This window comes from Procambarus clarkii, chromosome 50 (genome assembly GCF_040958095.1).
Source record: "Procambarus clarkii isolate CNS0578487 chromosome 50, FALCON_Pclarkii_2.0, whole genome shotgun sequence".
NCBI classification, from domain to species: Eukaryota; Metazoa; Arthropoda; class Malacostraca; order Decapoda; family Cambaridae; genus Procambarus; species Procambarus clarkii.
In genome coordinates this window covers 25,122,753-25,244,648 of record NC_091199.1, presented here as the reverse complement: position 1 = coordinate 25,244,648, position 121,896 = coordinate 25,122,753, and the positions used below count along the sequence as shown (strand labels likewise).

The 121,896-nt window shown below is 46.3% G+C and overlaps 1 protein-coding gene across 1 annotated transcript; it reads right to left on the bottom strand.

Moving 5' to 3' along the window:
• Positions 1 to 17,749: 17,749 nt before the first annotated feature.
• LOC123749803 (galactoside alpha-(1,2)-fucosyltransferase 1-like) lies at positions 17,750 to 64,808 on the bottom strand. The gene is made up of 4 exons (XM_069303733.1): positions 64,671 to 64,808; positions 26,298 to 26,782; positions 23,076 to 23,161; positions 17,750 to 17,853 (listed from the first exon to the last, which is right to left on the bottom strand). Exons 1-4 carry the CDS (start codon positions 64,806 to 64,808, stop codon positions 17,750 to 17,752), a joined length of 813 nt encoding a protein of 270 aa, XP_069159834.1.
• Positions 64,809 to 121,896: the final 57,088 nt, after the last annotated feature.

Here is a 121,896-nt window from a genome sequence, read left to right as displayed (position 1 = left end):
CACACCAGTGACCATGGTCAACAGCACCAGCACCACCCTAGCTGCCCTACACACCAGTGACCATGGTCAACAGCACCAGCACCACCCTAGCTGCCCTACACACCAGTGACCATGGTCAACACCTCCAGCACCACCTCCCTAGCTGCCCTACACACCAGTGACCATGGTCAACAGCACCAGCACCACCCTAGCTGCCCTACACACCAGTGACCATGGTCAACAGCTCCAGCACCTCCTCCCTAGCTGCCCTACACACCAGTGACCATGGTCAACAGCTCCAGCACCACCTCCCTAGCTGCCCTACACACCAGTGACCATGGTCAACAGCACCAGCACCACCCTAGCTGCCCTACACACCAGTGACCATGGTCAACACCACCAGCACCTCCTCCCTAGCTGCCCTACACACCAGTGACCATGGTCAACAGCACCAGCACCTCCCTAGCTGCCCTACACACCAGTGACCATGGTCAACAGCACCAGCAGCATCCTAGCTGGTCTACACACCAGTGACCATGGTCAACAGCACCAGCACCTCCTCCCTAGCTGCCCTACACACCAGTGACCATGGTCAACAGCACCAGCACCACCTCCCTAGCTGCCCTACACACCAGTGACCATGGTCAACAGCTCCAGCTCCTCCTCCCTAGCTGCCCTACACACCAGTGACCATGGTCAACAGCACCAGCACCTCCTCCCTAGCTGCCCTACACACCAGTGACCATGGTCAACAGCTCCAGCACCTCCTCCCTAGCTGCCCTACACACCAGTGACCATGGTCAACAGTTCCAGCACCTCCTCCCTAGCTGCCATTGGCACCAGTGACCATGGTCAACAGCACCAGCACCTCCTCCCTAGCTGCCATTGGCACCAGTGACCATGGTCAACAGTTCCAGCACCTCCTCCCTAGCTGCCATTGGCACCAGTGACCATGGTGTCAATGGGAGGGGGTCCAGCACCCCCTCCCAAGCTTATGTTACGCTACACAGAGGAAGAAGTTACAGGGTAATATTAAGTATTGCCTTGTGTAGGCTTGGGGGACCCTGAGGTGAAGTTGTTCTGTTATCCAGCACTGGGATGGGAAAGTATTCTGCGGATCTTTATTAGTTAATTCATACCTTGTACTATAGCTAGACTTCCTAGATATGATAATGCCATCTCTAACAAAGCATTGATTGGTGAAACCATTGTTACGACGAGCTGGTCGCAAATTGTAGAAAAGATCCAGTCTTGTTCAAGTGAGGGATTCGTTGTCACAGACCCCAGATTTCTGAGACACATTTGATCACACCCCAGATCTCTGAAACACAGCTAATCTGAGAATCTCCTTATTTTTCCATTAAATATTTAGTTTAACACAGATTTTTCTGTTGTTTGAGCCTTCGTGATTAGTCCTACCTATTCTATGAGATGCTGAGAAGTCATTACGTTGGAGGGAGACACCCAGCTTTTCCTAAAGCTTATCTATCACATTGTCAATATAGTTTCCACATTCAGATTCACCAGGAAGTACTGACGTAAACACCACCATTGAATCACGTAACGTTAGCTGCTCCAGCTGGTCCTGGGAGTTATCTTGGTGATCATGGATGGTGTTTGCTGCTCCAGCTGGTCTTGGGAGTTAGCTTGGTGATCATGGATGGTGTTTGCTGCTCCAGTCGGTCCTGGGAGTTAGCTTGGTGATCATGGATGGTGTTTGCTGCTCCAGTCGGTCCTGGGAGTTAGCTCGGTGACCAGGGATGGAGTTTGCTGCTCCAGCTGGTACTGGGAGTTAGCTTGGGGATCTGGGATGGTGTTTGTTGCTCCAGTTGGTCCTGGGAGTTAGCTTGGTGATCAAGTATGGTGTTTGCTGCTCCAGTGGGTCCTGGGAGTTAGCTTGTTGATCATAGATGGTGTTTGCTGCTCCAGTCGGTCCTGGGAGTTAGCTTGGTGATCAGGGATGGGGTCTGCTTCTCCAGTGGGTTCTGGGAATTAGCTGTGTGATCAGGGATGGGGTTTGCTGCTCCAGTTGGTACTGGGAGTTAGCTTGGTGATCAGGGATGGTGTTTGCTACTCCAGTGGGTCCTGGGAGTAAGCTTGGTGATTAGGGATGGTGTTTGCTGCTCCAGTTGGTCCTGGGAGTTAGCTTGGTGATCAGGGAGTTAGTTTAGTGGGCTTTCAATGCTTGTAATCGCTTCCTGTTAATTACTGCTGGCTTCTTGGGACTGTTTCATCGTGCTGACCTCAGCACTCAGGTGTTCGATTGTATGGATCAGCTCGTTGATTTGTGACTGCTGGTCTGCAATAGTGTTGGCCTGGCATTTAATAACCTTGTCTAGTTTGTGATGCCACTGGTCTTCAAGCGAACCGTTGGAGTCATGAGAGGAAGGACTACTACACACAAGCTGAGAGAGTAGGGTTGCCAAGAAGGATTCGGACGCGGTGTTGACAACTCGCTTTGGCTGAACGAGCGGTAACTAGACCGCCCATGGCCCCCATAGTTTCTGTTTTGCATGGTTGGAGGCGAGGTGTTATTGTTGCGTCTTCTGCACGGTGGACTGTTTGCCCCTGGTCATGACGTCTTGTTATTGGGGAGTTGGAGGGTTCAGTGGGCTTGGAAATAAGCGTCAGACACTGGTCAACGGTGGCATAAACAAAACTTGTGTTGTTAGAACTGATGGCTTGGGTAAATGGGTTGGGAAACCTGAAGTTTTTTATAACATGCTTGGTGTCCACGTACTTAGCCGCCTCTTGGAGAGACCTACGTCATCAGGAGGTCAGAGTTAGCTGTAAAATCCAATGAGAATCCTCATAATCTTGGCATCATCAGCAAACATAGAGAGGGATGAGTATATAACCTCTGAACGATCTCACTCAGTAACGATCTCTCTCACAGTAACTCTCTGCTTCCTGTTGCTTAGGAAGTGCTCCGTTATCCATTGGAGCACCCCACCAGTTACTCTTGCCTGTTTCTCCAACTTATACATCAGTCTTTTATGGGGTACTGCATCAAAGGTTTTCCAACAGTTTAAGAAAATGCAGTCTGCCCATCCTTCTAATCTTACTCGATCTTCATCACCTGGTCGTAGATTTCTAGTAAACCTGTAAGGCAAAACTTTCCATACCCTGAACCCATGTTGTTGGCGTGTCACGATGTCCCGTGTCTCCAGATGTGATACTTGTTTTGTCCCACAGTCTTGTACATAACCTTGCATGGTACACAAGTTAGTGACTGTCGTGTCACGACTCCACAGAAAGGCTCGTGGTCTAGCGCTTTCCTTCAAAAATCAATGTGCCACCTGGCCTTATATATTTCAGTGTAAATAGGTCTAGGGTAAAGTGAAAGTCTAAGTAAAATCCAACAGTTTACTAGGGAAAACTTATCTACATGACCCCGTTTCTTATATACACAAATCTCTCTAAGCATACTCACAATCAAGTAACAATAAAGTGAATCAACACAAAGCACAAGTCATACCAGCTAGATGTCACTAGGCCACAATCACCAAACAGCATTGATACACTAGTCAGCTCAAGACGTGCTGAAGATTGTAAACATGATGGGTGGGAACGTTACATAACCAGAGTGACGTCTAAAGAATAAAGTCTAAACATGGACATCAATATCACAGGTCAATGAACTCTGACTTGCCTTCAGAAAAACTAAGTCCCAACTGGACTTACAAATGACAAAGTCTAAGCTCTTCGCTAAATTAGGCATAGCCCAAAATGACTGGAAATGTGACAAAGTCAATAATTTTCTATGGACGTTAGAGTACACAATAACATGACACATGGCAAAGTCAATTGCTTTTCTTGAAACTTTAGTTACAATGGTTGGAAAAGTGGCAAAGTCAGAAATCGCTTCTCACCGTATAAATCCAAACACTCCTCACCAGAGACAGAGTCCACACAGGCATAATAATGTCACAATAATTCTCACGTCCATATGTATGCGCATTCGAATAAATGAATTATTATTATTATTATTATTATTATTATTATTATTATTATTATTATTATTTTTATTATTTTTATTATTGTTATAGTATCTCTATGATAAATATTACCAAATCTAAAGGCAGCTTATACAGGTAAGGGAAAGGGAAAGTCTTATGTGATGCTGCTAGACCAGATGGAGAGAAGGTCAGACTCTGGGTACACTTATACATATGCAGGAGCCTGACAGTTGAGTGGACAGCGCTTCGGAATCGTAGTCCTGAAGTTCCGGGTTCGATCCCCAGTGGAGGCGGAAACAAAGGAGCAGAGTTTATTTCACCATGATGCTCCTTTTCATCTACCAGTAAATAGGTATTTGGGAGTTAGACAGCTGCTACGGGCTGCTTCCAGGGGGTGTGTAACAAAATTGAGGCCTGGTCGAGGACCGAGCCGCGAGGACGCTAAGCCCCGAAATCATCTCTAGATAAGATCTCAAGATGAGATACAAGTGAGGGAAAGTCTTAAGTGATGCTGCAAGACCAGAGGGAGAGAAGATCAGACTCTGGTACACTTATACAGGTGAGGGAAAGTCTTATGTGATGCTGCAAGACCAGAGCGAGAGAAGATCAGACTCTGGGGCAGAAGGAAAAGGGATGATAACAATTTATGATATATTAATTCTGAATAGGGATTAGAAAAAAATGGAATAAGCAATGAATTTAGATTTAGAAGACATTAGAAATATTTAGATATTAAATTATAGATAGATTAATAAATATTAGAAAAAACTTCAGCATGAGAGTTGTGATTAATGGGAAATTGCTACATGATGAAGTTGAAGAATAATACCATTTACAAATTTCCAGTAAAATTATGATAAATACAATGAATGAACAGTTACACTGCTTTAAACTAAAAGATTCTCTGTATAATAGGCTTTGGAATCTGAATCCGACTCTATTGTCACAACAATCTGACTATTGTCACAGCAATCTGACTATTGTCACAGTAGGGACCTGCATGTATATCTTATTAATGTCTAAAGTGACACAATATATTGCTGTGACAATAGGCAGTTGATGGTGGAGGCAAACGCTTGCTGATGGTGGAGGCTAACTCCTGCTGATGGTGGAGGCTAACTCCTGCTGATGGTGGAGGCTAACTCCTGCTGATGGTGGAGGCTGATGGTGGAGTAAGTAAGTAATAATCAAATGAAGGCACCAAACCGGGAAGGCTATGTAGCACCACCAAATGTGCGGAATAATCAGAGGGCGCTAAATATCACCAAGGATGCCAATACGCTGATGGTGGAAGCTAACTCCTGCTGAAGGTGGAGGCTAACTCCTGCTGAAGGTGGAGGCTAACTCCTGCTGATGGTGGAGGCTAACTCCTGCTGAAGGTGGAGGCTAACTCCTGCTGAAGGTGGAGGCTAACTCCTGCTGAAGGTGGAGGCTAACTCCTGCTGAAGGTGGAGGCTAACTCCTGCTGATGGTGGAGGCTAACTCCTGCTGAAGGTGGAGGCTAACTCCTGCTGAAGGTGGAGGCTAACTCCTGCTGAAGGTGGAGGCTAACTCCTGCTGAAGGTGGAGGCTAACTCCTGCTGATGGTGGAGGCTAACTCCTGCTGAAGGTGGAGGCTAACTCCTGCTGAAGGTGGAGGCTAACTCCTGCTGATGGTGGAGGCTAACTCCTGCTGAAGGTGGAGGCTAACTCCTGCTGAAGGTGGAGGCTAACTCCTGCTGAAGGTGGAGGCTAACTCCTGCTGAAGGTGGAGGCTAACTCCTGCTGATGGTGGAGGCTAACTCCTGCTGAAGGTGGAGGCTAACTCCTGCTGAAGGTGGAGGTTAACTCCTGCTGATGGGTTGAAGTAACGGTGTTTTGAAGCAGGGATAAATAGGCCAGCCAGTGGGTTCAGGGTAGACGATGATGCCTCTCCCGAGGAAGGCGCCGCAGAAGCCAAAGGTTCCGTCAGTAATGATGTGGTGGTCGCCCAGGGACAGTACAGCCAGGTCCACCACAGGATCCTTCCCTCCTGTAAATTACACAGGAGTCACTTAGTGATCATTAACCCTTAAATGGCTATAGGTGATGGCTTATGTCATATGGCGAATGGGATTCACCGGAGATACAGTCGCGGTCAAAAGTCTCTTTCATGTTGTTGTTGACCTAGAGGCGACGACGATCATGCGATCCGAAGCGCCCCGACTTACCTGTGAAGGCTTAGTCACCACCCCTAATGGCGACATGAATGTTGCTTATCATCGAAAGCTAATGTACCTCGTGACCAATAAACACACAGACAGGCAGATGACTGGTGAGCCCCAGGAGTCCCTCAGGGTGACAAGCGCCGGCCCGTCCCACACAGAACACTGGAGAGGCCCAGGAGTCCCTCAGGGTGACAAGCGCCGGCCCGTCCCACACAGAACACTGGAGAGGCCCAGGAGTCCCTCAGGGTGACAAGCGCCGGCCCGTCCCACACAGAACACTGGAGAGGCCCAGGAGTCCCTCAGGGTGACAAGCGCCGGCCCCGCCCCACACAGAGAACACTGGAGAGGCCCAGGAGTCCCTCAGGGTGACAAGCGCCGGCCCGTCCCACACAGAACACTGGAGAGGCCCAGGAGTCCCTCAGGGTGACAAGCGCCGGCCCGCCCCACACAGAACACTGGAGAGGCCCAGGAGTCCCTCAGGGTGACAAGCGCCGGCCCGCCCCACACAGAGAACACTGAGGAGCCCCAGGAGTCCCTCAGGGTGACAAGCGCCGGCCCGCCCCACACAGAAAACACTGGGGAGCCCCAGGAGAACATCAGGGTGACAAGCGCCGGCCCGCCCCACACAGAGAACACTGGGGAGCCCCAGGAGTCCCTCAGGGTGACAAGCGCCGGCCCGCCCCACACAGAGAACACTGGGGAGGCCCAGGAGTCCCTCAGGGTGACAAGCGCCGGCCCCGCCCCACACAGAGAACACTGGAGAGGCCCAGAAGTCCCTCAGGGTGACAAGCGCCGGCCCCGCCCCACACAGAGAACACTGGGGAGCCCCAGGAGTCCCTCAGGGTGACAAGCGCCGGCCCCGCCCCACACAGAGAACACTGGGGAGCCCCAGGAGAACATCAGGGTGACAAGCGCCGGCCCGCCCCACACAGATAACACTGGGGAGCCCCAGGAGTCCCTCAGGGTGACAACCGCCGGCCCCGCCCCACACAGAGAACACTGGAGAGGCCCAGGAGTCCCTCAGGGTGACAAGCGCCGGCCCCGCCCCACACAGAGAACACTGGGGAGCCCCAGGAATCCCTCAGGGTGACAAGCGCCGGCCCCGCCCCACACAGAGAACACTGGGGAGGGGCAAGAACTAGTTGTGTTTGCATTTACCTTGTCAGCTTAGAACTACGGGCTCACCATAGCCCGTGCTGCTTGGAACTTTTTGTTCCAAGTAGCGAGTCTTAAACAACAACAACTTGTCAGCGACAAGTTAAACAGTCCCACTGTAGAAGTGGCCTTGTCAGCGACCAGTTAAGCAGTCCCACTGCCGCAGTGGCCTTGTCAGCGACCAGTTAAAGAGTCCCACTGCAGCAGTGGCATTGTCAGTGACCAGTTAAACAGTCACATCGCCGCAGTGGCCTTGTCATGGACCATTTAAACAGTTCCACTGCAACCGGGACCTTGTCAGCGTTCGACTGACAACAGTCCTACTGTCGCAGTGGTCTTGTCAGCGTCCAGTTAAACAGTTCCACTGCAGCAGTTATCATGACAGTGACCAGTTAAACAGTCCTACTGCAGAAGTGGCCTTGTCCTCGACCAGTTAAACAGTCATTTCAGTAATTACGTAATTACAATTACGTTAAACAGTAATTTTTTCAGAAACAGAAACAGGGGCAGAGGCAACAATGGGAACCAGGAGAACAACAACCGACCCAAGCGCTGGAAGAGCACGAACTGAGACCAACAGGGAGGAGACAGAGACAAAGGGTGGAACGGTGGAGATCGGAGAAACCCAAAAAACGACAGGAGTTAAGGCAGATAAGAGGACAACTGAAACAGACAGTTGTCTCTACGGTACCCTTAACTGAACAGGAGAAAAAACTGTGGGAAAATGGGCTTACGTTCGTGATTGGCCCTCCGGCGCGCAAGAAGAGAGAAGATACGATAGAGGATCAGTGCAACAACTCGGAAACTAGTATCAACCAAGTTTGGAGCAACCTCCGGCCGGAGCAAGGTAAGTCACAGAGAGCAATTAAAAGAACTAAACTCGCCCTCTCTTTTAGGTACCTCCACCCCAACAAACTAGTCCAGTACCCAAACTACAGCATAGTAGGCCTTAAACCGGTAATCCAGCAAATGAAGGTGGACCTCAAGCGCGGTTCGGAATTGCGTCACAATTGTAATCTCACAAGAGAAGAGAGGGACGCCCTATCAACGCTGAAAGGACGCACGGATATTGTGACAAAGCCGGCGGACAAGGGAGGCACTGTCGTTGCCTGGAGAAAGGACAACTACAAGCACGAAATGGAGAGGCACCTGGCAGACACTGCAGCCAACAAACAGACACACAACCAGGATGCGGCGCTTAGAAACGCCCAAACGAGGAGTAAAGGGATAGTTCTCAAGCTGTTCGAAAACAAAACTGGGGACGGGAAAGGAGGACTCATGCAGGCAGGGGCGAGAGATTTCTTCTTAGCCATTTAATCTATCATTCTCCTTCTCTACCTTTTACCAAAGATCCATAAATCACTAGAAGAAACAACAGGAACATGACAAGGGAGACTGGTTGTAAGCGGCTGCTGGGCCCCAACAAGGCCAGTAGACTAGATCTGCACAGCCCTCCTGAACCCCTTGCTACGTCGACTACCGGAAGGAATCCAAGATACGACAGATTTCGTCAAGAAAATTGCAGAAATTAGAGGGCCCGTTCCGAGAGGGGCCCGCCTTTTTTCCATGGATGTGGTATTGCTCTACCCGAGCATAACAGAAAAGGAAGCGACAAAGGTAGTAGCATCTTTTTTTTTACAAATAACAGATCAAGAATCAAACAGGAACTTCGAGATGCAGGAGTAAGGAGGACCCCCTCGAAAGAAACTCTTGAGGAGGCCATCCTCCATGTGATGAGAGACACCCTTTTGCAATTTGAAGGACGAGCATACCGGCAAACCAAGGGTACAGCGATAGGAGCATCCAGTAGTGTGGCAATCGCTGAAATATTTGTGCATGTAGTGTTCGAGAGAAGACGATCCCACAGGAAGGACGGACCGGTGGAATATTTCCGTTACATAGACGACATCTTCGGAATAATTGAGGACGGTTTCCCGCGCCTAGAAGGTTTCTTTTCATGATCATATACAGTTCATGAAAACCTTAAGTTTACCCTTGAACACAGTGACTACACGATAAATTTCCTAGATACAACAGTGTATATAGACCAGCTAACCAGGGATCTGCATATGAAGGCATACTATAAACCGACTAACCTTCACACGTATCTGAAATTTGACTCGAGCCACCCACTAGCCTTGAAGAAATCACTACCCTACTCACTTAGACTCAGACTCAAGCGGATTAACAGCAAAGAAGAGATGCTATATCACGAGCTTGATGACCTATGGGATATGTTCAGTAACAGAGACTACCCAGAGACAATAATACATGCGGCCCAGGAGAAACTCAGAGAAAAAACAAGGGCTCAGACCTAGAACACAAGAAGAGGAAGACAAGAGATGGATCCTCCCAACTCTTTTCTTCCCCGGCCTTGCAGCACAGCTTAAGATAAAACTCCAGGAAGTATGGACATGGATGAGGGGAAACGTAAAGTGAACATCCATCCTGAGTAAAATTCAAAGAAAACCCTCCCATGATCGCCTGGAGGCGAGGTAAGTCTATAGAGGACCACCTTGTTAGAACAGCTGTGCAGGGAGATCATGTCAACCGAACTGGGGGAGAGGACCAGCCCCAGGTTACAGTTCAAAGAAATGAAACCTACAAACCCTAACCTAACCTCGGAGTGTGCAAAGTGGTTAGGAGGGGCCTACAAGTACATCAGGCATATTTCTAACTGAGAAAGTAAAGAAAATAGAGTTACCGAGTTCCAGCTCCTGTCATCCACCAACTTTACAGTTACAACTCATTACCCGATCAATTCCCCTGAGATTTAAAAACCCAACACATTTTAGACCCCTCTAAAATAAATAAATGAAGACATTAACCAAACTCCAACTCTCGTCCCCCACCTCAGTTCATTTGTACTAGTTCTTTAGTACCAAACCAATTTTCCCGAAATTTAAAGTAGACATACTTCTAACTATGAAATAAAGAAAAATAGAGTTACCGAACTATAGCTCTTGTCCCCTGCCTTAGCTCATTTGGACAAGTTCTTTATTATCAGACCAAATCCCCTGAGATTTAAGATCACTATATTTCTATCGTAGTAGAAATAAGATCAAGACTTTAACTGTGCTCCAGTTCTTGTCCTCCGCTAGTTAGTTCATCAAAATTAATTCAGATTAAGGCGCTCTCCAGTCTAACAAAAGTAAACATCCTGTCCTTTAATACCCTTTTATTACTCAGCTATGTAAATACAAGCTAATATTCACACAGTAATAAAATCACATGGTCAAATCGCATCTTACCTTCATTACCCTCGTTTACTCAGCAATGTAATAATCACACCTTACGTTTCCCTCCCTTACCTCCCCCCCCCCCCTGCTCCTTGCCTTCCCCTCTCATACCTTCCCCAACTCCCTTTTTGTCCTTATCTCCCCACTCCTCTTACCTCCCCCCCCCCCCCCCCCCCCGCGCTTATCTTCCCCTCCCTTTCCTCCCCTTACTCCACCTTCATCTCTCCATCACCCCTACTCCCATTTCATCTCTCCCATTCCACCAACTTCATACAAACCTCCCTCCCTCCCCAGAATTTAACGAAATACAGCATGTATACACAATATTCATGTTCTCAGTGATCTTATCATGTTCTTTTACAAGATCAGTGTTCATTCTCGTTCACGTTCACTGTGTTCGTCGCATTCTCTAACATGTTCTCTGTATTCTTTGCCATTTTCCCCATATGTTCACTGTGTTCATCGTATTCTCTTACATGTTTTCCTCAATCTGTCATATTCTCAGTGTTCTTAGCATGTTCTTCACAAGTACATCACCTTCTCTTACATGTTTTCCACATTCTTTGTCATATTCTCTATGTTTTCAGGATGTACATCACAACACTGTTCTTAAACAAATTTTCACTTTATACAGTAGCAAATTTACCAAGACGTTCTGTTCTTAATCATTCCTTAATTAAAATAACCTTTTTCTCTTAGCTAAATAGTCAAAGGAAACTTTTCAACACTGTTCATAACTAACTTTATCCATCGACAATCAACTAAAAAATAGTCATATTAAATTTTTCTTAACTAAACTTATTCGCCAATGAACAGAAAATAGCCATGATGATGTTCATCATCTTTTCTTGTCATTGCTTAACTAAAATAACACTTTTCTTAGCTGAAAATAGTCTACTGTAGCTTCGTTCAACACTGTTCGTAACTAAAATTATTCTTCCCCTCAACTAAAAATAGTCAAATGTAGCTTCGTTCAATACTTTCTTAACTAACGGAATACTTCATAGAGTAAGAAAAATAGTCAAAGACACTCTTCGAGACATCAGGGACACACTCAAAGACACTCTTCTAGACATCAAGAACACTCTTCTCTTCGAAACATCAAAGATACACTCAAAAACATCAAAAATACTCTTCAAGACATCAAAGACACTCTTTGTGACATCAAGGACACACTCGGAAACATAAAAAATACCCTTCGAAACATCAAAGACACACTCGGAGACATCAAAAAATACTCTCAAGGACTCTAATAACACGCCCAAAGTCACCAATAACACACGAAAATACGTCAATAACGCACTCAAAGATATCAAATACACAATCAAATACATTAATAATGACCTCAAAGACGTCAAAATACTACTCATGTCCTCAAAAATAATTCTTAGTCATGAAAAGTGAATCTCAATCATCAAAGTTATTTTCAGTCATCAAAGATATTTTCAGAGTCATCAAAGATATTCTCAGTCATCAAAAGGTAACCTCAGTCATGAACGTTATTTTTAGAGATATCAAAAGTTATTCTCAGACACATCAAAACTTATTCTCATTCATCAAAATTAATCTCAATCACTCTCCTTCGTTCATCATTGTTGTTCTCTAAGACATCAATGTTGTTCTCTAAGACTTCTATGTTGTTCTCTAGGACATCATTGTTGTTCTATAAGACAGCACTGTTGTTCTCTAAGACAACTTCAGGCATTAAATAGCGCTCTTTAATGTAACTATTTCAGCTTTTCATAACAAACTTGCACTTCTGTTAAAATATATTTTCTTAGTCACTTTATCTTAAAACTGTTCTCTGAACAAAAATGCATAATCCTACCTAACCTAACTTATCTGTACTAACCTATTCCTCCCTTACCTGATGTAACTTACTTAATCAAACTTACCTAACATAAATTTACGTAACCTAAACTAACCCTACCCTACCTTACCTTACTAAATTTTACTTACATAATCAAACCTAACTTAACTAACCTTACCAAACCTAAATTAACCTAACCTAACTTAACTTACTTAACCTAACCTAACTTATCCTCACTTAATGTAGCTTACCTAGCCTAACTTAACTTACCCAACCTAATGTAACTTACCTAACCTTATGTAACTTACCTAACCTAATCTAACCTAACTTACCTAACCTATCCTAACTTAACTTACCTAACCTAACTTAACGTAACTTACATAACCTAACCTAGCCTAACATACCTAACCTAACCTAGCCTAACTTACCTAACCTAACATAACTAAACGTAACTAACCTAACCTAACCTTACTAACTTAACATAACTTATCTAACCTTACCTAACCTAACATAATCTTACCATCCTGACCTAACCACTGTACATAATTTATTAACTCAACTTACATAACATAACATAAATTATCTACCCTCACCTACCTAACTTCCTCCACCTAATGTAACTGTAACTTACCTAACGCAACTTACCCAAACTGACATGACGTAATTTACCTAGTCCAACTCACCCAACCAGGCATGGCCTAACTTACATAAATATTCCTGCTGCTCTTTTTGTGTTTTGCCAATCAATGTCTCATATTCATTTGTTCATTTCAAGGATTAATTTCTCAAATGGTCATTTATGCATTTCAAGGGTTATTTGTTAAGGTTAGGGTATTTTAGCATTTAAAAGGATATTTATTAGAAATGTCAGTTTATGTACTTTGTGTCTTTTTTTGCTTAAAGTTCGTCAAGTTGCTCACAGCATGTATTTATTGCGTTGGATATAATTTGTTCTTATTCTCCACCCTTTAACCTAACCTTTCAGATGTAGTTTATTGTTTTGACATATTTTGTTGAATATATTATCCTTAACCTAACAGTTAAGATATAGTTTGAGTTCATCCTCATTGTGTATTTTTACCCAAAACCCATCTTCCCACTTAACCGTCCCACTTATCCTTCCCTCCTTCTTTTACTTTGTTTTCTTATATAACTTCATTAATAAGGGAGGGATAAGTGGGAAGGTTAAGTGGGGAGATGGGTTTTGGGTAAAAATGTACAAAGAGGATAAAAAAAAACTATATCTAAAAGGTTAGGTTATGGATAATATATTCAACCAAATATGTCCAAAACAATAAACTACATCTGAAAGGTTAGGTTAAAGGGTGGAGAAGAAGAACAAATTATATCCAACACAATAAATACAACTTATGATCAACTTGACGAAGTTTAAGTAAAAAAAGACACAAAGTGCAAAACTGACACATCTAACAAATATCCCTTTAAATGCTAAAATACCCTAACCTTAACAAATAATCCTTGAAATGCATAAATGAACATTTGAGAAATTAGTTCATGAAACGAACAAATGAATATGAGACATTGATTGGCGAAACACACACACAAAAAACACAGAAGGAATATTTATGTAAGTTAGGTCATGTCTGGGTGGATGAGTTGGACTAGGTAAGTTAGGCCATGTCTGGGTGGATGAGTTGGACTAGGTAAGTTAGGTCATGCCATTTTCGGTAAGTTATGTTAGGTAAGTTACCATAGGTGGAGGGGGTTAGGTAGGTGAGGGTAGATAAGTAATGTTACATTATGTAAGTTAAGTCAGTAAGTTATGTACAGTGGTTAGGTCAGGATTGGTAAGTTAGGTTAGGTTAGGTAAGTTATGTTAAGTTAGAAAGGTTAGATTAGGTAAGCTAAGTTAAGTTAGGTTATGTAAGTTAAGTTAGGTTAGGTAAGTTATGTTTAGTTAGGTTAGGTTAGGTAAGTTAATTTAGATTATGTTAGGTAAGTTATGTTAGGTGGGATATGTTAGGCTAGGTTGGGTAAGTTAAGTTAGCCTAGGTTAAGTTAGTTATATTAAGTTAGGATAGGTTAGGTAAGTTAATTTAGGTTAGGCTAGTTAAGTTAGGTTAGGTTATACAAGGTAAGTTAGGTTAGGATAGGTAAGTTAAGTTAGGTTAGGTTAGTTAGGTTAGGATAGGTTATGCAATTTAAGTTAGGTTAGGTAAGTTATGCTAAGTTAGGTTAGGTTAGGTAAGTTAAGTTAAGTTAAGATAGATTAGATAAGTTAAGTTAGGCTATGAAAGTTAAGTTTGGTTTGGTTATGCAAGTTAAGTTAGGTTAGGTAAGTTATGTTAAGTTAGGTTAGGTAAGTTATATTATGTTTGGATAGGTTAGGTGAGTTAGGTTAGTTTAGGTAGGCTACAATAAGTTATGTTAGGCTACATTATGTTTAGTTAGTATAGGTTAGGTAAGTTAAGTTCGGTTAGGTTAGGTAAGTTACGATAAGTTAAGTTCGGTTAGGTTAGGTAAGTTACGATAAGTTAGGTTAGATTAAGTAAGTTAGGTTAGGTTAAGTTAGGTAAGTTAAGTTAGTTAATTTAGGATGAGTTGTGTAATTTAAATTTAGTAAGGTAGGGTAAGGTTAGTTTAGGTGAGGTAAGATAAGTTTGATTAGGTAAGTTACATCAGGTAGGGAAGGAATGGGTTAGTACAGGTAAGTTAGGTTAGTTTGATTAGGTAAGTTACATCAGGTAGGGAAGGAATAGGTTAGTACAGGTAAGTTAGGTTAGGTATGGTTATGCATTTTTGTTCAGAGAACAGTTTTAAGATAAAGTGACTTAGAAAATATGTTTTAACTGAAGGGAAGGGAACTATTGGGTAAAGCGCCAAGCCATCACGACTATATAGCACTGGGAGGGAAACAGGATATGAATTTGGAATGTGACCGGGGGGGGGGGGGAGAATGGCGCCCAACCACTTCAACGGTCGGGGATTGAACGACGACCTGCATGAAGCGAGACCGTCGCTCTACCGTCCAGCACAAGTGGCTGGACTATTTTAACTGAAGTACAAGTTTCTTATGAAAAGCTGAAATAGTTACAATACAGAGCGTTATTTAATGCCTGAAGATGTCTTAGGAAGAGTCCGACACCATTTACCAATACTGAATACAATATGCAGATAATATTGCTACTGTGTTATATATACAACTTAACCCATAGAAATTGTAGCATAGTAGAATTTTCCGTCAATAGAAAACGGGATATCATTACCACATAGCGCTATAAATTCCCCCAGTTATTCTGTTGGGAATTATTCTTAATACAGCAGTCTTTGGACTTTTAATATCAAATAACTTAATTATCAGTACTAAAATAGATTAAATGTGACCTTTCTACCACTTATTGACATCTGAATAAGAAGAGCCAAGCGTCAGTGGTGGGAATGAGGTCGGCCATTGTTTAAGATCATAGTCGCTTGAGCGAGTTCAGCGCCAATAATTCTCCCTTAGACGGAGTGTTATGGATATCAAATTAGTGCTTCTACCATTATCAACACACAGTCAACATCTAAACAAGGAAAGTGTCTTTCCGAAATTCTGTCTAGTCATTATTGGCCAGTAATGTTAGGTAGATAAGATTAATTCCGGTTAGCACGCATGACAAGTGACATCATCCAGGTAATTATTCCTTGGTCCTTATCTTCTCTGATATACAGTTTTTCCTCCGATATAGCTGTCATATATAGGATTCTTTCTCTACAGCACGTGCCCTTTTAACAGGTATAGAAGAGGAAGCAAGAATTAATCTTGGTACATCAGTATATGGGTGGATGCTAGTCTCTCAACTATGAGGGTTATTTGGTGTCAACATCCGTATTCATACAGTGTGTACTAAGACTACCATACAATTAGATAAGGCTTCTAAATATTCATTGATAGTATATGTAGTTTATTCCTATAGTTTGATTGGCTGCATATATAAATTTAATATACCCCCCCCTAATGTGTAAGGAGTCGATTTGTGAGAATATTGCAGAAATACAGTCTGCTAAACCTCATACAAATTGCTATCAAAATATATAAATTAATGTAAATATAAATTCTATATAAATTCATATAAATTAAATAAATATAAATATCACGAATCAGTTCCCCACAATGTCTCAGAGAACCACATTGATGTCTTAGAGAACAACATTGATGTCTTAGAGAACAACATTGATGAATGAAGAAAAGTGATTGCGATCAAATTTGATGACTGAGAATAACTTTTGACGTCTCTGAGAAAAACTTTTGATGTCTCTGAGAGTAACTTTGATGACTGAGATTAACATTTGATGACTGAGAATAATTTTGATGACTCTGATAATAACTTTGATGATTGAGATTCCCTTTTGATGAATCTGAGAATAATTTTTGTGGACATGAGTAGTATTTTGACGTCTTTAAGAAAAACTTTGAGGACTTGAGTAGTATTTTGATGTCTTTGAGTGCATTATTAATGTGTTTGATTGTGTATTTGATGTCTTTGAGTGCGTTATTATGCCTTTGAGTGCGTTATTGACGTCTTTTCGTGTGTTATTGGTGTCTTTGGGCGTGTTATTGGTGTCCTTGAGAGTATTTTGATGTCTCTGCGAGTGTCTTTGATGTCTCAAAGAGTATTTTTATGTATCTGAGTGTGTCCTGGATGTTTCAAAGAGTGTCTTTGATGTCTCGAAGAGAGTCTTTGATATCTCGAAGAGTATCTTTGATGTCTTGAAGAGTGCCTTTGGGTGTGTGTCCCTGAAGTCTCGAAGAGTGTTTTTTGACTATGTTTCTTACTCTATGAAGTATACTGTCAGTTAAGAAAGTGTTGAACGAAGCTACACTAGACTATTTTCAGCTAAGAGATGTGATATTTTAGTTAAGCAATGACAAGAAAAGATGACGAACAGCTATTTTCTGTTGATTGGTGAATAAGTTTAGTTAAGAAATGGTGACAGTGACTATTTTTTAGTTGATTGCCGATGGATAAATTTAGTTATGGACAGTGTTGAAAATTTCCTTTGACTATTTATCTATGAGAAAACTGTTATTTTAGTTAAGGAACGTTAAGAAAAGAATGACTTGGTAAATTTGTTACTGTGTTTTGGCCTAACAAAACGTTAGGGCTAACATTGGGCTGTTAGTAGCGAAACTACACTTATAAATGGGGTCTCTAACAAATTTGGTCTTAAATTGGTCTCTGTCAATTTTTTGGGTCTCAACTGGACTCTGATAATAATTGAATTTCCTCCATAAGAACTCTAAGAATGCATGTATAAGTAAAACTCTGAAATATTTTGGTCTCAAAGTGGATTCGTATTAATTTTGGCCTTGAAGTGGGCTCTGTCAAATTTCGGTCTTCAAACGAACTCTGCCTAATTTTCGGTTATGAACTGGACTCAAATTTTGGCCTTAAAATGAACCCCTGACGAATTTTGGTCTCAAAGTGGACTCTGTTCAGTTTCGGTCTTCAAATGGTCTCTTTCATATTTTTGGTCTTCAAATGGTCTCTGAATAATTCTCGGTCTTTTTACAGGTGAAACAGCTGTAAATGGCAATAATAACTAAAACATACAACTAAGATGTCTATTTTACTTAACAAAACTTTAATGACAATATTCTCTGAAAATGGTCTTTTTTCCAAATTTTGATCTTACACTCGTAAATAAAATAAATAAACTCCTAAGATTATGCGAACTCTGAAATATTTTCCTAAAACTGAACTCAGAAAAATTTTGAATTTCTCCCATAAGAACTCTTTAGCTCCAGTGAGTGATTTTTGGTCTGAATTTTCCCCATAAAAACTCTTTAACTCCAAATGAGTGATTTAAAAAAAAAAGACCTTAGAGTTTATTCTCAGTAATACATGAGCGAACTTTGCCCCTCTATTTTTCTATGAGATTTTCCTAACAAACTTCTATGATCTCTGAACTCTTAACAAACTTTTATGACCGAAAATGGTCTTTGAAAAATTTCGGTCTTTAACTCTGGAAATATTACCTGGAACCCACGGCGCCTCATAAGGGATATTAAAAAAAAAATCGTGTGTGCGACGCACTCCCTACTACTGTCAGCGATCAGTTAAACAGTCCCACTGTCCTAGTCGCCTTGTCAGTGACCAGTTAAACAGTCCCACTGCAGCAGTGACCTTGTCAGCGACCAGTTAAACAGTCCCACTGCAGCCCACTGCAGCAGTGGTCTTGTCAGCGGCCAGTTAAACAGTCCCTCTGCCGCAGTGACCTTGTCAGCGACCAGTTAAAGTCCTTCTGCCGCAGTGAAATTATCAGCGACCAGTTAAACAGTCCTACTTCAGCAGTGACCTTGCCAGCCACCAGTTAAACAGTCCTACTTAGCAGTGACCTTGCCAGCGACCAGTTAAACAGTCCTACTTCAATAATGACCTTGCCAGCGAACAGTTAAACAGTCCTACTTCATCAGTGACTTTGCCAGCGACCAGTTAAACAGTCCTACTTCAGCAGTGACCTTGCCAGCGACCAGTTAAACAGTCCCACTACCGCAGTGACTTTGTCAGCGACCAGACCGCTGAAACGCTGAACCCCGGAATCCTCTGAAGGCAACCTCAAGGTAGGTTGTCAGCATCACAATTTCCATCACTATGCACCACCACCACTAACCACCATCACAATCTCTAAGCAACACCACCACCAGAGATAACAGCCATCTCCATCTCTAAGTACCACCACTAAACACCATCACTAAGCTTCACCACAACCAACATCACGATCACTAAGCAGCTCCACCACTACATTCAGTAACCACCATCACCAACCACAAAGTACCACCACAACATTAGCTAACACTCTCATTATCACTAAGCTCCACTACTACTAACCACCGTCACCTCCACTAACCACCGTCACAACAACAATATTCACCATCACCACCACAATACTCACCACCACATTACTCACCACCACAATACATACCACCACCAAAATACTCACCACCACCACAATACTCACCACGACCACAATACTCACCACTGCCACAATACTCACTACCACCACAGTACTCACCACCACCACAATATTCACCACCACAACAATACTCACTACCACCACAATACTCACTACCACCACAGTACTCACCACCACCACAATATTCACCACCACCATAATACTCACTACCACCACAATACTCACCACCACCACAATACTCCACACCACCACAATACTCCCTACCACCAAAATACTCACTACCACCACAATACTCACTACAACAACAATGCTCACCACCACCACAATACTCACCACCACCACAATACTCACCACCACTACAATACTCACCACCACCACAATACTCACCACCACCATAATACTCACCACCACCACAATGCTCACCACCACCACAATACTCACCACCACCAAAATACTCACCACCACCAAAATACTCATTGCCACCACAATACTCACCACCACCACAATACTCACCACGACCACAATACTCACCACTGCCACAATACTCACTACCACCACAATACTCACTACTACCACAATACTCACCACCACCACAATACTCAACACCTCCAAAATACTCACCACCACCACAATACTCACCACCACCACAATACTCACCACCACCAAAATACTCATTGCCACCACAATACTCACTACTACCAAAATACTCACCACCACCACAATACTCACCACACCACAATACTCACCACAACCACAATACTCACCATCATCACAATACTCCCCACCACCGAAATACTCACTACCACCAAAATACTCACTACCACCACAATACTCACTACCACCACAATACTCACCACCACCACAATACTCACCACCACCACAATACTCACCACCACCACAATACTCACCACCACCACAATACTCACCACCACCACCACAATACTCACCACCACCACAATACTCACCACCACCACCACAATACTCACCACCACCACAAAACTCACCACCACCACCACAACACTCACCACCACCACAATACTCACCACCACCACAATACTCACCACCACCACAATACTCACCACCACCACAATACTCACCACCACCACAATACTCACTACCACCACAATACTCACTACCACCACAATACTCACCACCACCACAATACTCATCACCACCACAATACTCACCATCACCACCACAATACTCACTACCACCGCAATACTCACATCCACCACAATACTCACCATCACCTCAATACTCACCACAACCACAATACTCACTACCACCACAATACTCACATCCACCACAATACTCACCACCACCTCAATACTCACCACCACCACAATACTCACCACTACCACAATACTCACCACCACCACAATACTCAACCACCACCACAATACTCACCACCACCACAATACTCACCACCACCACAATGCTCTCCACCACCACAATACTCACCACCACCATAATACTCCCCACCACCACAATACTCACCACCACCATAATACTCAACCACCACAACAATACTCACCACCACCATAATACTCCCCACCACCACAATACTCACCACCACCATAATACTCAACCACCACCACAATACTCACTACCACCACAATACTCACCACCACCACAATACTCAACACCACCACAATGCTCACCACCACCACAGTACTCACCACCACCATAATACTCACCACCACCACAATACTCACCACCACCACAATACTCACCACCACCACAATACTCACCACCACCACAATACTCACCACCACCATAATACTCACCACCACAACAATACTCACCACCACCACAATACTCACCACCACCACAATACTCACCACCACCACAATACTCACCACCACCACAATACTCACCACCACCACAATGCTCACCACCACCACAATACTCACCACCACCATAATACTCACCACCACTATAATACTCAACCACCACCACAATACTCACCACCACCACAATACTCACCACCACCACAATACTCACCACCACCACAATACTCACCACCACCATAATACTCACCACCACCATAATACTCACCACCACAACAATACTCACCACCACCATAATACTCACCACTACAACAATACTCACCACCACCATAATACTCACCACCACAACAATACTCACCACCACCACAATACTCACCACCACCACAATACTCACCACCACCACAATACTCACCACCACCACAATACTCACCACCACCATAATACTCAACCACCACTACAATACTCACCACCACCACAATACTCACCACCACCACAATACTCACCACCACCATAATACTCACCACCACAACAATACTCACCACCACCACAATACTCACCACCACCATAATACCACCACAACAATACTCACCACCACAACAATACTCACCACCACCACAATACTCACCACCACCACAATACTCAACCACCACCACAATACTCACCACCACCATAATACTCACCACCACCACCATACTCACCACCACAACAATACTCATCACCACAACAATACTCACCAGCACCACAATACTCACCACCACAACAATACTCATCACCACAACAATACTCACCACCACCACAATACTCACCACCACCACAATACTCAACCACCACCACAATACTCACCACCACCATAATACTCACCACCACCACAATACACACCACCACCACAATACTCACCACCACCACAATACTCACCACCACCACAATACTCACCACCACACCAAATACTCACCACCACCATAATACTCACCACCACCACAATACTCACCACCACCACAATACTCACCACCACCACAATACTCAACCACCACCACAATACTCACCACCACCATAATACTCACCACCACCACAATACACACCACCACCACAATACTCACCACCACCACAATACTCACCACCACCACAATACTCACCACCACCATAATACTCACCACCACAACAATACTCACCACCACATCAATACTCACCACCACCACAATACTCACCACCACCACAATACTCACCACCACAACAATACTCACCACCACCACAATACTCACCACCACCACAATACTCAACACCACCACAATACTCACCACCACCATAATACTCACCACCACAACAATACTCACCACCACCACCACCACAATACTCACCACCACTATAATACTCACCACCACCAGAATACTCACCACCACCACAATACTCACCACCACCACAATACTCACTACCACCATAATACTCACCACCATAACAATACTCACCACCACCACAATACTCACCACCACCACAATACTCACCACCACCACAATACTCACCACCACCACAATACTCACCACCACCACAATACTCACCACCACAACAATACTCACCAGCACCACAATACTCACCACCACAACAATACTCATCACCACAACAATACTCACCAGCACCACAATACTCACCACCACAACAATACTCATCACCACAACAATACTCACCAGCACCACAATACTCACCACCACCACAATACTCACCACCACAACAATACTCACCACCACCATAATACTCCCCACCACCACAATACTCACCACCACCACAATACTCACCACCACAACAATACTCACCACCACCACAATACTCACCACCACAACAATACTCATCACCACAACAATACTCACCAGCACCATAATACTCACCACCACCACAATACTCACCGCCACCACAATACTCACCACCACAACAATACTCACCACCACCACAATACTCACCACCACAACAATACTCATCACCACAACAATACTCACCACCACCACAATACTCACCACCACAACAATACTCATCACCACAACAATACTCACCACCATAAACAATATCCTTGTCTCTAAAGTTCTTCTTGCACCACTCTGGGTCGTCACTAGTCACCACAAACACCGGATTGTTTGTTCTGAGGAACACGAGAACACCGGATTAATTGTTCTGTTCATCATTGGTTGGTCTATTATGTGTGTTACACACATCTTTGGTTGATCTATAATTAAGGTTATAAGCGTCACTGGTTGGGCTATTATGTGGGCTATAAACATAATTGTTTGGTCTATTATGTGGGTTACAAACTTCAATGGGTAGTCTATTATGTGTGTTACAACAATAATTGGTTGGTCTATTATATGGGTTATAAATATCATTGGTTGGTCTATTATATGGGTTATAAATATCATTGGTTGGTCTATTATGTGGGGCTATACATAATTGGATGGTCTATTATGTGGGTTACAACCATCATTGGTATGTCTATTATGTGGGCTATAAACATCATTGGTTGGTCTATTATGTGGAATATAAACATAATTGGTTTGTCTATTATGCAGGTTACAAAAATCATTGGTTGGTCTATTGTGTGAGATATAAACATCATTGGTTGGCCTATTATGAGGGTTACAAACATTATTGGTTAGTTTATTCTGTGGGTTACAAACATCATTGCTTGGCCTATTATCTGGGCTGCAAACATAATTGGTTAGTCTATTATGTGGGTTATAATCGTAATTGGGTGGTTTCACCGACCAATGATATAGGTGAAGGTTTGGGAGGGAGAAAAAAAAAGAAATGTGAAGAGAGGAGAAGAGAAAGCATTGCGCAGGGCAGGAGGGTGAAAAAAAAATGATGATAAGGGCACGAGGGAGAAGAGAAAATGATGTGCAGGTTAGGAGAGCGAAGAGAAAGTGATGTGAAGGGCTGGAAGGAGAAGAGAAAGTGATGTTAAAGGCAGGAGAGTGAAATGAAAGTGATGTGAAGGGGAGAGGGAGAAGACAAAGTGATGTGATGGGTAGGACGGTGAAAAGAAAGTGGTGTGAAGGGCAGGAGTGCGAAGAGAAAGTGATGCGGAGGGCAGGAGAGTGAAGAGAAGGTGATGTGCCTGGCAGGAGAGAGAAGAGAAAGTGATGTGCAGGTTAAGCGGGTGAAGAAAATGTGATGTGCAGGTCAGCAGAGGGAAGAGAAAGTGATGAGAAGGGCAGGAAGGTGAAGAGAAAGTGAATTAATAATCAAATAAAGCTGAGATGTTCGGAGGATCAGAGAGGTGGTCAAGCTGAGGTGTTCGGAGCATCACAGAGGTGGTCAAGCTGAGGTGTTCGGAGCATCACAGAGGTGGTCAAGCTGAGGTGTTCGGAGGATCACAGAGGTGGTCAAGCTGAGGTGTTCGGAGGATCAGAGAGGTGGTCAAGCTAAAGTGTTCGGAGCATCACAGAGGTGGTCAAGCTGAGGTGTTCGGAGGATCAGAGAGGTGGTCAAGCTGAGGTGTTCGGAGCATCAGAGAGGTGGTCAAGCTGAAGTGTTCGGAGCATCACAGAGGTGGTCAAGCTGAGGTGTTCGGAGGATCAGAGAGGTGGTCAAGCTCAGGTGATCGGAGCATCAGAGAGGTGGTCAAGCTCTGGTGATCGGAGCATCAGAGAGGTGGTCAAGCTGAGGTGTTCGGTGCATCACAGAGATGGTCAAGCTGAGGTGTTCGGAGCATCACAGAGGTGGTCAAGCTGAGGTGTTCGGAGCATCACAGAGGTGGTCAAGCTGAGGTGCTCGGAGCATCAGAGAGGTGGTCAAGCTCAGGTGATCGGAGCATCACAGAGGTGGTCAAGCTGAGGTGCTCGGAGCATCAGAGAGGTGGTCAAGCTCAGGTGATCGGAGCATCAGAGAGGTGGTCAAGCTGAGGTGTTCGGTGCATCACAGAGATGGTCAAGCTGAGGTGTTCGGAGCATCACAGAGGTGGTCAAGCTGAGGTGTTCGGAGCATCACAGAGGTGGTCAAGCTGAGGTGCTTGGAGCATCAGAGAGGTGGTCAAGCTGAGGTGTTCGGAGCATCACAGAGGTGGTCAAGCTGAGGTGTTCGGAGCATCAGAGGTGCTCGGAGCATCAGAGAGGTGGTCAAGCTGAGGTGTTCGGAGCATCACAGAGGTGGTCAAGCTGAGGTGCTCGGAGCATCACAGAGGTGGTCAAGCTGAGGTGCTCGGAGCATCACAGAGGTGGTCAAGCTGAGGTGTTCGGAGCATCACCGAGGTGGTCAAGCTGAGGTGTTCGGAGCATCACAGAGGTGATCAAGCTGAGGTGCTCGGAGCATCAGAGAGGTGGTCAAGCTGAGGTGTTCGGAGCATCACAGAGGTGGTCAAGCTGAGGTGTTCGGAGCATCACAGAGGTGGTCAAGCTGAGGTGCTCGGAGCATCAGAGAGGTGGTCAAGCTGAGGTGTTCGGAGCATCACAGAGGTGGTCAAGCTGAGGTGTTCGGAGCATCACAGAGGTGGTCAAGCTGAGGTGTTCGGAGCATCACAGAGGTGATCAAGCTGAGGTGCTCGGAGCATCAGAGAGGTGGTCAAGCTGAGGTGTTCGGAGCATCACAGAGGTGGTCAAGCTGAGGTGTTCGGAGCATCACAGAGGTGGTCAAGCTGAGGTGCTCGGAGCATCAGAGAGGTGGTCAAGCTGAGGTGTTCGGAGCATCACAGAGGTGGTCAAGCTGAGGTGTTCGGAGCATCACAGAGGTGGTCAAGCTGAGGTGCTCGGAGCATCACAGAGGTGGTCAAGCTCAGGTGATCGGAGCATCACAGAGGTGGTCAAGCTGAGGTGCTCGGAGCATCACAGAGGTGGTCAAGCTGAGGTGTTCGGAGCATCACAGAGGTGGTCAAGCTGAGGTGCTCGGAGCATCACAGAGGTGGTCAAGCTCAGGTGATCGGAGCATCACAGAGGTGGTCAAGCTGAGGTGCTCGGAGCATCAGAGAGGTGGTCAAGCTGAGGTGTTCGGAGCATCACAGAGGTGGTCAAGCTGAGGTGCTCGGAGCATCACAGAGGTGGTCAAGCTGAGGTGTTCGGAGCATCACAGAGGTGGTCAAGCTGAGGTGTTCGGAGCATCACAGAGGTGGTCAAGCTGAGGTGTTCGGAGCATCACAGAGGTGGTCAAGCTGAGGTGTTCGGAGCATCACAGAGGTGGTCAAGCTGAGGTGCTCGGAGCATCACAGAGGTGGTCGATCTGTGAGGATAATCACACTGTTACACAGGACTTGCCATGACACAGTGAAATAACTCAACGTCTCCACTCACCTGTTCCTGAAGAAATTAAATGCCCGTTGATAGTATATATCTTTGACAGGACTTTGGCCATAATAGTTTTGGACGTGAGCGAGGTAGTCGGTCCTGCGCACGTGGACGGTCACTATGGTGGCGTTGGTCAGGGCCGGGTTGTTCACTGCTTTGAGAGCGGCAGCAACCTGGGCCTTAGCTTCATTCAGAATCCGCTGGTTGAAGGTGAACTCCTGGCGAAAGTGATCTCTCATAGTGATGAGAATGTGAGAAGGACAGGGGAAGTCGTTGATGTAGACAGACTGCTGGAGCGGGTACGGGTAGAGCTGGGTGTCGTAGAGTGTTCTATCACTGCTTCCTGCGCTCTTGGCAAACAGCTTCATGTACAAGCTTGCGAATGATTCGTGCTGAGTGAGGCGAGGATAGCACTCGCCGGCAGCAACCGGTAGGCTGAGCTTGGGGAAGATCACCACCAGTGAAGCATTCAATTCTTGAGAAATGGCCGCCTGGAGGGAACACAGACACAGGTCAGAGTATTGGATTACCGCAGTGTCAGACTCACTCAATGTACACTGTTCTTATTTTCAGTGATGGGACACACACATTTAGATGTACAGAACAATGTTCACTCTTCTCATCCTCAGTGGTGTGACACACACATTTAGACGTGCAGAGCAATGTTTATTGTTCCCATCTTCATTTTTGGGACACACATTTAGACGTACAGAACAGTGATCACTGTTCCCATCTTCAGTGATAGGACACACACATTTAGACGTACAGAGCAATGATCACTGTTCCCATCTTCAGTGATGTGACACACACATTAAGACGTACAGAACAATGTTCATTCTTCCCATCCTCAGTGATGAGACTCACACATTCCATATTCATACGTAATAGTTATTCAGTTACATAAAAAAGAGAGTAAAATCTCTCTGGATCACTATAAAATCTCTCTGAAAACAAACTTTCAACACAAGACAGAACACGAAACAATGTGTATAATATTTTGTAAGTTAAAGGGAAGAATGGAAGTAACTGCAAAGGGCCTATTGGCCCAGATTTCTTGATGCTTCTATATTGGTGCGGAGTCTTGAAGTGGGTAGAATATAGTTGTGCATTAATTGGCTGTTGATTGCTGGTGTCGACTTCTTAATGTGTAGTGCCTCGCAGATATCTAGCCGCCTGCTATCGCTGTATCTATCGATGATTTCCGTGTTTTTTGTTAAGACTTCTCTGGTGATGGTCTGGTTGTGGAAAGAGATTATATGTTCCTTAATGGAGCCCTGTTGCTTATGCATCGTTAATCGCCTGGAAAGAGATGTTGTTGTCTTGCCTATATACTGAATTCTTTGAGGCTTACAGTCCCCAAGTGGGCATTTGAAGGCATAGACGACATTGGTCTCTTTTAAAGCGTTCTGCTTTGTGTCTGGAGAGTTTCTCATGAGTAGCTTGGCCGTTTTCTTGGTTTAATAGTAGATCGTCAATTGTATATTCTGATTTTTTTTCTGTAGGGATAACGTATCTATTAACAATATCTTTCAAGACCCTTTCCTCTGTTTTATGAGCTGTGGAAAAGAAAAGTTCTTTTCCACAGCTCATAAAACGGAAAAGAAAAGTTGTTTTCCACAGCTAATAAAACGGAGGAAAGGGTCTTGAAAGATATTGTTTATAGAAACGTTATCCCTACAGAAAAAAATCAGAAGATACAATTGACGATCTACAATAAAACCAAGAAAACGGTCAACCTACTCATGAGAAACTCTCCAGACACAAAGCAGAACGCTTTAAAAGAGACCAATGTCGTCTATGCCTTCAAATGCCCAATTGGGGACTGTAAGCCTCAAAGAATTCAGTATATAGGCAAGACAACAACATCTCTTTCCTGGCGATTAACGATGCATAAGGAACAGGGCTCCATTAAGGAACATATAATCTCTTCCCACAACCAGACCATCACCAGAGAAGTCTTAACAAAAAACACGGAAATCATCGATAGATACAGCGATAGCAGGCGGCTAGATATCTGTGAGGCACTACATATTAAGAAGTCGACACCAGCAATCAAAGGCCAATTAATGCACAACTATATTCTACCCACTTCAAGACTCCGCACCAATATAGAAGCATCAAGAAATATGGGCCAATAGGCCCTTTGCAGTTACTTCCATTCTTCCCTTTAACTTACAAAATATTATACCCATTGTTTCGTGTTCTGTCTTGTGTTGAAAGTTTGTTTTCACCTCATGCAAAACTGTTGAAACATATCACCTCACCTAAATGCAGGTACAAAATCGAAGATGTTTAAGCTCTGTTTCAGTTATAAGTTGTGTATGTGTAAACTAAAGTTTTTGAAAATGTAATAAGTTTTACGAAACGCGCTCAAGTGTCGCGTCAGACTAGAAATAAAAATGAATTTTGGAGAATTGATTTTTCAGTTACCATCAGCAGTGAAGAAAAATATAAGAAACATTGAGAAAATTCGTGTTAGAATTATTAATGTTACTTTTTCGGTCATATTTAATATTATATGTCTACAGGAAAGACTGCTACCAAAATATACTAATATATATATATGTCGTACCTAGTAGCCAGAACGCACTTCTCAGCCTACTATGCAAGGCCCGATTTGCCTAATAACCCAAGTTTTCATGAATTAATGCATTTTCTCTTATTTTTTTCTTATGAAATGATAAAGTTACCTATTTCATTATGTATGAGGTAAAAAAAAATTTATTGGAGTTAAAATTAACGTAGATATATGACCGAACCTAACCAACCCTACCTAACCTAACCTAACCTATCTTTAAAGGTTAAGTTACGTTAGGTAGCCGAAAAAGTTAGGTTAGGTTAGGTTAGGTAGGTTAGGTAGTCGAAAAAACATTAATTCATGAAAATTTGGCTTATTAGGCAAATCGGGCCTTGCATAGTAGGCTGATAAGTGCGTTCTGGCTACTAGGTACGACATATATATATATATATATATATATATATGCGAACAAGCCTGAATGGTCCCCAGGACATATGCAACTGAAAACTCACACCCCAGAAGTGACTCGAACCCATACTCCCAGAAGCAACGCAACTGGTATGTACAAGACGCCTTAATCCACTTGACCATCACGACCGGACATAATGAGGTGATAGCCGAGGCTATATGAACCACCCCACCGCCGGCACTCGGATAGTTATCTTGGGCATAGCATTTTACCAAATCACCTCATTCTTTGGGGCACACGTGAGGAACACAAAATATATATATATATATATATATATATATATATATATATATATATATATATATATATATATATATATATATATATATATATATATATATATATAGATGTCGTACCTTGTACCCAGAACGCACTTCTCGACCTACTATGCAAGGCCCGATTTACCTAATAGGCCGAGTGATTTTCTTTATTTTCAATAAATTGTTTCCAATTGGTTTATTTTCAATATAATTATTATATTATATTAAGAACATAAATTATTGATGTAGTTATGTTAGTTTAGGTTAGGTTAAGATAGGTTAGATTAGGTTCGGTTATATATCTATGTTAGTTGTAACTTAAATTTAAAAAAATTAACACATACATAATGAAATGGATAGCTTTAACATTTCATAAGAAAAAAAATGAAAAATACAGAAATTCATGAAAACTTGCGTTATTAAGCAAACCGGGCCTTGCATAGTAGGCCAAGAACAGCGTTCTGGCCAAAATGCAGTACTCGGCCTACTATGTAAGACCCGCTTTGCCTAATAAGCCAAGTTTTCTTGAATTTATGTATTTTTTCTATTTTTTCCTTACGAAATGATAAAGCTATCCATTTCATTATAAATGAGTTATTTTTTTTATTTTGAGTTAAAACTAACGTAGATATATGACCAAACCCAACCTTGGGTTGGATCTTGTATGAAGAGAACATTACAACTCACCTGTCGGAAATCTCCGACTCCCCAAATACTAACACCCTAGTACGATAAGATAAATTTAGTGTGCTAGGAAATTAAATTTACTAACATTATTAACAGGTGGCCAGGGGCAGCCAAATTCTCCCTGATATAAATGACGCTGTTACATCAGCTGCCCAGCTCCCACGAAAATAAATTATTTATATAAATCGAATTAAACCCAGTCTCACCTTTGTTTAATTTACTTTAAACAGTCGGTTTAAATTAAAAACCGACTGTTGATACCTGAAGTGCATTATTATGACGTAAAATAACGTCGGCAATGTTTTAATTAGATAGTAAAACAGAATAAAATATCGAGACTTATATGCCGAGATTGCACAGATAGAAGCTACGGTGGCGCTCATGTCATTTGCCTAGAGACTTGGCAGAGGAGAAGCCAACTTTGATCGGTGTCCCGAAGCTCTCCATTAGCATCACACATTATAGAGATCATCTGAGCATTATCGGGTCCCAGATTTTGCTGCCTGCTTCATTTATCATTGAGGACACCACGTCCGGTTGGATTAGTAATCTTTTCACGTTCTATGGGCATAATACCTAGTGATTGTCCAATCGTTATTACGTTAGATTATCAAAAAACCATAGTAAGTGTATTTCCCTAAATCAGTCAACCCTTTTCAATGAAAATTAGTGGATATACTCATAGTCATATAGAAATTACATTGTATGATTTTCACAGAGTGGAGTTTATCTACGAGAGAGGATCGTCTTGTCTGGTGAATCACGTGTCAGCAACGCCATCACGTCCAGACAGGATTAGACTGATTTGGAAGGCTGTCTGACCCACGCCTTATTAACTGCTAAACAGCTAAGCAGATGTTTCTCAGTTATATTATTGTAGTTAGTTTACTAACTCTATAACTTTGATTTATTGATGAAATTTATTATTGAATTTATTCAACATTTATATGCAATAGGTAGTTCCAGCATTATTAGTTCTACCCCCCCCCCTCCCCCCCCCCAAAAAAAAAATATGTGCAGGGGAAATAATCCAACTAACGATTAGAATTTTATACAGTCCAGTTCTCTGATGTTCATTTAGATCAATTAATTAATTTATGATTATATTAGATTACATATTGGAGATATTTCCCCACATCACCGGTACACCGAAGACCTTCCATATGACAGAGAAAACAGGTATTGTGTGACCTTGTATGAAGAGAACATTACAACTCACCCGTACACCGAAGACCTTCCGTATGATAGAAACAGGTATTGTGGGATCTTGTATGAAGAGAACATTACAACTCACCCGTACACCGAAGACGTTCCGTATGACAGAGAGAGACAGGTATTCTGTGATCTTGTTGCCCAACCTTCCGACCGAGTTTATAGTGACGTAATGCAGCGAGCAGTCTGTAACACAGTTAAAGGCTGATTACTCGCATCTCGGCTGACATTAATGTTATTCCAGCTACTGACACTCTATTCTTCCCCCTATCTGGCTAACACTATACTATCATCCCATCTGGCTAACACTATACTATCATCCCATCTGGCTAACACTATACTATCATCCCATCTGGCTAACACTATACTATCATCCCATCTGGAGGACACTCTTCTATCCTCCACCTGGAGGACACTCTACTATCCACACCCTGGAGGACACTCTTCAATCCCCCACCTGGAGGACACTCTACTATCCCCCCCTGGAGGACACTCTACTATCCCCCCCCTGGAGGACACTCTTCTATCCCCCACCTGGAGGACACTCTACTATCCCCCACCTGGAGGACACTCTACTATCCCCCACCTGGAGGACACTCTACTATCCCCCACCTGGAGGACACTCTACTATCCCCCCCACCTGGAGGACACTCTACTATCCCCCACCTGGAGGACACTCTACTATCCCCCCCACCTGGAGGACACTCAGTTATCCCCCACCTGGAGGACACTCTACTATCCTCCCACCTGGAGGACACTCTACTATCCCCCACCTGGAGGACACTCTACTATCCCCCACCTGGAGGACACTCTACTATCCCCCACCTGGAGGACACTCTACTATCCCCCACCTGGAGGACACTCTACTATCCCCCCACCTGGAGAACACTCTACTATCCCCCCACCTGGAGGACACTCTACTATCCCCCACCTGGAGGACACTCTACTATCCCCCCACCTGGAGGACACTCTACTATCCCCCCACCTGGAGGACACTCTACTATCCCCCCCACCTGGAGGACACTCTACTATCCCCCCACCTGGAGGACACTCTACTATCCCCCACCTGCAGGACACTCTACTATCCCCCCACCTGGAGGACACTCTACTATCCCCCCACCTGGAGGACACTCTACTATCCCCCCACCTGGAGGACACTACTATCCCCCACCTGGAGGACACTCTACTATCCCCCCACCTGGAGGACACTCTACTATCCCCCACCTGGAGGACACTCTACTATCCCCCACCTGGAGGACACTCTACTATCCCCCACCTGGAGGACACTCTACTATCCCCCCACCTGGAGGACACTCTACTATCCCCACCTGGAGGACACTCTACTATCCCCCACCTGGAGGACACTCTACTATCCCCCACCTGGAGGACACTCTACTATCCCCCACCTGGAGGACACTCTACTATCCCCCACCTGGAGGACACTCTACTATCCCCCACCTGGAGGACACTCTACTATCCCCCACCTGGAGGACACTCAACTATCCCCCACCTGGAGGACACTCTACTATCCCCCACCTTGAGGACACTCACTATCCCCCACCTGGAGGACCACTCTACTATCCCCCACCTGAGGACACTCTACTATCCCCCACCTGGAGGACACTCAACTATCCCCACACCTGGAGGACACTCTACTATCCCCACCTGGAGGACACTCAACTATCCCCCACCTGGAGGACACTCTACTATCCCCCCACCTGGAGGACACTCTACTATCCCCCACCTGGAGGACACTCTACTATCCCCCACTGGAGGACACTCTACTATCCCCCACCTGAGGACACTCTACTATCCCCCACCTGGAGGACACTCAACTATCCCCCACCTGGAGGACACTCAACTATCCCCCACCTGGAGGACACTCTACTATCCCCCACCTGGAGGACACTCAACTATCCCCCCTGGAGACACCACTATCCCCACCTGGAGGAGACACTCTACTATCCCCACCTGGAGGACACTCAACGATCCCCACTCGAGGACACTCTACTATCACCCGCACCTGGAGGACACTCTACTATCCCCCACCTGGAGGACACTCTACTATCCCCACCTGGAGGACACTCTACTATCACTATCCCCACCTGGAGGACACTCTACTATCCCCACCTGGAGGACACTCTACTATCCCCCACCTGGAGGACACTCTACTATCCCCCACCTGGAGGACACTCTACTATCCCCCACCTGGAGGACACTCTACTATCCCCCACCTGGAGGGACACTCTAACTATCCCCCACCTGGAGGACACTCTACTATCCCCCACCTGGAGGACACTCAACTATCCCCCACCTGGAGGACACTCTACTATCCCCCACCTGGAGGACACTCAACTATCCCCCACCTGGAGGACACTCTACTATCCCCCACCTGGAGGACACTCTACTATCCCCCACCTGGAGGACACTCTACTATCCCCCACCTGGAGGACACTCTAACTATCCCCCACCTGGAGGACACTCTACTATCCCCCACCTGGAGGACACTCTACTATCCCCCACCTGGAGGACACTCTACTATCCCCCACCTGGAGGACACTCTACTATCCCCCACCTGGAGGACACTCTACTATCCCCCACCTGGAGGACACTCTACTATCCCCCACCTGGAGGACACTCTACTATCCCCACCTGGAGGACACTCTACTATCCCCCACCTGGAGGACACTCCTAACTATCCCCCACTGGAGGACACTCTACTATCCCCCACCTGGAGGACACTCTACTATCCCCCACCTGGAGGACACTCTACTATCCCCCACCTGGAGGACACTCTACTATCCCCACCTGGAGGACACTCTACTATCCCCCACCTGGAGGACACTCTACTATCCCCCACCTGGAGGACACCTACTATCCCCCACCTGGAGGACACTCTACTATCCCCCACCTGGAGGACACTCTACTATCCCCCACCTGGAGGACACTCTACTATCCCCACCTGGAGGACACTCTACTATCCCCCACCTGGAGGACACTCTACTATCCCCCACCTAGCCCGAGGACACTCTACTATCCCCCACCTGGAGGACACTCTACTATCCCCCACCTGGAGGACACTCTACTATCCCCCACCTGGAGGACACTCAACTATCCCCCACCTGGAGGACACTCTACTATCCCCCACCTGGAGGACACTCAACTATCCCCCACCTGGAGGACACTCTACTATCCCCCACCTGGAGGACACTCAACTATCCCCCACCTGGAGGACACTCTACTATCCCCCACCTGGAGGACACTCTACTATCCCCCACCTGGAGTACACTCAACTATCCCCCACCTGGAGGACACTCTACTATCCCCCACCTGGAGGACACTCAACTATCCCCCACCTGGAGGACACTCTACTATCCCCCACCTGGAGGACACTCAACTATCCCCCACCTGGAGGACACTCTACTATCCCCCACCTGGAGGACACTCTACTATCCCCCACCTGGAGGACACTCTAACTATCCCCCACCTGGAGGACACTCTACTATCCCCCACCTGGAGGACACTCAACTATCCCCCACCTGGAGGACACTCAACTATCCCCCACCTGGAGGACACTCAACTATCCCCCACCTGGAGGACACTCTACTATCCCCCACCTGGAGGACACTCAACTATCCCCCACCTGGAGGACACTCTACTATCCCCCACCTGGAGGACACTCAACTATCCCCCACCTGGAGGACACTCTACTATCCCCCACCTGGAGGACACTCTACTATCCCCCACCTGGAGGACACTCAACTATCCCCACCTGGAGGACACTCTACTATCCCCCACCTGGAGGACACTCAACTATCCCCCACCTGGAGGACACTCTACTATCCCCCACCTGGAGGACACTCAACTATCCCCCACCTGGAGGACACTCTACTATCCCCCACCTGGAGGACACTCTACCTATCCCCCACTGGAGGACAACTCTACTATCCCCCACCTGGAGGACACTCTACCTATCCCCCACCTGGAGGACACTCTACTATCCCCCACCTGGAGGACATTCTACTATCCCCCACCTGGAGGACACCCTACTATCCGCCCCACCTGGAGGACACTCTACATCCCCCACCTGGAGGACACTCTACTATCCCCCACCAGAGGACCACTCTACTATCCCCCCACCTGGAGGACACTATACTATCCCCACCTGGAGGACACTCTACTATCCCCCACCTGGAGGACACTCTACTATCCCCCACCTGGAGGACACTCTACTATCCCCCCACCTGGAGGACACTCTACTATCCCCTACCTGGAGGACACTCTACTATCCCCCACCTGGAGGACACTCTACTATCCCCCACCTGGAGGACACTCTACTATCCCCCACCTGGAGGACACTCTACTATCCCCCACCTGGAGGACACTCTACTATCCCCCACCTGGAGGACACTCTACTATCCCCCACCTGGAGGACACTCAACTATCCCCCACCTGGAGGACACTCTACTATCCCCCACCTGGAGGACACTCAACTATCCCCCACCTGGAGGACACTCTACTATCCCCCACCTGGAGGACACTCAACTATCCCCACCTGGAGGACACTCTACTATCCCCCACCTGGAGGACACTCAACTATCCCCCACCTGGAGGACACTCTACTATCCCCCACCTGGAGGACACTCTACTATCCCCCACCTGGAGACACTCAACTATCCCCCACCTGGAGGACACTCTACTATCCCCCACCTGGAGGACACTCAACTATCCCCCACCTGGAGGACACTCTACTATCCCCCACCTGGAGGACACTCAACTATCCCCCACCTGGAGGACACTCTACTATCCCCCACCTGGAGGACACTCTACTATCCCCCACCTGGAGGACACTCTACTATCCCCCACCTGGAGGACACTCTACTATCCCCCACCTGGAGGACACTCTACTATCCCCCACCTGGAGGACACTCTACTATCCCCCACCTGGAGGACACTCAACTATCCCCCACCTGGAGGACACTCTACTATCCCCCACCTGGAGGACACTCAACTATCCCCCACCTGGAGGACACTCTACTATCCCCCACCTGGAGGACACTCAACTATCCCCCACCTGGAGGACACTCTACTATCCCCCACCTGGAGGACACTCTACTATCCCCCACCTGGAGGACACTCTACTATCCCCCACCTGGAGGACACTCTACTATCCCCCACCTGGAGGACACTCAACTATCCCCCACCTGGAGGACACTCTACTATCCCCCACCTGGAGGACACTCAACTATCCCCCACCTGGAGGACACTCTACTATCCCCCACCTGGAGGACACTCTACTATCCCCCACCTGGAGGACACTCTACTATCCCCCACCTGGAGGACACTCTACTATCCCCCCACCTGGAGGACACTCTACTATCCCCCACCTGGAGGACACTCTACTATCCCCCACCTGGAGGACACTCTACTATCCCCCACCTGGAGGACACTCTACTATCCCCCACCTGGAGGACACTCTACTATCCCCACCTGGAGGACACTCTACTATCCCCCACCTGGAGGACACTCTACTATCCCCCACCTGGAGGACACTCTACTATCCCCCACCTGGAGGACACTCTACTATCCCCCACCTGGAGGACACTCTACTATCCCCCACCTGGAGGACACTCTACTATCCCCCACCTGGAGGACACTCTACTATCCCCCACCTGGAGGACACTCTACTATCCCCCACCTGGAGGACACTCTACTATCCCCCACCTGGAGGACACTCTAACTATCCCCCACCTGGAGGACACTCTACTATCCCCCACCTGGAGGACACTCTACTATCCCCCACCTGGAGGACACTCTACTATCCCCCACCTGGAGGACACTCTACTATCCCCCACCTGGAGGACACTCTACTATCCCCCACCTGGAGGACACTCTACTATCCCCCACCTGGAGGACACTCTACTATCCCCCACCTGGAGGACACTCTACTATCCCCCACCTGGAGGACACTCTACTATCCCCCACCTGGAGGACACTCTACTATCCCCCACCTGGAGGACACTCTACTATCCCCCACCTGGAGGACACTCTACTATCCCCCACCTGGAGGACACTCTACTATCCCCCACCTGGAGGACACTCTACTATCCCCCACCTGGAGGACACTCTACTATCCCCCACCTGGAGGACACTCTACTATCCCCCACCTGGAGGACACTCTACTATCCCCCACCTGGAGGACACTCTACTATCCCCCACCTGGAGGACACTCTACTATCCCCCACCTGGAGGACACTCTACTATCCCCCACCTGGAGGACACTCTACTATCCCCCACCTGGAGGACACTCTACTATCCCCACCTGGAGGACACTCTACTATCCCCCACCTGGAGGACACTCTACTATCCCCCACCTGGAGGACACTCTACTATCCCCCACCTGGAGGACACTCTACTATCCCCCACCTGGAGGACACTCTACTATCCCCCACCTGGAGGACACTCTACTATCCCCCACCTGGAGGACACTCTACTATCCCCCACCTGGAGGACACTCTACTATCCCCCACCTGGAGGACACTCTACTATCCCCCACCTGGAGGACACTCTACTATCCCCCACCTGGAGGACACTCTACTATCCCCCACCTGGAGGACACTCACTATCCCCCACCTGGAGGACACTCTACTATCCCCCACCTGGAGGACACTCTACTATCCCCCACCTGGAGGACACTCTACTATCCCCCACCTGGAGGACACTCTACTATCCCCCACCTGGAGGACACTCTACTATCCCCCACCTGGAGGACACTCTACTATCCCCCACCTGGAGGACACTCTACTATCACCCCACCTGGAGGACACTTAACTATCCCCCACCTGGAGGGACACTCTACTATCCCCCACCTGGAGGACACTCTACTATCCCCCACCTGGAGGACACTCTACTATCCCCCACCTGGAGGACACTCTACTATCCCCACCTGGAGGACACTCTACTATCCCCCACCTGGAGGACACTCTACTATCCCCCACCTGGAGGACACTCTACTATCCCCCACCTGGAGGACACTCTAACTATCCCCCACCTGGAGACACTCTACTATCCCCCACCTGGAGGACACTCTACTATCCCCCACCTGGAGGACACTCTACTATCCCCCACCTGGAGGACACTCTACATATCCCCCACCTGGAGGACACTCTACTATCCCCACCTGGAGGACACTCTACTATCCCCACCTGGAGGACACTCTACTATCCCCCACCTGGAGGACACTCTACTATCCCCCACCTGGAGGACACTCTACTATCCCCCACCTGGAGGACACTCTACTATCCCCCACCTGGAGGACACTCTACTATCCCCCACCTGGAGGACACTCAACTATCCCCCACCTGGAGGACACTCTACTATCCCCCACCTGGAGGACACTCAACTATCCCCCACCTGGAGGACACTCTACTATCCCCCACCTGGAGGACACTCTACTATCCCCCACCTGGAGGACACTCTACTATCCCCCACCTGGAGGACACTCTACTATCCCCCACCTGGAGGACACTCTACTATCCCCCACCTGGAGGACACTCTACTATCCCCCACCTGGAGGACACTCTACTATCCCCCACCTGGAGGACACTCTACTATCCCCCACCTGGAGGACACTCTACTATCCCCCACCTGGAGGACACTCTACTATCCCCCACCTGGAGGACACTCTACTATCCCCCACCTGGAGGACACTCTACTATCCCCCACCTGGAGGACACTCTACTATCCCCCACCTGGAGGACACTCTACTATCCCCCACCTGGAGGACACTCTACTATCCCCCACCTGGAGGACACTCTACTATCCCCCACCTGGAGGACACTCTACTATCCCCCACCTGGAGGACACTCTACTATCCCCCACCTGGAGGACACTCTACTATCCCCCACCTGGAGGACACTCACTATCCCCCACCTGGAGGACACTCTACTATCCCCCACCTGGAGGACACTCAACTATCCCCCACCTGGAGGACACTCTACTATCCCCCACCTGGAGGACACTCAACTATCCCCCACCTGGAGGACACTCTACTATCCCCCACCTGGAGGACACTCTACTATCCCCCACCTGGAGGACACTCTACTATCCCCCACCTGGAGGACACTCTACTATCCCCCACCTGGAGGACACTCTACTATCCCCCACCTGGAGGACACTCTACTATCCCCCACCTGGAGGACACTCTACTATCCCCCACCTGGAGGACACTCTACTATCCCCCACCTGGAGGACACTCTACTATCCCCCACCTGGAGGACACTCTACTATCCCCCACCTGGAGGACACTACTATCCCCCACCTGGAGGACACTCTACTATCCCCCACCTGGAGGACACTCTACTATCCCCCACCTGGAGGACACTCTACTATCCCCCACCTGGAGGACACTCTACTATCCCCCACCTGGAGGACACTCTACTATCCCCCACCTGGAGGACACTCTACTATCCCCACCTGGAGGACACTCTACTATCCCCCACCTGGAGGACACTCTACTATCCCCCACCTGGAGGACACTCTACTATCCCCCACCTGGAGGACACTCTACTATCCCCCACCTGGAGGACACTCTACTATCCCCCACCTGGAGGACACTCTACTATCCCCCACCTGGAGGACACTCTACTATCCCCCACCTGGAGGACACTCTACTATCCCCCACCTGGAGGACACTCTACTATCCCCCACCTGGAGGACACTCTACTATCCCCCACCTGGAGGACACTCTACTATCCCCCACCTGGAGGACACTCTACTATCCCCCACCTGGAGGACACTCTACTATCCCCCACCTGGAGGACACTCTACTATCCCCCACCTGGAGGACACTCTACTATCCCCCACCTGGAGGACACTCTACTATCCCCCACCTGGAGGACACTCTACTATCCCCCACCTGGAGGACACTCTACTATCCCCCACCTGGAGGACACTCTACTATCCCCCACCTGGAGGACACTCTACTATCCCCCACCTGGAGGACACTCTACTATCCCCCACCTGGAGGACACTACTATCCCCCACCTGGAGGACACTCTACTATCCCCCACCTGGAGGACACTCTACTATCCCCCACCTGGAGGACACTCTACTATCCCCCACCTGGAGGACACTCTACTATCCCCCACCTGGAGGACACTCTACTATCCCCCACCTGGAGGACACTCTACTATCCCCCACCTGGAGGACACTCTACTATCCCCCACCTGGAGGACACTCTACTATCCCCCACCTGGAGGACACTCTACTATCCCCCACCTGGAGGACACTCTACTATCCCCCACCTGGAGGACACTCTACTATCCCCCACCTGGAGGACACTCTACTATCCCCCACCTGGAGGACACTCTACTATCCCCCACCTGGAGGACACTCTACTATCCCCCACCTGGAGGACACTCTACTATCCCCCACCTGGAGGACACTCTACTATCCCCCACCTGGAGGACACTCAACTATCCCCCACCTGGAGGACACTCTACTATCCCCCACCTGGAGGACACTCACTATCCCCCACCTGGAGGACACTCTACTATCCCCCACCTGGAGGACACTCTACTATCCCCCACCTGGAGGACACTCTACTATCCCCCACCTGGAGGACACTCTACTATCCCCCACCTGGAGGACACTCTACTATCCCCCACCTGGAGGACACTCTACTATCCCCCACCTGGAGGACACTCAACTATCCCCCACCTGGAGGACACTCTACTATCCCCCACCTGGAGGACACTCTACTATCCCCCACCTGGAGGACACTACTATCCCCCACCTGGAGGACACTCTACTATCCCCCACCTGGAGGACACTCTACTATCCCCCACCTGGAGGACACTCTACTATCCCCCACCTGGAGGACACTCTACTATCCCCCACCTGGAGGACACTCTACTATCCCCCACCTGGAGGACACTCTACTATCCCCCACCTGGAGGACACTCTACTATCCCCCACCTGGAGGACACTCAACTATCCCCCACCTGGAGGACACTCTACTATCCCCCACCTGGAGGACACTCAACTATCCCCCACCTGGAGGACACTCTACTATCCCCCACCTGGAGGACACTCAACTATCCCCCACCTGGAGGACACTCTACTATCCCCCACCTGGAGGACACTCTACTATCCCCCACCTGGAGGACACTCAACTATCCCCCACCTGGAGGACACTCTACTATCCCCCACCTGGAGGACACTACTATCCCCCACCTGGAGGACACTCTACTATCCCCCACCTGGAGGACACTCAACTATCCCCCACCTGGAGGACACTCTACTATCCCCCACCTGGAGGACACTCTACTATCCCCCACCTGGAGGACACTCTACTATCCCCCACCTGGAGGACACTCTACTATCCCCCACCTGGAGGACACTCTACTATCCCCCACCTGGAGGACACTCAACTATCCCCCACCTGGAGGACACTCTACTATCCCCCACCTGGAGGACACTCTACTATCCCCCACCTGGAGGACACTCTATTATCCCCCACCTGGAGGACACTCTACTATCCCCCACCTGGAGGACACTTACTATCCCCCACCTGGAGGACACTCTACTATCCCCCACCTGGAGGACACTCTACTATCCCCCACCTGGAGGACACTCTACTATCCCCCACCTGGAGGACACTCTACTATCCCCCACCTGGAGGACACTCTACTATCCCCCACCTGGAGGACACTCTACTATCCCCCACCTGGAGGACACTCTACTATCCCCCACCTGGAGGACACTCTACTATCCCCCACCTGGAGGACACTCTACTATCCCCCACCTGGAGGACACTCTACTATCCCCCACCTGGAGGACACTCTACTATCCCCCACCTGGAGGACACTCTACTATCCCCACCTGGAGGACACTCTACTATCCCCCACCTGGAGGACACTCTACTATCCCCCACCTGGAGGACACTCTACTATCCCCCACCTGGAGGACACTCTACTATCCCCCACCTGGAGGACACTCTACTATCCCCCACCTGGAGGACACTCTACTATCCCCCACCTGGAGGACACTCTACTATCCCCCACCTGGAGGACACTCTACTATCCCCCACCTGGAGGACACTCTACTATCCCCCACCTGGAGGACACTCTACTATCCCCCACCTGGAGGACACTCTACTATCCCCCACCTGGAGGACACTCAACTATCCCCCACCTGGAGGACACTCTACTATCCCCCACCTGGAGGACACTCTACTATCCCCCACCTGGAGGATACTGTACTATCCCCCACCTGGAGGACACTCTACTATCCCCCACCTGGAGGACACTCAACTATCCCCCACCTGGAGGACACTCATCATTTTGTTGTCTTATATGTTATTAGAGAATCATTATGTTATATTTTATGATTTAGCTAAGATTTTCTTTTTATTCCAACCATCCCCCTACCATCGCCACCCACACTACCCCCTACCACCGTCACCCACACTACCCCCTACCATCGCCACCCACACTACCCCCTACCATCGCCACCACACTACCCCCTACCATCGCCACCCACACTACCCCCTACCATCGCCACCCACACTACCCCTACCATCGCCACCCACACTACCCCTTACCATCGCCACCCCACACCCCCCCAATACCCTACCATCGCCACCCACACTACCCCTACCATCGCCACCCACACTACCCCTACCATCGCCACCCACACTACCCCCTACCATCGCAACACACTACCCCCTACCATCGTCACCCACACTACCCCCTACCATCGCCACCCACACTACCCCCTACCACCGCCACCCACACTACCCCCTACCATCGCCACCCACACTACCCCCTACCATCGCCACCCACACTACCCCCTACCATCGCCACCCACACTACCCCTACCATCGCCACCCACACTACCCCCTACCATCGCCACCCACACTACCCCCTACCATCGCCACCCACACTACCCCCTACCACCGCCACCCACACTACCCCCTACCATCGCCACCCACACTACCCCCTACCATCGCCACCCACACTACCCCCTACCATCGCCACCCACACTACCCCCTACCATCGCCACCCACACTACCCCCTACCATCGCCACCCACACTACCCCCTACCACCGCACCCACACTACCCCCTACCATCCGCCACCCACACTACCCCCTACCATCGCCACCCACACTACCCCCTACCATCGCCACCCACACTACCCCCTACCATCGCCACCCACACTACCCCCTACCATCGCCACCCACACTACCCCCTACCATCGCCACCCACACTACCCCCTACATCGCCACCCCACTACCCCTACCATCGCCCCACCCCTCTACCCCTACCATCGCCCACCCACACTACCCCCTACCATCGCCACCCACACTAACCCCTACCACCGCCACCCACACTACCCCCTACCATCGCCACCCACACTACCCCTACCACCGCCACCCACACTACCCCCTACCACCGCCACCCACACTACCCCCTACCACCGCCACCCACACTACCCCCTACCATCGCCACCCACACTACCCCTACCATCGTCACCCACACTACCCCCTACCATCGCCACCCACACTACCCCCTACCACCGCCACCCACACTACCCCTACCATCGCCACCCACACTACCCCCTACCATCGCCACCCACACTACCCCCTACCATCGCCACCCACACTACCCTTCCATCGCCACCCACACTACCCCCTCACCATCGCCACCCACACTACCCCCTACCATCGCCACCCACACTACCCCCTACCACCGCCACCCACACTACCCCCTACCATCGCCACCCACACTACCCCCTACCATCGCCACCCACACTACCCCCTACCATCGCCACCCACACTACCCCCTAACCATCGCCACCCACACTACCCCTACCATCGCCACCCACACTAACCCCTACCACCGTCACCCACACTACCCCTACCACCGCCACCCACACTACCCCCTACCATCGCCACCCACACTACCCCCTACCATCGCCACCCACACTAACCCCCTACCATCGCCACCCACACTACACCCCTACCATCGCCACCCACACTACCCCCTACCATCGCCACCCACACTACCCCCTACAATCGCCACCCACACTACCCCTACCATCGCCACCCACACTACCCCCTACCATCGCCACCCACAAGCTACCCCTAACCATCGCCACCCACACTACCCCCTACCACCGCCACCCACACTACCCCTACCATCGCCACCCACACTACCCCTACCACCGCCACCCACACTACCCCCTACCACCGCCACCCACACTACCCCCTACCACCGCCACCCACACTACCCCCTACCATCGCCACCCACACTACCCCCTACCATCGCCACCCACACTACCCCCTACCATCGCCAACCACAACTACCCCCTACCATCGCCACCCACACTACCCCCTACCACCGCCACCCACACTACCCCCTACCATCGCCACCCACACTACCCCTACCACCGCCACCCACACTAACCCCCTACCATCGCCACCCACACTACCCCTACCACCGTCACCCACACTACCCCCTACCACCGCCACCCACACTACCCCTACCATCGCCACCCACACTACCCCTACATATCCACCGCCACCCACACTACCCCCTACCACCGCCCACCACACTACCCCCTACCATCGCCACCCACACTACCCCCTACCATCGCCACCCACACTACCCCCTACCATCGCACCCACACTACCCCCTAACCATCGCCACCCACACTACCCCCTACCATCGCCACCCACACTACCCCCTACCATCGCCACCCACACTACCCCCTACCATCGCCACCCACACTACCCCCTACCATCGCCACCCACACTACCCCCTACCATCGCCACCCACACTACCCCCTACCATCGCCACCCACACTACCCCTACCATCGCCACCCACACTACCCCCCTACCACCGCCACCCACACTACCCCTACCACCGCCACCCACACTACGCCCTACCACCGTCACCCACACTACCCCCTACCACCGCCACCCACACTACCCCCTACCATCGCCACCCACACTACCCCCTACCATCGCCACCCACACTACCCCCTACCACCGCCACCCACACTACCCCCTACCATCGCCACCCACACTACCCCCTACCATCGCCATCCCACACTACCCCCTACCATCGCCATCCACACTACCCCCTACCATCGCCACCCACACTACCCCCTACCATCGCCTCCCACACTACCCCCTACCATCGCCACCCACACTACCCCCCTACCATCGCCACCCACACTACCCCCTACCATCGCCACCCACACTACCCCTACCATCGCCACCCACACTACCCCCTACCATCGCCACCCACACTACCCCCTACCATCGCCACCCACACTACCCCCTACCATCGCACCCACATCTACCCCCTACCATCGCCACCCACATCTACCCCCTACCACTCGCCACCCACACTACCCCCTACCATTCGCCACCCACACTACCCCCTACCATCGCCACCCACACTACCCCCTACCATCGCCACCCACACTACCCCCTACCATCGCCACCCACACTACCCCCTACCATCGCCACCCACACTACCCCCTACCATCCGCCACCCACACTACCCCTACCATCGCCACCCACACTACCCCCTACCACGCCACCCACACTACCCCCTACCATCGCCACCCACACTACCCCCTACCACCGCCACCCACACTACCCCCCTACCATCGCCACCCACACTACCCCCTACCATCGCCACCCACACTACCCCCTACCATCGCCACCCACACTACCCCCTACCATCGCCACCCACACTACCCCCTACCATCGCCACCCACACTACCCCCTACCACATCGACCACCCACATCTACCCACACATTAACCCCTAACATCGTCAACCCACACGAACCCCCCCCCCCACGATACACCCGCCACCCACACTAACCTCCAGTACCCATCGCCACCCACACTACCCTCCTACCTACGCTCACCCATCACTACCCCTCCTACCACCGCCACCCCACACTACCCCCTACCACCGCCACCCTACACTACCCCTACCACCGCTCACCCACACTACCCCCTACCATCGCCACCACACTACCCTACACCGCCACCCACACTACCCCTCTCACTCGCCACCCACACTACCCCCTACACCGCCACCCACACTACCCCCTACCATCCGCCACCCACACTACCCCCTACCATCGCCACCCACACTACCCCCTACCACCGCCACCCACACTATAACCCCCTACCAAACGGCGCCACCCACACTACCCCCTACCAACGCCACCCACACTACCCCCTACCATCGCCACCCACACTACCCCCTAACCATCGCCACCCACACCTACCCCATACCATCGCCACCCACACTACCCCCCTACCATCTCGCCACCCACACTACCCCGTACCATCGCCACCCACACTACCCCCTACCATCGCCACCCACACTACCCCCTACCATCGCCACCCACACTACCCCCTACCTCGCCACCCACACTAACCCCCTACCATCGCCACCCACACTACCCCCTACCATCGGCCACCCACACTACCCCCTACCATCGCCACCCACACTACCCCCTACCACCGCCACCCACACTACCCCCTACCACCGCCACCCACACTACCCCCTACCATCGCCACCCACACTACCCCCTACCATCGCCACCCACACTACCCCCTACCATCGCCACCCACACTACCCCTACCATCGCCACCCACACTACCCCCTACCATCGCCACCCACACTACCCCCTACCATCGCCACCCACACTACCCCCTACCATCCGCCACCCACACTACCCCCTACCATCGCCACCCACACTACCCCCTACCATCGCCACCCACACTACCCCCTACCATCGCCACCCACACTACCCCCTACCATCGCCACCCACACTACCCCCTACCATCGCCACCCACACTACCCCCTACCATCGCCACCCACACTACCCCCTACCATCGCCACCCACACTACCCCTACCATCGCCACCCACACTACCCCCTACCATCGCCACCCACACTACCCCTACCATCGCCACCCACACTACCCCCTACCATCGCCACCCACACTACCCCCTACCATCGCCACCCACACTACCCCCTACCATCGCCACCCACACTACCCCCTACCACCGCCACCCACACTACCCCCTACCATCCGCCACCCACACTACCCCCTACCATCGCCACCCACACTACCCCCTACCATCGCCACCCACACTACCCCCTACCATCCGCCACCCACACTACCCCCTACCATCGCCACCCACACTACCCCCTACCACCGCCACCCACACTACCCCCTACCATCGCCACCCACACTACCCCCTACCATCGCCACCCACACTACCCCCTACCATCGCCACCCACACTACCCCCTACCATCGCCACCCACACTACCCCCTACCATCGCCACCCACACTACCCCCTACCATCGCCACCCACACTACCCCCTACCACCGCCACCCACACTACCCCCTACCATCGCCACCCACACTACCCCCCTACCATCGCCACCCACACTACCCCCTACCATCGCCACCCACACTACCCCCTACCATCGCCACCCACACTACCCCCTACCATCGCCACCCACACTACCCCCTACCATCGCCACCCACACTACCCCCTACCATCGCCACCCACACTACCCCCTACCATCGCCACCCACACTACCCCCTACCATCGCCACCCACACTACCCCCTACCATCGCCACCCACACTACCCCCTACCATCGCCACCCACACTACCCCCTTACCATCGCCACCCACACTACCCCCTACCATCGCCACCCACACTACCCCCTACCATCGCCACCCACACTACCCCCTACCATCGCCACCCACACTACCCCCTACCATCGCCACCCACACTACCCCCTACCATCGCCACCCACACTACCCCCTACCATCGCCACCCACACTACCCCCTACCATCGCCACCCACACTACCCCCTACCATCGCCACCCACACTACCCCCTACCACCGTCACCCACACTACCCCCTACCACCGCCACCCACACTACCCCCTACCATCGCCACCCACACTACCCCCTACCATCGCCACCCACACTACCCCCTACCACCGCCACCCACACTACCCCCTACCACCGCCACCCACACTACCCCCTACCACCGCCACCCACACTACCCCCTACCATCGCCACCCACACTACCCCCTACCATCGCCACCCACACTACCCCCTACCATCGCCACCCACACTACCCCCTACCATCGCCACCCACACTACCCCCTACCATCGCCACCCACACTACCCCCTACCATCGCCACCCACACTACCCCCTACCATCGCCACCCACACTACCCCCTACCATCGCCACCCACACTACCCCCTACAATCGCCACCCACACTACCCCCTACCATCGCCACCCACACTACCCCCTACCTTCGCCACCCACACTACCCCCTACCATCGCCACCCACACTACCCCCTACCATCGCCACCCACACTACCCCCTACCATCGTCACCCACACTACCCCCTACCATCGCCACCCACACTACCCCCTACCACCGCCACCCACACTACCCCCTACCATCGCCACCCACACTACCCCCTACCACCGTCACCCACACTACCCCCTACCACCGCCACCCACACTACCCCCTACCATCGCCACCCACACGACACCCTACCATCGCCACCCACACTACCCCCTACCACCGCCACCCACACTACCCCCTACCACCGCCACCCACACTACCCCCTACCACCGCTCCCCACACTACCCCCTACCATCGCCACCCACACTACCCCCTACCATCGCCACCCACACTACCCCCTACCATCGCCACCCACACTACCCCCTACCATCGCCACCCACACTACCCCCTACCATCGCCACCCACACTACCCCCTACCATCGCCACCCACACTACCCCCTACCATCGCCACCCACACTACTTCCTACCACCACCTTGTAATCCACCATCCTACCACCGCCACCCACACCAACCCCTACCACCGCCACCCATACCAACACCTACCACCGCCACCCCCTACCACCGCCACCCACACCACACCCTACCATTGCCACCCACACCACCCCCTACCACCGCCACCCACACCACCCCCTACCATTGCCACCCACAACCCCCCTACCACAGCCACCTACACCACCCCGTACCATTGTCACCCAATCCACACCCTAACACCGCCACCCACACCGCCCTGTACAATCACCACCCACGCCACTTTGTATAATCACCACTCACACCACCTTGTACAATCACCACCCTGTACAATCACCACCCAGTACAATCACCACCCAATACAAGTGTAACACTGTAAAAGTGTTTGGTTTAGTTGTATTTAATATATACATATAGAACATGAGTCACAGACAGGGATTTGAGAAGGCACCAAGTTGTCGGCCGGAGTTTCACACCTCTAAGAGTTAATGACCACCAAGTGACCTGAGGTCAGTTCATGCAAATTTCACCTTACTTCTACTAATCTTATAATTGGAGCCTGGTAGCCTTCAAACATGCCGACGTTTAAGGAGTCGCTTGGTAGAGTGCCTGAGGCTTTCTACTTGTGGGCGGAGTTAGTTACTAGGTTCCCCAATATATACTCGGAGAGCGATCGATTCGAGAGCATTAACAGAGAAGAACAGCAGCCAGCAGAGCAGAGGAGACGGCCTAGCAGGGAGGCTGTCAGCCAGCAGGGCGGGACAGTCTCTGTCGACTACAGACCCCCCCCCCCTCTATCCAGCTATAGGCAGACACTTGGTAAGTTGAACATCAAGGTGACTTGGTCGTGTTTTACAAGTGTTGTGTGATGATCAGGGGCAGTCAGTTGTAGTGTTCTCAGATTCTTGGAGGATGACTCACTTTACATATATATATCTTGAACATTGCTTAAATTATGATACTTAGTATGTGAAATATAATTGAATTTATTATTTACATTGCCTTTAACTGTGTCCCCTAGAGTTGAGTTGAGGTGAGAAAGCCTCTGGGATTACTGGTTCCATGATTTTACTGAGTACATGATAAAGATGGGACATACTAATAATGATCTTGATAACATCTTTTGAGAATTTTGTGATACAGACAAGTTCCATTCCTTGTCTTGTATGTAATGATCATGAATGGATGGTGGCAGCATTTCGTCTTCTACTATCTACTCTTCTACTTCTGCCTATCTACACCTCTCCCTCCACCCCTCTCTAAACTCTCACTTTCAACTAATGACCCTCCTCGCTCCTCCCACCTCCCTACCTCTCACCCCAAACCCTCACTAATTACTTCACTATTCATTTCTTTCCTTTCGTTTTCTCTTACACGTTTGTGGCAGTGAAATGTATTCTAGAGTTCTCTCTAGAGTTTCGGGTAACTGATCAAGTTACGGTGCCTTGTAGTCTTAGCACCTAGGTAGTCAAATACCTAGGTTACAAGGTGTTGAACGACAGAGGTTGCCTTAGGAACTCTGGAGGGGCTCTAGAATAGTTTGCTAACTGAGGAAGGGATAACGGACTAGAGAGAGCTGTTTCCCCCGGCCTCGTTAGTTAACTGGGGGGGGGGGATAAGGGACAAGATAGAGCTATTTCCCCCACCCCCCGTTACAATGTTGGCAGCGGTGTTGAACAATGTTTATGGTAGTGTTCATTTAACATTGTTCAGTCCCACGTGTCTTTTGCCGCTCAGGCGCTATCAGGGAGATCTTGACAGGTGTTTAAATATTTGCGATTTAGCGAGTTTTTCAGGTTAGGAGATAGTGATTCTCTGGTGTTGTGGTTTAGTGATTTTGTGAGTTTTGTGGTGTTCAGGGAATGTTCACCAGAACTTGCGTGTGTAGTGATTACTGTTAGTGATAAGATTTGGTGATTTGGGAACTTAGCGGTTGTTGGTAGAGGAGGTCAGTTGAGTGTGGCAGGTGACCCCGCATGTCCCAGGGGGACACCCAGCCTCCGCTGGTTGCCAGGTCAGTTGGGGAGTGGCAGGTATAGTTCTTAAGTAGGTTTAAGTGGTGGTTCTGCTCAGATTATTGCGATCGACTGTGTTACTCCATTTGAACGCAATAATCCGAGGTGTACTGGTTATTGTACAGCATGCTAGGGGGAGGCTTAGTATGTCAGTAGACTTTACGTTGGGGACGCTTGACGTTAGATAGTCTGGTCACAGGGGTGGCAAAAGTTTGGAGTTGTTGACCCGCGGAGAAGCGAGGGAAACATTCTGGGTCACGTATGTGGCTGTAGGTTAAGGGTGGGAGTAACGGCTATTTAAGTACGTAAGATTAGGAACGGTACAGTTAAGTTTGGCTTGTGTTTTGTCTATTGGTATTAATATTTTTTGTGGAGATTGGTTTAGGTGACAAGTTAAAAGTGTGACAACCTTATTCTCTCTTCTCTAACTTTACTCTAGTACTGTCTTATGTTCCACCAAGTCAGTATCAATCAGAGTTAATTGGATTATTAAAATTTGAGTGTAGTCGTTGCCAGGAGGAGAGCATTATGACTGGACTGTGTAAACCCTATACAAACTACAGGGTCACACAACATTTTGCGAGCACGGTATTGTCGCCTTTCTGTTCATTCACAGGTTGGAGCCAGAAGAGAGGCAAGGTGCACATACAAAAGAAGGAGACGGCTGCTGTGTACCACACTCACGGGCGTTTATCACCACCACCACGACCAGCCCACTACCTGGAAGTCATGGCTTCACCACCACCACCACCCCAGGGGACCCCAAGATGCAGCCCTCTCAGTCGGTCAACATTGGTCTACCCAGTGGACCACAGGACGGACCAGTGGACCTCAAGACGGATGGACCCCCAGTGGACCCCAAGACGGATGGACCCCCAGTGGACCCCAGGTCGTTCTGCAGACGACCCCAGACGACCCAGTAAACATGGAAGAGGAACAACAACGACTCCAGTCTGTCCCACCAACATCGGTCTACCCAGGATGGACCCCAGGACGGACAGACTCCAATGGACTCCAGGTCGCTTGTCAAAGACCCATGGGAGGAGGCAGAGAGAAGAAAGAAGAGGAGATGATAAGACAAGCTGAGTGAGACACGATGCCTAGTGTCCCTTGCTGGTGTCAGCATCATTGCATGGAGCGTAATTGCAAGACAGGATCGTTTGCCTTAACTGGCCGCCCCTCCTGCAAGCATGTTGCTCTGTTGAGTGATTCTTCCTGTGTCGTGTGGACTTGATGTGGCTGTCAGAAGTGGCTCTCTGAAGGAGGCGTGCTGGAGCAACAGGGAGGAGAAAAGTAGGATGGGATTTCTACTGTGGCAACTATTTGGAGGTCTCGAACCTTGTAGTCCCTTTAGCTGTGAAAAACCCCAATATACGTCTCTCATGGTGACTGACGTAGGGCCAATTACAGATCAGCTGGGATAACCGAATTCCACGGTCCTGTGCGCAATTCAAGTAGTAACGGCTTCCTGGTTGACCAATGGTTGTTGTGCGTTAACGACGGAGAAGCGATGGAGGCAGTTGTCTATCTACATTGTCTGGATTATCTACAAGACCAAGCAGTGACGTCGCCCAGCCAGAGACAATGGACGTCTGTCTACATATTGTTACGGTGCCCTCTCCTATTTCTTTCGTTTGCCGGCTTAAAGAGTCATATCAGCTCTCCCTACTGATTCTCTGAGGTCCAGGGAGTCTAATGATGTATGTGGCGACCAGACCGGCTGCCATTTAATGGAAGGAGGTTATATTATAAGTTGTAAATAAAGGAAAATTGGCGCCCTGTTATAAATGAAACAGTATCCCCTACGGCAGATGTGACCTTGTGGAAGGGACACTATGCCGATCGCGGATTGGCCGACGTAGGTCGCGGGCGACAAATCAGGGCCCGCCATGACGTCACCGAGTGCCCCGGGCGGCGCCAACGTCAGAGTTGTACTGACCGTGGAAGCGACAGGACGCGCCTCGGTCTGCTCTCAGGGATTGGAGGCTCTGCAAGCCTTGTTCAGTGGATTGAGCTGGCCTGCGCAGCCTACCACCGTTATTGGAGACCCTGCGCTTCTGGGAAGCAAAAGAGGAACCAAGTTCAGTGAGCAGAGAAGTGCCCAAACTTGGAAAATAGTCGGCGACGACGCTGGGCGGCGCCGCTGGCTGGACGTTGAGGTCTGGAAGGTGGGCGAGCAAGCTAGCTGTGACTGGGGTCACATCCACTGAGAATCTTGGAAGGACGACACAGTGCCTAGGACAAGGAGCGACGCCCTGTGGGAGAGGCGAGTGTGGGGAAAAATAGTGATTAGCTCAGCGCCCATCGATGAACCAGGATTGGGGCAGCTGAATCTCAGGGATTGGAACGGCGACGACGCGAAGGCTTCACGACACCTGAGGACCTGTGGAACGCCCTGGATCGTCGAGGATCGACCCAAGGAAGCGTGGGAACCTCACACCATCGAGGGACAGGCGTCGTGAGCCAGGAGTGTAAGGTAGATCATTTTCCCTCCCATTACCCCTTGTATGAGTAGGCTAGTTAGGCCACAATATTTACTTGTGTATGTGGCAGCAAGACTTTATTACTTTAATAGTAGAATAGGCTGCAAGGCAGCTTGTGTCCAGGACTGTCAGAGAGGACAGTGTGTATGGATGGCAGGACAGTGAAGAAGAGGTGCCGACGTGGTGAAGAGGCCCTCCTGTGAGAGTGTGAGACTCCTGTCTTCCTGCCCAGTTGAAGGAGAGTTGGAGGTCGTGGAAGAAGAGGCTGACGATCTCCAGACTCATCATCCATATTCCATATTCATGTATTACTTGTGATTGTGTGTGTGTGTTCATGTAATTTGCGTCAGTAAATCCACACATTTTATTACTGTGTTTGAGTGTGCCTCCATTTGTGATATTTCTCTATGAGCATACATTTCTGGCTACAAATAATATATAATACACCCACTGAACTGCATTGCTGGGATGCAGATATAATAACCCAGCTGGCGACCTTGCTAAGAGGAAGATAGAGAAGACAGGCGGGAAAGGAGTTCCTGCAACCTTTTTTTGTCTGGCAGGCAAGACTCAGGGAGGTTATGGTTATAGGTAAGCCTGAGTCTTCCTTCACTCCCCCACGGGTCTAGGCCGGAACTGTTAACAGCAGTTTCCCCGTGGTTGACTGAAGGGCTTCCAGGGTGAATCAGTGGCACCCCTTTGTGGTGGAAGCAAAGACCTGCGGAGGTGGGCATTGTTGGTCCTATCTTGTGTGACCAAGGAGACTCCGGTGAATCCAGGGAGTCGGAGGGGCTGAGTATTTGGGCCCTTTGAGCCCCTAGCAGCCGAGTGTTAGCAGAGCCCCGGACCGCCCACCCCCACGTGACAATATTTAATTTTTAGAGTAAGATGATGTATATTTGTTTAGCTAGGATGTATTTTTTTTTTTCGTTAATAAAGTTGTTGCACACAGCTAGCTTGCTTTAGCAGTGATGCAAAAACGTTATTTCGGGGAGAAGGGGAGATGTAACACTGTAAAAGTGGTTGGTTTAGTTGTATTTAATACATACATAGAGTACATGAGTCACAGACAGGGATTTGAGAAGGCGCCAAGTTGTCGGCCGGAGTTTCACACCTCTAAGAGTTAATGACCACCAAGTGACCTGAGGTCAGATCATGCGAATTTCACCTTACTTCTACTAATCTTATAATTGGAGCCTGGTAGCCTTCAAACATGCCGACGTTTAAGGAGTGGCTTGGTAGAGTGCCTGAGGCTATCTACTTGTGGGCGGAGTTAGTTACTAGGTTCCCCAATATATACTCGGAGTGCGATCGATTCGAGAGCATTAACAGAGAAGAACAGCAGCCAGCAGAGCAGAGGAGACGGCCTAGCAGGGAGGCTGTCGGCCGGCAGGGCGGGACAGTACATACCCCCCCCCCCCCTCTATCCAGCTATAGGCAGACACTTGGTGAGTTGAACATTAAGGTGACTTGGTCGTGTTTTACAAGTATTGTGTGATGATCAGGGGCAGTCAGTTGTAGTGTTCTCAGATTCTTGGAGGATGACTCACTTTACATATACATATCTTGAACATTGCTTAAATTATGATACTTAGTATGTGAAATATAATTGAATTTATTATTTACATTGCCTTTAACTGTGTCCCCTAGAGTTGAGTTGAGGTGAGAAAGCCTCTGGGATTACTGGTTCCATGATTTTACTGAGTACATGATAAAGATGGGACATACTAATAATGATCTTGATAACATCTTTTGAGAATTTTGTGATACAGACAAGTTCCATTCCTTGTCTTGTATGTAATGATCATGAATGAATGGTGGCAGCATTTCGTCTTCTACTATCTACTCTTCTACTTCTACTATCTACTCTTCTACTTCTACCTATCTACACCTCTCCCTCCACCCCTCTCTAAACTCTCACTTTCAACAAATGACCCTCCTCGCTCCTCCCACCTCCCTACCTCTCACCCCAAACCCTCACTAATTCACTATTCATTTCTTTCCTTTCGTTTTCTCTTATACGTTTGTGGCAGTGAAATGTATTCTAGAGTTCTCTCTAGAGTTTCGGGTAACTGATCAAGTTACGGCGCCTTGTAGTCTTAGCACCTAGGTAGTCAAATACCTAGGTTACAAGGTGTTGAACGAGAGAGGTTGCCTTAGGAACTCTGGAGGGGCTCTAGAATAGTTGGCTAACTGAGGACGGAATAACGGACTAGAGAGAGCTGTTTCCCCCGGCCTCGTTAGTTAACTGGGGGTGGAATAATGGACAAGATAGAGCTATTTCCCCCACCCCCCGTTACACAAGCACCACCCCTCACCACCCAGTACAATCACCACCCACACCACCCAATACAATCACCATGCACACCACCCTGTACAATCACCACCCAGTACAATCACCACCCAGTACAATCACCACCCACACCACCCTGTACAATCACCACCCACACCACCCAGTACAATCACCACCCACACCACCCTGTACAATCACTAGTCAGTACAATCACCACCCTCAGCATCCTGTACTAACACCACCCTCACCACCCTGTACAATCAGCACCCAATACAATCACCACCCACACCACCCTGTACAATGACCACCCAGAACAATCACCACCCAGTACAATCACCACCAACACCACACAGTACAATCACCACCCACACCACCCTGTACAATCACCACCCAGTACAATAACCACACAGATCAATCACCACTCAGGACAATCACCACCCACACCACCCAGAACAATCACCACCCACACCACCCAGTACAATCACCACCCACACCACCCAGTACAATAACCACCCAGAACAATAACCACCCACACCACCCTGTACAATCACCACCCAGTACAATCACCACCCAGTACAATAACCACACAGAACAATCACCACCCACACCACCCTGTACAATCACCACCCACACCACCCAGTACAATAACCACACAGAACAATCACCACTCAGAACAATCACCACCCACACCACCCAGAACAATCACCACCCACACCACCCAGTACAATCACCACCCACACCACCCAGTACAATAACCACACAGAACAATCACCACCCACACCACCCTGTACAATCACCACCCACACCACCCAGTACAATCACCACCCAGTACAATAACCACACAGAACAATCACCACCCACACCACCTTGTACAATCACCACCCAGTACAATAACTACACAGAACAATCACCACCCACACCACCCAGAACAATCACCACCCACACCACCCAGTACAATAACTACACAGAACAATCACCACCCACACCACCCAGAACAATCACCACCCACACCACCCAGTACAATCACCACCCAGTACAATAACCACCCAGAACAATCACCACCCACACCACCCAGAACAATCACCACCCACACCACCCAGTACAATCACCACCCACACCACCCAGTACAATAACCACCCAGAACAATCACCACCCACACCACCCTGTACAATCAGCACCCACACCACCCTGTACAATCACCACACAGAACAATCACCACCCACACCACCCTGTACAATCACCACCCAGTACAATAACCACACAGAACAATCACCACCCACACCACCCTGTACAATCACCACCCACACCACCCAGTACAATAACCACACAGAACAATCACCACCCACACCACCCTGTACAATCACCACCCACACCACCCTGTACAATCACCACCCACACCACCCAGTACAATAACCACACAGAACAATCACCACCCACACCACCCAGAACAATCACCACCCACACCACCCTGTACAACCACCACCCACACCACCCTGTACCACCAGGCTCAGTGAGGACACAGGATATTTGCGGATATATAACCGTCACGTCCTTCCGCAATGACATATGTTGGTTTATTTGTTTACGTTCATGTATTTATATGTACATATGTTCCAAATTATATTACAAGAAAGCAAGGTAAAAGAGTTATTACACAGTATAAAATGTTTATGTTGGGATTTAAATGAAAAAATAGGTACATAAAAATGGCAGCGAAGCATACGAAGACAGTTACCGGCAGGTCCCACCCTGCCTCTCCTCACCCTCCTCTGTTGGGTAAGATAACTGAACAACACCCCCCTCCCCCACACACACACACCACCACATCCACACTTCCACCACTACCATGTCACCACAACCACCACTACTACATAACCACACTCACCACTACTACTACCATACCACCACAACCACACTCATCACCACTACTACCACACCACCACAACCACACTCACCACCACTAATACCACTACCTACACACCACAACCACACACACCACAATTACCACACAATCACTACCACCACTACCACACTACCACTATCATACCACCACTACCACACCACGACTACCACCGCTACCACACCAACCACACTCACCACCACTACTACCACTTGAACACACACCACAACTACACACACCACAACAATACACTCACTATCACTACCACACCACCAGTACCACCACTACCACACCACCGCTGCCATTACTAGACCATAACTACCACACCACCGCAGCCATTACCAGACCATAACTACCACACCACCACTGCCATGCACTACCACCACAACCATGCACTACCACACCACCGCTACTTTGACACCATCATTACCACACCACTACCAACACTTATACACCACGACCACTACAATACTACCACAACCACCACCGCCAAACCAACACTACTACCACACCACTACCATCACTATTACACCACCACTACTACACCACCACTATCACACTACCAATACCATCACTACACCATTACCACTACCACACTACCACACCACCTCTACCACACCCCCACTACGACACTACCACTACCACCACGACAATACCACCACTATCACACTAGCAATACCAACACTACCACAGCACTACCACACCACCACACAACAACTACCACACCACCAATACCATGCAACCACTATCACCACTACAACACCACCACTACCAATCTACCACTACCATACCCCTCACACCACTAGTACACCACTACTACCACACCACAACTAGTACACCACTACTACCACACCACCACTAGTACAACAATACTACCACACCATATCTAGTGCACCACTACTACCACACCACAACTACCACACCACCACTAGTACACCACTACTACCACACCACCACTAGTACACCACCACTAGTACACCACTACTACCACACCACAACTAGTACCCCACTACTACCACACCACCACTAGTACACCACTACAACCACACCACTACTACCACACCAACACTAGTACACCACAACTACCACACCACTACTACCACACCACAACTAGTACACCACTACTACCACACCACTACTACCACACCACAACTAGTACACCACTACTACCACACCACAACTAGTACCCCACTACTATCACACCACTACTACCACACCACCACTAGTACACCACTACTACCACACCACTACTACCACACCACCACTAGTACACCACTACAACTACACCACTACTACCACACCACAACTAGTACACCACTACTACCACACCACTACTACCACACCACCACTAGTACACCACTACAACCACACCACTACTACCACACCACCACTAGTACACCACAACTACCACACCACTACTACCACACCACAACTAGTACACCATTACTACCACACCACTACTACCACACCACAACTAGTACCCCACTACTACCACACCACCACTACCACACCACTACTACCACACCACAACTAGTACACCACTACTACCACACCACAACTACCACACCACTACTACCACACCACTACTACCACACCACTACTACCACACCACCACTAGTACACCACCACTAGTACACCACTACAACCACACCACTACTACCACACCACCACTAGTACACCACAACTACCACACCACCACTAGTACACCACAACTACCACACCACTACTACCACACCACAACTAGTACCCCACTACTACCACACCACCACTACCACACCACTACCACACCACTACTACCACACCACTACTACCACACCACAACTAGTACACCACTACTACCACACCACTACTACCACACCACAACTAGTACCCCACTACTACCACACCACCACTAGTACACCACTACTACCACACCACCACTACCACACCACTACTACCACACCACCACTAGTACACCACTACTACCACACCACTACTATCACACCACAACTAGTACCCCACTACTACCACACCACCACTAGTACACCACTACTACCACACCACTACTACCACACCACCACTAGTACACCACTACAACCACACCACTACTACCACACCACAACTAGTACACCACTACTACCACACCACTACAACCACACCACTACTACCACACCACAACTAGTACACCACTACTACCACACCACTACTACCACACCACTACTACCACACCACTACAACCACACCACTACTACCACACCGCAACTAGTACCCCACTACTACCACACCACTACTACCACACCACTACAACCACACCACTACTACCACACCACCACTAGTACACCACTACTACCACACCACAACTAGTACCCCACTACTACCACACCACAACTAGTACCCCACTACTACCACACCACTACTACCACACCACCACTAGTACACCACTACAACCACACCACTACTACTACACCACAACTAGTACACCACCACTAGTACACCACTACTACCACACCACTACTACCACACCACAACTAGTACACCACTACTACCACACCACCACTAGTACACCACTACTACCACACCACTACTACCACACCACAACTAGTACCCCACTACTACCACACCACTACAACCACACCACTACTACCACACCACCACTAGTACACCACTACTACCACACCACAACTAGTACCCCACTACTACCACACCACTACAACCACACCACTACTACCACACCACCACTAGTACACCACTACTACCACACCACAACTAGTACCCCACTACTTACACACCACTACTACCACACCACCACTAGTACACCACTACAACCACACCACTACTACCACACCACAACTAGTACACCACCACTAGTACACCACTACTACCACACCACTACTACCACACCACAACTAGTACACCACTACTACCACACCACCACTAGTACACCACTACAACCACACCACTACTACCACACCACAACTAGTACACCACTACTACCACACCGCAACTAGTACCCCACTACTACCACACCACTACAACCACACCACTACTACCACACCACAACTAGTACACCACTACTACCACACCACAACTAGTACACCACTACTACCACACCACTACAACCACACCACTACTACCACACCACAGCTAGTACACCACTACTACCACACCGCAACTAGTACCCCACTACTACCACACCACTACTACCACACCACAACTAGTACACCACTACTACCACACCACCACTAGTACACCACTACAACCACACCACTACTACCACACCACAACTAGTACCCCACTACAACCACACCACTACTACCACACCACCACTAGTACACCACTACTACCACACCACAACTAGTACACCACTACTACCACACCACCACTAGTACACCACTACTACCACACCACCACTAGTACACCACTACTACCACACCACCACTAGTACACCACTACTACCACACCACAACTAGTACACCACTACTACCATACCACCACTAGTACACCACTACTACCACACCACAACTAGTACACCACTACTACCACACCACTACTACCACACCACAACTAGTACACCACTACTACCACACCACCACTAGTACACCACTACTACCACACCACAACTAGTACACCACCACTAGTACACCACTACTACCACACCACTACTACCACACCACTACTACCACACCACTACTACCACACCACAACTAGTACACCACTACTACCACACCACAACTAGTACCCCACTACTACCACACCACTACTACCACACCACCACTAGTACACCACCACTAGTACACCACTACTACCACACCACTACTACCACACCACAACTAGTACACCACTACAACCACACCACTACTACCACACCACAACTAGTACACCACTACTAGTACACCACTACTACCACACCACTACTACCACACCACAACTAGTACACCACCACTAGTACACCACTACTAGTACACCACTACTACCACACCACTACTACCACACCACAACTAGTACACCACTACTACCACACCACAACTAGTACCCCACTACTACCACACCACTACTACCACACCACCACTTGTACACCACCACTAGTACACCACTACTACCACACCACTACTACCACACCACAACTAGTACACCACTACTACCACACCACAACTAGTACCCCACTACTACCACACCACCACTAGTACACCACTACTACCACACCACCACTCGTACACCACTACAACCACACCACAACTAGTACACCACTACTACCACACCACTACTACCACACCACCACTAGTACACCACCACTACCACACCACAACTAGTACACCACTACTACCACACCACAACTAGTACACCACTACTACCACACCACCACTAGTACACCAATACTACCACACCATATCCAGTGCACCACTACTACCACACCACAACTAGTACCCCACTACTACCACACCACACTAACATGTACACTTCAACCACGAACACCATCACTCATTACCTCCACCACTCGCTACTGACACCAACCACAATAACCAGCCACAACTACAACCAACCTCAACCCACCAAAAACTACCACCACCATCATGGATTCTCCATCGAGTGCAAAAATGAATAAAAATGATGAAACAACCTTTATTATGATCCTGTTTTATTTTACTAAATGTAGAAACCTATTTTTATATTTCTACATACATATATATATATATATATATATATATATATATATATATATATATATATATATATATATATATATATATATATATATATATATAGAATCGTAGCGTCACGAAGACCAGTGTGTATAGTGTGTTATTTACTCTGGTTATTGCAACGTGTGGGCTCATGTTGTATGTGGTAACTAGAGCACTGTTGGTCATTGCAACAGGACAGTAAAGAGTTGTGCCGAGTTCTAATATATTTGAATTAGAGCACAGGCCGTGTGTGGTTATTGCAAGGGGTTGTAATTGTTGGTGATTTTTGCTAGTGCTGATCAATCACCGTGTGTTATTGCAGTCAGTAAGTTATTGTGGGGCCGTGTTCTAGTGGGTTAGAGCACTGAGCGTTATTTACTGGTGTTCTGCAGTTTAGTAATTGCAACTGGATTGTAACGTAAATCATGGTGATTTGTTATCGTGATTTATAATTGTCGTGGGTGAAACACTGGCGTTGAGTCGAGTACTTGCGTTATATTCTCCTGTGTATCTGGTGGACATCGAAGTCCAGTATTCAGTGAGGTGATTGCAAGGCAATTAATGTAACGTAACCAAGGGAACACCCATTGCTTATAGAGAAATTGTTCTTTAACAACTTGAGTAACGTAAGACACGTTTGGGTTAATTATTTCCTAGGAACAGCTGTTAGCCTCAGGGAGCCAAGCCATAAGCCAAAGAAGAATTTGAGTATTGTCTATAGTAATTATCGGACAGTGGGGCAGGTAATTTTTTTTATTGATATAAAAGTCCAAAGTACAAACCTCAGAACAAGGAGAGAACATAAAAAAATAATACAAAATCGGCATAAGACATAACACATGGCACAGGAAAATGACAAAATACATCATGTAAAAGGGAAAAGGTATATCAACAAAAGAGGAACATAATGAAAAATACCTCTATAACTTAAAGGGGTGGAAAGCAAAATACAATTCCGGGCACCCCAAACCTCACACTAAGGAGCACAGTAAAACATAAATGGCAAGCGCCAGAGACATAGGAGCAATAAGCACTCACACCATAAGTAATATAAAAAACCATAAATAATACATTATGTACAGAACAAATGAAGAAGCCCACGCAGGGGCCAGGAAAAAAAAGCACCCACACACAACCACACCAAACCACCCCGAAGGAAAAGGGAAGAACAAACACACAAGCACAGGAGCAGCCTCAACAAGGCATGAATAACATAACAGAAAACAAAACCACACAGGGAACTGAAAACACATAAAAACAAAAAGCACAAAAACACGGAAACGATCAAAAGGCCGGAAGGACACAAGTACAGAAAATAAATGATCAGCACACGAAGCACAGCACTACAGTAGCACAACCAGCCACACCTAAGACACACATATCTGCAAGCACAAAACCGCACCCAACCACACAGCCAATCACACAGAAAAACACCAACACCCAAACACACACGCAAGCCCAAAAACAAAAAAAAACGGAAAACGCTGGAACCGGAAAACACATCCCTCCCCCCGACTCAAGCACACACATGCAATCCCACCCCCACACCCACGCACCCAAGCGCGGGCAACACCACAACACACAATAGTCAAACAGGAGGATATTTCTCAGGGAACTGCCTCACTGGATACCTCTGCGTATAAGCCTCCCATAACAAATACTCCTTTTCCGTAGGGGCACGCCCCTCATGAGATCGCGGGCGCTCCATATACTCGAGGATCACCACATCCTGCGGAAGTGTTCGCCTCCAACCATAGGACACCGAAGACGAAGAACCCGACACGGGAGGCAGGGACACAGCCGCCGAGGAAACAGGAGATACTGGAACAGGCGCGGAGGCCGCCCATCGGGCCGCACACTAGGGCGCGCATTTCGTTCCACGCCAGGCACCACACCGAGCCCCGCGGAGGATGGCTCCGCAGGCGCCCCAGGGCCCCTGCCAACAGGAACAGGAGCAGAGTCCCCCTATCGCACATCCTTCGTCAACACCACGACGAGGTCGCGGTTACCAGGGACATCCGCCCACTGAGAAGAGCCACCAGCAGGGGGCACAGCATCCAACACAGAAGGCACTACAGGAGGTAGCACAACGTCGCCCACAGCATCATCCATTGCGTCAGGCTCCTCTGCCTACGTCCGGCGAGGTGACACATCCCAAGCTGAACGACGGCGTTTAGAAATAGGCCGCAGATCGTCGAAACTTTCACTTCTTGCAAGCAGTGTCCCAGAAGAACCATCGGCAGGCGGCCCCAAAGCCGGAGCAGCACGATCACGCAGAATGGCAGCCTCATCAACGCGGGGCAGAAAGCCACTACCATTCAAGGAGACCGGATTCGGAGAGGGAAGAGACACAACATGCAGAAGGGTAGACTCCAGCACATGTGAGGTATCCAGCGAGGGCGACGGAACCGGTAGAGGAGAAGAGGCACGTGATAATGAGAAAACTACCAGAGGCGACGAGGCAAAGGGCGGGGGCGGAGTCACACACACACCACCACCCCGACAGCCCCGGGAAGCACAAGTCCTTCTGTAGGCGATGCAGGCACCACCCCTACAGCAGCATCCAATGCCACCACGGAAGCAACCGGATGCGGATGCACCTCTGCATCCACCGAACGGCGAAAGTCTGAAGCAGGTGCCCCTAGGTCCTCAGGGCTTACCGGCGGGGCAGACAGATCAGGGCCAGACAGAGCGACAGCTGGAACCGCCCCAGGAACCACACCAGGCACATTCACAGAGCGAGGATCCACCGGGGAATCCCCATGCACAGACAAGCGGGGAAAGTCATCCTCCGGGAAAACGGAAGGGGCCTCAGCACGAGGAGCGTCGCAGCTGGCTGTCACGTGGCCCTCAGCACTACACCGAAAACAGGTGCGTGTTTGACCCTGATAAAATACCTGCTAAAAGAGCCCATGAAACGAAACCCTGGAAGGAATAGGGCTCGCGACCCGGGAAGGTCACCGGCACTCCGTGAACACTCACAAAAGTCAAGGGCCCCCAGGGATCCGAGATCTCCACAGTCACAGCCGAAGCAGGAAGAGGAAGCGAGCGTGCATCCCAGCGTGCCACAAACTCCTGGTAAAGAAACGACGTGGCAAAGGACACCGCCACACGGGTAGGCAATATCTTTTCTAGCCCCAGGAGATCAGAGACGTTGACACGGAGCACGTCCAGGAGAGTAATCTCCACAATGGGCCAGTCCACTGCACCAGAAAATTCCAGCCGTACAGTATCCACCCGTCGAACATGGCTACCACCGGCTACCTGTATACTGGCAGCCGGGGCCCAGGCTAGCGGGCGCACCACACCAACAACCAACCACCACGCAGCAACGGCTAACGACGACTGGCTGCTCTAGCCTGACGTCCGCACCCTCATGGGGCACGTAATTGACAGGTTCCAGGAAGTCAAAGTAATTAACTTCGATCTGTGTTGATCGACTCACACGAGGGCTCCATTGTTCCATTAACGTAACGTTGTTATTGATCTGTCAGAGAACAGGTAACATGACTGACTCGTGGGAAGAGTAACGTCATTGTAAAATAACGTAAACGTGGTGATTAATTATCGTTACTAGCCACCTGAATTGGTCTCAGTATGGAAGGCTCAAACGGAATTCATGCCTTTAATGTAAATTGCTGAGCCAGTGGTACGTATTTGTACGAGGTTACGTATTTGTATTAATTAATTATTGATCTTCGGGAAAGTAATTAATTACTTAAGGGTAATCACGAGTGATTGCCGTTCTCTTAGCACTTTGGACATTGTAATTGGAGTATACTATCGTTGGGTGATAGTAACCGATAACGTAACTAGTAGAGACTAATCAGCTGTCTGGAAGTACAGGAATTAATGTGGATTACTCACTAAATGCTCGACTGGTAGAGTGTTGTGTAATTTCCGAGTTACTAGTGACAGTTGTACAAGTTTGATTTGTCTGTGAGAAGACAAGATTAAATTAACATAAATGTTACTTTGATATTAATGTAATCAATTTGTTAGTGATTGTTGATCGTCCGAGGGACGAAGTGTTAACGTAAAGATTTAATTGAGGAGGGTTGCTGGAGTTGCCAGTAACCCCATAGTCATTGTCATGTTATTGATAGGCTACTAGTTTGATTGCATTGTAACTGTCATTGCAGAAGTGAGCTGCAAGAAGCGTAGAGTACTGATAGGAGGTTGTTGGAGGCTTGTCTCTTAGCCTACTGTGTCATTGTTGCAATAGTGATTATAGATTAGGATATCTTGCTTGCTTGATTGATTCCTCTGTGTTCACACCGCATGTTTGGGTTAGTTCATTATGCAGCCTCGGGCTGGTGTCTAGCTGTCAGTGAAAGTGTCACAGGAAGGATTTTGAGTAACGTCATTGATATTTCTTACAATGTTGTAGTAGTTAGTACTTTATTGAATAAATTGTGTTGTTATGTTGAACACTGTCTTTTCGTTACATCCCACACATTTTATTGCACTACTAAGTTCTGCCAATCGATTATTAAATTGAGACTGCTTCTTGTGTTTAGATCTGAATATATAGCACTACAAAACAAGAAACTTTTTTGTGAGAGCGCATGACCTACTCGTTAGATTCGTTCCTGTGATTCGCGAAGGTCAACGGCCTAATTGAAGGGGATTTCAACTTTTTGAGGTCTTGGCATTTACTCTCGCCTAGTCAATTGTTCTTATATAGTCCCTGAGTGAGGAATGAGCTGCTTACTACACTGGTGTGTTAGCTAAGCAAGCCCTTCCTCAGGCGACACATCTAGACTTTCAAGTAAAGTCGACGGATGTATATATCACGATAGGAATAAGGTTAAAGGAGTTAAGGAAAATTTTTTAAAGAAATTATCCAAAATTCAAAACCATTTCTTAAATCCCAAAATCTCGAAACTCTCAGACCGGATACGAGGTTTTCTCGTTATTTAGAGGTAGCGGCAGCTGAGGTAGGTAGGGATAGCTCTGATTACGAGTGCAAACGTAGCTGTCTCTTTGTGCTTCCTCACGAGAGCAATGCTGATTCAACAAGGGCCGCCTTCTCCTTCTCGGTCTGGTGACGCCACCAGAACCGGTTCAATTTCTGAACATTTACGGATGAAGGTAGAGAGGCGCATTTATATATAACAATTTATTTTATCCAATCACAGAGAACAGTTTTTTATTGTTTTTAATGCTGCACTGGAGATTTTTAGTGACTAATTTACATTGGATGTAGATAGTTTAATGACGTGGAAATAATATATCCCATGTTTAAAGGAAAATTCCACTGTAATCTCGTTTTCTTTGAACAATTTATTAAATTCATTTGTGTTAATATGGGTTAATGGATTACTACAAGAACAGCAACGCTATTAGTTGCATATTGTAACTAAGATTATTAGAGGAAGTCGGTTTTTCCCGACAGTTGTATCTTAGGGGTGGTATGAGGGTGGCGAGGGTAAAAAAATATACTTTTCCTTTACTGTTGGTATAAATATCTCTCTTTGACCTCCATGCATATCCATATGACCAGGTCCATCATATCTTGGGCTGTTATTCCTCTAATTTCTTCCTTCCACTGCACTTCTCCCAGATCCATGGTTGGTACTGGTACTCACAAATAGGTGAGTACACTCCACAACACACACTACCACACACACTACCTCACACACAAAACTCCACACACACTACCATACACACCACCACACACCTCACCACACTGCCACACACACAATCACCATACTTCCACACTACCCTACACACACACTACCACACTACTGCACCACACTACTGCACCACACTACCACACATACCACCACACCACACCACACTACCACACACACACACACTAAACACCATACTACCACACACACACACACACACACACACACACACACACACACACACACACACACACACACACACACTAAACACCATACTACCACACACACACACACACACACACACACTAAACACCATACTACCACACACACACACACACTAAACACCATACTATCACACACCACATTACCACACATACTACCACACTACCAGACACACTAAACACCACACCACCACCACAACTACACCACAACACCTTATTACCTCAACAAACCACTACTACACCACTATTACCATACCACACAACCACACCACTATTACCATACCACACAACCACACCACTTCAACCATTAACCACCACTGCAACCAAACATGACCATCAACCTCCATTACTACAACCCTCAACTTCTACTGCTACCAACCACAGCCACCAATGCCATCAACCACCAACCACAACAACATCAATCACCACAGCCTCCAACCACCACTAGCACTAACCACCTCATACCACAACCATCAACCACAACCACCACTAGGACCAACCCCAACCACCACTACGACCTAGCACAACTATCTCCACTACAACAAACCTCAACCATCCATCAACCAACACCTCCAATTCCACCTACACCACCGTCTCCTCCACTACACCTACACCACCGTCTCCTCCACTACACCTACACCACCGTCTCCTCCACTACACCTACACCACCGTCTCCTCCACTACACCTACACCACCGTCTCCTCCACTACACCTATACCACCGTCTCCTCCACTACACCTACACCACCGTCTCCTCCACTACACCTACACCACCGTCTCCTCCACTACACCTACACCACCGTCTCCTCCACTACACCTACACCACCGTCTCCTCCACTACACCTATACCACCGTCTCCTCCACTACACCTACACCACCGTTTCCTCCACTACAACTATACCACCGTCTCCTCCACTACACCTACACCACCGTCTCCTCCACTACACCTATACCACCGTCTCCTCCACTACACCTACACCACCGTTTCCTCCACTACACCTACACCACCGTCTCCTCCACTACACCTACACCACCGTCTCCTCCACTACACCTATACCACCGTCTCCTCCACTACACCTACACCACCGTCTCCTCCACTACACCTACACCACCGTCTCCTCCACTACACCTACACCACCGTCTCCTCCACTACACCTACACCACCGTCTCCTCCACTACACCTATACCACCGTCTCCTCCACTACACCTACACAACCGTCTCCTCCACTACACCTACACCACCGTCTCCTCCACTACACCTACACCACCGTCTCCTCCACTACACCTACACCACCGTCTCCTCCACTACACCTACACCACCGTCTCCTCCACTACACCACCACCACCTGCAGCACCACTACCACCTCCTCCTTCCTTTCTTTCTTATTCTTCCTCCTTTTTTCCTCCTTCCTTTTTTCCTCCACCTTCCTTTTCTTCCTCCTTTATCCTTCTTCTCCCGCCTCCTTATTTATTCTTCCTCCTTCCTTTGTCTTCCTCCTTCCTTATTCTTCCTCCTTCCTTTGTCTTCCTCCTTCCTTATTCTTCCTCCTCCTTCCATATCTTCTTCCTCCTTCTTTAATTCTTCTCCTTCCGTCATTCTTTATTCTTCCTAACCCGTTCTTATTCTTCCTAACCCTTTCATATTCTTCAACCACCAAGAACCACTAACAACAACCTACAACCACTACCACAATCAACAACCAACAACCACTATCACTATCAACAACCAACAACCACTACTACCAACACATCAACAACCAACAACCACTACCATCAAAAACCACTACCACTATCAGCAACCACTACTACCAACAATCACTACCACAATCTCCGTAGTGTAGTGTTAAGTAGTGGTAAGTTCAGTCTCCGTGGTGTAGTGGTAAGACACTCGCCTGGCGTTCCGCGTGCGCTGTCATGGGTTCGTATCCTGGCCGGGGAGGATTTACTGGGCGCAATTCCTTAACTGTAGCCTCTGTTTAACGCAACAGTAAAATGTGTACTTGGATGAAAAAACGATTCTTCGCGGCAGGGGATCGTATTCCAGGGACCTGCCCGAAACGCTACGCGTACTAGTGGCTGTACAAGAATGTAACAACTCTTGTATATATCTCAAAAAAAAAAAAAAAAAAAAAAAAAAAAAAAAAATCAACAACCACTATCACCAACGAGCACTACCACAATCAACAACCACTATCACCAACGAGCACTACCACAATCAACAACCACTATCACCAACGAGCACTACCACAATCAACAACCACTATCACCAACGAGCACTGTCACTACCATCATAATGACTCACTGCCAGTGCCATTGCTTGCTGGCCACACACGGTTTTGTTCCCTGGAAAACTTAAGATTTCGAGCACCTATCAGCTCAAATCATCGCAGTTTTATGAGGAAGAACACGTCAATACTCCAAGACCCAGAGAATATCTTGTTTGGAAGGAAACAACCCAAGGAAACAACTGCACAACCCAGTACACAGGCGACCCAAACTGTCGTACCACACTCGTTGCCCATGGCCGATTTATTTTATTATTTTTTTTGTAAGGACTGTATCACCGACCAGGTCACTTAGAGTCTTACCCTGAAGGGCGAGGCGATACTCTGCGGGCATCACCACAAGGGGGCACCTTAAAACGTGTACTGAGCCTAACAGTTAAAGGTAAACCAAACAGCTCATTAAGGTGTTAGGTATCCCTGATTCCACCTGAAGGAATCATTTTACAACCTCTGTTGGATTGGAATCAATTTCTTCAGTCCCAGGAGTGTCACAGGCATTAGGTAGGGCAGTGAATCGGTCCTCACAACGTGGAGATGTCATGAGGAAGTCAAAGAGAAAGAGGGAATGGAGGCAGCGTTCTGATGAGGAGGGATAATGGACCGAGGTGCTGCAGGCATCGAAGAAAACTGATATCGAGGTTTCACCACGTGCTTCTACCAGCAAGACACCAGACATAATGGGCCTAGAGAGGACACCATCAATCACACACCAGCTAGGGTCAGACAATGCTTCTCTGTCCACAACCCAGTCACAAGACAGTATGAGACAGGAGAGGACAGTACCAGTCACACACCAGCCAGTGTCAGACTCTCCACATTTTCCTAAATTCAAGATGATGCAGACGGACCACTTTCCAACAGCATATGGAGTAGTAACGCCAATGGAAAAGGAATAACCAGAGCTCAAACTTTTCATCACAGTCAACCTGAGAGGAGAAATGATAATGACACCACGAGACCAACAGACTGCAAATTACGCAGAAAAAGTAACAGCCCTGCAAGGGAAACCTGTATGCTTGGAAAAGTTGGACCCTTCAGAAAGACGCACATGAGTCGTGCTTTTGGGATACTCAATCGACTTTAAACTGGATCCAGTAATAGAACACAAACAAATCCTGAATGCGAAACGATGCCGCCCAAAACTAGACAAAGTAACGACAGGTCAGGAGCTGGTGGCCGTCATGGGACATGAGCCAGAAGCATTAAATCTTGGAAATTGGGAACATACCGACAGAGACCATACGTCCCAGAGCCGCTGAGCTGCTTCAGATGACAGCAATACAGCCATCATCAATCATGCTGCACCGGACAGGAGAGATGCGGAGTGTGCAGCCTGAGGCATCTAGCCAAAGACTGTATAGCCAGGCACAAAGCAAACCAGACCATAACAGCCAAATGTCCAAATTGTGGAGGCAAACATCATGCCTGGAGCACAACCTGCTCTGCATGGAAAGAAAAGGTACAGACAGCTCAGGCCAGGATAAACATACAGACCAGCACCGCATACACCAACACCAACGTCTGGAACACTCGTGCACAGCCACAACAGACACCCACTCTCACAGAACTAAATTCCTCGAATTTATCAATACTAAATCAGAAAACACACAAAAATGCTACAAAAATACAACAAAAGAAAAAAAGTAAAACGAAACACAATTAATTTACAGTTTTACAGAGATCCAGCTGAAAAACACCATGAAGATCATGGCAAAGACCATTATAATTTTTCTACAGATGATGCAGAACGCCTCACAACAACATACTCAAGAAATAACTTGTGTAATAATGGACAAGATCGTGCAGCAGATCAGAGTTACACAAGAAATAGACAGTCTGAGACAAGACGAAGCACAAGAGGACAAACAATGCGACATGGATGTACAAACTACCAACAACAGTCGGGTAGTCAAGACACCAGAACATCAATCTTACAAAAGGAACTGCAAGAAGCAGTGACCACTCACGATCAGCAGACTCTTACAACACAAGAGACAGACATCAACCGCCAATGCAGTCTGATATCCAATAACACCAACAAAGAAGTATTGAACAGCAGAGATGCACAGGTTCCAACAATACAAGAGGCGGGCATGAGCAATATAATGCAGCCCGATATGCAGCATCATCAACAACGAAATACTGGATTGCAGAGATCCATAGATTCCGACAACACAAGAAACGGCCACGAGCAATCAATGCAGTCCCATGTGTAGCAATACCAACATCGAAGTGATGGACAACAAGGATGCACAGATTCCAACAATGCAAGGAATGCCAGTAGGCAATCAGCGCATTCCGATTTGCAGCGACATGACTTGCGAGGTGGAGAATATAGACGTCGATTCCTAAGAGGAGTCTTAGGAATTCCGAGAGGAGTCGAAACCGCCGTCTGGCCATTACGAATACTGCAGTGGAACATACAACGTCTTGTAAATAAAAACCACACCATTCAGGAAGCTGCAATCAGTACGAAAGCATATATAATCCTTTTGGAAGAAACTCTTTTCCCAGCCACGAAGTCCTTCAGATTAGCTGGATATCAGTACCATATTATACCATATGAGCAGGGGAGACAAAGAGGGGTTAATGACCCTAGTCAGAAACACAATACCCAGCAAGAAAATAGACCCAGTTTCATGCCGGGATGGAGTAGAGGTATTAGCAGTAACAGTAAATTTGGCTAATATTGAGCTCTTCGTATACAACGTCTACAAGCCCCCTAGACATAATCTAGAAGAAGAGGCAGTGTTTGCCTTGGCCACACATGAACATGTAGTTATTACTGGGGATTTTAATGGTCATCATCAAGAGTTAGGTGCAAATGGATCAGCCAATTCAGATGGGCGTCATTTAGCTGCAGTTCTGCGAAAAGTACCTGAAATAATCCTTCTTAACACTGGGGAACCCCCTCACATTCAAGGGGGTTCCCTTGATCTTACATTAATCTCAAGAGCACTCAAGGATCAGGCGAAGTGGGAGGTTGACCCGGTGATCACCAGTGACCACTATGCTACTGTCACAAAATTGAACATAGTACGATCTCCTACACCACCTGCACAACCTAGGTGGAATTTTAAAAAGGGCAACTGAAATATATACCAAGAGGAACTTGTAAAATGGTATGCAACATACATGCCACCTGAGGATTTGAACATACATGAGACCAAATTTCCAGAAAACCATTGCAGTTGCTGCAAGCAAAGCTATTCCAATCATTACCCCAAGAAACACGAAACGTGAGAACTATAGGTTCTGTAGTAATGAAAATAAAGAACAAAACCACATCTTCAACAAACATCTTCACAAGATGTTGATGAATCAACATATTCAGAAAACATCTAGAGAGAAACCCCACACAAGAAGGAAGAACTCTGCTAAGAGTGGTGATATCTGAAGCAATACGAGTTTCTAGAGAGGAAAAGGACGCAAGATGGTTTGAGTGGTGTCAAACTCTAAATGAACACAGTAGTCTCAGCACATGGGGTCAGATCAAAACCATATCAGGTCGACCAGCCCGACCACAGGCATGTATTCAACCATTGCAGGAGGCTGAGAGACTTGCTCTCCAATTTGCAGAAAGAGCAGCTTCATATCAGCTTCCTGCAATGGTCAGAAGGAAGCAAGAACAATTAAAATAAGAGAGGTTGACAGCCATTCATGACAGCATAGCTACAAATAACGAATGTGACTTTTCCTTTACCAAACAAGAACTAATCAGAGCCAAACAAGGCAGTAAGGACACTGCACCAGGTGCTGATAACATTACATACTGAATGATCGCACATGCAGGCCCTGCTGGAGAACAAGGAATATTGGACGTTATCAATGGATCTTGGCAGCAAGGCAAACTACCGACCTCTTGGAAGAAACAGCAAATGAAGATGATGATAAGAATATATTCTTCAAGCGCATGTCGTAACTCTTGGAAGAAACCAGACATTATTCCGATTCCTAAGTCAAAAGAACCTGCCAATTACAGACCCATTTCATTAACCTCATACATTAGTAAAACTCCAGAACGGATGGTCTTAAATAGGCTACTGTGGAAGACTAGAGACCATCTTAAACACTTATTTGACTTCCCTAGAGGTGTAGGTACAGAAAACTGCATAGCAACATTACTAGGAACAGTTAACTCAGGTCCGGCAATAGTGATCTTCCTTGATCTAGAAAAAACATTCGAATTTGCAAGCCTGCAACTAATTTTACACACAGTTAAAAAATGTGTAAAGGGAAATATGCTAGCATGGATTCAAGATTACCTAAGTCACAGGTATGCCAGAGTAAAGTTGCAAGGACAAGTGTCGGACTACCACTTGCATGAGAATGGGACCCCACAAGGAGGAGTTCTCAGTCCTAGTCTTTTTAACATCCTTTCGGAAAACCTCGTTACCATGACATTTGCAGAAGGGGTTAAATTGCTAAGCTATGCTAATGATATATTATTAGTCGTCACAGGTCCTTCACTTTTAAATAAAGCACAAGGGGTGTTAGATAACGTAACATCTGAATGCAGCATTTTAGGGCTAAAAATATCTGCACGGAAATCTAAGGCAATGGGACTAAGTGGCCACACTCCAGACAGGCCCCTACGCATTCAAGACATTAACCTTCAGTGGGTTACATAATATCAATATCTCGGAGTGTGGATAGATTCTAAAATAACATTCAACAAGCAAATTCAATATCTGAAGGAGAATGCAAAATCCTGACTGAGTATAATGAGAGCAATCTCAGGGCCACGTCTAGAAGCGAGACACAAAGTGTTAATAATGTTTAATATACACACTATTCGTTTCCTAGTTGATTATGCAGTGCCTGCCTTACTCTTTCTCCTGGCCAGTGGGGGAAAAGATAAGGTTATTCAAAATGATGGAATGCGAGTCATAACTGGGGCTCCCAGATGGACTAAAATACTGAATCTAACATTAAAAACCAAGCTAATATCGACCGAAATAAGGGTAAAAAGAATTGATGCGTTCATGCTGACCAAGATATTGACTAGACCTAGAATCAGTTCACTTAAAGATATAATCACTGGAGCGCTAACTCGGAACAGAAGAGCCTCTAATATTTACAGGTGGACCCATTGTGCATTAAACACCATCAATACATTCGATATAACAAATACAGTCACTGAGAGGGGTGTTGACGAAATACATGCAAACTTCATTATGCAAGCCCCTTGGGAATCGCTGCCAACAGACTTTAAGATTATGGCTCTTGAAGGAAAAAAGAATAAGACTGTTAAGTAACAGTCTGTTACTCTATTAAGTAAAATTGCACAGATGCTTATAGAAGCAAACTTGGCATCTGACAGCTTCACATATTTCATGTTTCGTACCTTCACATATATATATCAGTAGACCAGCCGGAACAAGGAACCGGAGCTGCAGTTAAAGCAGGAAACTCTGTAAATTGTTGGAGACTCTCAAACGGGCTTTCATCGCTACAAACAGAGATGCTAGCCATTCAAAAGCCTTCGGAACATGCTTTTGCTGAACACCGACAACATGTTATCTTACATAGAGATTCGAGAACTGCTGTTGAAACTTTGCAACTAGAACACATACGTGACAACATCAATCTGATCACGAATGTCATATCATTAATGCAAACACTCAAACGTCAAGGCTATCAGGTACTTATCAACTGGGTGCCAAGTCATGTTGGAATAATAGGAAATGACACTGCAGACAAAACTGCAAAATTTGCAACTAAGAGAAGAAATGTAGACATTTACATACCACAGAGTCAATCACAGATTAAGAAAGTAATTAGAAATAGAACAATGCAAAAGATGAACAGTGACCACAACACAGCAGTTGCAACATCAGGATCTGCGGGTTGGTACAAGAATTAAACCAATTACGAACCACTTATTTTGATAAAGGGAGCATTAGAACAACAGATGAACATTTACATCGGATCGGGCATGGATACCTATGTGCATGGGAAATAGGCTTACAGGTTCCAGAAGATGAGAGGAAATGTCAGCATGTGGAGATATTCCTGACAGACCACTGAAACATTATCTAACACGGTGCAGAGATACATACCCAATAAGACTTCAAATTAGATTCAACAGAGTAAAAGTAATTGTTAAATCTTACAGAAGCGACCTTACAAGTCATAAATACTCATTAATATTTATACTCATACAAGCAACACTTAGTAGGCCAACCAGAGGCGAATGGCCCGTGCAAGAAAAAAAATATATATATACTCCTTAAATTTCACCTTCCACCTCGACCTTCTCCTTCTTTCTCCTCGACCTCCTCCTCCTCCCTCCTCGACCTCCTCCTCTAACCTCCTTCATCAAGTACAACAACCAACCACCACTACTATCAATAACAACAACCATCAATAACCACTGTTATCAACCTACACAATCTTCAACAACCTCAATCATCAACAACCCCTACCATCAACCACCACTACAACCAACAACCACTTCCACTAACCACAAAAATCAACCACCACTACCACCAACAACAACCATAAACAATCACAAACCACAAAAATCAACCACTACTACCACCAACAACAATCAATCCCTACTACCACCAACAACAACCACAAACAACCACAAACCACAAAAATCAACCACTACTACCACCGACAACAATCAACCTCTACTACCACCGACAACAATAATCAACCACCACCACTACTGCCAACGATAACCATCAATCACTACAACCACAAAATACAATAATAAACCACCACTATCACAAACCTCAACAACCACCACTATCACAAACTTCAACAACCACCACTATCGCAAACTTCAACAACCACCACTATCACAAACTTCAACAACCACCAACCACCCCTACCACAAACTACCACCACCATTAACCACCACAGCCGTCAACCATCACAACTATCAGCCATCACAACTATCAGCCATCAAGCAAGGGAGACTATGAAGCAAGGAAGACTGTGAAGCAAGGGACTCACTGTGAAGCAAGTGACTCACTGTGAAGCAAGGGACTCACTGTGAAGCAAGGGACTCACTGTGAAGCAAGGGACTCACTGTTAAGCAAGGGACTCACTGTGAAGCAAGGGACTCGCTGTTAAGCAAGGGAGAATGAGAAGCAAAGGAGACTGTGAAGCCAGGGAGACTGTGAAGCCAGGGAGCCTGTGAGGCAAGGGAGACTGTGAAGCAAGGGAGACTGTGAGGCAAGGGAGACTGTGAGGCAAGGGAGACTGTGAGGCAAGTGAGACTGTGAGGCAAGGGAGAATGTAAGGCAAGGGAGACTGTGAAGCCAGGGAGACTGTGAGGCAAGGGAGACAGTGAAGCAAGGGAGACTGTGAGGCAAGGGAGACTGTGAAGCAAGGGAGACTGTGAGGCAAGGGAGACTGTGAAGCCAGGGAGACTGTGAAGCCAGGGAGACTGTGAGGCAAGGGAGACTGTGAAGCAAGGGAGACTGTGAGGCCAGGGAGACTGTGAGGCCAGGGAGACTGTGAAGCCAGGGAGACTGTGAGGCAAGGGAGACTGTGAGGCCAGGGAGACTGTGAGGCAAGGGAGACAGTGAAGCAAGGGAGACTTTGAGGCAAGGGAGACTGTGAGGCCAGGGAGACTGTGAGGCAAGGGAGACTGTGAAGCAAGGGAGACTGTGAGGCAAGGGAGACTGTGAAGCAAGGGAGACTGTGAGGCAAGGGAGACTGTAAGGCAAGGGAGACTGTGAAGCCAGGAAGACTGTGAGGCAAGGGAGACTGTGAAGCCAGGGAGACTGTGAGGCAAGGGAGACAGTGAAGCAAGGGAGACTGTGAAGCAAGGGAGACTGTAAGGCAAGGGAGACTGTGAAGCCAGGGAGACTGTGAGGCAAGGGAGACTGTGAGGCAAGGGAGACAGTGAAGCAAGGGAGACTGTGAAGCAAGGGAGACTGTGAGGCAAGGGAGACTGTAAGGCAAAGGAGACTGTGAAGCCAGGGAGACTGTGAGGCAAGGGAGACAGTGAAGCAAGGGAGACTGTGAGGCAAGGGAGACTGTGAGACAAGGGAGACTGTGAAGCCAGGGAGACTGTGAAGCCAAGAAGACTGTGAGGCAAGGAAGACTGTGAGGCATGGGAGACTGTGAAGCCAGGAAGACTGTGAAGCAAGGGTGCCTGTGAGGCAAGGGTGACTGTGAGGCCAGGGAGACTGTGAGGCAAGGGAGACTGTAAAGCAAGGGAGACTGTGAGGCAAGGGAGACTGTGAGGCCAGGGAGACTGTGAAGCCAGGAAGACTGTGAGGCAAGGGTGACTAAGAGGCAAGGGTGACTGTGAGGCAAGGGTGACTGTGAGGCAAGGGTAACTGTGAGGCAAGGGTGACTGTGAGGCAAGGGATAAATGTGAAGCAAGGGAGACTGTGAAGCAAGGGAGACTGTGAGGCAAGGGACTCACTGTAAGCAAGGGAGACTGTGAAGCAAATGAGACTCTGAAGCAAGGGACTCGCTGTGAAGCAAATGAGACTCTGAAGCGAGGGGCTGACTGTGAAGCAAATGAGACTCTGAAGCAAGGGACTCGCTGTGAAGCAAATGAGACTCTGAAGCAAAGACTCAGTGTGAAGCAAGGACTCACTGTGAAGTAAGGACTCACTGTGAAGCAAGGACTCACTGTGAAGCAAGGACTCACTGTGAAGCAAGGACTCACTGTGAAGCAAGGACTCACTGTGAAGCAAGGACTCATTGTGAAGCAAGGACTCACTGTGAAGCAAGGACTCACTGTGCTGGTTGTCAGGTGGTAGAGGCAGGTATCGCGGCTGAGGAAGGCACAAGTTAGCCTTCACCAGGGACGGGTTGAAGCCGGATGCTGTTACAAGTATACCATACTGTAAGATGCTTGTTTACACAATGTTATGGGCTCTATAAGTCCTGAGTCATACTGTAAGGTGCTTGTTTACACAATGTTATGGGCTCTATTAGTCCTGAGTCATACTGTAAGGTGCTTGTTTACACAATGTTATGGGCTCTATTAGTCCTGAGTCATACTGTAAGGTGCTTGTTTACACAATGTTATGGGCTCTATAAGTCCTGAGTCATACTGTAAGATGCTTGTTTACACAATGTTATGGGCTCTATAAGTCCTGAGTCATACTGTAAGGTGCTTGTTTACACAATGTTATGGGCTCTATTAGTCCTGAGTCATACTGTAAGGTGCTTGTTTACACAATGTTATGGGCTCTATTAGTCCTGAGTCATACTGTAAGGTGCTTGTTTACACAATGTTATGGGCTCTATTAGTCCTGAGTCATACTGTAAGGTGCTTGTTTACACAATGTTATGGGCTCTATTAGTCCTGAGTCATACTGTAAGATGCTTGTTTACACAATGTTATGGGCTCTATAAGTACTGTACAGGTCTTTGTGAATGTGTTCAGACCTGTCTGTTCAGATCTAGACACATGCACCTTCGCATTTTACAGGTCTGTACACATGCACCTTCACACTGTTAGTACAGATCTGTACACATGCACCTCACACTGTTAGTACAGGTCTGTACACATGCACCTTCACACTGTTAGTACAGGTCTGTACACATGCACCTTTACACTGTTAGTACAGGTCTGTACACATGCACTTCACACTGTTAGTACAGGTCTGTACACATGCACCTTCACACTGTTTGTACAGGTCTGTACACATGCACCTCACACTGTTAGTACAGGTCTGTACACATGCACCTTCACACTGTTAGTACAGGTCTGTACACATGCACCTCACACTGTTAGTACAGGTCTGTACACATGCACCTCACACTGTTAGTACAGGTCTGTACACATGCACCTTCACACTGTTAGTACAGATCTGTACACATGCACCTCACACTGTTAGTACAGAGCTGTACACATGTATTTTCACACTGTATGTACAGATCAGTACACATGCACCTTCACACTGTACAGATCTGTACACATGTGTGGGAAATTTTAACCACTATATCTATATTATCATCTAAGAAATGTAGTATTTCTATATCATATCATAATCATATCAAAATCATATCAAAATCATATCTGAATCATAACAGAATCACTATAGATTCATTATACGTCTTGATCCTAGATGACAATGCCACTATGATCACGTACACCCTAGGGCCCTATAGATGCCTACGTGACTTTGTGCCAGATCTCTCAAGGATCCAGAAGCTTCTAGAAGGATTCTTAATTTAAAAACTATTGGAACATTAGTCAATATCCGATAGGGATTATAAATCGAATCCGTAATAAGAATTGGTAGTACTGTCAAGTACTACTTATAATCTATAAATCCTATATGTAATTATTTTATAATCACATCTTATCTCAATCATATGTCTAGACAGTAAAAATAATCAATCAATATTTATTGAAAGCTACCCTTCTTAAAGGAGAGGGAGGAGCCAACTTGGGACAAAGGGGACCGACTGGAGCGCCCCGGGGAAGAACGCGTTTGTTGACAAAAGAGTGAACAAGTGTGACGGTACCTTAGCGAACATTACTTAGCTCAGGACACCTTATCGAATTATCTTTATCACCAGTGATTACTTTCTAGAACTGGGAGAGTACCTGGACAATATCTACAAGGAAAATTCCTAGAACATTTATATTCAATAAGAGTGTATAGTGGAGCACACTATACACTCTTATTGTCGGTCACCACCTGTCTGACACTGTCTCCACCTCCACCGTCATCTTTCTGCAACTGCAATTAAGGACAATCACGTAACTACGCTACTAGAACATCATACAGCAAAGCTGTGATATAAAATATCGTGCCTAAACTCGCGACGAGAGAGTTATCTAGTCTGGCACACTGTCAGACAGGCACCCCGGCAGTCAGAGAAGAATATTGATGTTATTTAGTATAAGAATTGGGCAATTGTATGCTTGTTTAACTTTAATATATTAAATGAGTCTGTCTTTCAGTTATAGAGCGAGGCAACGCCTCATATTTCAGTAAGTTTATTAATATTGCAGTGCAGCAGTTGAATTTTTCCAAGCACAAAACCACATGAGTGTCCCTTGTGTGAAAAAAGATTCAGTCACAGTATTCAAAACTTCATGAGTGTCCATTGTGTGGGAAAAGATTCAATCAGGCTGACTGAACCCCTTCATATAAATATATCTATATCTATATATATATATACTTGAATATATAAATTAAGTTAACAATTGCTTACTTAATTATCTTTAAGTTAGGGGAGTCGGTCGGTCGAGCGGACAGCACGCTGGGCTTGTGATCCTGTGGTCCTGGGTTCGATCACAGGCACCGGCGAGAAACAATGGGCAGAGTTTCTTTCACCCTATGCCCCTGTTACCTAGCAGTAAATAGGTACCTGGGTGTTAGTCAGCTGTCACGGGCTGCTTCCTGGGGGTGGAGGCCTGGTCGAGGACCGGGCCGCGGGGACACTAAAAATCCCCGAAATCATCTCAAAATAACCTCAAGAAGAAGTTATCATATAAGTTCATTTAACTGAATATAATTTCTAGTACTTAGACTATATTTAAGGTTATTTATCATACTTCTACAATTTAAATTGTTGTTTATAGTATAAAAATATATTGGCTGTTGATAGTTATGTTGCTAGGCTGGACTGCCTGGAAACACAAACCATAACTGTCTCTATTTTCCGCTTGTTACAACTTGTAATAAAGTTGTTACATCTTGGCTTAACGTGTTTATGACGTATTAGAACGTTGTTACAATTTGTTATATTGGTTGTTATAATAGGTTAGGAGGTGTTAAAACTTGTTCGAACGTTGTACCAACGTCATAGTTTCGGTGTGTGTTTGGCGGGTATGTACTTGTTTAAATCTCTGATTTAAGCAGAACCCATCTTCAGTCATAGAACTGAATTTATTAAATCTTATCCCTGTATAAAATACAAGCTGATGTGAGATACTTGTCTGCAGGTGGACTGTGGATCTTCAATCAACCTAACAACTAATTCATTCACCCCACCTGCCCCTTACAGCCCACAATCTGTCATTAGGAAAAGAGGAGCTAGGATTTACGACCCTAGCTAGAGACTTTAGTTGGATTAATTGCAGACAGTAAATTTTAATTTAGTTCAGTACAAGTCCCTGGTAGTTCTCCTCTCATATCAATCCCGGCAGGTTTTTCCCACATTTATGCACCTTCACACTGTGAACACATTTATACACTGAATGTGCGGCATCGAAGCAATTGAGTAAAAGAACATAGAGAAACTACAGGAACAACAGAACACCAGAGAGCAAGAAGAGATACCAGAGGCCCAGAAATGAGTTCCTCAGAGAGAAGAGAAACAGAGAGACAGTATGAAAATGACATCACGAGTAAAACTAAGACCCAACCAAAGCTGCTCCACAGCTACATCAGGAGGAAAACAGCAGTGTAGGAACATGTGATGAAACTGACAAAAAGGGACAACAGATATACAGAGAACGACAAGGAAGTGTGTGAAGAACTCAACAAGAGATTCCAGGAGGTCTTCACAACAGAACATGGAAAGGTCCCTGCACTAAATGAGGAAGCAAACCAAGCAACCTTGGAGGAATTTGACCTTTCCAGTGAGGAGGTCAAAAAGAATCTGTTGGAGAGGAATGTGACAAAGGCTGCTGGGCCTGACAGAATCACACCTTGGACACTAAAAGAAAGTGCAGAGGCACTAAGTATGTCACTCTCTATGGTGTATAACAGGTCACTGGAAACAGGAAACCTACCAGAAAGCTGGACGACAGCTAATGTAGTCCCAATATACAAAAAAGGGTGACAGACAAGAGGCACTGAACGGTCGGTTTCTCTAACTTGTATGCCACGCAAGGTGACGGAGAAGATCGTGAGGAAAAGGCTCGTTGAGCATCTGGAGGAAAATAACTTTGTAACACACCACCAGCATGGGGTCAGAGATGGTAAATCGTGCCTCACAGGTCTAATAGAATTCCATGACCAAGTAACACAAATTAGGCAAGAAAGAGAAGGGTGGGCAGGTTGCATTTTCTTGGACTGTCAGAAAGCCTTTGACACAGTACCTCACAAAAAGCTGTTACAAAAGTTGGAGCAACAGGCAGAAGTAAAAGGTAAAGTCCTCCAGTGGATAAGGGAGTATTTAAGCAACAGGAAAGAGTGAGTAACTGTGAGGGGGGAAGACATCAGAGTGGCGAGATGTCACCAGCGGGGTTCCACAGGGCTCTGTACTTGGACCCATCCTGTTTCTAATATATGTAAACGATTTTTTAAGAGGGTATAAACTCATTCCTCTCAATGTTTGCTGATGATGCAAAAATTATGAGAAGAATCAAAACAGATGAAGATAGACAGAGACTGCAGGACGACCTGGACAAACTGGTGGAATGGTCTAGAAAATCGCTACTAAAGTTCAACTCAGGAAAGTATAAAGTAATGAAATTAGGCGAAGGGAACAGAAGGCTGAATACAATGTACCATCTGGGAGGTGACAGCCTGCAAGTCAAGTAGAGAGAAAGATCTTGGGTTGATATCACACCGAACCTGTCCCCAGAGGCCCACATCAAAAGGATATCATCAGCTGCATATGCTAGATTGGCCAACATAAGAACTGCCTTTAGAAACGTATGTAAGGAATCGTTCAGGACCTTGTATATCACTTATGTAAGACGGAGTATGAGTATGAAGCTCCAGCCTGGAGTTCATACCTAGTTAAACACAAGACAAAGATAGAGAAGTTTCAGAGGTATGCCACCAGACTGGTCCCGGAACTGAGTGGTATGAGCTACGAGAAAAGGCTAAGGGCACTGAACCTCACATCCCTGGAAAACAGAAAAGTAAGGGGAAACATGATAACCACCTATAAAATTCTCAGGGAAATTGACAGGGTGGACAAAGACAAACTCTTTAGGACGGGTGAAACACGAACAAGGGGACTCAGGTGGAAACTTAGTACCCAGATGAGCCGCAGAGACGTTAGAAAGAATTTTTTCAGTGTCAGAGTAGTTAACAAATGAAATTCATTAACTAGTGATGTGGTGGAGGCTGATTCCATACAATTTCAAATGTAGATTTGATAGAGCCCAGTAGGCTCAAGAATCAGTTGATTGACAGTTCATTGACAGTTGAGAGGCGGGACCAAAGAGCCAGAGCTCAACCCCCGCCAGCAAAACTAGGCGAGTACAACTGTACAGGTCTTTACACATGTACCTTTACACTGTACAGGTCTGTACACTGCACCTTCACACTGTACAGGTCTGTACACATGCACCATCACACTGTACAAGTCTATACACATGCACCTTCACACTGTACAGGTCTGTACACATGTACCATCACACTGTACAAGTCTATACACATGCACCTTCACACTGTACAGGTCTGTACACATGCACCTTCAAACAGTCTCTGCAGGTCTGAACAAATACCCGTTCATACTGTCTGTGCTGGTCTGAACTCGTACACCTTGGTGGAAATTTCTAACTCTTTATTACTAACATTTAGTATTTTAAGAAGAATTCTTGTAGTAACCATTATATTTTACTATTACTACTAATCAGTAGTGTAATAACATTAATTCATATGATGCTGCACAGTAATCACGCCAGCCCGCCACAGGGAATAATTTCTACGTATTAATAGATCAAGTAGAATCCAGCCTTATTTACCTTCCTTTATTAAGGATAATCGTTTATTAATAAGTTTACTTTAGTAAATATACATTTGTTTACTGGAATTCATTTATTCAGCTGCAATTAGCTGTTCCAGTTAATAATATTATAAGGCAAATAATTTCCACTCTAACTCTTTCTCATTTATTTAGCGTAGTCTAAATTAATTGACAATCAATACAAGAAAATGTGTTTCTGCATAATACATTTATTTATGACATAAATATTCGTCAAACCCATTTCCTTCCATATTTAACATTAAATGAATATTATAATTTATACTCGGGATCCCAACTGGGAACTATTAGGCATGCGCCACTCAAGAGGAAGGAGAAGGGACTCTCGCCATTTTCCTCCAGCTATCAGCAAGGTGTTTCGCGGCCCGACAAATACTTTCGATTCTGCAATCATCCGTACTTCAAAGGATTTCTGATCAAGGGCACAGCTTACCTAACTTGCGGACACCATTTTCGCTAGGCCTTTTACCTCAATTTTTTATTGTTGATCTCGATAATATGTATAAATGTAGGTGCCAAGTCGTTATGCTGCAGGCGTTAATCTAACACCCTCGTGAGTGCAGCTTCTACCCCTCCAATTATTTTAGAACTTGCGTTTAAATGGGCGAATACTAGTTTGGAGGGGAAATTATAGAAGTGTAATATTTCAGCGTGGTGTATTTCAACTGAGGAGGCGTGTGACTGTCTCCATGTTCACGTGTTCCACAGATTACTATCTCAAGGCTGGTTTCAACATGTTGTAGAGGCTGGATGCGATCTACGTTCCTCCTTAACAGCTAAGACAATTCCAGTCTTATATTGTAGTAGTCTTCATTATTGAGAGTCAATTAATTTTCATCTATTTGCATATTAGTTATATATGTGATTTAATAATAGATATGCATCAATATATCAATATTTCATTAACTGATGCACATTAACACTATAATATTTGTATAGGAAGTGTATTAACCTCATATCATTATTGAATTACTTTAAATTTATATTTACTAATTAACCCCCAAAGAGTGTGAAGGGATTTGGCTCTATAATTGATTAATATTCAACAATCCATGTATTGCTTTAAAATTTATACGAGCAATTATTCAAGAGATCCATAGGCACTGGTTCTCTAATTTAATTCCAATTTATCTCTTTAATTTATTTCTCCTTTAAAAGGAGTGGTCCTTTGATGTCATTGAAATTTATTATTATTACTAGCAGTACCCGGCCACGCATTGCTGTGGCTCAGCAACGCGTGTGCATTGCTGCATTGCTGAGCCATAACAACCTTCCCTGTCCCCTAGTCCTCCCCACCATTCCCCCTTCATCTGTCTTTTCGGCCTCCCAACCATTTCCCATTCCACTGTCGCCTCGTCCTCCCCACCATTCCCCACTCCACCTTTCCCTCTTCCTTCCCACCATGCCCCACTCCCCTGTCCCTTTATCGTCCCCACCATTCTCCATACCCCAATCCCCTTGTCCTTACCATCCCAAACTCCCCCGTCCCCTCTTCCTTCCCACCATCTCTAACTTCCGTCCTTTCGTCATCCCCACCTTTCCCCGCACCCTCGTCTGATGCCTTTCCAAATGGTCTGATGTTCCCATCAGAAAATTGGGAACATCAATTGATATGATATTCCCATCACTGATATATAAGAAAAACAGTTAAAAATGAAATGAAAATATAAAAAAAATTAAAAAATAAACTATACTAACGAAATGAACAATATGGTAAACAACACATCTCAATTCCAATGCAATTCACACAAAATAATTAAATCAAAATGAAAATAAATCAAAATCTATTAAAATTCAAATTATCAATGCAATCAGAAACACTGAAATGGAATTGTAACATATTTAGTGTTTACACACATAGAGCATGTGTATTGCTCTTACATGCAACAGATGGCACTGTTTTTCAAGAAAAGAATAGTTTTACCTGTCACAGGTGTGGCATGCATACTTATGCTTACGAAATGAATGGCATGGCAAGCAACACAACTCAATTCCAACACAATGTCGCACAAAATAATTCATTAAATAATATAATATATCGAAATCTATGAAAATAAAATTGATCAATGCAATCGGAAACATTGAAATGAAATTCGTGACATAGTTAGTAAAGCATGCATGTTGCTATTATGTGCAAAAGATGGCGCTGTTTTTCAAAAACGCATATTTTTACCTGTCAGGGGTGGCTTCTATATAGTAGGTATATGAAAAGACGTGCCTATTCGAATGGAACGTTGTGTGAAAATTTCAAAGCAATCGCTGAAGAACTTTCGGAGATTAGCGATTTTGAACATACGAACATTTCCATTTTTATTTATATAGACTAGCTGTACCCGCCACGCGTTGCTGTGGCTCAGTCTGGTTAAATGATAAAGACAGAAAAGAGAAAGCGCACGTTTCTAATATGTTTAATTTCACAATGCTTGTGGGTATACAATATTTTTTGTTGTTCCATTGTCTGTGGAGATATAGAGATTGTCTGGTTTGCCTACTCTAGAACACGCAACATATAATTGTCCCTATCAGAAGCATTCCGTGTCTAGATATAAACTGCACAATTCTAAAGATTGGCCCCTGAGCTTTGTTGATGGTGATTGTAGATGTTAATCGAATTGGAAATTACAATATCTTAAACTGAAAAGGCATATCTGTGGAAATCATAGGAATGCGAGGAATGAGGACATCTTCACCTTTGAAAGGTCCTGTCAAGATTGTTGATTCTACGATGTTGCTGATTTTTTTTTTTTTTGCTGCAAGGCGCGTGGCGTTGCAAAGCTTTTGCTGATTGATATTTCGCAACATGATAATTGGCACGCAGATGTTCAATTGCCGTCCGTGTGATGGTATCCCTGGCAGATCGAGGGAATTAAAAAAATATGTTGGATAACTAATCGATTCATCTGCTTCCTCAACAGTGTCGGCGGACTTGTATCGAGGAATTATCGGTAATGTTTGCCTGAAATCTCCTGCAAGCAATATTAATGCGTTCCCAAATGGTCTGATGTTTCCACGCAAATCTTTCAATAATCGATCAAGAGCCTCGAGTGATATTTTGTGGGCCATTATGCATTCATCCCAAACAATAAGTTTATATTTCTGCAATATTTTTCCCATACCGGATGCTTTGGAAATGTTGCACGTGGGAGTTCCAAAGAATTGCATGTTCAATGGCAATTTCAAATTGAAGTAGCAGTTCTTCCACTTGGTAACAATGTCGCAGCTATTCCGGACGATGCAAGAGCAAAGGTTATGCTATTTTGGGATCGAAATGCTGCCAGAATCAATCTAATTAGGAAGGATTTACAATTCCTCCTGGCTTATCGAAGAAGATTTCTCCAAACCCGTTATTGACAGTTTTAGTTATTTGATTGTAAATGCCTTTTCGCCTCAAACGTTAGCTTGGGAATATTTGATTGCACATACGACAACAGATCACTCGGTTTGTAATTTTGTTAACGACGCAATTCTACATCGAACGAAGCAGCAGTAGACCGATTCAGTGATGTCATTTCCAATTGATTTAGAACTTTGTTCGCGATTTCTAAGCACAAATCTTTATTCATTATCAACGCTTCGTTGTGGCTTTCTGCTGTTCATATTTGAATTTTCCTTCGTATTCGACGGATAATATCTTCAGCCATGTGCGATTTATATTTCTCCCATAACTCTGTTGGAGATGAAGGAGAGCAGGCGGCCAATATGATTGCAAACAATGCATGAATTTGATTTGGATGTGACGTGTTGGACGCGTCATAAATGCAGACATCCCAGTGTCGGTCGTTCTCCAATTAATTCCGAGCTTGACATGCACTACGGGACGTGGCATGTGTTACGATGTTGACAAATCTCAATGGCTAGAAAGACGTTAGACCGGGCACATTTACCAACAGCATGCGAAAGAAGAAGCATTCATCTTGATTGGGATGCACGGTGTACAGTCTGCCAATCGTAGTTTATTTGAATATGCCAGATTGTCCGTCGACTCGGTCTCCTCGTATGCATCATTCAAATGATTTTCTATTGGCATTTCTATTGGCATGAAGAAAGCAGTTAACGTTGTAGCCAGTGGATTCATAACGGTTTGCTTTACATTTGCAGCTGTGAAATACATGTGTTGTCCATTTTCTCTTTTTCAAAACAAAAACAAAAAATACTAACGAAATATATAAATTCAAACGCAGATCAATCGACACAGCTCAATTTCACCTCCAATTGCACGGAAAAATAAGAAGAACAGTTAGAAAACGAAATGAAAAAATGAAAAAAGAAACAAATAAGCTTTAACCACGAAATGAAGGGCATGGTAAACAACACAGCTCAATTCCAACGGAACGTCACACAAAATAATTAAATCAAAATGAAAATAAATCAAAATCCTAGAAAATTCAATTTGTCAATGCAATCGGAAACATTGAAATAGAATAGCAATATATTTTGTATATCGTGTGTTACTCTTACGTGCAACAGATGGCGGTGTTTTTCCAAAAACGCATGTTTTTACCTGTCACAGGTGTGGAATCTAAGTAATAGGTATATATAAAAACATGCACGTATTCAAATGGAACATTGTGTCCAAAATTTCAAAGCAATCGGTGAAGAACTTTTGGAGATTACAGCGTGTGTTGCTCTTACGTCCTACAGATGGCGCTGTTTTCCTAACCAGCGTGTTTTTTTCCTGTCATAGGTGAGGCATGTATATAGTAGGTATATTAAAACATTCGCCTATTCGAATGCAATGTTGTGTCAAAATTTCAAACCAATCAGTAAAGAGGTTTCGAAGATTTCCCCCACATGAAAAATATCCAAAAAACCCAGCTTCTCAAAAAACATGTTTTTTTCTCGTCATAGACGTGACATCTATGTAGTATGTATATAAAAACCTGCTCGGATACGCAGGAAACGTTGTGTGAAAATTTCAAGGAAATCGGTGAAGAACTTTCGGAGATTAGCGATTTTGAACAAACGAACATTTACATTTTTATTTATATAGATTATAATATTCTAGAGCCAGATTTTCCTACACACCTTCACGCTGTCTGTACAGGTCTGTACACATGCTCCTTCACACTGTCTGTACAGGTCTGTACACATGCACCTTCACACTGTCTGTACAGGTCTGTACACGTGCACCTTCACACTGTCTGTACAGGTCTGTACACATGCACCTTCACACTGTCTGTACAGGTCTGTACACATGCACCTTCACACTGTCTGTACAGGTCTGTACACATGCACCTTCACACTGTCTGTACAGGTCTGTACACATGCACCTTCACACTGTCTGTACAGGTCTGTACACATGCACCTTCACACTGTCTGTACAGGTCTGTACACATGCACCTTCACGCTGTCTGTACAGGTCTGTACACATGCACCTTCACGCTGTCTGTACAGGTCTGTACACATGCACCTTCACACTGTCTGTACAGGTCTGTACACGTGCACCTTCACACTGTCTGTACAGGTCTGTACACATACACCTTCACGCTGTCTGTGCAGGTCTGTACACACATGCACCTTCACACTGTCTGTACACATGCACCTTCACACTGTCTGTACAGGTCTGTACACATGCACCTTCACGCTGTCTGTACAGGTCTGTACACATGCACCTTCACACTGTCTGTACAGGTCTGTACACATGCACCTTCACACTGTCTGTACAGGTCTGTACACATGCACCTTCACACTGTCTGTACAGGTCTGTACACATGCACCTTCACACTGTCTGTACAGGTCTGTACACATGCACCTTCACACTGTCTGTGCAGGTCTGTACACATGCACCTTCACACTGTCTGTACAGGTCTGTACACATGCACCTTCACACTGTCTGTACACATGCACCTTCACACTGTCTGTACAGGTCTGTACACATGCACCTTCACACTGTCTGTACAGGTCTGTACACGTGCACCTTCACACTGTCTGTACAGGTCTGTACACATGCACCTTCACACTGTCTGTACAGGTCTGTACACATGCACCTTCACACTGTCTGTACAGGTCTGTACACGTGCACCTTCACACTGTCTGTACAGGTCTGTACACATGCACCTTCACACTGTCTGTACAGGTCTGTACACATGCACCTTCACGCTGTCTGTACAGGTCTGTACACACATGCACCTTCACACTGTCTGTACAGGTCTGTACACACATGCACCTTCACACTGTCTGTACACATGCACCTTCACACTGTCTGTACAGGTCTGTACACATGCACCTTCACGCTGTCTGTACAGGTCTGTACACATGCACCTTCACACTGTCTGTACAGGTCTGTACACGTGCACCTTCACACTGTCTGTACAGGTCTGTACACGTGCACCTTCACACTGTCTGTACAGGTCTGTACACATGCACCTTCACACTGTCTGTACAGGTCTGTACACATGCACCTTCACACTGTCTGTACAGGTCTGTACACGTGCACCTTCACACTGTCTGTACAGGTCTGTACACATGCACCTTCACACTGTCTGTACAGGTCTGTACACATGCACCTTCACACTGTCTGTACAGGTCTGTACACATGCACCTTCACACTGTCTGTACAGGTCTGTACACATGCACCTTCACACTGTCTGTACAGGTCTGTACACATGCACCTTCACGCTGTCTGTACAGGTCTGTACACATGCACCTTCACACTGTCTGTACAAGTCTGTACACATGCACCTTCACACTGTCTGTACAGGTCTGAACACATACACCTTCACACTGTCTGTACAGGTCTGTACACATGCACCTTCACGCTGTCTGTACAGGTCTGTACACATGCACCTTCACACTGTCTGTACAGGTCTGTACACATACACCTTCACACTGTCTGTACAGGTCTGTACACATGCACCTTCACGCTGTCTGTACAGGTCTGTACACATGCACCTTCACACTGTCTGTACAGGTCTGTACACATGCACCTTCACGCTGTCTGTACAGGTCTGTACACATACACCTTCACACTGTCTGTACACGTGCACCTTCACACTGTCTGTACACGTGCACCTTCACACTGTCTGTACAGGTCTGTACACATGCACCTTCACACTGTCTGTACAGGTCTGAACACATGCACCTTCACACTGTCTGTACAGGTCTGAACACATGCACCTTCACACTGTCTGTACAGGTCTGAACACATGCACCTTCACACTGTCTGTACAGGTCTGTACACATGCACCTTCACACTGTCTGTACAGGTCTGAACACATGCACCTTCACACTGTCTGTACAGATCTGTACACATGCACCTTCACACTGTCTGTACAGGTCTGTACACATGCACCTTCACACTGTCTGTACAGGTCTGAACACATGCACCTTCACACTGTCTGTACAGGTCTGAACACATGCACCTTCACACTGTCTGTACAGGTCTGTACACATGCACCTTCACACTGTCTGTACAGGTCTGTACACATGCACCTTCACACTGTCTGTACAGGTCTGTGCACATGCACCTTCACGCTGTCTGTACAGGTCTGTACACATGCACCTTCACACTGTCTGTACAGGTCTGTACACATGCACCTTCACACTGTCTGTACAGGTCTGTACACATGCACCTTCACACTGTCTGTACAGGTCTGTACACATGCACCTTCACACTGTCTGTACAGGTCTGTACACATGCACCTTCACACTGTCTGTACAGGTCTGTACACATGCACCTTCACACTGTCTGTACAGGTCTGTACACATGCACCTTCACACTGTCTGTACAGGTCTGTACACATGCACCTTCACACTGTCTGTGCAGGTCTGTACACATGCACCTTCACACTGTCTGTACAGGTCTGTACACATGCACCTTCACAATGTCTGTGCAGGTCTGTACACATGCACCTTCACACTGTCTGTACAGGTCTGTACACATGCACCTTCACACTCTCTGTGCAGGTCTGTACACATGCACCTTCACACTGTCAGTACACATACACCTTCACACTGAGGAGGAGGATGATGAGAGGAGGGGATGAACCAGCCTTGCTTGATCTGATATTTACCCTAAATGAGTCGGATATAAGGGAAGTTAAGTTGGAAGCCCCATTGGGAATGAGTGATCATAGTGTATTGAACTTTGAGTACATGGTTGAGCTAGGAATTTTCACCCCCAATAAAGAACTGGGAACCAGAAGGCTGGCGTACCGAAAGGGAAACTATGAGGAGATGAATAAATTCCTATGGGATATACATTGGGACACAGAACTCGGAACCAAGCCCGTACAAGACATGATGGACTATGTCACCCAAAAATGTTAGGAGGCTGTAAGCAGGCTTGTCCCAGCCCGACAGGAAAAAACAGAGAAGCAAAGGAAGAATCCGTGGTTTAATAGGGAATGTATGAAAGCAAAGGAGCTGAACAAAAGGACATGGAGGAACTTCCGTAATAACAGAACACAAGAAAGTAGAGAGAGATACCAGAGAACCAGGAACGAGTATGTCAGTGTGAGAAGAGCAGCTGAGAAAAGGTATGAAAATGATATAGCTAATAAACCCAAGACCGAGCCAAAGCTACTACACAGTCACATCAGGAGGAAGACAACAGTGAAGGAACAGGTGATGAAACTTAGGGTGGGCGAGGACAGGTACACAGAGAATGACAAAGAGGTGTGTGAAGAACTCAACAAAAGGTTCCAGGAGGTCTTTACAATTGAACAGGGAGATGTCACGGCGCTAGAAGAGGTGGCAGCAAACCAGGTGACCTTGGATAGGTTCGAAATTACAAGAGATGAGGTCAAGATGCTGCCCGAAACGCTTTGCGTAATAGTGGCTTTAGGTATTGTATGTACTAGCTCTATCTATAAAGCCAACAAACTTTGTAAAATCTCTTTATGTATGTACCTTTACCTAAATAAAAAAATTATAAATTATAATTATAATTATAAAATTAAAATTATAAAAGAAGCCCCTATTGGAGCTGGATGTGAGAAAAGCCGTTGGGCCGGACGGAATCTCGCCATGGGTATTGAAAGAGTGTGCAGGAGCACTTTGCCTACCACTCTCCATAGTGTATAGTAGGTCATTGGAAACGGGGGACCTACCAGAAATATGGAAGACTGCTAATGTAGTACCAATATACAAAAAGGGTGACAGACAAGAGGCACTGAACTATTCCAGTGTCCTTAACTTGTATACCATGCAAGGTGATGGAGAAGATTGTGAGAAAAAACCTAGTAACACATCTGGAGAGAAGAGACTTCGTGACAACCCATCAACATGGGTTCAGGGAGGGGTAAATCTTGCCTTACAGGCTTGATAGAATTCTACGATCAGGTGACAAAGATTCAGCAAGAAAGAGAAGGGTGGGCGGACTGCATTGTTTTGGACTGTCGGAAAGCCTTTGACACAGTACCCCATAAAATGTTGATGCATAAGCTACAGAAACAGGCAGGAGTAACTGGTAGGGCGCTCCAGTGGATAAGGGAGTACCTAAGCAATAGGAAGCAGAGAGTTACAGTGAGGGGTGAGACCTCAGACTGGCGTGAAGTCACCAGTGGAGTCCCACAGGGCTCTGTACTTGGACCTATCCTGTTTCTGATATACGTAAATGATCTCCCAGAGGGTATAGACTCATTCCTCTCAATGTTTGCTGACGACGCCAAAATTATGAGAAGGATTAAGACAGAACAAGACAGCTTGAGGCTTCAAGAAGACATGGACAAGCTGCAGGAATGGTCGAACAAATGGCTGTTAGAGTTTAACCCAAGCAAATGTAATGTAATGAAGATAGGGGTAGGAAGCAGGAGACCAGATACAAGGTACCATTTGGGAGATGAAATACTTCAAGAGTCAGAGAGAGATAAAGACCTGGGGGTTGATATCACGTAAGACCTGTCCCCTGAAGCTCATATCAAGAGGATAACATCAGCAGCATATGCCAGGTTGGCTAATATAAGAACGCCCTTTAGAAACTTGTGTAAGGATTCTTTCAGAACATTATATACCACATATGTCAGACCAATCCTGGAGTATGCGGCTCCAGCATGGAGTCCATATCTAGTCAAGCATAAGACTAAACTGGAAAAGGTTCAAAGGTTTGCCACCAGACTAGTACCCGAGCTGAGAGGTATGAGCTACGAGGAGAGACTACGGGAATTAAACCTCACTTCCTTGGAAGACAGAAGAGTTAGGGGGACATGATCACCTTATTCAAGATTCTCAAAGGAATCGACAGGGTTGATAAAGACAGGCTGTTTAACACAAGGGGCACACGCACTAGGGGACACAGGTGGAAACTGAGTGCCCAAATAGCCACAGATATATTAGAAAGAACTTTTTTAGTGTCAGAGTGGTTGACAAATGGAATGCATTAGGAAACGATGTGGTGGAGGTTGACTCCATACACAGTTTCAAGTGTAGATATGATAGAGCACAATAAAGCTCAGGAACCTGTACACCTGTTGATTGACAGTTGAGAGGCGGGACCAAAGAGCCAGAGCTCAACCCCAGCAAGCACAACTATGTGAGTACAACTAGGTGAGTACACTGTCTGTATACATACATCTTCAAACTGTCTGTACAAATCTGTACACATACACCTTCACACTGTCTGTACAGGTCTGTACACATACACCTTCACACTGTCTGTACAGGTCTGAACACATGCACCTCTTCACTGTCTGTACAGGTCTGTACATACTACACATGTAACAGCCAATCCAGGCCAATGCCTATACACTTACCACACCTGTACTCAGCGTTTACATCCCAATGACTGCACATATACCACATCTGTACATAACCCGTACAGGTGTACAATATCACATCCCAAAAAATCACGTCAGGATCAGGTCGAGAGTGATCCCAGAGGGTTCCAACTGTGAGACTCTGGGCACGGGTCTGTGATCCCAGAGTGCTACAACTGTGAAACTCTGCTCACCTGTCTGTGATCCCAGAGTACTACAACTGTGAAACTCTGCTCACCGGTCTGTGATCCCAGAGTGCTACAACTGTGAGACTCTGGACACGGGTCTGTGATCCCAGAGTACTACAACTGTGAGACTCTGGTCACCTGACTGTGATCCCAGAGTGCTACAACTGTGAGACTCTGGGTACGGGTCTGTGATCCCAGAGTGCTACAACTGTGAGACTCTGGACACGGGTCTGTGATCCCAGAGTGCTACAACTGTGAGACTCTGGGCACGGGTCTGTGATCCCAGAGTACTACAACTGTGAAACTCTGCTCACCGGTCTGTGATCCCAGAGTGCTACAACTGTGAGACTCTGCTCACCTGTCTGTGATCCCAGAGTGCTTCAACTGTGAGACTCTGGGCACGGGTCTGTGATCCCAGAGTGCTACAACTGTGAGACTCTGCTCACCTGTCTGTGATCCCAGAGTGCTACAACTGTGAGACTCTGGGCACGGGTCTGTGATCCCAGAGTGCTACAACTGTGAGACTCTGCTCACCTGTCTGTGATCCCAGAGTGCTACAACTGTGAGACTCTGGACACGGGTCTGTGATCCCAGAGTGCTACAACTGTGAGACTCTGCTCACCTGTCTGTGATCCCAGAGTGCTACAACTGTGAGACTCTGGACACTGGTCTTCAAACCATCAATAGGAAGCGGTACGATGCCTGTTGTGGCCTGATTGTATCCATTCACAGCTCATTGTGTCATATATAATCGCAGCTTTCAATTGAAGGTTGTTAAGAAGATGGTCCCCGAGCCCAGAAACAGTTAGTATCTCCTTTTATTATAATTTGATTGAAATAGTTTTTAAGATTTTTGCCTGAATTTGTTAAATAACAGAATTATCAGTCTTGATTGAGTATTTTCATGGGTCTTAACAGTAAAGAAGCAATTGTTATCAAGATTATATATTTTAATATCATGTTACAGTTCTCAATAAATAACATTATTGATAGTTTAAAAACCACTTACCTAATGGTATCATACCAGGGAAATAATAGTGATATACAGGTAGGTAGCCATCCTTTGACTGACATAGTTACCGTTAGTTTAACCAAATGTTTAGCAAGTCTTGAAACAACAATAGTGAGGAATATCTTTGGCTGTGTTAAAGCTGAGGCTGGTTGTGTAAACCACTCAAACTACCTATATTTTGACTTCTAATTATTATATTTGAAATAATATTAATAAATCATTGTGTCGGGGGACAGAAAGCCAGAGTGTATTTATACACGGCAGATTTGTATCGAGGCAACCCCCCCCCCCCCCTCATGGTTGAATTATTGACCCCGCCCAGGATGCAACTCCCACAACAAACTGACTAACTCCTGAGTACCTACTTACTACAAAGTGAACAGTCGCATTAGGAGAAAAGAAAAGAAATTATTTCTGTCCCGCCCAGGATTCGAACCCAGAATTCTCGAATGTGCGTCGAGAATGAACCCGACTGTTCTACCGGGTCCCTAATTAATTAATTTTATTTATATATAGTATTAATGTGTTGAACTTATCATAGGTAAATGGAAGCAGTTGGAAGCAGCCAGTTTAAGAGTTCACTTCCCGGTCCAAGCTGAAGGCTTGGCTCACCCACAAAGTCTTGACAACACATGACAGCTTATCGGTCCAAGCTGAAGGCTTGGCTCACCCACAAAGTCTTGACAACACATCACAGCTTATCGGTCCAAGCTGAAGGCTTGGCTCACCCACAAAGTCTTGACAACACATGACAGCTTATCGGTCCAAGCTGAAGGCTTGGCTCACCCACAAAGTCTTGACAACACATCACAGCTTATCGGTCCAAGCTGAAGGCTTGGCTCACCCACAAAGTCTTGACAACACATCACAGCTTATCGGTCCAAGCTGAAGGCTTGGCTCACCCACAAAGTCTTGACAACACATCACAGCTTATCGGTCCAAGCTGAAGGCTTGGCTCACCCACAAAGTCTTGACAACACATGACAGCTTATCTTACTTATGTTTGTATTTACTCCTTTTTAGTTCATGCTAATTTTATTTTGATTATAATTAATTTGGTTGGGTAGCGATATATTTATATAAATGAATTAGTAAAATGGTGAAAACGGATTTTTTAATCGAGAACGACATTTTCTTAATTTATGAACACAGGAAATAACAGGTAGAGTGCTGAGGAACAGGCAAACTCTTGTAAATAGTAGCAACATATGGAGGGAGTTAGGTAATTGTGTTAATAATATTTATAAGATTCCCATAGTATGGAACTGGGGAAGTTTTGGGTGGATGGTTAGACCATTCTGTTGACGTTGGGAAGTTTGGGTTGGATGGTTAGACCATTCTGTTGACGTTGGGAAGGTATGGGGTGGATGGTTAGACCATTCTGTTGACGTTGGGAAGGTATGGGGTGGATGGTTAGACCATTCTGTTGACGTTGGGAAGGTATGGGGTGGATGGTTAGACCATTCTGTAGACGTTGGGAGGTTTTGGGGTGAATGCTTAGACTATTCTATTGACGTGGGGAAGGGATGAGGTTGATGGTTAGACCATTCTGTTGACGTGGGGAAGAGTAGTCTAAAAGGAGACTTCGACGGCCTTTTTTTAAAGGCCTATCGTAGTCTCCATTTTTGCGTAAATGACGTCAACAGTCGGTCGTGGTCGCCAAATAAATTTCAATCCCTTAACAGTGCCCAAATGTTGTCGGCAGTTTATATTCAAAGATTACCTCATTTTTGCCAATTATTTTTTGGTCGGTATTTAAAGATTGCATAATTATATGAAATATTTTTTAGTGACTATCCAAAAGATAGCTTATTTGAAACACTTAACTACTACCGTTAATTAGCAGTCAAGCTGTTATGTTTTTGTAGTGTTAATATAGATGTTAATAAATGAGCTCCTCGTCCTCCTGGCAGTAGTAACATTTGGGGAAGGTAATAATTGCTAATTACTTCCCCTTAATTTGTTCTTTCTTACCTAATTTCATATTTCGTCATTGTCCAGAGTTATTGGCTTGGTTACCCTCTAGAGTGCCCCTAGTGCATATAAAGCCGCAACCTGTCGTCATTGTCCAGAGTTATTGGCTTGGTTACCCTCTAGAGTGCCCCTAGTGCATATAAAGCCGCAACCTGTCGTCATTGTCCAGAGTTATTGGCTTGGTTACCCTCTAGAGTGCCCCTAGTGCATATAAAGCTCGCAACCTGTCGTCATTGTCCAGAGTTATTGGCTTGGTTACCCTCTAGAGTGCCCCTAGTGCATATAAAGCTCGCAACCTGTCGTCATTGTCCAGAGTTATTGGCTTGGTTACCCTCTAGAGTGCCCCTAGTGCATATAAAGCTCGCAACCTGTCGTCATTGTCCAGAGTTATTGGCTTGGTTACCCTCTAGAGTGCCCCTAGTGCATATAAAGCTCGCAACCTGTCGTCATTGTCCAGAGTTATTGGCTTGGTTACCCTCTAGAGTGCCCCTAGTGCATATAAAGCTCGCAACCTGTCGTCATTGTCCAGAGTTATTGGCTTGGTTACCCTCTAGAGTGCCCCTAGTGCATATAAAGCTCGCAACCTGTCGTCATTGTCCAGAGTTATTGGCTTGGTTACCCTCTAGAGTGCCCCTAGTGCATATAAAGCTCGCAACCTGTCGTCATTGTCCAGAGTTATTGGCTTGGTTACCCTCTAGAGTGCCCCTAGTGCATATAAAGCTCGCAACCTGTCGTCATTGTCCAGAGTTATTGGCTTGGTTACCCTCTAGAGTGCCCCTAGTGCATATAAAGCTCGCAACCTGTCGTCATTGTCCAGAGTTATTGGCTTGGTTACCCTCTAGAGTGCCCCTAGTGCATATAAAGCCGCAACCTGTCGTCATTGTCCAGAGTTATTGGCTTGGTTACCCTCTAGAGTGCCCCTAGTGCATATAAAGCTCGCAACCTGTCGTCATTGTCCAGAGTTATTGGCTTGGTTACCCTCTAGAGTGCCCCTAGTGCATATAAAGCTCGCAACCTGTCGTCATTGTCCAGAGTTATTGGCTTGGTTACCCTCTAGAGTGCCCCTAGTGCATATAAAGCTCGCAACCTGTCGTCATTGTCCAGAGCTATTGGCTTGGTTACCCTCTAGAGTGCCCCTAGTGCATATAAAGCTCGCAACCTGTCGTCATTGTCCAGAGTTATTGGCTTGGTTACCCTCTAGAGTGCCCCTAGTGCATATAAAGCTCGCAACCTGTCGTCATTGTCCAGAGTTATTGGCTTGGTTACCCTCTAGAGTGCCCCTAGTGCATATAAAGCCGCAACCTGTCGTCATTGTCCAGAGTTATTGGCTTGGTTACCCTCTAGAGTGCCCCTAGTGCATATAAAGCTCGCAACCTGTCGTCATTGTCCAGAGTTATTGGCTTGGTTACCCTCTAGAGTGCCCCTAGTGCATATAAAGCTCGCAACCTGTCGTCATTGTCCAGAGTTATTGGCTTGGTTACCCTCTAGAGTGCCCCTAGTGCATATAAAGCTCGCAACCTGTCGTCATTGTCCAGAGTTATTGGCTTGGTTACCCTCTAGAGTGCCCCTAGTGCATATAAAGCTCGCAACCTGTCGTCATTGTCCAGAGTTATTGGCTTGGTTACCCTCTAGAGTGCCCCTAGTGCATATAAAGCTCGCAACCTGTCGTCATTGTCCAGAGTTATTGGCTTGGTTACCCTCTAGAGTGCCCCTAGTGCATATAAAGCTCGCAACCTGTCGTCATTGTCCAGAGTTATTGGCTTGGTTACCCTCTAGAGTGCCCCTAGTGCATATAAAGCTCGCAACCTGTCGTCATTGTCCAGAGTTATTGGCTTGGTTACCCTCTAGAGTGCCCCTAGTGCATATAAAGCTCGCAACCTGTCGTCATTGTCAAGAGTTATTGGCTTGGTTACCCTCTAGAGTGCCCCTAGTGCATATAAAGCTCGCAACCTGTCGTCATTGTCCAGAGTTATTGGCTTGGTTACCCTCTAGAGTGCCCCTAGTGCATATAAAGCTCGCAACCTGTCGTCATTGTCCAGAGTTATTGGCTTGGTTACCCTCTAGAGTGCCCCTAGTGCATATAAAGCTCGCAACCTGTCGTCATTGTCCAGAGTTATTGGCTTGGTTACCCTCTAGAGTGCCCCTAGTGCATATAAAGCCGCAACCTGTCGTCATTGTCCAGAGTTATTGGCTTGGTTACCCTCTAGAGTGCCCCTAGTGCATATAAAGCTCGCAACCTGTCGTCATTGTCCAGAGTTATTGGCTTGGTTACCCTCTAGAGTGCCCCTAGTGCATATAAAGCCGCAACCTGTCGTCATTGTCCAGAGTTATTGGCTTGGTTACCCTCTAGAGTGCCCCTAGTGCATATAAAGCCGCAACCTGTCGTCATTGTCCAGAGTTATTGGCTTGGTTACCCTCTAGAGTGCCCCTAGTGCATATAAAGCTCGCAACCTGTCGTCATTGTCCAGAGTTATTGGCTTGGTTACCCTCTAGAGTGCCCCTAGTGCATATAAAGCCGCAACCTGTCGTCATTGTCCAGAGTTATTGGCTTGGTTACCCTCTAGAGTGCCCCTAGTGCATATAAAGCCGCAACCTGTCGTCATTGTCCAGAGTTATTGGCTTGGTTACCCTCTAGAGTGCCCCTAGTGCATATAAAGCTCGCAACCTGTCGTCATTGTCCAGAGCTATTGGGTTATAATCAATATTATCTATTATTTATGTACAACTCTCCCTTTACTCTGATCAACGTAATTTCCTATGTTATCCTCTATTTGTGCTTACCAGTCGTTCAACACCTTGCCTCTTACATGGACTGATCATAGCTATAAGATCAGATATAATCACTATATCTTGTCTTCTACATGGACTGGCCATAGCTATAGGATCAGATATCATCAAAATAGCTTGTCTTCTACACGGACTGGTCATAGCTATAAGATCAGGTATCATCACTATAGCGTGTCTTCTACACGAACTGGTCATAGCTATAAGATCAGGTATCATCACTAAAGCTTGTCTTCTACACGAACTGGTCATAGCTATTAGATCAGATATCATCACTAAAGCTTGTCTTATCTTCTACACGGACTGGCCATAGTTATAAGATCAGGTATCATCACTATAGCGTGTCTTCTACACGGACTCGTCAGAGTTATAAGGCATTTATCACCACAGTAACTTGTTTTCTGCAGAGCTCAATGGGCACAGTGTCCAAGTGTAATGCCAATTAAACGTGAAATAAAGTCAACGTTGATAACGCTGAATCAGTCACGTAAACACCACTGTAGGTTATTGTGCCCACTGGTAAAGTCACTCTGGGATGTTGTGCCCACTGGTAAGGTCACTCTGGGATGTTGTGCCCACTGGTAAGGTCACTCTGGGATGTTGTGCCCACTGGTAAGGTCACTCTGGGATGTTGTGCCCACTGGTAAGGTCACTCTGGGATGTTGTGCCCACTGGTAAGGTCACTCTGGGATGTTGTGCCCACTGGTAAGGTCACTCTGGGATGTTGTGCCCACTGGTAAGGTCACTCTGGGATGTTGTGCCCACTGGTAAGGTCACTCTGGGATGTTGTGCCCACTGGTAAGGTCACTCTGGGATGTTGTGCTCACTGGTAAGGTCACTCTGGGATGTTGTGCTCACTGGTAAGGCCACTCTGGGATGTTGTGCCCACTGGTAAGGTCACTCTGGGATATTGTGCCCACTGGTAAAGTCACTCTGGGATGTTGTGCTCACTGGTAAGGTCACTCTGGGATGTTGTGCTCACTGGTAAGGTCACTCTGGGATGTTGTGCTCACTGGTAAGGTCACACTGGGATGTTGTGCTCACTGGTAACGTCACACTGGGATATTGTGCCCACTGGTAACGTCACACTGGGATATTGTGCCCACTGGTAACGTCACACTGGGATATTGTGCCCACTGGTAACGTCGCTCTAGGATATTGTGCCCACTGGTAACGACACTCTGGGATGTTGTGCCCACTGGTAAGGTCACTCTGGGATGTTGTGCCCACTGGTAACGACACTCTGGGATGTTGTGCCCACTGGTAACGTCGCTCTGGGATATTGTGCCCACTGGTAACGTCACATGAGTGCCACTCATATTGTGCCCACTGGTAACGTCGCTCTGGGATATTGTGCCCACTGGTAACTTCACACTGGGATATTGTGCCCACTGGTAACGTCACACTGGGATATTGTGCCCACTGGTAACGTCACACTGGGATATTGTGCCCACTGGTAACGTCACACTGGGATATTGTGCCCACTGGTAACGTCACATGAGTGCCACTCATATTGTGCCCACTGGTAACGTGACATGAGTGCCACTCATATTGTGCCCACTGGTAACGTGACATGAGTGCCACTCATATTGTGCCCACTGGTAACGTCACATGAGTGCCACTCATATTGTGCCCACTGGTAACGTGACATGAGTGCCACTCATATTGTGCCCACTGGTAACGTCACATGAGTGCCACTCATATTGTGCCCACTGGTAACGTCACATGAGTGCCACTCATATTGTGCCCACTGGTAACGTGACATGAGTGCCACTCATATTGTGCCCACTGGTAACGTCACATGAGTGCCACTCATATTGTGCCCACTGGTAACGTCACATGAGTGCCACTCATATTGTGCCCACTGGTAACGTCACATGAGTGCCACTCATATTGTGCCCACTGGTAACGTCACATGAGTGCCACTCATATTGTGCCCACTGGTAACGTCACATGAGTGCCACTCATATTGTGCCCACTGGTAACGTCACATGAGTGCCACTCATATTGTGCCCACTGGTAACGTGACATGAGTGCCACTCATATTGTGCCCACTGGTAACGTCACATGAGTGCCACTCATATTGTGCCCACTGGTAACGTCACATGAGTGCCACTCATATTGTGCCCACTGGTAACGTCACATGAGTGCCACTCATATTGTGCCCACTGGTAACGTGACGTGAGTGCCACTCATATTGTGCCCACTGGTAACGTGACATGAGTGCCACTCATATTGTGCCCACTGGTAACGTCACGTGAGTGCCACTCATATTGTGCCCACTGGTAACGTCACGTGAGTGCCACTCATATTGTGCCCACTGGTAACGTCACATGAGTGCCACTCATATTGTGCCCACTGGTAACGTCACGTGAGTGCCACTCATATTGTGCCCACTGGTAACGTCACGTGAGTGCCACTCATATTGTGCCCACTGGTAACGTCACGTGAGTGCCACTCATATTGTGCCCACTGGTAACGTCACGTGAGTGCCACTCATATTGTGCCCACTGGTAACGTCACATGAGTGCCACTCATATTGTGCCCACTGGTAACGTCACGTGAGTGCCACTCATATTGTGCCCACTGGTAACGTCACGTGAGTGCCACTCATATTGTGCCCACTGGTAACGTCACGTGAGTGCCACTCATATTGTGCCCACTGGTAACGTCACGTGAGTGCCACTCATATTGTGCCCACTGGTAACGTGACATGAGTGCCACTCATATTGTGCCCGCTGGTAACACAAATGTTTGGTTATCGTGTATGTGGAAAAAGGTGGAGACAATGACATTAACTCATATGCAACGTTAAGTTTACCTTTCATTTCTGAGTCGTTGTAGAACGCCTTCCTTCGCTGACAGGACTCCAGATGAGGCGAGGCGGAGACCGGACAAGGCGTCTGGGGAACCGAGAGAGGCAAGTGACCAACCGGAGGCGGCCGCTTAACAACCCTGCTAAAGCCGTTGTTGTTCAGCTTTATGCAGCAGATGAGGACGGAGGTTACGGCAGCCATCACCAGCACCAGCGCCATCAGCACAGTCTTGGGCCACATGTTGCAGCACCTGCGGAATATTGCAGCGATTTTGTGTTTGTCTTTGTTTTGCACAGGTACAGGTGTAAACAATTTGTGATTCATATTAACAAGCTCTGATGTATAGTCATTCATACCATACAAACACTTCAACATACAGGGATTTATGTATGCATTGCTCATGACACTAATTTTAAAATAAGCATCAGAGGTGCACATGTTTGTCACGCCTCTGTTGTACATGTGCAAGGTGACGTCTGTTGCGCACGTGCGAGGTGACGTCTGTTGCGTTTGTGCGAGGTGACGTCTATTGCGTATGTGCGAGGTGACGTCTGTTGTGCACGTGCTAGGCGACGTCTGTTGCTCATGTGCGAGGTGACGTCTGTTGCGCACGTGCGAGGTGACGTCTGTTGCTCATGTGCGAGGTGACGTCTGTTGCGCACGTGCTAGGTGACGTCTGTTGCTCATGTGCGAGGTGACGTCTGTTCCGCACGTGCTAGGTGACGTCTGTTGCTCATGTGCGAGGTGACGTCTGTTGCACACGTGCGAGGTGACGTCTGTTGCACACGTGCGAGGTGACGTCTGTTGCACACGTGCGAGGTGACAAACAACTAGAAACAGGAAGGCTTTGCAAAATATAAATATATTTTGCCCAAACATCGTAATGAAATCATCGGATATGTACTGCTTGAAAATGATGGAAATATGAAAGCCCTATGAACTAGTTAATAGGGAATATTTAAGTATATAGAGAAACAAAGACATAAGCATGGGAGCCAAACAATTAACATGAAGAGAGAGGAAGGCGGCGGAGTGATAGCAATGGAGACGGGACGGGACTTAAAACAACTAAAGTTACGTTCATATTTTCCAGAAGAGACTTGTCTCTTCCCCAGTCCGAGGGGTCTGGTATAAATTTATAACGTGATGCTTCTCATTAATATATCTTAGATTACAGTAAACAGTCCAAGATTTTTTAACTCGTGTGCAGAAGGCAGATCATAGCCCCAGTGTTACACACCTGGAACGTCTCCCCATGTTACACACCTGGAACGTCTCCCCATGTTACACACCTGGAACGTCTCCCCATGTTACACACCTGGAACGTTGCCTTGTGTTACACACCTGGAACATTGCCTTATGTTACACACCTTGAACGTTATCCCTATGTTACATACCTGGAACGTGATTGACTACAATGCTCTACATCTCACACTGTATACTGACAAAGAGCTGAAATCTCTTGAAACCTTGCAAAATGAAGCTATGCGTCTCATCCTTGGGGCTCCAAAGTCCACGAGAATAGTTAATATGAGAGCAGAGTTAAAATTACCTACCATAAGTGAGAGAATTTTGTCAATTAGACAACACATGAAGTTTCAAGCTAAACTTTCTAATATGCTGCACTCACCTGAGATCTACAGAAGAAGAACGAAATCTGATTATGTATATTGGTTCTACAAGGTAGCCAACTCCATCAAAATATTAAATATGTACCCAACTCAACTAATGATTAATCAGCCAATTACTCCATGGGATAACTGGGATCTATCAGTTGATTTTGTAAATGCGCCCAAGAAAGATAGTGTGCACACTACATTATTAAAACAGTTAACACTGAAAAGCATCACTGAAAGTACTCAGAGTATGGGTAACGATGTGTATCAGTGCTATACCGACGGCTCTGTAGAAGAAGGTGGACGATGTACCGGATGTGCATGTAATATATTTGAACAATCTTCTCTCGTACATACAGCAATGAAGCGCGTCAATGACTGGGCAAGTACAACTCAAACCGAACTTGCAGGCATATACCTTGCCACTGAATTTTTAAAAGACAAAGGCAGTGGACTTATATACTGTGACTCGCAGAGTGCACTCCTGGCACTGAATGCACATAGTAGTGACACCCAGAAAATAGTCAGTGATATTCGAATGAATGTTTTAGCTGCTAAAGAAAACAATTTGAGATTAAATTCCTATGGATACCATCACATGTTGGCATCTCAAGGCATGACACTGTTGATATGCTTGCTAAGACAGCCTGCAGAAAACCAGTGGTAGAAATTGATATGGGTGTTTCATTAGCAGTGACAAAGAGAATACTTAAACAAATATCTAATGAAAATCTCACCGACCTAACAAATTCACAAAGACCTGAAAGTTGTAGCATTAAATATTATGAAAGATATCGTGAGGAGGCATTCACATATGGGACTAATAGAACAAGAATCCGGCAATGTGATGTTATAGTGGCCAGAATACGCCTGGGATATAGACGTATCTGGCAGCTTTCTCAAAACCCAAATGTCGAATACACAATGTGTCAACTTTGTGAAAGAGAAAACATGCACTCTTTTGAACATTATATTGTAGAATGTCCCATACTGACTGACTTTCGCCCTCCTGGGCTAAGGTATGCTGAACTCTGTAATTACTATATGAGTACTGGAACACTTGATGATATATTGGACTTGTATCCAAGATTGACCATGTAATATATCATTTATTCAATGTATATATATGATGTAACTATATAACCTGAGCTTGTAAAAGCACCTTCATCACCTTCAGTGATTAAGTGCTTAATTGCACACTAGTTTCTTTATCAGCTATCTCACCCTGTCAGAGTAAATGAGACAGATGTATGTGAGTGCATGTGTGTGTATATATGTATGTATATGTATGGGTATAAAGTATATATGGAAGCTGATCAGAATTACATTTCACCTTTGTGAATGTACATTAATGGCACTATGTAAAAGACGCATCAAACACTTTATGTAGGGCATACGTAAATCAGTGTATCTATGTATTTACGTATGTAGGTTAGCTTAGCATTTTAAAAGCACCGAATCACCTTCTGTGGTTGGGTGTTCAATAAACCCTTGAACTCTATGTTTAACATTTCTCTAACCCTGTCCATAGAGGACAGAAGAAAATGTATATATGCTGGTTAGCATTGTAAATGTGTGGCCACGTCTGTGGTAGAAAATAATAATAAAAAAAAAAACCTGGAACGTTGCCTTGTGTTACACACCTGGAACGTTACCCCCGTTACACACCTGGAACGTTGTCTTGTGGTACATACCTGGAACGTTGCCCTATGTTACACACCTGGAACATTGCCCCATGTTACACACCTGGAACATTGCCCCTTGGTACCCACCTGGAACATTGCCCCTTGGTACACACGTGGAACTTAGTCCCATGTTACACACGTGGAATATTGCCCACAGAAAACAGGCATTCAGTTGGAGCATCGTAGTTGTGCGGTTCCTCAGGAGAGTGAGTATCGAGACCTTCTGTAGGGGGACACTAACGGATTCTTGTTTTCTTGTTCGCCTAGAGGCTTTCATCTCTGAGGTCAGTGGTTCGACGGCTGCGGATACTGTGTTTTACTCTCATTCTCTCACAAGAGTAAGAGTTAAGTTTCAGGGAGTGCCTGAGTTATCGGATGTCATTGCAGACCGTGAAATGTGTAAAATGAACGGTACGTTTGTTGAACCCTCCTAGCACGTAGTGCAGGATGGGACCGTTTCATTGTACGTTGTGAACACTAGCACTGTGAACACTGTCTGTAGTGTTGTGAACACTGTCGACATCCATCTCCAGTCAAACACCCACGTTGTAGCTTTTGGCCATTACTCTTCACCGGTGCGAGTGGTGGATGATGTCTCTCTGTGGAGCATGCTGTGTGTGCACTCACACTAGGAGAATGTGGATTCCAGCCAGAGGTCCAAGCACAACACCTCAATCTTACTGATTTAGGTGTTGTGCTCGACTCCATGGGCTCAACTTTTGGAAATTTTGAAAAAATTGAGCAGTTGTAGCTTTACCAGGAGAAAAGTTAGGTCTTACACCTCTTATTACACATAAACCTCCCCTTAAGCAAGGAACTCGACCAATTTATGTATCAGCTTACCGTTTACCTCATTCTCAGAGAGCAGAAGCTGATAAACTTAAGGAGAAAATGCTACAGAATGATATAATAGAGTAAAGTAATTCGCCATGGAACGCTCCATTGATTCTCGTCCTTAATCGACAAGGGACATGCAGATCGGCAATAAACTACCGGAAGCCGAACAGAGTAACTATAGCTGACCATTTCCCACATCTAGTCTTAAATGATTTGTTGCAAAGCATAGTTCGAAGGAAGGTAGTCTCAACTTTAGATTTGTTGGAAGGATACTGGCCAATCCCATCTGTTGCGGAAAGTAAGCAGTTGACAGCCTTTAGAATTCATAAGTCATTTTCATTTCAAGAAAATGCCATTTGGTTTGCTGAACAGCCCAATAATCTTTTCCAGGCTCATGACGAACCTCTTCCGTAGATTGATAGCAAGTGTACTCTTCTAGTGTACCTTGATGATCTCATTATAAAGTCGCAAGATATTCAGACTCCCTTCTAGAACCTTGAGAATTTTCTAGCTGTGCTTGCAGAAGCAAACTTAAAGATAAAACTCTCAATTTGCTCTTTTTTATAGAAGATTAACATCTTAGATCATACAGTTACCCCATCAGGAATCACCTTGAATGAATTCAAAATTATTGGTGCACGTAATTTTCCAAAACCACTTAATGCACAAGCTGTTAGGCAGCTCAGATGTTGTAGGATTTTATCGATCATTTATTGCTTGTTTCTCTATCATAGCAGCCACACATTACAAGTTACAAAGAAAAGATGAACTCTTTGTTTGGGAAAAAGTCATTCAGTAAACTCAAAGTAGCACTGATCGCTTCACCTGTCCATAGGTACCCAGATTTTATAAACCTTTTACGTTGGTCACAGATGCTAGTGATGTAGGCTTGGGAGCTGCATTACTTCAAACCGAAGGTCACAGATATCACGTAATAGCTTATGCTTGCCGTACATTATCTAAAGAAGATAAAAAATATAGTGAAAGAGAACGCGAAACTCTAGCATTTGTATGGGCTCTTAAAAGTTTCAGGGATACAATCTTTAATTATCCTGTCTATTTTCTTATAGATCAACAACTATTAATTTATATGTTCATGAATAAGAACACAATTCACAATTCAAGAGTTCACTCCTACATTTGGTTATATCCCAGGAAAACAGAATGTTGCAGTAAATTCTTTTTCTCGAAATGTAGCTGCAATTCATACAGATTATCTATCATTAGATGCTACAGTAGTCAAGACAGAAGAGAGACAAGATCCCATATGAACACCAGTCATTACGTTTTCGACTAGGCAAGATACTCGTCCGATTCACAAACCTCCAGTACCATTGAAAGCGTTAGTGATGATAGACAAATTACTGTGTATAGTATTGAAGATAAGTTTCCCCCTCCCCTAGGAAGTACTACTCACCTAGTTGTACTCACCTAGTTGTGTTTGCGGAGGTTGAGCTCTGGCTCTTTGGTCCCGCCTCTCAACTGTTAATCAACTGGTGTACAGATTCCTGAGCCTATTGGGCTCTATCATATTTACATTTAAAACTGTGTATGGAGTCTGCCTCCACCACAACACTACTTAATGCATTCCATTTGTTAACTACCCTGACACTGAAAAAATTCTTTCTAACGTCTCTGTGGCTCATCTGGGTACTAAGTTTCCACCTTTGTCCCCTTGTTCGTGTTCCACCCGCGCTAAAGAGTTTGTCTTTGTCCACCCTGTCAATTCCCATGAGAATTTTGTAGGTGGTTACCATGTATTATAGTGTGGTGGGTTGGTGGTGTTGTCGTCGTTGATCCTCCTTTACGGACAACCCAACCCACAACTCGGTAGAGTGCTTATACCTCACTAGGAGATCACCCTTGGCGTTTCTGGGTCTTGGAGAGGGGTTCAACGTCACACATTTAGAGGATGCGGCTCCAACACTTAGCCTCGTTGTCACGTGCACACACCCACTCGAGCCGCTATATATATATATATATATATATATATATATATATATATATATATATATATATATATATATATATATATATATATATATATATATATATATAAATGTGTACAAAGAAAATCAACATTTGAATGCAATAACATATATCAGTATAAATGTTCATTGATACACAACAATGATCAATCGATCACTCTATCAGTCCTAGAACGCATACGTCTGTAGGTAATCCAGCCTACGTCGGTAACTCTAAACTTCAGTATAAAAAACTCCTTGACATAAGAATGCCAACAATCACTCACCTCTCACTGCGTCTTGCACGCTAATGACAACCAAACACTATCAACTCCCTACAAGTAATCCACCAGAACTTCCCTTCCACCTCTGGAAGTTCACTACCCTGATATCTTTAGGTTCTTCTGGGCTTCACTACCAGGATCCTCTGCAGCTCCTCCAGGCTGCTATCATGAAGTTTCCTTGAGCAACTACAGTGCTTCACCCTTCTGCTAGGGTCCTCCACAGCTCTCTTGGCTGCTGCACCATGAAGTTTCCTCGAGCAACTATGGTGCTTCACCACCTCTACAGAAGCACGTGACACTCCTCTTCACTGCTTCTCCTCACAACTCGAGGTCCTCTCCTCCACTACCTTGGAGTCTCATCAATTACTTCATCTGTGCTGGCTTCGAAGTTCTCAGCAACTTCTTTCCCAAAGACAAACCTGCAACCCATCGACACTCCAATAAAATGTTCCCCTTTAACACAAACAAAAATAACCACACAATATGCTTGCCTCAAACCTCTATCTGTCCTCTACATACAGTGAGAGTGGACTCCCCCGTTTTTGGGCGGGTCCATACTCCACCTCGCCCGGCGGCGGTCCTCACTCACTCCGCCTCACTCACTCAGGGAGGGGCCTTCGCCGTCGGGAGCTCTCAGTCACCTGCCAGCGCTCAGAGGGGATGGACATCGCTCCGTGTTCCTCCCTCTCCACTCTCTTATTTTAGGCTTTCTGCCTTATCAAAACATGTCTAACTTATAAATAAACATCGCTACTGTCGCTGGGCACACGACCAACTACAAGCAATCACTATGAACTGGCGTATATCGTGCTTACCACAGATTGTCTCGTCCAGGCGCTCCTCCCTCTGACGGAGCTTGGTCAGGGCGCTGCCACGGCCCACGATAATGTCTCTGGGCTTTTTTAATAAACACTCCTCGTCGCCCTCGACTTGAGACCACACGTCCCCAGCTCGATTCCACAGCTGGTACGTTTGCACACTTCTCTTCTCTTCGAGATATATCACTAGGGGTTCCTTTCTGACGGGATCTCAACGGAATGTGGCTTTCACCCTGCGACGTCTGGCCTCAAGTGAGGTCAAAGCCCTCCAGAAGCGAGCCTCGCGTCTCCAGCAAAATGTCCACATCTCCTAGCCAGTCATTTATCTGTTTCCTTCTTCACTGCCCATAATCTTAAATTGTTATATATATCCAAGCAACTATTTTACATATGGGTTAACACCTCAATATTTGCTAGACCTTCTAATCAGGTCAGGCTTGATGAATAACTCTCAAGGGGGAGACTCGTTTCTCCTGTAGGCTGAGATCATAACACATGTCTCCCCTTACTCTTCTGTTTTCCAGGGTTGTGAGGTTTAGCTCTCTTAGCCTTTCCTCGTAACACATTCCTCTCAGTTCCGGGACCAGTCTGGTGGCATACCTCTGAGTCTTCTCTAACTTCGTCTTGTGTTTAGTTTAACTAGGTATGAACTCCAGGCTGGAGCTGCATACTCCAGGATTGGTCTTACATAAGTGGTATACAGGGTCCTGAACGATTCCTTACACATGTTTCTAAAGGCAGTTCTTATATTGGCCAAGTGCTGTCACTTAGTTGTTCCAGCAGTATTAGTACCAACTGTGTTAAAGATTATCCATGATGCTCCTTCAAGTGCACATCCAGGAGAGGATCGCACACTCCAGCAAGGTCGGTTGAAGTATTTCTGGCCCAAAATGGTTGAAGAGATTGCGCATTATGTTGATAGGTGTTAAACCTGTTTACAGCATAAGACACACATCATGTCACCATACCCAGTTCATGTGTACCCAGCGACTAAAGCACCTTGGGAACGAATATCAATGAATTTATTAACATATTTGGCAGAAACAGAAAAGGGGAACAAACACTTACTTGTAATGCATGATAATTTTTCCTGTTATTGTGAATTAGTTCTTATCCAAAACTAAAGAGCAGAAACTATAGCCAGTGCATTCCATGATCAAATAATTTGCAGACACAGTATGTCCAAAGTTATCTTTTCAGACAACGGTTCTGAGTTCAGTAACAGTATATTTACTAGTTTGTGTGATTTATATAACATTAAAAGATGTAGTATTATGCCATATCATCCAGCAAATAATGGGTTAGCAGAGCGTACTAACAGGAAAGTGTTAGATGCTTTAAGAGTCACTCAGAATTTTGATAACAGTAATTGGGATCAATTCATTCCTTTTGTGCAGTGTGCATCACAACACTTAGGCCACATGAGATGTTATGACCTTGGGTCCAATATTGGCACTCTGCAAAGAACCAGGATCGCAGCACCTATATTCTCACATGAATTAAGGACATTCACTTAAGTACTTTTAGTGATAGGCCCTGACTGTACTGAATTATATGTGGGATATTGGTTATTTTAAATGTTAAAGTAACAAGAGATATGTTCGGTTTTTGAAGGAGTGAAATATCTCGTAGTCAGAAATACAAGAGGACTTGAACCTCATCTTGGCAAATGGCTGACTGTTTCTTTGCTAGATATAAGAGCTCCTTGATGCTCTCAGAGATGGTATTCTCTGTGATATTATAATGTTAGTGTATTCTATAGCTAGAATGTTAGTTATACTTATAACTGATTAGTGGCAAGTAAGTAGTTGTATTGGGGAATAGGTAATTGTTACTGTACGATCAGTTTAATGATTCAGGCAGTCAACCACATGGTGAGCAGAGGTCTTCTCTACTCTATTGAGCTAGCTTGGGGGCAGACATTGTGGGTTCTCATTTATTACCTCGTTCCATTCTCACCTCTCCTTAATCTTTGTGATATCAGGTTAAGTACTTTTCCATTATTGTTACGTACCATTAGTTGTTCTAAGGGTAATCTATGTGTGTGTCCTAGTCCGTTATTTTAAGTTCCAAATGTTAATTTCTGTGGGGCTGACTGGGGTGATTGGGGTTGGACACGTATCCACCAAACGCGTGTTGGGGCTTATTGGATGTTAACTTAAGTGGTGTGTACTGTCCCTTCTATGGACAGAAGGGACAGCAGCATCATAGGGGAAGGAAAATCATCATACAGCAGCATCTAGGGAAAGGAAAATCCTGATTTTAAACCTCTGCTGCCTTGCGGCCATACCTCTTTTTTGGGAAAGGCTTCAGGAGGTAACCTCGAGGAAAAATCCGTAGTTGGAGCCCCTAAGGCAGTTCGTTGTTGACTTCAACCTCGTTTTGGCAGCTCCTGCGACGGTGCTGGAACTATGTGTATTGACATTTGCCTTTCCATTGGATAATCTCAGCAACGTGGAGAGGGGGGGACCTGCTGCATGGGTAACAGCTTCTCTTCCATATCTACCTACTCAGGTTTTGCGCCCTGGAGAGGACACTCCAGCTTCGCCTCATTGCGTTGAACCAACACGGGAAGCGACAGTCTACTGGTTTTAAGTCTTCTGTTTTATTGGCGAAGAGTGTGACGCCAGGGGTTGCTTCCGATGGTGTGAGGGGTCATCGCGCCCCACTGGGCAACTACCGGCCGCCTCAAGCTGGGCAAACCCCAGCCAATAAGGTGTTGCCTCCCCACGGTCCGTTAACCTCACTGGGTGCGTGGGGTTTAGGGTGAAAACCGACAAGCGGCCCGACAACTTTGCACCAAGCAATACCAAACCTAAAGAGAAAATATCAACTGCCCTAAAGCTTGGAACATGGAACGTTAGGACACTGACACCAAGTTTCTCTGACGACCTGCAAGAAATCAACGACGCCCAAAAACAACCGTCATCGATAGGGAGCTGAGCAAACTGCAGATGGATATTGTTCCTCTCCAAGAGACCAGGCTTCCAGGATCAGGATCTGTGAGAGAGAGAGAGCCTTCACTTTCTTCCAGCAAGGAAAACCTCCAGACGAGACCAGGGAACATGGTGTGGGATTTGCCATCAGAATGCACTGTTGGGACACATTATGCCACCGATGGGGGAAACCGAACGAATTCTGTCTCTGCAACTGCACTCCCAAACAGGACCAGTCAATGTAATTAGTACAAATGCACCAACCCTGACTTCTCCATCAGAGGCAAAGGAAAAATTCTACGATGACCTCAACATCTGGCATCTGGAACGATGCCCCGTGTTACTCACATGGAACGATGCCCCGTGTTACCCAAGTGGAACGATGCCTAGTGTTACACACCTGGAACGATGCCCCGTGTTACACACATGGAACGATGCCCCGTGTTACACAGGTGAAACGATGCCTCGTGTTACGCACGTGGAACGATGCCTCGTGTTACACACCTGGAACGATGCCTCGTGTTACCCAAGTGGAACGATGCCTCGTGTTACACACCTGGAACGATGCCTCGTGTTACACACCTGGAACGATGCCCCGTGTTACACACCTAAAACGATGCCCCGTGGTACACACCTGGAACGATGCCTCGTGTTACGCACGTGGAACGATGCCCTGTGTTACACACCTGGAACGATGCCTCGTGTTACACACGTGGAACGATGCCTCGTGTTACACACGTGGAACGATGCCTCGCATTACGCACGTGGAACGATGCCTCGTGTTACACACTTGGAACGATGCCCTGTGTTAAACACCTGGAACGATGCCTCGTGTTACACACTTGGAAAGATGCCCCGTGCTACACACCTGGAACGACGCCTCGTGTTACACAGGTGGAACGTTGCCCTGTGTTACACACCTGGAACGTTGCCCCGTGTTACACACCTGGAACGATGCTTCGTGTTACACACCTGGAACGTGGCCCCGTGTTATACACCTGGAACGTTGCCCCGTGTTACACAGGTGGAACGTTGCCCCGTGTTACACACGAGGAACGATGCCTCGTGTTACACACCTGGAACGATGCCTCGTGTTACACACGTGGAACGATGATTCGTGTAACACTTATGGAACGTTGCCCTGTGTTACACAGGTAGAACGATGCCTCATATTACACACCTGGAAAGAAGTCCCGTGCTACACACCTGGAACGATGCCTCGTGTCACACAGGTGGAACGATGCCTCGTGTTACACACCTGGAACGACGCCTCGTGTTACACACCTGGAACGTTGCCCCGTGGAACACACCTGGAAAATTGCCCCATGTTACACACCTGGAACGATGATTCGTGTTACACACCTGAAACGTTGCCCCGTGTTACACACCTGTAACAATGCCCCGTGTTACACACTTGGAACGATGCCCCGTGTTACGCACCTGGAACGATGCCTCGTGTTACACACGTGGAACGATGCCTCGTGTTACACACCTGGAAGAGATATCTCCTGTTACACACGTGAAACGATGCCTCGTGTTACACACCTAGAACAATGCCCCGTGTTAAAAACCTGGAACGATGGCTTGTGTTACACACCTCGAACGATGCCCCGTGTTATACACCTGTAACGATGCCCTGTGTTACACACCTGGAACGTGGTCCCTTGTTACACAGGTGGAACGTTGCCCCGTGTTACACACCTGGAACGATGCCTCGTGTTAAATACCTGGAACGATGCCTCGTGTTACACACGTGGAACGATGATTCGTATTACACACCTGAAACGTTGCCGCGTGTTACGCAGATGGAACGTTGCCTCGAGTTACACAGGTGGAACGATGCCCCGTGTTACACAGGGGGAACGATGCCCCGTGTCACACAGCTGGAACTATGCCTTGTGTTACACACCTGGAACGATGCCTCGTGTTACACACGTGAAACGATGATTCATGTAACACATATGGAACGTTTCTCTGTGTTACACAAGTGGAACGTTGCCTCGAGTTACACACGTGGAACGATTCCCCGTGTTACACACCTGGAACGTTGTCCCGTGTTACACACGTGGAACGATGCCTCGTGCTACACACCTGGAACGATGCCCTGTCTTACACACATTGAACGTTGCCCTGTGTTACACAGGTGGAACGTTGCCTCGTGTTACACAGGTAGAACGATGCCTCGGGTTACACACCTGGAACGATGCCTCGTGTTATACACCTGGAACGATGCCCTGTGTTACACACTTTGAACGTTGCCCTTTGTTACACAGGTGGGACGTTGCCTCGTGTTATACAGGTGGAACGATCCTCGTGCTACACACCTGGAACGATTCCCTGTGTTACACACCTTGAACGTTGCCCTGTGTTACACACCTGGAACGATGCCATGTGTTACACACCTTGAACGTTGCCCCGTGTTACACACCTGGAACGATGAATCGTATTACACAGGTGGAAATAATATAATCCGGTTTTCTAACACCTGCATATTATTCCTTATTTTGATAATTACTTGCATGTTAATCAATTTTGTTAGTAAAGTACCTATGTGGTAATATTTAATGTTGTTATAGTGAGGATATTTGTTTTTAAGAGAATTTGTTTAGTTGGGTTCAATCTACTCCCATATTCGCGGAGTCCGGGTTCGTTTTCTGGGTGAGACAGATGTGGTTGGGCATACTTCAACTAATTCCTCCATTCACCTAGCAGTAAATATCTACACAAATGTGCACATATTTACTGCTATATATATTTATTATTTATTATTTATAATATATATATATATATATATATATATATATATATATATATATATATATATATATATATATATATATATATATGTCGTACCTAGTAGCCTGAACGCACTTCTCAGCCTACTATGCAAGGCCCGATTTGCCTAATAAGCCAAGTTTTCCTTGGCTTATTAGGGGACAAGGTCCCCTTAAACAAGGGGACCATTCAGGCTTGTTTGCATTTGTGTTCCTCACGTGTTGCCCCAAAGAATGAGGTGATTTGATAAAATGCTATGCCCAAGATTACTATCCGAGTGCCGGCGGGGAAGTGGTTCAAATAGCTTAGGCTATCACTTCCTTATGTCCGGTCGTGATGGTCAAGCGGATTAAGGCATCCCTGTACATACCAGTTGCTTTGCTCCTGGCAGTATGGGTTCGAGTCACTTCTGGGGTGAGAGTTTTCAGTTGTATATAGTCCTGGGGACCATTCAGGCTTGTTTGCATATATATATATATATATATATATATATATATATATATATATATATATATATATATATATATATATATATATATATATATATATACAGTAGCTGTACCCGGCCACGCATTGCTGTGGCCACACCAGCCGTCCCCGATCTCCCAGTCCTCCCCACAATTCCCCCCTTCCCCGTCCCCTCATCCTTCTAACCCTTCCTAACACCACAGTCCCCTCGTCCTACCCACCATTCTCCACTCCCTCGTCCGATGCATTCCCAAATAATCTGATGTTCCCATCAGAGAATTGGGATCATCAAATGATCTGATGTTCCCATCACTGAAATATAAGAAAAGCAGTTAAAAATCGAAATAAAAAAAATAACCTCTACACATAAAATGAATGTTACGGTAAAAAACACATCTCAATACCAATTTAATGTCACACAAAATAATTAAATCAAAATTAAAATAAATCGAGATATATGAAAATTAAAATTGTCACTGCAATGGGAAACCTTGAAATGGAATTGTAACATATTTAGGATAGCATGAGTTGCTCTTACATGCAACAGATGGCGTTGCTTCTTAAAAAAAATGTTTTTACCTGTCACAGGTGTGCCATCTATTCTTACACTTTCGAAATGAACGGTATGGTAACAACACAGCTCAATTCCAACGCAATGTCACACAAAATAATTAAATCAAGTTGAAAATAAACCGTAATAAATGAAAATTCCATTAATCAATGCAATCGGAAACGTTGAAAAGGAATCGTAACATGTTTAGTATAGTGTGTGTGTGTGTGTGTTGCTATCACGTGCAACAGATGGGGCTGTTTTTTTAAAAAAGCATGTTTTTACCTGTCACAGGTGTGGCATCTATGTAGTAGTTATATAAAAACATGCGTGTATTCGAATGGAACGTTGTGTCAAAATTTCAAAGCAATCGGTGAAGAACTTTCGGAGATTACAGCGTGTGTTGCTCTTACATCCAACAGATGGCGTTGCTTTACAAGAAAAAGCATAGATTTACCTGTCACAGGTGTGGCATCTATATTTATACTTTCAAAATGAACGGTATGGTAAACAACACAGCTCAATTCCAACACACAAAATAATTCACAAAAAAAATCTAAATCTACAAAATAAAATTTATCAATGCAATTGGAAACATTGAAATGGAATTTGTGACATATTTAGTATAGCGTGCATGTTGCCTTTATGTGCAACAGATCGCGCTGTTTTTGAAAAACGAATGTTTTTACCTGTCAGAGGGGTGGCATCTATGTAGTAGGTATATAGAAAGATACGCCTATTTGAATGCAACGTTTTGTTAAAATTTCAAAACAATCGGGGAAGAATTTTCGGAGATTACAGCGTCTGTTGCTCTTACGTTCAACAGATAGCACTGTTTAAAAAAAAAACATGTTTTTTCCTGTATTTTTTCCTGAGGCATGTATATAGTAGATATATTTAAAATGGCTCGCCTATTCGAATGCAACATTGTGTCAAAATTTCAAAGCAATCGAGGAAGAGGTTTCGAAGATTTCCCTCACATGAAAACCACATGTAAAAAAAGAACGGTTTTTTTTTTACCGTCACAGACGTGACATCTATATAAAAAGTACATAAAAACCTGCTCGGATGCGAATGGAAAGTTGTGTGAAAATTACAAAGCAATCGGTGAAGAAGTTTCTGAGATTAGCGATTTTGAACAAACGAACATTTCCATTTCTATATATATATATATATATATATATATATATATATATATATATATATATATATATATATATATATACATATATATATATATATGTCGTACCTAATAGCCAGAACGCACTTGTCAGCCTACTATGCAAGGCCCGATTTGCCTAATAAGCCAAGTTTTCCTGAATTAATATATTTTCTCTAATTTTTTTCTTATGAAATGATAAATCTACAAATTTCATTATGTATGAGGTCAATTTTTTTTTATTGGAGTTTAAATTAACGTAGATATATGACCAAACCTAACCAACCCTACCTAACCTAACCTAACCTATCTTTATAGGTTAGGTTAGGTTAGGTAGCCGAAAAAGTTAGGTTAGGTTAGGTTAGGTAGGTTAGGTAGGTTAGGTAGTCGAAAAACATTTAATTCATGAAAACTTGGCTTATTAGTCAAATTGGGCCTTGCATAGTAGGCTGATAAGTGAGTTCTGGCTACTAGGTACGACATATATATATATATATATATATATATATATATATATATATATATATATATATATATATATATATATATATATATATATACATATATATATATATATATATATATATATGTATATATATATATATATATATACATATATATATACCATATATATATATACCATATATATATACATATATATATACCATATATATATATATATATATATATATATTGTATATATATATATACAATATATATGTATATATATATAGATGCCATATATATATATATATATATATATATATATATATATATATATATATATATATATATATATATATATATATATTAACAATATCTTTCAGGACCCTTTCCTCTGTTTTATGAGCTGTGAAAAGAAATGTACGAAAGATTGAGAAAATTCGTGTTAGAATTATTAATCTTACTTTTTCGGTCATATTTAATAATATATATATATATATATATATATATATATATATATATATATATATATATATATATATATATATATATATATATATATATATATATATATATATATATATATATATATATATATATATATATATATATATATATATATATATATATATATATATTGTGACGATAATCTCTTTCAAGAAAGATTGAGCCTGCTCTTCTCTACATCAAGTTACGTATATTATACAAGAATAAGATGCTACCTTCAAGATACGTATACCAGTAGCACAAAACGTTTTGTCCAGGAGGCAAATGTACCCAAGACTCACCCCCTCCTCCACACTCCCTCCACGCCGGCTCGTCATCAACCAGCCAACTATCCTTCCCAGCCTGCCTGCTCCTGATTGGTGACTCGCCGACTACACACCTGCACTTCTGCACCTCAGCGCCATCTACCTGAGTCGATGTCTGGGTTTGAACCAGCCATTGAAGTCAGAATATCCTTGTGTTCTCAAGCAATGAACAACTAACTGATATACGCTGTGTATCAGGTGGATGTTTCTCAGCTAGCTCCATATTCTCAGCACCTGATTATTTTTCACTGTGTATTTATATTATTGTAGAATAACTTCATCCCTATTTTTCATTATGTTATATTGTTTTTGACTTGTTTGTTTGCACTGTACATAGCCAAGGGATTGTCTTTGTTTATAATTTGTTTTCTATATTAAATTAAAGTTTCATTGTTCATACTATGTGTTTTGCGTCTCTTCCCTTACTTTACCACAGATAAACAGGCAAGCAGTCTATCTTTTTTTTGTAAGTGTGACTAGGCATTGACACCTGCCATTGGAGGACTGCCGAACATCTACACTCCTACACTTTCCCGTCACAATATATATGTATATATATATATATACATATATATATATATATATATATATATATATATATATATATATATATATATATATATATATATATAT

Bases quoted from the DNA above. Each gene is read 5' to 3' on its own strand.
- LOC123749803 (XM_069303733.1), bottom strand. From the start codon at position 64,808: ATGGATGATGCTGTGGGCGACGTTGTGCTACCTCCTGTAGTGCCTTCT. The intron at 23,162-26,297 runs GTGAGTGGAGAC...CGTGTTCCTCAG, and splicing joins TTTAATTTCTTCAGGAACAG to AACAAACAATCCGGTGTTTG. The intron at 17,854-23,075 runs GTGAGTATTGTT...TGCCATTTACAG, and splicing joins CAAGGATATTGTTTATGGTG to CTGTTTCACCTGTAAAAAGA.